General features: G+C 43.4%; 2 protein-coding genes, 3 long non-coding RNA genes, 1 other non-coding gene and 1 pseudogene across 6 annotated transcripts in view; 3 read left to right on the plus strand and 4 right to left on the minus strand.

The window, feature by feature from the left end:
• The first annotated feature begins 4,432 nt into the window (after nucleotides 1–4,432).
• On the plus strand, nucleotides 4,433–7,322 carry LOC111948654 (girdin-like). The gene has a single exon (XM_023962588.1). It carries the CDS (start codon nucleotides 5,192–5,194, stop codon nucleotides 7,277–7,279), a length of 2,088 nt encoding a protein of 695 aa, XP_023818356.1. The 5' UTR covers nucleotides 4,433–5,191; the 3' UTR covers nucleotides 7,280–7,322.
• A 2,708-nt stretch (nucleotides 7,323–10,030) lies between these two features.
• trnaq-cug lies at nucleotides 10,031–10,102 on the plus strand. The gene has a single exon. It is a non-coding gene; the product is annotated as a tRNA-Gln (tRNA).
• Nucleotides 10,103–24,534: 14,432 nt separating this feature from the next.
• LOC110016433 lies at nucleotides 24,535–26,855 on the minus strand. The gene is made up of 3 exons (XR_002291748.2): nucleotides 26,698–26,855; nucleotides 25,106–25,219; nucleotides 24,535–24,922 (listed from the first exon to the last, which is right to left on the minus strand). It is a non-coding gene; the product is annotated as an uncharacterized LOC110016433 (long non-coding RNA).
• A 426-nt stretch (nucleotides 26,856–27,281) lies between these two features.
• On the minus strand, nucleotides 27,282–109,713 carry LOC101171188 (polypeptide N-acetylgalactosaminyltransferase 10). The gene is made up of 12 exons (XM_023962178.1): nucleotides 108,554–109,713; nucleotides 81,856–81,958; nucleotides 72,240–72,378; nucleotides 64,637–64,803; nucleotides 43,590–43,775; nucleotides 42,651–42,834; nucleotides 39,260–39,377; nucleotides 36,565–36,672; nucleotides 32,892–33,113; nucleotides 32,704–32,820; nucleotides 31,684–31,833; nucleotides 27,282–30,181 (listed from the first exon to the last, which is right to left on the minus strand). Exons 1-12 carry the CDS (start codon nucleotides 108,707–108,709, stop codon nucleotides 30,017–30,019), a joined length of 1,815 nt encoding a protein of 604 aa, XP_023817946.1. The 5' UTR covers nucleotides 108,710–109,713; the 3' UTR covers nucleotides 27,282–30,016.
• On the plus strand, nucleotides 64,810–67,062 carry LOC105355704. Its single transcript, XR_002291745.1, has 2 exons — nucleotides 64,810–65,550; nucleotides 65,644–67,062. It is a non-coding gene; the product is annotated as an uncharacterized LOC105355704 (long non-coding RNA).
• An 8,942-nt stretch (nucleotides 109,714–118,655) lies between the features above and the next one.
• Nucleotides 118,656–122,219, minus strand: LOC101171432 (annotated as a pseudogene).
• Nucleotides 122,220–138,307: 16,088 nt separating this feature from the next.
• Nucleotides 138,308–144,179, minus strand: part of LOC111948618 — a 7,245-nt gene continuing 1,373 nt past the window's right edge. The window contains exons 2-3 of the long non-coding RNA XR_002874565.1: nucleotides 143,987–144,151; nucleotides 138,308–143,528 (exon numbers count right to left, since the gene is read on the minus strand). This is a non-coding gene — a long non-coding RNA (uncharacterized LOC111948618). The remainder of the gene's footprint in view (nucleotides 143,529–143,986; nucleotides 144,152–144,179) is intronic.

Consider the following 144,179-nt stretch of genomic DNA (forward strand, 5'->3'; position numbering starts at 1 on the left):
ATGTCTTTAAAATGAAGGCAATTGTAAAGTGAACATACAATCAAATAGGACCGTAACCCTTGTGCTGTCCTAGGCACTTTATCATTGGGAGTTGGGTCATCTAGACCCACTAGACAGTGCTCTGAACCTTTTTTCTTCAATGATTTGTGATCTTCACTGGTGTCCGTGGATTACATGAAATCTTTCCACCTTTATCCACCTTTGTCATGGTAGGGAGAACACCTCAATGGAAGGGGGGGGGGGGGGTCATCTATGATAGCACAAGGGTTAAATGCATAGAATTCAATGGAAAAATACTAAACTGTTTCAGTTTATTTCAAACACAAATGAAAAATCAACACAGTGATTTAAAAAAACATAAAACAATACAGTGTGCTTGAAAAGGAGTGGGTTGAAGAGAAATCTTGTCTGCTCCCACCCCTTTTTACAAAACCTGACGATGTGCATATTTAATACAGATGGGTACATTCACGACACAATTCTGCATGGCAACTGTGCAAAAGTGACATTTTTTGTTTAATTGATTGTTTCTGGCCTTACACAGTACTATTAGGGACTTCTTGTAGGTTTTTTTGAATACATGTAAACTTCTTTTTTTTTTTTTTTAAACCATCATCCGATCCATTCCATAAATCCAAACCACATTTATTCCTAGGAGAATCAGATTTATGTGTCATAACTGTTGTTAAGTTTGTGTTAAACCAACAGTTTCAAAGCTAAAAACCTTTTGGAAACCTTAACATTCCTGTCTGGCTCAGAGGGTTTCTGTCAAACCATTTCCCAGCATGCTCAGCGGCACCAAAAGTCACCAAACACGAGCTTGTACCTCTGTTGGGTATTAAAAAATGAACGATGTATGATGAAATTATGCAATGATTAACTAAAAAAGAAGAGAAAAAATGTTCTTTTGGTAAGTAAGTAAGTAATCTTTATTTATATAGCACTTCTCACAGAGAACGACTCACAAAGTGCTTCACAAAGTAAAAACAATATAAAATCAGTAGCGATACCCAATAAAACGCACACAGGCATAGAAATAAACAAACAGGCAAAAGTGAACACAAGTAAAAGTCAGCTAAAAGTTTTCCTAAATAAAAAGGTCTTAACTTGAGCTTTAAAACACTCGACTGAGTCAATCTGGCGCAGAGACAGGGGGAGGTCGTTCCAAAGTCGGGGAGCGACTGCCTGAAAGGCGAGGTCTCCTCTTGTTTTAAAATGAGTTTTTGGAACACATAAAAGATTTTTTTCAGTGGACCTCAAAGAACGTGCAGGAGTGTAGGGAGTTAAAAGGTCAGAAATATAGATCGGGGTTTGTCCGTGCAGGGATCTAAAAACTAAAATCAGAATATTAAAATCTATTCTAAATTTAACAGGAAGCCAATGTAGAGATAAAAGCAGAGGGGTGGCATGAGTGCGCTTATTGGTTCCAGTTAAAAGCCTTGCAGCAGAGTTCTGGACCAATTGGAGACGTTTAAAAGACTTTTTGTTCAAACAAGTAAAAAGAGAATTACAATAGTCTAAACGAGAGGAAATAAAAGCATGGATGATCAGCTCAAGGTCAGATCTGGTCAACATTGGCTTCAGTTTAGCCACATTCCTCAGGTGGTAAAAACAGTTTTTGACCAAGCGCTTCGAATGCGAGTCTAGAGACACAGCTTTGTCAAACCAGACACCAAGATTCCTGAGACTGGGCTGGACAGAAGAGCTCATTGAACCAAGGTGTCTTTTGATGGAGGGAATTTTGTCATCAGGAGCAAAAATTATTGTCTCTGTCTTGTTTGGGTTCAGGAGTAAATGGTTGTCATTTAACCAAACTCTAATGCTGGCCAAGCAGTCTAGGAGATTTGAAAGATTTGTGTAATTATTTTTACCAAAGGAGCAATCAAGTTGAATGTCATCAGCGTAAAGATGATAAGAAATATTTGAAAATTTGCTGATGAGTCTCCCAAGGGGAATCATGTAGAGAGTGAATAGAATGGGTCCCAATACAGAACCTTGGGGAACGCCACAAGACAGGATTTTTGCTTCTGATGAAAGAGAGTCAACACAGACCTTATAAGATCTACCACTGAAATAGGAGACAAACCAGCTTAGGACAGAACCAGATAAACCGTAGTCGTTGTGAAGACGTTCGAGCATGATGACATGGTTGACAGTATCAAATGCAGATTTTAGGTCTAAAAGAACGAGAACGGTGAATTGACCAGAATCTGCCGCCATGAGCACATCATTAGAAACTTTTAAAAGAGCTGTTTCAGTTGAGTGGTTCTTTTTAAAGCCAGATTGGAAAACGTCACAAATATTGTTTTCTTCTAAGAATGACCTTAGTTGCTCTGCTACAACCTTTTCTTATTCAGTTATAAAATAGGAAAAATTCCAAAGAATTGATCATTTATTGTCACATGTGGAACCATACGAAGCCCATTGAGATGACTGTTGTTGTGAATTTGGGCTATACAAATAAAATTGAATTGAATTGAACATGTTTTCCTGTGTGGAAAATAGCAGCTGCACTGAATGTTTTATTTGTTCAAGTCAAAGGAGAAAACATGTTTTTCTCTCTTTAGTTTCAGGAGCTGCTGACTGACGGACGCTCAGGCCTCAATGTGGCGATGCATGGAGGCCGCCCCCCACCTAAAAACCCCAAACCTAACGGAGAATCAATCACTTTAGGTTTCAGGGATTTTTCCCTTGACGGATGGCAGCAGACCTGTCCACTTCCTCCCACCTGCAGAACGCTGACCTGGCATCTTCAGAAGCTATGCGGCGTGAGAGACGAGATGAAGAAAAAGTGAAAGGTTCAACCCGCCGTCTTTGGCAGCGTCTCTCAAACAGTTTTGGCTCGCTGCTGTTGGTTTGGCTCAGTCACACGGGCTGGCAGTCTGTGGCAAAAACCGCTCTGATGGAGAGAAGAGCTAAAAACTCCGAAAATGATGCATGTGCCTGCAGGTCTGATGATTTTCTTTGTTGCAGCTCTCTCAGCTGACACAGCTGTTTGTCACGTCTGCTCTTAGTGCAAAACTTTCCAGTAATTGCAAGCATTAGTGATGAATAATGTCAGTTTTAATTACAATTTCAAGATTGCTTAAAGGGCTGAGCAATAAAACTGAAAGAAAAAAAAATGTTCCTCTCAAACTCTGTCGTCTGTGTGAGGAACTTTGATCCACTTTCTGTCATCAATATAACACCAGATCATTTTAATATTCATCAAAAAGACTTTTTTTCTGCTTTTGCTTTGCAGCCCTAAGAATGTTTTAGTAAAAAAGTCATTTGGCCCACCAATTTGTAAATAGTTTTTGTACATAAAGTTTCTGATAATGAATGTGAGTAGAAAAAAGTAAAAAGGCAGCAGAGAATACTGTGAGCAGACTGAACTCATCAACAGACGTGTTTCTTCAGCGATAGCGAAAAACATTTCCTGCTTCGATGAATACTAATTGATTCTGTGTAAAAGAAAATTGCAGCTGACCACAGAACAAACTCATTACCAGGATGCACTGATGAATACAGCAAACGGAAACGTGCTGCTTGTGAAACAACAGAAGAGTTTTCTCCTTTTTAGCTTCACGTTTAGGACAAAGATGGAAAGTCTGTGCAGAGAAACGTAACCAAATATCACACGTTTCTATCAAAAACACTAAAACTTCTCATGATGACAGTATTTGCAATATGCAAGTTATTTTTACAAATGCAGTAAAACATGCTTGAACCTTCAGTTTTTGTCTCTGTTTTTTAGCAGAGGTAGAGCGCCAGACTTCTGACTGCAAGGCCACAGGTTCAACTCCCTCTTTGCTTGTCTAAACTCTTGGTCCCAACTGCCCGTACAGGTGGACACGGGTCAAAGGTCAAACCTGTACGAGTCATGCACAAAATATCAAGGTCACAGACCGCTCAGTGAACCTGTAGAGAGAAACTGTTCATGCACATTTTTTTCTACGTTCATGATGCAGGCGAAAGCATGTAGTGAACACTTATCGAACACGTGAAGACAGTGAGGAGACGCAGGCGTGTCAAACAGATTTAACATTCTTTCAACCCTCTAAATCAGGGGTGGGTAAACCTTTGGACTGGCGGCCCACATTTGGTTGTAAAACTGGATAGAAGTGCCGGACCAGCAGCAGATGCGTGGAGTGAGAAAGAAATAACATGGAATCTGGATGAAAACATTTGGATTAAAATTATATTTTAAAACAGAACATTTTAGAGTTTTTAGGTTAAAACTTTTGTTTTCATTTTAGAGCCAGTTGCACCAACGGAATGTATTTATCTCTGTAAAACTTGGAGAAATGCTGCATTCATGTGGTGTTTGAATGATGACGAGAATGAAAAACAACAGATCTTCAAACACCACATGGATGCTAGAGCGGAGCCCCAAACTTTTTCTGTTAGGCCACAATAACTCTTTTTCTTTAAACTTTAAACTTCTTTTGTCTTTCTTTTATTGATGAAGCCCTTTAGGGAGTTGGAAAGTGCTCTATGAATATGAAAGTTTCATTCATTCATTCATTCACGATCACGATTCAAAAAGCGTCCATTCACTCCACTTTCTCTGCCTGTAACCTCTCTGGGTAGGATTGTGTGAGTAGTAGCATTCCAACAGAACCTTTAGTCCATTTCCATCTGGTTCCAGTAGCCCACTTTTCTACAGGGTCATCTGGTCCTCCAGTCCCTGCGACGTCTGACTGTCATGTGGTTCAATGTCTCTCATGGATTATGAGGTAAGTTGTAGGGCTAAGAGTCTTAACCAAGGACCCTCACCAGATATTTAAACTCACCATTGTTATGGTAATTGCCCCATCAATAGTTCATTCCTCCCCTGGAAAAAAAGGGGTTTTGATCAAAGCTCTGTGTACCCACGTCTCACCCTGCTGTAGCACAATGACATCACTGTCTTTATGATGTCATCACCACCCACCTGATGCTAACGATGACATCACCAAAGATGTTAACTCATTTCATCAGCTTAGGCCCATGACACAATGATATTGATGATGTCATATGATGTCATTTGATGTCGTTTGATGTCGTTTGAGGTCATCAAATAATCTTTATGAATACACCCCGTTCTCACTAACTTCAGATCTTTTGAGCAAAGCTGGTGAGCTAAGCCAACGGGATTGAGACACACGATCGAGACCTAACTGAATTCTGACTGACGGATTGAGATTTTAAAGCAACAATTCACTTTAAAATGTCAGACAGCGTGAGTTTTACTGAGATGAAAGTTCAAAACAATTCTTTCAACAAAATCAACAAGGTTTTGGCGGGAATTCTTGAGCAAAATTCTGCTTCCACCAAACACTTGGAAGAACTCTGCAAGGATTTACCAACCATGAAAACCTTGAAAAACCAACGCAAACAACTGAAAAACGTACAAAAAGCTGCTTCTGAGGAAAAGGTTAGACTGATGAAGAAGGTAGAACAGATTAGAAAAGCCATGAAGAAGCAAATGCTGGTGGAAGAGGAGTGTGAGGGAGAAAAACAAAAAATCCGAGAGGCCTTTGAAAGCTTCAGGACTTTGAAAGAAGAAATGACAGCTCTGCAGTCCAAACTAAGGCCACTCAAAGAGGTAGAAGCAGAACTTTCTGACATGAAGTTTGAAAGAAGGAGCTTGGAATCAGAGAACGCAGCTCTGAAAGCAGAACTCCCCAAACTCCAGAAGAAAATGGACCGCAACGAACAGATGGCAAAGATGTACAAACATGGATTTGATCAGTTCCACACTCTGGACAAGGAAACTGCTGCACTTAGGCAATGCCGTGAAGAGCTACTGAAACAAGTAAATGAACATGAGAACATGAGGAAAATTTATCCCAAAATGATGGCACAAAGATGCCTGCTAGAACAGCAGAAGAAGAGACTGGAGGAGGAGATTTCACAACTTAGACTGCAGGAAGACGAAGCAGGACAGCTGCTTTCTTACTTTAAGGGTCTAAAGGATGAAATGGATTCTCTCAGAGAAGAAACCACAAATCTCACAGTGAAGAGAAACAAACTGATGGATCTTCTTAAACAGCGAGAAACGTTGGAATCCGAACACTATGAAATTAAAGCAGAAACCGTCACCTTGAACCAAATCAAGACAGATCTGATCCTGGAAGTGGAAAAACTGCAACGCGAGGATTCAGGCCATGTGGAGAAAAAGCTTCAAGCTGTGAAGAAGGAAGATGAGACTTTGAGGAAAGAGATCAGAAACTTGGAGAAACAAGTTAAAGCTCTCCAGGAGAAACAAAAGGGGCAGCAGCAGAGGGACAAAGAGCTGGGAATCCAATTGAACCAGGAACAATTAGATTCACTGGAACAGGAGACGGAAGACCTGGAAAAAGAAAAGAAAAACTTGACAGACATGATCCAAAGTCTAAAAGAAGAAGATTCCCAATATGAGGAAGTCAAAGCAAAAACAGCCAGTCGAATGAAGAGAAACTTGGAGCTCAGCGATCAAGTCTTAAAGCTGCAAGACCAAGTCCTGCAGTTTGGCGATGTGGAAGAAAGAATCCGTGCTGTGAAGGAGGCGAATCTGAATGCAAGAAAAGAAAGTTCTGTTCTACAGGACAAAATCACAAATCTAAATGTTCAGGTTCAGACTCTGCAGCGGCAAACTAGAGCTTACCAGCAGGAGCTTCATGAACTCCAAGACCAACACCAGGAAACAGACAAAATGAAGAAAACATTGACTACAATTCTGGAAGAAAGCCGTGACCTACAGAAGCAAAAGGGAGAGCTTGAAACTGAGGTTCTATCCAAACGACAGCAGTTTGCCAAAACCAAGGGCCTCACTCTCAAACACAAAAAGCAAAAAGAACATTTGGATCACCTGAAGCAGGAAACTGAGGAGCTGAAAGAAGAAAAGAACAATTTGACAGAAATGATCCAAGATCTGAAAGAAGAGGTTTCAGAATGTGAGGAACTAGAAACAAAGACAGAGAATCAGACCAAGACAAACTTGGAGCTCGGCAATGAAGTCCTAAAGCTGCAAGACCAAGTCCTTCAGTTAGTCGACGTGCAGGAAAACATCTGTGCTGTGAAGGAGGTGAATTGGACCCAAAAGGGGGGAAGTCCTGATATACTGGAAAAAATGAGTGATTTGGATGTTCAGGTTCAGACTCTACGACAGCAAACTGGAGCTTTACAGCAGGAAGTTACTGAACGCCAGAACATGAAAGAAAACTATCTGAAGAAATTAAAGGAAAAATCCAGACTGGAAAACCTGAAGAGAGAGCTGGAAAATAACCTGCGAGGACAGAACAAAGAATGCCATTGGTATTGGGTTGATGCATAACCAGCAAAAAAACTTTTTGGCTTCATTTAATCAATAAAAACATCTAAAAAGTGTTACCTTAAAAAATGCAATTCAGTAGACATAAAAAGAATAAAAACCAAAATAAAAAAAATGTCATATTATATAAACAGTGTTGTTGCACATTCAATGGTGAGTTATTCTGAGGGAAGTCTGAGATGACATTAGAGTTAGGGGGAGGTAGAAAGCGGGGGTGGGGGGTGGTGGGAGGGGTCAATCCTGTGTGAAAAGTGGGAAGATGCTGGACTGAGCACAAAGGCCTGTGGTGTGTCTGTGCTCAGGATTATGGTGTCAGATGTCAGGCCCCCCATGCTGACATTCTGAGGTCTGTCGTTCAGGAAGACCATAATCCATGAACAGAGCGTGGATGAGAGGCCCAGATTGGAGAGTTTGTGGACCAGTTTATGGGGATCACGGTGTTCCAAACAAAGAGCATCCTGACGTAGGAGTTTGGCTGCTCCAAGTGGGTCAGGGTTGTGTGAAGTGTGGTGGAAATGGCGTCCTCTGTAGATCTATCTGTCCGGTAATTAAACTGATGGTTGTCAAAGTTTGTGGGGATGTTGTCTTTGATATGTTCTAAAATGATCCTCTCAAACGTTTCATTATAACCGGAGTGAGGGCAGCTGGACGGTAGTCATTATCTCCTACATTTTATCAGACATAAAAAAGGGCGACACGCTAATGTCACTGCCACATTAGCGTGCTCGTGTGGGTTTTTCTCTGAGTGCTTCAGTTTCCCCCGCCCAACCAAGAACTACTGACTGTTATTTCATTATTTATAATTAAATTTACCAAAAAAAAACTGATTGGAGGCACAAAAAAAAACTTCAGTTAGAGATTGTTAGCAGACATTTGGACAAGACCAACAGTATTGTAACTTTGTTTGACTGCTAGCTGTTCTTCCTCACCTTCTGGATTAGTCACTAATTAACTGAAACTCCTCCAAAATCCACTTTCTATAGTATTCCCCCAAATTAGGCCAAACATAAAAAAAAGGGCGACACGCTAATGTCACTGCCACATTAGCGTGCTCGTGTGGGTTTTTCTCTGAGTGCTTCAGTTTCCCCCGCCCAACCAAGAACTACTGACTGTTATTTCATTATTTACAATTAAATTTGCCCCAAAAAAACTGATTGGAGGCACAAAAAAAACTTCAGTTAGGGATTGTTAGCAGACATTTGGACAAGACCAACAGTATTGTATCTTTGTTTGACTGCTAGCTGTTCTTCCACACCTTCTGGATTAGTCACTAATTAACTGAAACTCCTCCAACATCCCCTTTTATACTTTTCCCCCAAATTAGGCCAAACATAAAAAAAAGGGCGACACGCTAATGTGACGGTCAGCTACAGCCTCACATTAGCGTGCTCGTGTGGGTTTTCTCTGAGTGCTTCAGTTTCCCCCACCCAACCAAGAATTACTGATCATTTAGTTCAAGATTTACAAATTAAATTCATCCAAAAACTGATTGGAGGCAAAAAGAAAACTTTAGTTTGAGATTGTTAGCAGACATTTGGACAAGGCCAGCATTGAGGCAGGGTTCCAGGGTAGGCGCCTTCTGGGGGGGCCATGTGCCCCAATAAATTGGGGCACATGGCTTAATTTATTTATTTTCATTTTATTTAATTATTTTACTACTATTTTTATTATTTAAATTATTATTATTTAAGTTCACACAATACACTACACAGGACCCCCCAGATGTAAGTTTAAGAGCCAGACCTGGGAGATCAGACTGCAGTGACCCCGTTCACTGAGAAGGGTCGGTCACTGATGTGGAGGATCCCTCTGAGGAAAACACTGGAGTTACAAATATAAATTAAAATAGATCAATAACCAAATAAATACATAAATGAACCTAAATAGACAGATATTAAACAGTAAATATGTATTTAAGAAAAATATGTATATACATAAATATAAATATATATGTACTTATATACATAAACACATATCAAATGAGTAAAAAGAGAACATACATAATTAAGATATCAAATAAATTCCTAAATTTCAACTAAAAGCAGATTAAAAAGGTCTTGAGCCTTCCATTAAACTCATAAACAGTTTCTGTGATCCTGAGGCATGCTGGGAGGCTGTTCCACTGGCGAGGTCCAGAAAAACTGAATCAAGACTCGCCGTTACTTTTGGGTAAACTTAAAGGCCGGTACCAGAGGACCTCAGGGTCTGCGAGGGCTCCTACTTTAAAATCATATCAGATAAACATGAAGGCCCAAGACCATAAAAACATTTACAAACCAAGAAAAGAACTTTAAATTCACATAAAGTCACATCAGGGAATATTTTATAGTGACTGATCAAACCCCTTTACAAAAAAAGGGGCCAAATTTTTCCCCTCCGTGAACCGCCACCTTATCGTGGTGGGGGGGTTTGAGGGCTCGAGTGATCTGAGGACCTAAGCTGTCTGGGACCAACGGCCCTGGTAGGGTCTCCCGTGCCAGACAGGTCCTAGGTGACGAGCCAGACTAAGAGCGGTTCAGACCATTTTCTAATTACACCAAATAAATTATGGCATCAATTCAAAAGGTAATGACTAAAATAAATAGGCTAAACGTTTAAAATATGTCCAGCATGAGAGGCTTTCAGCTCTCATCCGTTTTATTTGACCTCTGGAAGAGGCCGCCATGTTGAATTTAAAAAAAAGCACCATTAGTATTGGATTTAATGAAAACTCGTCGTTGGGATTTTTAACCTGTGAAATGTGAGTATACATAGGGTTCTATGGTGTAATGGTTAGCACTCTGGACTCTGAATCCAGTAGTCTGAGTTCAAATCTCAGTAGAACCTTGAAAACTCTCCTTACTCATCATTGTTAAATGGATCTAAACAATCAAGCATCTCAAACTAATAAATCAAAAATAACTGGCACCCTCAAGCAAACATTCTGTCCTCTAGCAACTAATTTTTTCCCCTGAAAAAAATGGTATTCACTTTACTGTTAGTGTAAAAAATATGCCACCTTCATTTGTCATATAATGTTTTGGTCAGCATAATAACCATTTTGTTAGAATTTGTATGGCCTGCAGCAGCAGTCACTGACTGCAAGGACCATATTGTTTTGAGTGTTTTCGCAACGAAGCTCAAACACTCAAAACGGTAAAAAAGTTTAAAAAAAAATACACAACATACACACAACATCACAACAGAAACATACAAATTGTTATAGCAAAAATGACAACATAAAAAACAAAAAGCCTCAAAAAGCCCTGAAGGGAAAGGTATAAGCCCCAAAAAGACAAGGCCAGTATATCGTAAATATCTATTTTTGCGTTTTTATACAATATGGAAAAATTAACTTTTTTTCTATCAATTTTCACGAAATTTCAGGCACATGTGACTGGCCTAAGTCTACAACCTCCTCTGGAGTTTCGTCGACCTTTGACTTCAGCAAGAGGCTGCCATCTGGAATCTTTCATAAAAAGCACCTTTACCACCCGATACAAACGTAAACTTGTCGTTGGGATTTTTATCGATCATCTCGTAAATTTTCTGGACTTTTCGGCATGGAAGAGTGCCGCTGGGCCCAGGAAGCCAGCACCCAAGGGACACGGCCACCGTTGCCGAGAGCCTGGTTCCTCCTGCCAGGGATGGGGCAGGGGACAAAAGATCAGAGGTCCCTCCTTCCTTTTGTGTGTGTGTGTGTGTGTGTGTGTGTGTGCGTGTTTTAGGGTGAATATTGTTGCTTGTTTGTGATCTCGTTTAAATTCTACCGTAATTTCCGGATTATAAACCCTTACTTTTGTCACACGCTTTCAACCCTGCAGCTTATTCAATGATGCGGCTAATTTATGCATTTTTCCTAACGGCCGCTGGGGGCGCTCAAGAGGAAATGGTAAGAGTGAGACAAAGGGATTGCAAGTTTAACCCTTGTGCTATCTTAGATGACCCCCACCCTTACATTGACGTGTTCTGCCTACTAGAGCCCTGCACGCGACTGTTTTCTTCATCCCGCTCCTGCCCACGCCCGCCAAATTTCTGACCATTACCGCCCGCTCGCGCAACGTATCCGTTACACTCCCGCCCGCACTTGCAAAACTCTGAAAATGTATTCCCGCACAATAATAGAGATGGATTGATTTCATGTCTTCCCCCGTCCCGTAGGAAAAAAAACACGTATGTGTGGCGGAAACACGCTGCAATAAAGGCACAGACACGTGATAAGACGTACTCTGCACTTACGCTAAACATCGTACATCGCACAGGTGTCATCATCCCCCCCATTCCCACACTCATGGTGCTAAAAAGAAGTAAACACAACAGTAAGAAACAACTAAGGGCGAAACAACATAACTGCCAGATGAAAGGACCCATGGGCAAAAAGAAAGACCCGTGCTCAACCCTATTTGAGCTGAGTTCCTCAGCCTGTGGAACTCTGAGTCCGACAGCAGACCAAACGTGCGCGTGACCGACACAATTCAACAAAATAAGATGATATGACCTGCATGAAAACTGTGGTATTTTCTAAACATAACAATAAACATGAATTAGGACAAGAGCAACATCCTCTCTGCCCACAACACTCTCTGGTCGCTATGGTAACGTTTAAACATGCCTTCAAAATAAGTGCATGGAAATCCAACTTACCACAACGCTGAATGGTTGGAGGGTCCCTGTCAGCTTCAGGGTTGATTTTCAATTTTTTAAAATAGTTTTTAAGAGTGTCCATGGTCTTTGTCCTTCTTTTATATCCGACTTGCTTTTAACGCATAAACCTCCCAGAGGCCTTAGGTCCTCAGGTGCAGGCCTGCTGAAGGTCCCCAGGGTCAGGACAAAAAACCACGGCGAGCCTCGTTTAGACACTACGGGCCTCGTCTGTGGAACAGCCTACCTGACGATGAGAGGGCCTCTTCCACTGTGGAGGTTTTTAAAATGAAATTAAAGAAACATCTTTTTAAATCAGCTTTTTAATAAGATTTCATGTCATATCTTTTTTTTAATTCTTTTTATGTTTTACAAAGTTTTATCACATCATTTCATCGTTTTTTTTTGTTTAATCTAGAAATGTTTGCTCTTATATTTTGTATGATATTATAGCACATACTTGTTTCATGTCTTTTAGCCAAGTTAGACTGTTTACGAGTGTTTTCTCACCCTTAGCTGGGGTGCTTGTGTCTATGCTGACACCCCGGCCAATAGGAGGACAGGGCGGACGGCGCCTTCTGGGTTTTCTCTTCTTTAGCTTTTTTTTTCCGTAGTCATTTCTCTTTTACTTGTGTTTGTTTTTGTGTATTTTATTGGGCAGGTCTTATTTAATTATTTTATTGCATGGACAGGGATTTTTGCTTGTTTTTATGTACAGCACCTTGAACTGTTTTGTACATGAAAGGTGCTATAGAAAATAAAATTAATTTGAATTTGAATTTAAACATTTTTAAGACCAAATATAAAACCAGGCAATAGCCCCCCAGACTCTGGGATGCCCCCCTTCTGTCCCATCGTGTGGCCGACTGTCGATTCTTTTAAAAGTCAACCAAAGACAATTCTATTTGAAAATACTTTTTGCTGACCGGTTTCATTATTTCTATTCCATGTTTATTACTTCTATTTAGTTTTGTTTTACATCATATTTAATTGATTGTGTTTTTATTGTATTTCTATTGGTCAGCGCTTTGGGATTTTATCTGGGAAAGGCGCGATATAAATGAAACTTACTTACGTTTGTCAGTCTGTGCTTTGGTCAGTCAGACGTCTTTCTTCCTCCTAAAACCTGCTGTGCTGCTGCTAAAAGTCTGTACATGCAGCGAAGGGAAAGAGGAAATGTTTTGTGCAACCAAGCCTGGAAAACCCTGGAGTCCTGTGCTGCTTTGCTCTCCTGGTCCATCTCCACCTCTCCTCCAGAACTTCTGTTCCATACCTACACCTCCTCTTTTCTCCTCATTTTCTCTTCAAGCCTCTTTGTCTTCTCTGAAGTTACAATTGTGCGTTTCTCCCTGAACGCCTCTGGCCTCCTGTTATCGGCCTATTCTTCTCAAATCTCTGTGTCCAGGAGCAGACTTGGTCTGGCTCCATTTGGCAGAGATGAAGAGCAGCTGGACCTTCATCAGAGCAGAAACCTGGCCAGGATGCACATAGAAACACAACCTGACATGCAGAAACCCAGACTGGACAAACAGTCCGTGTTAATTACATGGACACCGTTCAGCTGAGCAAAGAGGAAAAAACTGGATTGAAATCAATGCTGGGAGATTAAAATTTCAGACGAAAAAGGAAAAATGAATTAATGTTCCCTTGGATGATAAAAAAAATCGTCTCCTATCTATATATATTTTTAAATATTTCATAAAAAGTCATTTCCATAAAGAGCTAAGATGTAAAATCTGATGAGACCTGAGCTGCTCTCGTCTTTGTAATTTAGTGCAAAAACAAACTCCTGAAATCGCTGCTCGGGGGGGGGGGGGGGGGGGGGGGGGACAAACCTGTGAGAGTCTCTGGTCACAGCGACTCGGTTTGACTTCCACACTGACAGCAGCAGAAAAAGTGACAAGAATTATCCATAAGTCCAAAGATCCAATTTATCAAGCAAAGCAACAAAAATGTCCTGTAAAAATGGATAATTAACGTGGATCAGAAACAAAAGTCAACAAATAGCATCACATGCTGCACAATATCATGGCAGAAAAAATAGAAACGCTTCAAGACGTGTTGTTTTTTAGAGGACTTTGACACGAAACGTTGGAAACGTCTCTGTCTTGTTCAGCTTGGATCTCGTTGGGACTGTTTGCAATTTGATGGAGGGAATGGATGAAAGTTATAGAGACGTTCATCTGCAGCAAACCACCCTAAGATTCGAACGACAGACAGACAGATCTGCATGAAATCAACCTCTGAATTGTTAATATTTGATCCCATTCTCCCTTTTTAATGTTTCTTCCTGGTGTTTCTGGAAAGTAGAGGACACAAAAGAATTTCAAAAACAATCAAAATGAATAAAGTCTGGCCTCGATTACAAAAGGGGTTTATCCAGACATACCTCTGGTTTGTCTGAAGATTCATAACCCTGTTGTTAAAGTAAAATATGTCCAACACAAGAGGCCCTCAGCTCTCATCTGCCTGCCCAGCTGTTGGACAGGACAAGTTAAGAAAAAAAAAAAGGAAAGGAGAGGACAGTACAAATGAACACTGACACACAACAGCCAATCATGTTTGATTTTTTACATTTATTCATTACTCTTTTCTTTATGTGGACATTTTAAATATATCAGACAGTCCAAAAGCATGTTTTAAAGTGTATAACTACGATAAGAATTCCAACAATGTTTATCAAGGCAAGGATTTTGCATCACATCCGGTAGGAAGAGTATTCCCTTTCCGTTAGCAGCTGCTGGCTTTTGTAAGCGTTTTTTTCCATCTTCCGCTGTCGTGTTTTGTAACCTCAATGGGAAGGGAATATAATACCGGGAGTGATGAGAAAACTTTACCTTGATCAACATTGTTGTAATACAATTTGAAAAATGCTTTTGGACTGTCTCATTTATTTAAAATGCCCATATAAAAAAAAGTAATGAATAAATATAAAAAATCAAACACAATTACCGGTAGTTCAACATGACATCACTTCCGGCCTTCAGGACGTTCCCTTTCTGTTAGAAGCTGTTTCTCTGCTTTCATTGTTGGGTTTCAGGATTTGTTCATTTGTTCCAAGATTGATGTTAGTGCTTCATGATGTGTTTCTTTGTTCTGGGATTTGCTGTTGGTTGTGTCTTAGATGTAAATGTGTCTTGCACCTCTCTGCCACCGTAGGACCGGCCACATGGCTCGTACGGGCGCTCACGTATGACGTGCACACCTCGTGCGTGCGTGCAGCACATGTGCGGTCAACAAGGTGTCAGTCCTTGAACCTCACTAATGAGTAGAGTTTAGCGTAAAGATGCCGTGTGGCAGCATCACCTGTGTGTTATAAGGGCGTGTAACATCCAAAAGCAGAAAATCTACGATTTACACAATTAGTCTCCATCAACTTTTACATCCTTCAGCCTCCTCTACATCCCAAAATAATCTAAACAAAGAACATTTTCCGGTTTCATAACGATATTTTTCTGTAAACATTTATTCAAAATGATGAATTCAGCATGAACAGGAAGTGTTTGTTTTTGGCTCCGTCGCCGTCAGAGCAGATAAATGTTTGCATTCAGGCAGTCTGTCCCCCTCAGAGAGGCTGCTGGTAATCCCGGCAGCTGCGGCGCCGCCATCATTGTGTGTTTGGGGTCAGCCCGCCAGCCGCTCCTCAAATTGATGCATAAACTGCTGTCCAGAACAAGGACAGTCATTACGGTTATTAAGGATTTTGTGTTTTCCATTGTGTTTCCTGGTCTTTGTCCGTCACAGCTGTTGGTCAAGTCTGCACACAGCAGCCTGGATGAGCCCAGACGTCCATTATCCTCAATTCAACTCCTGCTATTATGGGGAGAAAGAGGTTATTGTCACTGATAGGCCTCTTCTCTCCTGAATTAGCTGTGATTACAGAAGCACACAGCTGCTGAGACGTATGCATTACATCTGAAGGCTGTTTGGATTAGAAACAATGTTTGCTAACGACACATCGGCGAGTTGCTGATGGTCTCGATCACAAAGCTTCTGATGAGCTGGACTCGGGATGGAGAAACTGACCAACAGAGGTGAGTTCACCTGGACACGGTGACTGGATACTGATGAACTCTACTTATACTGTTCTCATGCCTCAGTCACATGGACCCATGTGGATGGGGGCTTTGGGTTTTTGGGTTGTCCAGGTCCGTGGGGGGTCGCACAAAGGAGTGGCTGCATCTTAAGGTGTGTCTTGCAGTTCCCTTGAGGCTCGTACAGACGCCTCAAGGAGGTAGTGTCTGTAGGACGTCCACACAAACGTAGGACGTCCACACAAACGTAGGACGTCCACACAAACGTGGGACGTCCACACAAACGTAGGACGTCCACACAAACGTAGGACGTCCACACAAACGTAGGACGTCCACACAAACGTGGGACGTCCACACAAACGTAGGACTTCCACACAAACGTAGGACGTCCACACAAACGTAGGACGTCCACACAAACGTAGGACGTCCACACAAACGTGGGACGTCCACACAAACGTAGGACGTCCACACAAACGTAGGACGTCCACACAAACGTAGGACGTCCACACAAACGTAGGACGTCCACACAAACGTGGGACGTCCACACAAACGTAGGACTTCCACACAAACGTAGGACGTCCACACAAACGTAGGACGTCCACACAAACGTAGGACGTCCACACAAACGTGGGACGTCCACACAAACGTAGGACGTCCACACAAACTTCACTCCGATTGTCTAATTTCCTCATTTCTAACAGTCAACCTGGAGCGAGGAGCACGCACATGAACAGAAACACTCAGGAACATTTTGTTTGTACAGGTTTACTGAGTGGTCTACCACGGTGATATTTTGAGTGGGTCACCTCCAGACATCCCGTATCCACCCGTAAGGGCAGTTGGGACTGAGACTGAAGGTGAAATGTTTTATTCAGAGTTTCTGGAGAAATGTTTCCTCAGGGATAATGGTGGGATTAACCCTTGTGCTATCTTAGATGATGATTGGAAAAGCTATGCTTATGTGACTTTCTTCTGGTCATTTTTCATGTTCTTGTATTTTATGTGCAACCTTTTAACCCTTGTGCTATCTTAAATGACCCCCCCCTTCCATTGAGGTGTTCTCCCTACCATGACAAAGGTGGATAAAGGTGGAAAGATTTCATGTAATCCATGGACACCAGTGAAGATCACAAATCATTGAAGAAAAAAGGTTCAGAGCACTGTCTAGTGGGTCTAGATGACCCAACTCCCAATGTTAAAGTGCCTAGGATAGCACAAGGGTTAAAGATTCTCAGAATATAATAGAACAGATCTCACAACAGATCATAATGGGCAGAAAGATTTGAATAATGGTAGTTATCTCTACTGTTGTAGTAGATCTCCGTTTATGGGGGGACAAGACGCTCAGACACACCTCAACCCCAGATTTCTCTCCTCAAAAACCCTATCCAGCCCCCGTGCTACAGGCGGATAAGACAAAAATTTAAGTCAATGGTCCTGAAGCCAAGAGAGAGAATTAGTTTTTGAAACTAAAAGAACTTTCATTACGTTATTCAGAAACAGTTAGAAACAGAAGCTTTATTTTTACTCTAACTTGTATCCCTCATATTAAGCAGATAATTCAAACAGGTTTTTATCATATAACATTTTTCTTTTTGGCTATAGGCTCCACCTACTTTCTTTCTCTTGGTAATAAGGAGACGCTGATGCACGGTTTTTCCCTGCTTGCTGGTCTTCCAAAAAAGAAGATTAAGAGATTTCAGCTTCTCCAGGCCATGAGCCTAAGGATTGATTTTAAGATAATTTTAACGCTCTTGACCCTTTTATCGCTCAGACCTTTAAGTAAAATATGAACCATTGCCGACCCTGAGATCCTCTGGCGGTGGTGTAGTAACCATTCCAGCAGTAAAAAGAGGCATCTATTCAGTAATATGGCCCTTTGTCTGCGTTGCATACACTGTCAGGACCTGAGAGTGGACAACATTGATATTTTTAAAAAAAACCTCAAGATCCATCTTTTTAACCTCCTTTTCAGCTAATTTAAATATTTTCATGAATGTTGTATTTATTTTTTTATTCATTTAATTATGTCTTCTGATTGTACACTGGAAAATGAAAACTCATTTTAACCCTTGTGCTATCTTAGATGACCCCCCCCCCCCTTCCATTGACGTGTTCTCCCTACCATGATAAAGGTGGAAAGATTTCATGTCATCCATGGACACCAGTGAAGATCACAAATCATTGAAGAAAAAAGGTTCAGAGCTCTGTCTAGTGGGTCTAGATGACCCAACTCCCAATGTTAAAGTGCCTAGGATAGAACAAGGGTTAATACGGTGGTCTATTGTTAAATTGTTTGCTTTATTTGAATTATTTTGGGTGTACAGCACTTTGGGTGACATTGTGTAGGAAAAGTGCTGTTTAAATAAAGATTGATTTGGTTTAATTTATTTTAATCTATTTTGATTTGATTTGATTCTGTTCGATTTAGGTGAGTTTTGATTTGATTTGATTTGAAAACAAACCCACCCAGAGAGAACGGGGATCTGAGCTAAGCTCATTTCCTTTCAAAAGTGCAGTTCGCCACCGCGACGGCGGCTGCCACAGAAGTTTTAATAATGAACTGAACTCCCAGAGTTCAGTGTTTGAGTCGGTAACTACACAAAAAAGAGGGAAATGTATAAATAATGGATCTGGTTTTTCCTGTGATTAAAGCTGAATATCAAACCAATCAGACACTCGCCGCTGCCGTCTGATTATCATCCTCAGACTCGTTCTTTCGGCTGATGTGCCCCGTCCTCTCTTTTCCAGAAACACCAGAAAGAACAGAAGTGGATAAAAAAGGGAGAATGAGATCAAATATTTGCAATTCATGAGTTGATTTGATTCCGATCTGGCCGTGTCTGTAGTTCATCTCCGGGCTGAAGGTGGTTTGCTGCAGATGAACGTCTGGAGGGAGACGAAGGCTGACGCTAACACACAAGGTAGAAAATGTTTTGCTGTTGTCTGATGGTGAGGTCAGGACCTTAAGGAGGAGCATCAGATGCAGCTCTGCCTCACCTGACTTGGATGAATAATGCATTGCTGCTCTGTTTAAAGTGCAGGCTCTGGAGAGCATCAGTGCTCCCTACAGCAGAGGTCTGTCTTTGGGTGGAGCACAAATACACTCAATCAATACAATCTGATTTCTTCCTCACTCCATCCTCTTCCTCCTGCTCTTTCTTTCTGATCAGATCATCCAGAGATGATACTTCAACATTGCTCCATTTCTTCTTCTCTTTGTCCACTTTAACTGTCTAAAGCAAGTCTGACTTTAAATGAGTTTTAGAGTGAAAAATAAGAAAAACGCAGTTTTTTCCCGTGTGCTATCCTAGGCACTTTAACATTGGGAGTGGGGTCATCTAGACCCACTAGACAGTGCTCTGAACCTTTTTTCTTCAATGATTTGCGATCTTCACTGGTGTCCATGGATTACATGAAATCTTTCCACCTTTATCCACCTTTGTCATGGTAGGGAGAACAGGTCAATGGGGGGGGGGGGGGGGGGGTCATCTAAGATAGCACAAGGGCTAAAAGGTTGCACATAAAATACAAGAACGTGAAAAATGACCAGAAGAAAGTCACATAAGCACAGCTTTTCCAAACAAAGGCCAAGCGCTAATGAGTCATCTTTATAATTTCATTTTGAAAAATTTAAAGGAAGAACAAGAAACAAAGTCAAAAGTAAAACATAAAACCTGTACATCTGCTTCTTTTCTTTTGAGCTTTTCCCTTCAAGGGTCACCGCAGCCAATCAGCTTCCTCCATATAACCCTGTCTTCTGCATCCTCTCCTCTAACACCAGCTCCCTTCATTCTCTGCATCCAGAAACCTCCTCCTTGGTCTTCCTCTAGACCTCTAGCCTGGCAGCTCTAGGCTCGGCATCTTTTGATCAATAGATAATCTATTTCTCCTCTGGACATGTCTGGAAACATTCTCACCTACCACTACTTTGCAGTCACTGATCTTCAGATTATACCGTCAACACAAGATGTAGTTTATCTGTGTGCTTCTACCTGCACTCTCATACGTTCCTATATGTTCCTGCCTCTTTTCAAAGAATGTGTTCACTAGAGCCATCTCCACCTTTTTTTCTAAATCAGACGCCATCTTTCCTTCGACGTTCCTCTGGATACTAAACCTCCTCATCATCTCTGTTTCCTGCACCAACATGTCCATTAAAATCTGCACCAATGACAACTCTCTCACTTCTATGGATGTTCATCATCACTTCATCAACGTGCAACCAGAATTTCACCTTCAGCTCACATCTTACCTGTGGGGCACACCCACTAACAACATGAACCATCACACCTTCAATCTCTATCTTCAGACTCACTCTGACACTCTTTTTACCTCCACAACTCCTCCTTAAGATAATTCCTCCTCTATTTCTCCTCCCGTCTCCACCATGTTAGAACTACTTGAGCGCTGCTTCTCAGCTACCGTTCCACCTGGTCTCCTGGACACACAGCATGTCTACCTTCCTCCTCTGCATCATGTCTACTAAATCTCTACCTTTTCCTGTTCCAACATTCAAAATCTGTACTCTCAGTCCCACATTCATGACTTCCCTCTTCTCTCTCTTCCTACCAAAACACCTTCCTCCTCTACTCCGTCGAACAATAGTTGTCCAGTGTCCACCGGACCCCTGCCGGTGAACAGCACTGATGGCGATCATTGTAAACCCGGGCCTTGGCCGATCCAGTATGGACATCACAGGTCTGGTTCAGATATTTGGCTTGGCAAAGATTTGACGTTGAATGTCCTTCCTGACACAACCCTCTGGATTTATGCGGGCTTGGGACCGGCACAGGGAGACCTGGACTTAGGCCCCCCATCATGGCTACATTCATGGCTGAATACATTTGCTCAAAAAAGTCATTTAAGTTTTAAAACTGACTTGAATTAAAGAACCAGCAGACCACAAAGATCATTTCTGAACGCCATGATCTGAACATGTGTTGATTGTGTGTCTGAAGTTCAAACATGTTCAGATATGGAGAAAAAACCAGAAACAAAGTGGCATGAAGAGGAAACAGCCAAGAAATCCACTGAACAATCAAAGAGGATCCCCATCAAAATAAATATAACTCACTCTCTGTCAACTGATTTGTACCAGCTGGTCCACTGATGCAATCAAGAGATCCGCAGCCGCCGTCAGCCAGTCCGAGAGCACAGTCAACCAGTCCGCAGACGCAGTCATTCGGTCTACAGACGCAATCAGCTGTTGAGCAGTCACAGTCTGCCGGTCCGCAGCCGAAGACATCCGGTCCGCAGATGCAGTCATCTGGTCCGCAGACGCGGTCATTCGGTCTGCAGACGCAATCAGCTGTTGAGCAGTCACGGTCTGCGGGTCCCCAGCCGAAAACATCCGGTCCGCAGACGCAGTCATCCGCTCCGCAGATGCAGTCATCTGGTCCGCAGACGCAGTCATTCGGTCTGCAGACGCAATCAGCTGTTGAGCAGTCACAGTTTGCCGATCCACAGCCGCAGTCAGACGGTCCGCAGCCACAGTCAGCAGTTCTGCAGTCACAATCATCTGCTTTGCATGCAACTCAGCTCAGGAACTGACGAAGGTCGCGGCTGCCACAGGAAGTATAGGGAAAGAGCAGAAACTAAAACTTTAAAGCAAAAAAAAGTTGACATTGAAAGTGTTCGTGTGTGTGTGTGTGTGGGGGGGGGGGGGGGCACTGTGTAGAGAAAAGAAATGAAGATAAAAAAACACTCAAGTCTTCTAAATGAACTGCATGATGTTCATATTGAATAGAAATCCAGGATTAAGACGTTTAAAGTGTGGTAAAAAGGTACGGTTGAGAGGAGGTCTGTGGTTCTTTTGTCTCAACGCACAGAGCATTTCAAGGAGGCGAAGTTCTCCATGAGACCTGGAGATGAAAAACGTCAAAGCATATGAATAATAATAAAACAATAATGGATCTCAATAGTTTCCTCAAGGATTTGAGCACACAAACTTTGTCCATCTATTTACGGCACAATGACAACAATCAGAAAATCAGCAGCTCCCTGATCCTCCACCTGCTGCACGCCGACCTCACAGGTTTGGCTCACAGGCAAAAGGTCGGTAACTTCCGGAACCTTGAAGCTTTGCAGCTTTTGTTATTGAAGGCCGATGACGCCGTTGGCGTGGAAATGTGAGGAAAGAGTTTCCAGCACAGAAGATAGAAAACAGAGAGCTGTGCACACGCGTGTAACTTGTGAGTGTCTGACAGCCAATGCCAGTTTGAGTCAGAAATGTTTAAAAATCCAATCTTCTCAGACTTTATATTATATTTTCTAACACAAAATAAGAGAACAAGGACCCTGGTGTAAACCAGGTGTGTGTAACTTCCTCAGGTACATCCCTTCTATGGTAGTAAATTTGTATGAAACATGTACTATTACGCTCCCTTCTGAACACGGCTTCTCCTGCTGGACACTCTTCCTCTGGTACAGCGGGGGGGGGGGGCAGCTGAGACCCTTAGTGTGGTTACAGTCTGGTTAAAATGTTCAGGAATCATTTATATACATGCCTTTCAGCAAAAAACTAAATCCCAACATTTTCATACCTTAACATTCAATTTGGGTGTATCAAAAAGAAAAGACTATTCCATTTATTATCAATAATTTTATTATTTTAGGTACACTTTTTATGCGTAAATTTCATTTTATGAACAAGGGCAATTCTTTGAATTTTAAAAAACAATCTCCTGCGTTTCTATAAAACTCCTCAAAAAATACAAAATAAGAAAGCTATAAAACTATTTATCGGTTTATCTGGATCAATGCCTTTGTTTCTTTTGTTTTAAGTAAATGTTTGTTTACTGCTTTTTTTAGTTTGTTTTTTTATGTCTATGTTTCATTCATTTTTATTACTTATTATATTATTATTTTATTATATTGTTTATATTGTTTTTATCTGCTTCTTAGACGTTGTTCTATTTTTTTTATAATAATAATTTATTTTTGGAATTGAATGTTCTAAAAGAAAAAAATGATGACTAATTTTGAATTATGTCATAAAAGAAAAGAAGTGAAAAGTCTTCCAAAAGAGCGCCCCCTGGGGCCTGGAGGGAAAAAGACTGTCACTGTGAGGCAACTACCCCTGGCTGCAGAGTGCAAAGAAATCTTTGAGTGTTCCTGGATAAAGATCATTCAAGCAGGAAGTTATCAAACAGAAATCCCTCTCAGCTCTGACCCGTCATCATAGATGGGGGGCTGAACCAGACTGAAAGTCCTGTGTGGGAGGGGGGTCTGGTCAGATGATTACAGGTACAGCGTGAGGCGGATCTGTCTGCTGGAGTCAAGTGTCAGGTGGCTGTCAGCCTCATCTGCTTATTATCCTGTCAGGCGTCCATGCTGATGCAAAAACTCGCCCGTCTCTTCTGCCTGCATCACCAGCTGAGCGGCGCCACATCAGCACCAATTAGGGGAAATCCTGCCGTCAACTGGGAGGACGATGGCTTATTTCAAAACAAGAAAAGTTCAGATTTTAGGAGCTGACAAATCCTCACATTAAAATATGAAAAAAAAATCTGGTTTTGTTTTTTATGTTGAATTGGATTTGTTAAATTAAATAAATTAATGGATGAAATTTGGTTTGTTCCATCAATACGGAGTGATATGCAAACGAAAATATTATATATTTGCTTTCAAATGTATTTTTTTCTGCTTTCAATTTTTTTTGCATTCAATTTTTTTATTTTTTATTTCAAAAACTTTTTTGTCAGATTTGTCAGATTTCTTTTTTTTTTTTGCTTTTTAAAAACATTTTTGCGTCTCATCTCATTTCCTATCTTTGATTTTGCTCTCATTAGTTTCAGTTTGACGTGACAAAGCTGCCATCAAACAGCTGCTGATTGGTCCAGATTCTAACCAATCAGGTGTCTCCGTCTCATATTGATGGTGCTTGGAGGCAGACATGGACTTTGAGTCGGTTCTGTTTGATGGGGATTCTGCCGTTTTCAACCATTCTGGCCCGTTTCTCTCAGAGTAAAAAAACAGAAGGGGCAAATCAAACAGGGTTTTGTATTTATTCATGTCGGTGTAGTGACCAGCGTGTGTAACCCTTGTGCTATCCTAGGCACTTTAACGTTGGGAGGTGGGTCATCTAGACCCACTAGACAGTGCGCTGAACCTTTTTTCTTCAATGATTTGTGATCCTCACTGGTGTCCATGGATTACATGAAATCTTTCCACCTTTATCCACCTTTGTCATGGTAGGGAGAACACCTCAATGGAAGGGGGGGGGGGGGGGGGGTAACCTTGACCCCTTAGGTCCAAAGAGATAAAATCCAGGGTAAAAAGAGCTGGTTTAGCTTCCAATACTCGGTAGCAGACACCATGTTAGATAAATACGGCGATTTGATTGGTTAGAATTTGTCAAACTGAAACTAATGAGCAAAATCAAAGATAGGAAAAAAGTGAGATGAGACACAACGCCTGTAAAAACCTTTGTTTTACAAACAAAAAATAATTTTTGAAAGCAAAAAAAAAAAAAAATGAAAACAAATATTTAATATTTTCATGTGCAACTTAGAAAGTTTTGTGTGCAACGTGGTGGCATAAATATTACTCTGTACATCAAAGGGGTGAATTGGATTTTGTTCTTCCTGCAGCACCGTTTTCAGAAGACATTTAGCAGTTATCAGTTTTCTATATGAAAATGACTAGAAATGACTGAATCCAATCACTGCGTCTCTAACAACATTCAGGACTGGATGGATGGAAACAACCTGTGCCAAATGAACAGACAGAATTCAAAACTTTTACAGATGCTTTTTCCACATTTTCCAACGTTCACCGACATCTCTGATGAGTATCATCGTATGCAGACGATGAGCTGCTGTCATTTAGTGCGATGCTCCTGCAGCCTTCAAACGGGCAGGAGGTTTTCTGACATTTCTCCAGACGAAGTGGCAGAACTTCTGCCTCAAACTTTGCTGGAGCAGTTGTTCAGAGCAGCCGAGAGTGTGATGAATGCTGTTGTCATTTCTCTGCTGAGCCGCAGCTGCAGCTGCAGAATAATCAATGAGGAATCAGAGGAGACCCGCCTTTGTGTCCCGGACCGAGCAGACACAATGACCGTGAAGACAGAATCACAATCAGGCCCCATTCATCAATCACAGCCAGCAGAAAACTAAAATCAATGCAGCCGCAGAATTTCACTGTTTATGGTTCCAAAAATAAACGCTCTGACCTGTTTTTTTTGCATCAATGCGGGGAGGAAAATGCTCACTTTTCCCGCCTTTTCTCCCCTTGAAGCTGAAACTTCTGAAGCCTCACAGTCATGAAGGGAACCTCTGAGGTGAACCTGTGAGACAAAGAGCAGCATGAATGTAAAACACACACAGACCCGCTGGTCAGATTCAAAACGGTCGCTCCAAACGGCCATCACAAATTAAGGCCCCGCCCACATCCATCTGCAGCATTTTCGGATGCTTCTCAGAAACAGATCTAGCTGACCAATGCTGTTAGAGCTGAAATACAGGAAACTGGGTTTGGTCTCATCTTCTTTCTGCAGTTTTCTGTTGCTCTGCTTTAGTTTCCAGTCCAGATGTGATCCAACGTCCACATCCCATAACGTTCTGAGTTTTCCTCACCTAATGTCTGTCATTTCTTTATGCTACTTTTGTACGTTTGTAAAGTTCCTCTTGTCTCATCAGGACATCGGTCCAGAGGTTGGGTGGATCATCCAGATGTTCCTCTGCCTTCTTGTTGCTCAGCTGTTTCTTTTAGAGATCCGTCTTAGTTCAAATGTCTGACTGTTGGATCCTGACCTCTGACCCTGTCCAGTGAGGCCTGCAGTTCTCTCCGAATCCTTCTGCTCCTCCTGGATGGGGAGGGCCTCCTGGATGGGGAGGGCCTCCTGGATGGGGAGGGCCTCCTGGATGGGGAGGGCCTCCTGGATGGGGAGGGCCTCCTGGATGGATCCTCCATGAGGTTCTTGGCTCTCCATTTGTGGACGATGCATCTCTGAGGTTCTTGGAGGTCTTTGTGACTCTTTCAGAATCCAACAGGGATTTCTTCTGATGTCTGCATGTGTTTTTCATTCATTTCTCTAGTTTTGATTAATTCTGCAGATCTGACTTGAGTGAAGACAAACCGGTTTTCAAAGTACAAGTTTATTTAAAGGTGGAAATGTATTATTCTAAATAAAACCAGGCGTTGCAGACATGGGGTTTTTCCCCTTAGTAACTTGAATAATTATTTAAAGATCTATATTAAATTTAACTTGATCAATATTCACAAATTGTCTTTGGTTTTTCAGTTCAGTTTTCTAAAGATGATGGGTGGCGATGACACGTTTAAGAAGAATAAAAAGATGACAGAAGAACACAGAAGGGTTAAAAGTCACCACAGAACCAGAAACTGAACCAGCCTGAAATGTGTTAATGAACCAGAGTTCTGTCAGAACCGAGCCGTGACCCTTTGTCACTGAAACATCTTGTCTGCATGACTGCAGGCAGAGGGAATTATGGGAGACAAATGAATCGTCGCCTTTCTTTGATCATGACGCTGAGCTCGGTGAAGACAGTGAAGCAGATCTTTGTCGTGATGCCCTGTCATAAATTCTCCACTGTGCAATACTCAATAGGAATCATACTTTATCATATTGATATCTACTTATTCCTGTCTTACTGTTAACGGCTGGAGAGACGCTAATGACAATAAAGAGTCCTGATTTCCTCATAATTTCTGCAGAAACACCAAAAAAAGGCTTTTTATGAAAAGCTTTTAAGATCTAAAACAAACTAAAGTTAAAACTCAACAAAAAAAGACAATAAAGACCCTCAAACCGGAGAAGCTGGACGCTGTGGGGGTCAGCAGGTTCATCATGGGATTCACCAACTTGTGTCTTTTCAGCCATAAATCCACCAAAACTGCAACAAGAAGCGACAGAACGAAGAAATGACAAATCTGTGGAGCACCTGAGCGTTATTCAGGAGGAGTAATCATGGTGGAATGAGCTGCAGCTTCATCCACCTGCTGCCCTCCCATCTGCTGAGGGGGGGTCACAGAGAACATGTCCTCCTGACAGAAGGATGATGGCTCAGAAAGCTCGCTGATGTTTGATGTTTTTTAGCTTAAGTTTGGAAGTTTCTTCAGATAGAAACTTTCTTCCAACTCTCATGAGAGCTCTGACCACAATGAATGTTTGTATTTGATGTAAGTGATGTTCTTCTCCGGCTTTTCTTGTGACGTAAACTCGGAAATCTGAGACGAACAGAATGAAAGGGGACAAAATAAAAACGTTAATCTGGAACAAAATCACTATTTGACAAATGTCTTGAATTTTAATCCATTTATGATTGTTTGATTTATCTTAACCACTAAAACAAAAAAAAAATCAATCAAAATCCTCAGCAAGAGAATTCTTTCCTGAAATATAGAAACTTTTTATTTTACAATGTCAGCAAAAATATTTTACATTTCCAATTTTTTTGTACAGTTTGTTAAATATCTAAATACACTTTTACAGCTTCAGTGTCAGTAGAAAAAAATACTGGATCTCCAAATACAAAATGTAATGTCTGAGGCGCCGCACAGCATCCGGCGACGGGCGAACAGGCGGAGGCGCTCCAGAAAAATAGATTTCTACTCCCTCTGAAACAAATGGGACTCTAAAAGCATGAAACCAAAAACCCAACATGGCAGCATTTAGACATCAGGACAATCACTTTGGGATGATGCTGACAGGAAGTCATGAACCGAAATCCTAAAAGACGGATCGAACAAAAACAGAAAGAAGCAGAAACCGTCGCATTCAGTAAAATACAACAGGCTGACATGAAAAAGTATGTATAGAATTAGGCTTTTCTTAACCCGTCCACAAAAAACTTAGAGATTTTTGTCAACGTTAGGAGAAAATAAAAGGTCAATTTTTGAACATTGACGTTGAAAGAAAGAGTCGAGGTGAGTGTTGCACGAGGAGACGGTGGGAAGATTCATGGAGGATTATTTGACAGAGGAAACAAGGCGGGCAGCATCAACCACAGCTTATGTCACTCAGTCTACAAACTGCATCTCTGAGGCTGTCAGTCAACAGTGGCTCTGAAAAGAAACAGCATTTTACTGAACAGCAATAAAAAAGCAGTTTGGGTCGGAACGGTTCAGTTTGGACCAAACAGCACGGTGTCATCAGCAAAGAAGTTCCACTGAAAACGGCCTTTCTTTGTCATGGAGAGTAAAGCAACTGAACTCATCGACAGCTCGGTTTTTGTGGTTTTTCCAGCTGAAATATTGACTCCAAATGTCTGAAACCGGCTCCAGCTGAGGTTTGACCCCCAGCTGAGGTTTGACCCCCCCGCTGAGGTTTGACCCCCAGCTGAGGTTTGACCCCCAGCTGAGGTTTGACCCCCCCGCTGAGGTTTGACCCCCCCGCTGAGGTTTGACCCCCCCGCTGAGGTTTGACCCCCCAGCTGGCTGCAAACCAGACAAATATCTGCTGAACAGATAATTCTGACATCGCCTGGAGTTCTATCAGGAACACAAAATGAGTCAACGGTGAGCCGGTTTGCTCCACCCACATCAACAACATTCCATCAATGGATAAATGGGCGGGGCAAAGTAAAGGAAGGGTTTGGTTAGAACCATTACATGCCTATGAAGAACATCCCCAATGATAAAAAAAATATTTTGAATAAAGATACAAACAGCTGATTAAACTCCGCCTCCTTTCTTTGATGCTTTATCGATTCAACAGACCCGAAAAAACTGAAAGAGAATCAAAAAACACGGACAGTGATTAACGTATTGATGAGGATCTGGCCCTGAAATGAAATCCATCCAGGATTTGTTGCTGTAATAATCGTCTAAAATGTTTTGACAGCTTTAAAACACATTTCTATACTAAAAAAAGAGGAATTCTGTGGATTATAACGATAACGAGTGTTTGATAAGTTGCATTTTCAACTGCTGCCACAATAAAAACACAGATTTTAGAGAGAATTATTGATTGATATGGAATCTTGATTGGGACATCAGGAGTTCCTGGATGGATGGATTTTCTGTTTCAACACAAATTACAGGCGTGGAAAGTTTAAAGTGCATCAAAACATCCAACCAAAAAGAACAGAAAAAACATTTAAGAGAATCTGTGCATTTTTATTCTCTAAATTTTAAATTAGGAAGAATTTATTAAACACAAACTTTATTTATAAAACAGCCCCAAAACGAAAAAGTTCAACGAAGACAGAAAGAACGCATCAGGTGATCTGCTAAGAACATTACTTCTGTCTCCCACTGAAGTACTAAAGGAGTGGAATAAAAATGAAAGCATCGCCTTGTCTCCATGGAGATGGGTGGGCGGGGTTTACTTTTAAAGGCAGGAGAGGCGTTGAGGAGGAGTCTCAGAGCTCCGTTCACGTCAAGTGCGTTTACTGCAGAGAAATCACGGCGATGCGTTCAGGGTCCTGCACCACAGGACAATCCAGCTTTATTTTCAGGAACCCGGAAGTGCTCCGAGGCGTCCGGACACTACCGGTTCCCGCTGCGGCGTTTCTGCCGCCGTGGAGTCGTCGTCCGACAAGGCACTGAGATTGCATTCAAGTTGGTCGTTCTGTAAGTGCTTTGTGCAATTTAAGCCCCCACTTTGGACCTCAAGAGCTACCGTAGCTGAAGAGAGGGTGACGGCCTGCCTGCCTGCCAATCAGGTGACGGCCTGCCTGCCAGCCAATCAGGTGACGGCCTGCCTGCCAACGGTCCAGTGGCGTGGGGGGGGATTGGCCGCCACCGAGGTGCAGTCTTTGAGGGACAGGAAGCTGCAGCAAACCCACTTCCTGTGTGGGTTTGCAGCTGGGGGGAGGGCACAGGAAGTACAGTGTGAGTGGACTGCACTCAGAACATCTCTGATAAATGCTGGGGGGGTCCAGAGACGGAGAGGCGGGCCTTAACTCGCCTGCCATGTGAGTTTGGGAGCAGATCACTAGCCACGCCCCCACCCAGGCAGAGCTGCAGACATACGGGGGGAGTGAGTGGGCGGGGGGGGGACAGTCATGCAGGCACATGGAGCCTCAGGGGGGTAGAAAGAGAGGAGGTGGGACAAAAGAAGCACAAGCCCCTCCCACACTTGAGTCAAACAGGGCAACAGCGACTGGGGGGGGGGCCTTCAGTTGACGCCGTGGTTGAAGAGCTCCAGAACGGTGGCGTTGGTTTTCTCAAACAGCCACTGCTGGCTGGCGGAGGCGGGGTTACACACGTTCATGAAGACGCGGCGCTCGCTGGCGTTGCTGTCCACGCAGCTGTTGCTGACGGGGTGATAGAGGCTTTTGTCCTGGGGGGGACAAGAAGGACAGAGGAAGGTTTTAGAGGAAGAACACCTTCCAGCAACAGTTTAGGAGAACATTAAAGATGTTATGAAGCAACAAATATTAGAATAATCCGGATTGAACTGGATTATAATCAGCTACATTGGAACACACATATAAGATAGAAACATTTTGCAGTTAGTAAGTCAAAATGATGTTTTACTGACAGGATTGAATGTTTACATTTGGTACATTCTATTCTAAATGTTCATTTTATTCCGACTTGCTGTTTGTGTGTAAAATCCTTCAGAAAGGCGTCATTTCTGCAGCTACGCAGACGATGTTCTGCTTTTGGAGCGTCCTGGTCGTTGGACACCCTCAGGCTCAGAGAGGGTTGACAGACGCAGACACTCGACAGGTGAGTTCACCTGGATCAACAGACGTCTGCTTTGTGGTTCACAGTTCAGCTTAATTGAATAACTGAACATGGCTGTTTGGGAACTGAAGTGGTGGGGACAGTCTTGACCTGTGACCTCTGGTAAGTCTGAGTCACCAGTTTCTGGCTTTGTTTGGCAGCTGTGACTCAGCACATCCAGTCTGCAGGGAACAGGGGAGTTCTGTTCTTCTGCAAGTGAACTGTGACGCGGTTCAGTGCCAGTGTGAATGCAAACAGACTCCACCAGTTCTGAAGGTCCCGTAATGCAAAATCAATGTCAGTCATTCATTTCTTTCAACCAATCAGATTGTGAGTTGGTGTCAGCTGGGCCTTCTAGCAGCTTAGGCAGCATCACAGTCTTCAGAGCTTCTGATTGGACAGAAGTTTCAGGAAGTCACATGCAGCCTTGTCCAGTTTGACACAGATCCAAGGGGGGGCTTTGTGATCTGTCTCAGTTAAAACAGACCGACTGTAATGGAAAATCTCCCACTGATCTCCTCGACGTCCTTCATCAGAAACATCTGAGTGAATCATGAAGCAGACGTACAGATTTGTGTGTTTGGCGCTGACCGTCCCTGTGTCCACTGCGTCTGTCCAGCTCTAAAGCGGATTCAAACCTACAGAAACACAACTGGACAGACTCTCAGCACTGGTCTTGATGGAACAGAAAAGGACGTCTGGATGGAACTGAAGACCATAATCTGCATGACAGGGTGACGGACTGTTTTTCAGGAATTTTGTCTTCAAATAATCTGATTTTTTTATCAGTGAAATAACAAATATCATAATAAATAATATTCCAAATGTATGTGGTTGTTTTCAATGCTTTTTACTGGCTGTAGTCGCATAATGAGATTTGTTTAATGTTTTGTTTATTTTGAGGCATTTATTCCTTAAAAGGAAACCTCTGGGCTTTAAGCTGCAGGAGTGTGAACATCCGACACGGTTTGTCATGACAGCAGAGCTTCAGCGCCGTTCTTCTGCGGGACCAGAGCTTTTCCAGCATCCCTGGTTAAAGTTGGACTCTGACAGGCTTGGTGAGGCTCATGGACCGTTCCAGAACAGAAGAGCGGGTCTGCTGCTGCGCCGTACCTTCCTGTAGCGCCACAGCTGGTTGCCCCTCATGCCGTGACAGTCGTACAGCGTGACGGGGCTGTGGTGGGAGACGGCATCAAAGCAGACCTTCTTGGTGTGCATGGGGTCGCCCACCCGGATGTCCTCCCGCCAGCCGAACGTGAACACCTGCAGGACCCAAACATCTTTAGAGCAGGAGATGCTGATATTTACTGTTTGTTCTTTAAAAAGTTGAACTGATAAAAGTTACTTTTACTGTTTAAAACTCTCTTTAACCACCAATAGTTAGTTAGGAGACGAGATGACTAAAAAGAATCAATCTACCAAAAACAAATCCAGCTTCAGTTTCCAGCAGCTTTTACTGAGCATCTTTGAGAAAAGATTTATCATTTAATGGATAGAAATTCAGAATTTGAACAGTTTCAATTGTTTTCATGGTCTCTCAGCTCCTTTTTTGATAAAAATACACCAAACTCACCAATTTCTGGAAAAGAAAATCTCCACAATGAATTTGTGGGATTGCAGCATCTTTTCCCACAGACAGATGACCCCCAGTTTAGGATCTTAGAAAGGAAACCTCAGACCTTCTTTCCTTTGGGGAGCATCTCGCCCAGAGGGCGTTGAGACGACCTGAATATGAGTCACGCTTCATCTGGACTTTCACTAAAACCTCAGCTTTGGTCAAATACTGAAATGGATTTGGACATTTTGAGATTTGATCAGGTTGCTTCACACCTGAAGATCATTCGATGTTTCAAGAACTTCAAAAAGTTGAACAAGCAATGAGACGGATAATCTAAAGATCAACTGTTCTTGAGTTATACAGCAATAAATGTAAATCCTTTAGATAGAGAACTTTAACCTTCCCTTAACTTGGAAGGACATTTGCATCACTTTGATCTGATTTCCTTTCAGAAGCGGCAGAGCAAAGACAGAATTCTGTTTGCCGTCTGTTTGTCCTCTTCCTGGTTCTGAAGACAGCAGGAGCATGAAGAACGCTCTGAGGAACGGAAAAGGACTCATCTGCGTTCGGCTCACCTGCCCGTGGCCCCAGCTGACGTCGGCCCGCCCCTTCACGCAGCTCTCCAGGCGGATGGGAGTCCCGGACACAAAGTGCTTGCTCTCCAAACACAAACCGCTGGCGGCGCTCCGGACCTGGAAGGCATGCGAGAACGTTGAGACGTTCTTCAGCTTCTCCTGTTTTCAGTCAATGTGGGGGGGTGTACCTCTCCCCAGGCGGCAGCAGGGGGCTCCACTGGTGGGTAGTGCTTGGGCAGATCCCAGGCCACCTCCTTCATGAACCACTTGAAGCTCTTGCAGTTGAGCGTGCTGCGCAGCTCCTTCTGCGCAGCCACGTCTCCCGCAGACAGGTGCCGGTACTCGGGTCGGCGCTGGTAGACGTACTCAGCGTACTCGTCCATCCACACCTCCGCCACACGCTTCAGGTTCTGGAAAAACACGTTTCATTCACCTCTGGATGTGGTGGGGGCTTTGGGTTCAGGGTTTGATGGGACTCAGCTGTGATCCATCCTCTGTGGTCATGAAGATGAACCTATCAGGCTAAAAGAGCTCTGGTGAAACCAAACATCACTTCTGGTGCTTTTGGAGCTACGCCGCCGGTCCTTTAGGAGGCAAAGACCAGAGCCGTCTCTACTGAACAGATGTGTCCGTCAGGTGTTTGGCGCTCTGCAGGTAGACTTGAGAAAATGTGAGATAACGCTACACGTGATATCTTTTATTGAAAACATGAATTTTCTGACTTGTTAGCAGCATTTCCAGACGTCACGGACATCAGACGGATGATCTGACGTGACTCCATGATCAAAGCCCCTCAGTGAAGGGACACGTCCTGCAGGACCCCTCATGGTTTTCTCAGCCTTGGAAAGGCAGGACATGTTTGTCGAGACGCCGTAAATAATTATGTGACGCTGACAGAGCGGATTTGTAGTCGACAAAATGCTTCTTCTTTGTTTGTTTTGGTCTAAAGATGCTGTGGAGTCTAATTAGGTCTCTCATGGTTTCATGTGTTGTGAAAAGAGTCAGAAGCCTGAATCTAATAAACAATAATAAACAGACTAAAAACTCAACAAATGTAAATAATATGACAAAGTTAAGAGTGATTAGCAAATGTCAACGTCAAGATTATCTACAAGGTTTAATTAAATGGTGATATTTTTCTATTTTAATTCAATATTTGTTAATTCTGTTCTTGCTTTTGCTAAATTTCACCAAATCTTTAAAAAACTTCCTGTTTGAGCCCAATTCTTTACCGTAAATGAGGGTCTTAGTTTGATTTTTTCTCTAGCAGAAAATGTTTTTCTTGAATCACAGATACGAACTTTGACATGTTTTCAGATACATATGACTACAGAACTGTGCTAACGTTTTAGGCTGATGCTGTAAACACATAAACTGTACTAATTTGTTTTCATTAATCAACAAAATGCAGAAAATTCACAAAAGAGATCAATCAATAATCCTTATTTGGCGTTTCCACTCTTTGCCTTGGAGGCAGCATCAGTTCTTCTGGGTTCACTCGCTCAGTTTTTGAAGGAATCGGCTGGTCGATGGATGCAAACGTCCTCGGTGGATGTCGACTTTCTCACGTCCTTCAGTCTCTTCATGTCCCTCATTGTAACACGTTTTACTTTTTGCTGTTTCCCTTTCTAAAACATCTTTCCGGCGCATTGGTAGATGGTAAATACTTGTAAAGCGTTTCTTCAAAGGCCCTAAGCGTTCTTCAGTCTCAGTCCTGTTCACACGCGTGCCGGCGGCTCCGCTGCACTGGCGCCAACCGTCCACCAGAGGGAAGGCGGGGTTCAGTGTCTTGCCCAAGGACACTGCAACATATTTGTGGTCAAGGCGGGAATCGAACCGGCAATCTTCCGATCAGAGGTTGACCGCCCTACCGCTGCCCCACAGTCATACTGGGTTCTGTATCCTGATGGGCTAGGAAATAGAAAATGTTTCAGTCTAAAACAGAAAAGAAGCTTAAAGTGCCTGAAATAATTAAATCTGTCAGTCCTTATTTAAACTAGAAACATTTTGACAAACTGAACCATTTAATGCAGGGAAAAATAATCCAATCAATAATTAATATCAAATGTAAATTGATCTGAAACATGAACACAGCAGCACCAATGTACTTAACGTTTTTAGTCTGAAGAAATAGGTAAAAACTTTGTGCTGTTTTCGTTCTAAATGATGGATTATTTATTCATGATCTCATAAAGTGCAGCAGTTTTCTGTGGGGCGCGCCCCCCCACTATTTGAGAAGCACTGGTCTAAAGGCAGGAATGCCCAGTTTGGCTTAGTCTGGTAGTTTAACATTCAGCCATTTCATTTTTTAATACTGATTTTATGTTTTGTACAATAAGTGAAGTCCACAGAGACGACTGTGTTGTAATATTGGGCTATTTAAATAAAACTGAGTCTGTCCTCATCCTGACAGCGGGGACGGACTCCCCCCACCCGGATGAAGCTGGTGTGGATCAACGATTAGGAAACGGAGCACGTTTTTTTACACAGTTTGTTATTAAAAAGCATTTGGCCATAGATTTGTCATGAAATGTTCCTGAAAATAAATGTACTTTTTCACAGACTGAATGTCTGATAATCTGCCCCCCCCAGGGTTTCCGGGACATATGGTAGAAGCTTTGCAGGTAAGGATTATAAAATAAATGAGACTCCAGATTCAGTAATTCTCTCCAGATGTTTAGAAAAACAAATGCATGAAGGAAAAGACAGTAGAGACACTTCCAGCAGCAAACCACTAATCCTTTCTGCTGCGACGTCACAGATTCTAAAAACTTTGATTAAAAGCGGCAGAAAATGTTTCAATTCACACGAAGATTCTTCACATGATGACAGCGCTGGGCAGAGGCGAGCTGCCCTGAGGATTCTGGGAAATAGAGTTCCTTTCTGATGTTTTCTAGACCATCAGAGAACCTTTGCTGCTTTCTTTGGTTTTATTCTTTTAAAACTGTCAAAGCCACAAATTGCAGTGAGTTTACTGTAGAAACGCCTCAGTTTGGTTGTTTCTTCCAAGACACGATTGTCTGTCTGCCACGTTGAACTGATCTGCATCATTCAGTCAAAATCCTTTGGTTAAAATAAAAAACTATTTTAAGAGTATTATAGAGAAATTTAACATTAAAAGGGTCATTTTGTTATAAAACTTTGTCCAACTTTAAAAAAAAGTAAGTCTGAGTCTGAATGTTCATAAATTTCACAAATCTCCACAAATGTATCAGGAAGACGGATGATTCAGTTCCGCCTGTTGCCATGGTAACTGTGAGAAGTTTCAGAAACGGGGTTCCTAATAAAACAACAAGAAACTCTTGAACTCTTCAGGCTGCTGTCGGTTTGATCTGAAAGCCAAACAGTTAAAGACAGACGTTGCAGAGTCAGAGCTCATCTGGTAGCTCTGTGGGTAAACAGAGAGAAAAAACGGAAAATTGACTTTGAGACAATTCTGAAGACAAAAAAACGTCTTCTTCTCCTAAAGCTTCTGCGATTGACGACCATGAAAGTCGTCCTCAGACGCCGCTGCTCCTTCAGTGAATGACCTGAATTGAATCACTTTGGATCAGTGTTCAGCACCGCCTCGCTGAGGGTTAAAGGTCACACAGACGGGCGACGTCTGGAGCCAAGAGGTTAGATTCTGCGGTCATGCATAATGAATCAGCACATCTTAACTCCTCTGCTTCTGTGTCAAAGCTCGGCGCTCCGGCCTCAGCTAATTTTCGGTCAACAGTGACTCCAGAGGACTCTGACCCGTTCAGAGCTGCGAGGTGTGAGCCGCTGACACCCCGGCGCAGGCTGGCGGTTTTCTTCCAGCTGCCTAAGTCTTTCTCAGAAGCTCCTGAGAAAACACCGAGACGATGAAGCAACACTTACCCGGGCCAGGCTGACCCCCCCCGGGACCTTGTAGGGGACGTACTTCCTGTAGATGTGTCCGACCCGCGAGCAGGGGATGTCCTCCATTCGACCGCCGCACATCCACACCTGCAGAGGGAGGAGTGCAGGGGGTCAGCGGTGACCATCAAAGAACTTCTACGCTGAAGAGCGAGTGCACTTAGAGGGAAGCGTTTCCGTTCCCCCGCCCTTATTGTTGCGGGTCCTAAGCCATACAACATCCGGGTCCTTTCTACTTCCTGTCCCTGGCTGGGCTCTAGACGCCGTTTCGTGTTTTTTTAGCTGGGAACCCTTTGGGATTGCAACCAAACGGGACTAGAACATCATTCCAGCTGCTCTTCGTCACGTTTGTCTTTTTCCTCGTTTGGATTTTTCGGCCTCTTCAATTCCATCCCACCAAACTAAACCGAATGCAGAATTGTGGATCTAAAGTCCACCAAAGATCTCCTCAAACAGGACAAAACATTTCTGAGTGAAAACCACTCATTTTGGAACTCGAACCTACGACAACTGGACTCATCCACAGTGTCTGTTTAGGTCTTTCTGTTCTATATTTCAATACTTACAATGTTCCTCTTTTGTACTTAACGTCTATTTTCTTTCTTTCCATGTCCTTTTCTGAGAGGCCGTAGCCTGATAGAGGATAACTGACAAACCCTGGTGGATGTTGGCAAAGGCCCCATCGCATTACCCAAGTAGATCATCTGTCTGGATGACTCCAACGGCTAATTCTGGTGTCATTTTTCTCCAATCTTTTTGCAAATCACCTCCAGATTTGGACGTCGGAGCGGAGCCGCGGATCTAATCCCTTCATTCCCTTCATCTCTGCTCTGAGCGGCTGAAGCTTAATAACAACGACGCCAGGCTGTAAGAAGATGAAGAGCTTCAATTCAGATTAGATTCTACGTCTGATCGCTTTGGTCCAACAAGCGGAGGGAGAGAAACCGCCGCAGCACGCCGCAGGATCCAATCCACGTCCCCTCAAAGCGGATCTTTTTCTGCCTTGGCGCCGTTCACAAACAAACTGAGGGATCGTGGTGGAGTTCCCGCCATCACCCCGCCCCCCCCCCCCCCCCATTTCTGTTTATTGGAGGCCTTAAATCCAAAGTCGTGCTGATCACCTTTGTTCTCAGCTTTTCTGCAGTTTTTATGAATCATTTTCAACCAAACTACAGAAAAGTAAATGTTAATAGTTTTATAGCTGAAAGCTTTAAAGGCATTCTGGTTGCAATGATTTTACGTTGTTTTAGGTCCTACTTTATATGTCTGCACACACCTAAATGCACACACCTAAATGCGCACACCTGTCTGCGCACACCTGTCTGCGCACACCTGTCTGCGCACACCTGTCTGCGCACACCTGTCTGCGCACACCTGTCTGCGCACACCTGTCTGCGCACACCTGTCTGCGCACACCTGTCTGCGCACACCTGTCTGCGCACACCTGTCTGCGCACACCTGTCTGCGCACACCTGTCTGCGCACACCTGTCTGCGCACACCTGTCTGCGCACACCTGTCTGCACACAACTGTCTGCACACACCTGTCTGCACACACCTGTCTGCACACACCTGTCTGCACACACCTCACACAGATGTGCTGCTATGAAACAGGTGAAAAACACAAACATACAAAAGTGCTGACTCCATGCTTTTATTTTGAGAGGCTGACTTCTTCCCCCTCCGTTCATTTGAATGATGATTTAAACCTTTCCCCTGTGGGACTTGTGAAACATCTTTGAATGTACTGAACCAACCCCTCCCCCCCTTAAACATAGAGGGGGGGTGAGGATTTACCGCCCCCGTCCCCCTCAGCGCTCACGTTCAGCCTGAAACAGCGAAAAAAATCGTTTTGTACAGAAACCATCCTAAAGCAGGTTTGACAGGAGATCTGATCTTCTTTCTCTTCCTGAACAAACGCCGAAGAAATCCAAAAGAGAAAAAACCCGCCCTGCGCCGCAGAAATATGTCCAATAGAATCCCGCCAGCCAGCAGCGGCCTCTGTGCTTAATTGAGTGAGACGAGTAAAGTCCTTACTCATTCAAGCCAGAATTCAATTACGGTGATGGGCCGCTGCGTCTGTCCAGAGTCTGAGCGTGTGAGGGGAGCGGCGTGCCGCTCCACGCTCGTTCATGCTGAGCCACCAGACAAAACCTAATCCAATATGGATCTCCGGGTTTGATTCATGCCGAGACTCATCCGTGCAACAGATTGTTTGGCTCCATTCTGCCGCTCAACAAGTCGTTCAGCTTTACAGCCCAACAAAGAAAACTAATTACGGAGCAGCTGCTTTAAAAGAAGCTAAACGTCCAAATGGACTCAGATGACATCACACTGTGTTTCATCTACATCACATGCTGCAGCTTCCTCTCTGAGAAAAGTCCTGAAGAAGAACCCGTTCAAGAAGAATTATTATCATCTAAGAAGAGAAGAAAACCCAATTTAAGAAGCAACTAAACTTTATGACTCTATAGTCGAGGTGAATACTGGCTTCTGATTGGCTGCAGGGTGTCCATTAAAAAGTTATAATGTCCGCCTAAAAAGGAAGTTCTGGACAACACGTATCAAAAAGTCTGCTTCATAGAAAAATGACTTAAACCTAAACACAGCAAACACAACTGTGGCTAAATGCAAACATGAGGCGGACCCACTTTGGGTTCTGCTGCAGATCCAGCTCACCTTGAAGGAGATCTCGTACTGTTCGCCTCCCCAGATCTCCAGACCCGTGTCGTAACCCCCCAGCTCCCAGAACCACTTCCTGTCCACGGCAAACAGCCCGCCAGCCATCACGGGCGACCTGCAGCAAAGAAACGAGCGAACTTTGTCAAGAGAAAGACAAAATACAGATTTGAACCAAAAGAAAAACTAGATTTGATTGAAAATCATCTAAATCAGCCAGAAACCAAAGTAATCAGTGATGATTTAGGCATTAAAAAAGCCCATCTGGGACGTCATCGTGTATCATTAGAAATGTGAAAAGTCCTTAAAGCAGATGACGACATTTTCTCCATGTCAACGCTGATTTTCAGTCCATTTTGTTATTTTATCGATTGGATTTGTCATTTTGTCCCCGCAGAGATCCATTTCCTGTTCTTCCTCTCAGAGGGACGCACGCCTGCTCTTCATCACCTCAACATGAACTCCATTAGATAATCCCAGCAGCAAACCAGAACAAGCTCTTTCCAACCGCGGGAGGGAAAGGAAAGCTGGCATGTTTTCCACAAAAAACCTAAACCAAAGCGTTTTTGGGTCTTTAATATTCGGTCAAACTACTGAAATGGTTTGAAGCAGTGAGAGTTCAGACAGGCGATGATGTTGCTGCAGCCCTGTGCTGTGAAAACCAGTGGAAGCTCATCTGTGACCAATAGAAGCTCCTCCTTTTCCTTTTCTGCTCTGACTGCTGACACGACGGCTCCTCTCTCAATCCTTATTTTACATCATTTTCTGATTTCATCCATGTCTATATATTTGGTCCATCGTTTGAAACCTTCATTTAAATAGGAAAGGGGGGGAGGGGGGTCTTTCTGTTTTTTTCACACCGTTTCACTTTCAAATTACAACCAAAACAGGTTCAATCTGAGCAGCTACTAACATCTGACCTGGTAAAGTGCATATCAGTCTTTAGGTCACATCTGCACCATCCAGATTCATCAGTGCCCCCCCCCCATCAGGTGATCGCTCCCTGGGGGGTGCAGTAGGTGTGACATCAATGTAAACATCTTCTTAATAATCCTCTTTTTTTTCTATAGTTCAAGTTATTCAAATCATAAACTGACCAATCAGATGCCTCAATAAATGTGACAGCCAAGGCCAACATTCAAAACCGTGCAGCCCGCTTTAAGTGGTAGGGGTGCGGCCTTCCAACAAGCTCCCTCCTGACTGGAGAGGGTGGTTGCCATAGAAACGCTGACTCGGCCCGACTCGGACCAATCGCTGCTCCCTGGTGACAGTTTGGTACAAAAATCACGACTGAATTGACTTTACGTGGTTGAAATGGGAGGAACTCTGACTCATTAACCAACTGTTTCTGCTGTTTTCTGACAGTTTTCCAACTCATTACGATAGAAAATGACTCATTTAAATGTAATTTGAATGAATGATCACAAAATAAAGCTTATCATAAATCTGAACAACTGTTTTTTTACTGACTTCTGTCTAAAAAAAACAACACATTTTTTAAAAATTTTTTTAGACAAAACTAGATGTGTGGAGACAAATGCTGCGGTTAGACAAAAACCAACGGCAGCGCTGCTTTCAGGTTGCTTAGTAACCGCTGCAGGGAGCTAATGTCATGTTTAGGTTTTTCACCCACCCACTTAAACACATACTCGCACATCAAATGCTCCAAGCTGGTGCTTTTCTCACAAACATGACTTTTGTTTCCTTCCAGGAAAGTTGGGCTGAAGTTTTCATCAAAATGTCAAACTTTTCCTGAGGAAAGGCTGAGCGGCTCTGGTTCTCCCGTCACTCAGAAACTGCTTTCAACAGCATTTCCTGCTGAATCTGCATCAGCACCACTAGAACTCTTCACAAATATTGATGCTATTTTCTTGATCATCGGTTTCCGTCTGTTTCTGCAGCAGATCCTGACATGTAGGTTGTGTCTGGTCAGATTTATGTTCTGCTTTTGCTTCTTCGTCTGCTAAAAGACGGGCCACAACCAGGAAAACTCAGAGCTCTGAATGAATTAGTGAGGCTCAAAATAACATCCTTGGTTTAGCCTGCTGACCTTGATGGACGAGTCAGAGCCCAAAATAAAAGCCTGCAGCTAAAAGGGGCATCAGGGACGCACTCGGACAGGTGTTTGCATCGACAGTACATAGAGAACGAATAGCAGGGCCCTGAAAAACCGTGCACGGACACGTGCACGCCCTGCCAGGACGGATTTGCCTTCCAGCCACGCCTCAGTCTCCGCCGCGGTGATGTCCGTCAGAAGGAAAGTGAAAATCTTTGCGACTCAAATTGGATTTGGATTTTGGAAAAGCACTCTAATTCTCCAGATGAGGATGGATTCTGATTGTTCCTCAGATCATTTCTTCTTCTTTAGCCTCTTGCCTTTCTGCACAGCCGCTCTTTTGGCCCCACCCCCCCTTCTGCATTTCTGAGGATTCGCCAAAATCCTTCAAGGCCTTCGGAGACGTCTCATCAGGATCAGGACTCCTTCTCCACCAGGATACGTGGATGTAGTGATCCAGCACTTCCTGTTTCCTTCATAATAAAACCACTTGGTGGTAAATCCAAACATTTAGGATCAGGAGAGATTTTTCCCAAAAGCAAACGTCAAAATCTGGAAAGTTCTTCTTGATCTTGTAATCAATAATTATTTGTTCAGCATTTGTATAGCCTTTTTATGATTGGCGTCTCTTTGGGATTGTGCGATTTGTGTTTTTATACTCAGAAAGCACCGTGCTAACAATATGTCTACCATATTTTAGATAAAGAAATTGAAACGTCTCAGTAAAGGATAAGTATAACACTTAAACCATTTGTAAATGGTAAATGGCGTATACTTATATAGCGCTTTCTACCTTCTTACGAAGGCCCAAAGCGCTTTACAGTCACAGTCCCATTCACCCATGCACACACACATTCACACACTGATGGCGGCTCCGCTGCCAAACACTGGCGCCAACCTCCCACCAGAGGCAAGGTGGGGTTCAGTGTCTTGCCCAAGGACACTTCGACACATGGGCGTGCAAGGCGGGAATCGAACCTGCAATCTTATGATCATGGGTCGACCGCCCTACCGCTGCACCACGGCCGCCCCGCTTCAGCTCATTTCCTTTAAAAAAAACAAAAAACTTCAGTGTTTGTAACATGTTTAGTTGTGTGTGTTTAGTTTCTCTACCAGTGTACATCACTGGTAGAGAAACCCCTGACTTGGGTGAGTGTGTATCTTTTTAAGTCCCCTACAGCACAGCGGGGGGGGGGATTCAAAGGTCCTGTGTGACACATGAAGAAGTGGCAGCTGCTAAACCCATATGTGCTTTCACCAAATGAAAGGTTTCCTCTGACAATCAGAAAACATCAACACCAAACCGTCCAATCCAACGGCAGGAGCGGCACTCACTCGAAGGGTTCACTCGGGTCGTTCTTCTGCAGCTCTGCGGGGATGGGGATCCGTTTGTAGTACATCTCCCAGTCAAACGCGCCCCTCATGGCGTCGCCCGCCTGCGTCTCGTAGCCAAAGTTGTCGTGGTCGATGACGTCTATCATGGGACAGACGATGGTTTTCCTGTTGAGGGCAATCCGGTCTAAGAGACGGAGAGAAGAAGAAGGTTGAGTCTCTCTCGCTGGACCTCCTGTCGACCGCCGACGTCAGGAGCTCCTCAGGCGTCAAACTGATGAGGTCAGCAGTTGTTGTTCTATGGCAGTCATGGGGGCAGTAATGTATTTATTCACAGCAGTGATTCCACCCAACCTCTACATCACACACACACTTCTTCTAAAAGTCTGCCGCAAGCGGATCCATTAAGCCACTGCTCGGTGTTATGGATGTGGGTGTCGTCAGGGTTAACACTGGTTACCATGGAAACCTTGAAAGTTTTGTGGATGTGGAGATCCTGACAGCTTCACGGCGGCCTTGAAATAAAGGAAATATAGAACTCAAAGGTCCAGCTACTTCTGTAGGTTTGAACCAATATCCCAAAAATAAAAAAGGAACTCTGATGTAGATTCTTGTGGTCTGGAAAATTTTTTTTTTTAATTGCTTTTGTAAATCAAAGAGATCTTGACATGCCTGCACTTTTCTCTCCTTACAGGAGCAGAACAGATCTTAACCAATCAAATAAAATAAAGTTGTCGCATTTTGATGGCAGAACAACATCAAGTTAAAGATAAACCACTTTCACTAAGTTAAAGGTTACGTTTTGTATTCTATTCTTCCAGGTCTGCTTAGATTCATCTCAGTGAACGAAGCCAAATCTAGAAACGTTTTTTTTCCTGAGTAGAAATGTGGCTTAGTGAAAACGTGAAGATGATGTTTGCCGAAGGTGAAGAAGCGTCTGACCCAGCAGGGGGGGCAGCCAGTTGATGTTGGCCTCGCAGTGAGAGTCCAGGAAGGTGATGACCTCTCCTTTGGCTGCTGCCGCGCCGAGGAGGCGTGTCCTGATAAGCCCCTCCCTCTTCTTTGTCCTCAGGATGCGCACCTTTGGCAGCCGTACCATGTACTCCTCTAGCGCCCCCTTCAGGTGATCTGAGAATGAGTAGGATATGAGAACCGTCAGACTCTTAAAAACAGATTATTGCTATATTGATCGATAAAAGACGGATCTGCACCATCTAGATCTACAATGGAGGGCCGAGAGAAAACATACAACGTCACCATCACACAGGTGACTGTCTGCACCACATGTTCCCCACTGAGATGTTCCCTTTCAGGTCTTTAAACCCAAACACACAACCTGTGCTGCATCTCAGTCCTCAGCATTCACAGACTTCTTTTTAGATCTTCACTGCAGTCATTGGACAGAATGTTGGGCTCAAGAGGAAAACTGTGAGGAACTAAACCTGTTCTGTGCAGAATCCAGAGTTTTACTGTGAAAGAACCACATCATGTCCTCGTGTGACCTGTGTGCTCTTATGATGAGAAACAGCAAAGTGATGGTCTAAAGGAATCAGAAAAGTCACATTTACCTCAATCTTTTATCACAGCAACAGATAACAGCTTTCCCAAATTTTCAGCCTGAAAATCTTGCTTATCAAATGTCCAAAGAGTCAATGCAATGATTGAATAAAAAATACACTTAAAAATGTTTTTAGCCACATTTGTGGAGAATAGAACATTTAAATATTTGTTAAAGGTTTCCGTGTACCTAATCATTAGAGGTGCACGATCTAAGGAAAACTCGTGATATGCGATATTGGTGATTAATATTGCTATAACGATATAATTTGCGGTATATAAACAAACAGCAAAACAACCAAAAACATAATTTCCATTTCACTGCAACAGTTTAAAAATTATTCTCCAAATGACCCTCGTCGTCGTAGGAGGCAAACATCAAACATAAAAGGGCTCATCTGATTGATCAACAACATAAACGGGTCCTTCCGATTGGTTAAATGCATAAAGGGATTTATTTCATTTGTTCAATATTTCAAGCTGCCATGAGATTGTTTTAGCACATTTAAGGTAACCATTTATTGCGATTTTCGCCGTCTTTTGCGGTATGCATATTGCACAGCTTAATATCGCGATAACGATAAATTTGCGGTATATTGTGTAGGCCTACTAATCATGTTTGTCGAGTCTCATTTCCTACTGTTTTAGTTCGTTGAAATGGGTCCTATTACATGGAGAATACATTTTAGACCATTGAACCATGACAGCAGTATTCCGATAAGGAGACACTGGATTAGCCCAAAAAGATGACGTTTCCTGATTTATCTGGTTTATTTATTAGTTTTTTGTCAATAAAACGGAGGAGACGGATGTCACATGTGACCCCGGATTAGCGCTATTTTTCAGGCAAATGACCAATTAGCTCCAACATTCGTGAAGCTAAACCCATCAGTGCCATAATGTTTACCAAGATCAGGGATTTCTTTTTAACTGGATAGAGATTTGGAAAGTAAAAGAAAGTTTGAAAGACATGCCATTAGGTTTGTGTAGAGGATGATGAAAAACCGTGAAGACCGGGACTCTATGCTGATTGGATTTTCATATTCAATTTGCAATAATCTGATTACTCCTTACTTACTAGTTATATTTTGTGTGCATGTAAATAGATTCACAGAAGGATAAAGATCATCTATTAGGTTAGAAAACAAGAGTGACGTTCTCAGTACTCCTGTGGCAATAAAGGTTTCAGTGAACATATGTAAATAAAACATTATGTATTCTATCTATGCACTGCATGAAAGCAGCTAACATGGTCGTCATTTGCTCTTCAGTCTCTGCTTCAATTCTCAGCATCTGGCTGAAATTAATTTGCAGTTAATGCCATCTTGATTGGAAAAGGAGTTGATCAGAAACCATATGGGGCAAACGAACCGGCCAATGACGGATCTGGAAACACAAAGCTGCCCATGGCTCCACCTGACAGACGGAGCTCAGATCATCGAGAGCCGTTGGGCTGCATCTGAAGCTGCCGTCTGCGGTCACAGAGCCGAGGACCGCTCGTCTCCATCCCAACGCAGATGCTGGAACTTCACCTGATTGGACAGCGAGTGCCGGCTGATCACTGACAGCACGCCTCAAGCAGTTACAGACGCTGAAGCATCAGGGAAGAATGTGTGAGTGTAGCCCACCAATAAAATCATCAATGTCTGAAATTATGTGTGAAACAAATGACAACCAAAATCCAACATGACACACTACTAAAATTAAACCCTAAAATTGCATATAGAATGTGTATACATATCCCTTAACGCCTGACTTTATGTCCAGCCGAGACCCAACTGAGAGGTCTGAGGTCTTTCCAGGTATCTGTTGTAGCCACTCCTCCAGCTTGGGGGTTACTGCCCCGAGTGCTCCAATTACCACAGGCACCACTGTCACCTTCACTTTCCAGGCTTTCTCCAGTTCTTCTCTGAGTCCATGGTATTTCTCCAGTTTCTCATGTTCCTTCTTCCTGATGTTCCCATGGCTTGGCACTGCCACATCCACCACAACGGCTTTCCTCTGTTCTTTATCCACCACTACAATGTCTGGTTGGTTCGCCATTACCATCCTATCAGTCTGGATCTGGAAGCCACACAGGATCTTTGCCCTCTCATTCTCTACCACCTTCGGAGGCGTTTAAACCAGTTCATTGGTTTTTGTGATTGTTGTTGTAGGAACTGCCCTCAATGCTTCCACAGTTTCCAGGAGACTTTCAGGTTCACTTCACCGTTGTAGCTGGTGTCTAGTTAACCTTGATTTTGGGTTTGGAAGCATCCATTCACTCCACATTCTCTGCATGTAACCCCTCTGGGTGGGATTACTTGAGTAGTAGCATTCCAACAGAACCTTGTTCTCACATCTAGTCCATTTCCGTCTTGTTCCAGTAGCCCACTTTCCACAAGGGGGCTGTAGTTCCCCAGCACCTGACGCAGACATATCTTACAAATGCCATATAAGGGCTTATAAACACATTATTAATGCCTGTTGATGACATAACTATTGGAATATCATTATAAAGTGTTATCAGATATGGAATAGAGGCTTCTGGTTAGGAACCTGCAGGTAACTAATGCATCTTTCTGGGTGGAAAGCATAACATGAGACCTTAAATGAGCAGAACTACAATAAAATACATCAAACCTGAACAAACAGGAATTATAACATAATTAAAAAAAAGGAATAGAAAAATCTAGTTTATAATTCTTTTGTAGTTTTACTTGCATGTCTTGGTTTCCTACAGCATTCAGAATGTTTTGTTTTTTCTTCATGTTTTTGTTGTATTTACAGTTTTAACTTAAATAAATGTACGTAATCTTTTTATTCTTGAAGAGCAATTCTGTATCAGAAGGCCAAATTGTGAAATTCCGTGGTCTGAAACACTAAATTATTACGTCCTCCAAATCCTCAACGTGTCTGTTAGACCCAATTCCCACTAGACTTTTTAAAGAAACTTTTCCCCTAATTAATGATCCCATATTAACAATGATAAATGCCTCTCTGGAAACGGGTTACGTGCCACATACTTTTAAATATGCAGTTGTTAAACCTCTTCTGAAAAAGCCCAGTTTGGATCCTAGCATCTTGGCCAACTATAGACCGATATCAAACCTGCCCTTTATTTCTAAAATCCTAGAAAGAGTTGTAGTTAAGCAGCTACAGGACAACAGCCACTTTGAAGACTTTCAGTCGGGGTTTAGACCTCACCACAGTACGGAAACTGCACTAGTTAGAGTCTCTAATGACTTGTTATTGGCCTCAGAAAAGGGTCTACTTTCTATTCTGGTCCTGTTAGACCTCAGTGCAGCCTTTGACACTATCGACCACGGTATTTTACTCCATAGATTAGAGCAGGACATAGGGATCAGAGGATCTGCTCTCCAGTGGTTTAAATCCTATCTGTCTGATAGGTATCAGTTCGTTAATGTAAATGGCCATTCCTCTCAGTGCACTCGAGTCAACTATGGAGTCCCACAGGGCTCAGTTTTAGGACCCATCCTGTTTACGCTTTATATGCTACCCCTAGGAAACATAATCAGGAAACACAGCATTAATTTTCATTGTTATGCCGACGATACGCAGTTGTATTTATCCATAAAGCCTGACCAGAATGACCAGATAGAGAAACTGAACGCCTGCATCAGTGACATCAAGACCTGGATGACAATTAATTACCTCCTCTTGAACCCAGAAAAAACTGAGGTCATTATACTTGGTCCTAAAAACCTCAGAGATACTCTGTCTGCTCAGATAGTCTCCCTGGATGGCATAAGTATAGCCCCCAATTCCACAGTTAGAAACTTTGGGGTTTTATTTGACCAGGATTTATCATTTAAGGCTCACATATCTCAGGCGTGCAGAACTGCCTTTTTTCACCTGCGGAATATTGCTAAGATCAGAAATATACTTTCTAAGAGTGATGCTGAAAAACTCATCCATGCATTTGTTACGTCGAGGCTGGATTACTGTAACTCCTTGTTAGCAGCGTGTCCTAAGAGTTCCTTAAGAAGTCTCCAGCTTGTTCAGAACGCAGCTGCTAGATTGTTAGCTGGAACTAGCAGAAGAGATCACATCACTCCTGTGTTAGTTTCACTTCACTGGATCCCAGTTGATTCTAGAATCAAGTTCAAGATCCTCCTGTTAACCTATAAGGCCTTACATGGACTGGCCCCGTCCTATATTAAGGACCTCATAGTCCCTTACCATCCAATGAGAACACTTCACTCACTAAATGCAGGACTGCTTGTGGTTCCTAGAATTAGTCAAAGTACGGTTGGAGGTAGAGCGTTTAGCCACCAAGCCCCTGTTTTATGGAATAAACTCCCAGCTCATGGAAGAGAGGCCGACTCAGTTTCTACATTCAAAGTTAGACTGAAAACATTCCTCTGTGGACAGGATTATTGTCAGACTAGTTAGTATTCAGAGATTATTTATCTTAATGTTAATGTGTTTAAATTAAACTTAATAATAACTATTTCTTTTAAAAGGCTGCTAGAAGTTGAAGCTGGGGTAACTATGGTACACTGGGGTTCTGTCCTCTTTCCTTTTTTACTTCTACGCTTCCTCTCCTCTATTCTTGATCATAATTCATCATTTAGTTCTCCATGCCTCTGTTTGGTACAGTGCGATTCATGTATTGTCCCTCTTTTCCTCTCCCCTCCTGGGGAGTGGGAGTGCTTCCAGACTCCAGTTGTTTCATCCGTGCTCCAGTTCCTGACCGTTTACCTCGTCTCTGCTCCTGCTCCTACACCTGGCTGTGGTTCCTGTCTCCGGCTCGACTCGCGCCTTTGACTGTCCCCACAACCACGGCTGGATGAAGCTCGTCTGCTGGACTTTTATATATGTAGTTGTAGACTTAGATAAGTTAATTCTTCTCTAAGAGTTCTGGTAAATCGGCTATCCGTCCTGGGGGAGGATCCCTCCTTCATGTGGACACCCCTGAGGTTTCTTCGTTTTTTCCGGAATCCGTTTTTTTTGGGAGTTTTTCCTTACCGCGAAGGGGGGTCTAAGGGCAGGGATGCCAGTATAGCTTAGTCAGTTTGTTAGTTCATTTTAGTATTTTTCTATTGAACTCTTTGTATTCGTGATCCTTTTGAGTTCATGTTTTACTTCGAAGCCCATCGAGACGACTGTTGTTGTGATTTTGGGCTATACAAATAAAATTGAATTGAATTGAATTGAATTAAACAAATAAATGTGTGGAGTCTCTACCAAATGTAGACATTTGAAGGTAAACTTCAGGTTTCCGTTTGAACTCTGATGTGACAAAAAGCGGAGCTGTTATAATAAAGAATGAGAGTCAAAAGAAATGGAACGCAGAGACAGACTAGATAATAAGTATAGACTCATTTTATCTGCACATCACCTCCTTAGTAGTTCTGCTTGTACACACACTCGCTCATGAGGTCTTCAGTTTAAAAAATGGGCCTTTTTTAAAGTACAGACTTGCTATTAATAAAATATAACCTCTGCTGGTTTTGCTCGTTGATATCAGGTCTAACAAATGGCCTCCTGTCACAAAAGGGCCCTCCTCGCACACAGCTAATTGGATTTTGAATATCAGAGGGAAGGATGAAGGAGAAGAACTGCAGCAGTGACAGAACGCCTTTCTTAAAGCTTCTTCTTTCTTTACGTTCTGTGCCCTTTTTTGGATTATTATTTTCATATCCCTGGTTTTCTGAAGTCGTTCTGGAACTGCTGGCTTTTAAGGAGGAAGGAACCACCAAACAATGAGGGAAGTAAAGGCGAACTGAGGGAGAGTTTAGGAAGCTGCTGTGAAGGTCAGATGTTGGATGATGTCTGATGTCAGAGTGTTTGGGTTTGTCTGTTCCTTTAAAGCAGGGAGGTCAGACTCATTTTCACTGAGGGCCACATCAGTATAGCGGCTGTCCTCAAAGGGCCAGATATAACTTATACATGTAACTAAATGTAATGAAAAATAAACTTAAATACTCCCTAATGTTAAATAACTCATTTATTTATTTATTATAACTTTTTAAATGACAATTCCAGTTGCATTGAAAACATATGTTTGCTTTTTATTCTAGCATAAATCCTTTTAAATTTGATGCTGTCAGGTTAGGTTATATGGACAGTGTTTAAGCCCTAATGTATAGTTGCCCCTAGATATGAATAAATACAAACTAATTTTTATTTTTTATTTTAAGAAATTAAAAACTTTTATCCTCTCGCGGGCCACAGAAAATGACATTGAGGGCCACATTTGGCCCGCGGGCCTTGAGTTTGACACATGTGCCTTAAAGGGTTGAATCCCTTCTTCTCAGAAGGGCTGTCAGGGTCAGGGTTGTTTCTTAGGATTATTCTAAACATGCAGAGGAACAAAAGCAATTCCACAGACTGATGCTGCAAAACCTTGCAGGCCACTGACGGAAAGACAGATACATTCATGGATTCATGGATGAACACATGGATGGATATGAAGCTGGATGGACAGATGGTTGGATAGATTTATGGGCAGACGGACAGACAGACAGACGGGTGAATAGAGTAATGGGCAGGTAAATGGTAGGATAGACAGATGGACTGAAAGATGGATGGTAGATGGAAGTAAATGGATGAATGGATGGATTGAAGGAAAGAGATGGGAACATAGGCAGATAAATAGACAGGTGGATGGATGGAGGTAAATGGATGGATAAAAGAATAGATGGATGGAGGGCCATCTACCATGGAAAACATTGTTCTGACGATGGTCCTCTTAAATCAACAGTCAGGCGGTTGTTTCCACGTTAGACTGTCTTTGGTTTAGAGGGTTGTTTTCTCATTTCATGACGCCTTCATGTCCTATCAAAAGAACTGAAATGAAAATTCTGTCAAACCTGTGGATTTATGTTCAGAATCTGTTCAACGATTAACTAAAGAACAGAGAAAATGTCTGTTTTAGTCCTTTAGACCGGTCTTTTTGAAATGAAACAATAAATAGAATATTATTCAGCATGAAAGGAAAATATAAAGAAAACAATTCCAGAAACTTTACAACAATCAAAACGACAACAGAACAGATAATTATGCTAAATTCCCTCCTCTGAAATTCTTTAATTAATACAGAGGCCCCTGCAATTGAATGCACCGCAGGTTTTTGACATTGAAGTAATGGGTGGAGGTCTCCACAGGGTCAGGGGAACACTAAGAGGACAAGGTGGGTCTTCACCTTCATCACAGAGCAATAAATCAGCCCATTAGCTATTAGCGCAGAGGAGATTGGTTCTGGCTAAACTTTTGCCCTAAACGAGCAGGTTTTTTTAATGACAGGCAGCCAGATTAAACAGTGAACATTTGCTTTGCATGTACAGCACATTCAGATGAGGAAAGGAGCAGGGAAAGGTGGCAGCGTCTAATTATGAACGGTAATTTGACTGGGATCAATTGGAATGGGGCTTCTCCGGTTGACAAAAAAGGTGAGGCCATAAATCATTGTAACGAGAAGCGTCTGATCTCGGCAACCAAATTAGTCATTATAAGAAATCTAGGACATGATGAGGCCTCAGATATCACCAACCCAACAATCACCAGTCTCCATCTTTGAAAAGTCTGAGGAGCAACATTTGCTTTAATGAAGGAAATATTTCCAGGTTGGTTTTGGATTAAAAACCGTTCTAATGCTAATATAACAGACTATTTTCCTTCCTCTTTATTGTTTTGTGTTGAAACGGGACGTTTCATCTGGAGGAGGAGGCGTATGTAACACTGTTTACTTCAGCATTGGTGTTTGGATGACAGGTTCATGACGTAATGAGACAAATGAACTTCATGGTGTCTGAATGAAAAGCAAAATAAAGGCTGCAGCGGTCCTCTACACCTAAACGTGTCTCTTAGCTCCTTATTTTAGAGATGAAACTCCGCTTTACCGACACCAAACCCTGGAAAGCTGGCTCCACTGACAATCTGATTTTGAGTCGCCTAAAGGTTCAGAATCTCTTTATTTTTTAAATCTATCCGGAAATAAAGCTTCACAAAAGGCTCCACATATTTCATCTTCAAGCTTTGGTGATTTTTCCTCGTAAATCTATGACTTTTTTCTCGTAAATTTATGAGATAAAAACTCGTAATTTAAACTAAAATCTCTTTTTTTCTCGTAAATTTACGACTTCAAAGCCATAATGTAACATTTTTTTTTTTGCAAACTGGCCCTAAAATTCCGTCGTAACATCCAAACATCAGTTTTTTTTTCCTCCAAAGTTTGACATTGAAGCTCAGTGGTCTTTGGCTTTTCTAAAAAGGTTTTTTTGCTAAATGGGCAACATATTTTTTCTCGCCATGTATAACATGGAGCTGGAAGTAAACCAGTCAGTTCTCTGATACAGTGTTGGGTTAAAACAACATACAGTCAATGATCAAAACCTAATTTAGTCCAAAGAAGTATCTTTATTGTATCCTCGTGGCTTACATTGTGGACGGACAGATTACGTCAAAGCATTTTCGGGGTAATCCCCGTGCTGACAGGAAGTTTAAAATGAGTTACTTTACTTAGCTGTTTGGTAAATTTAAATGTGTCTAGCTGCCGGGTTTCCACTACCAAAGTACTTCATGATGTCATTGATAAATAAAGTATCACATTTTGGGACAGAGGTGACTGGCTGCTATTGACCTGAATCTCCCTCTGGAGGGTCACATGGGTCAAAGTTCATCACTAGCACCAATGAACCTGAGGGGAACCAGCAGTGTTTGACCTGCCCTTGATGCTGGCTGTGGTGCCCTTGAGCAAGGCCCTTCACAGCGCACTAAAATGAAACCATCTGATTTTGTACCAGCAGAGCTTTCAGGTACGAATAGAAAAAAGAGAGTGAGAACAACAGAAAAAGTTTGATCTCAATAGATCTCTGACGGAAAAATAAAAGGTCCATACTTGATTGAACATTTTATTTCATTAAAAAGTCTGTCTTTCATAAAGTCAAAGAAAAAAGGTTCTTTTTGCAGCTGACAGCTGGATCGCTGTCATAAAATCGCTGACTTCTGCTAAAGTCACTTTCCCTCCAAACGCCTTTTGGTTTTAAAACGGTTGTGTTTTGCATCCGAGACGCACTACACATATTTGATTCAATTAACCTTAAATTACAGCAGATCCAATATGGCATAAAAAAGGTGTTGGATGTCTTCCCAGAAGTCTTGGCCAGCCACCAGAGAGCTAAGCTGCTAATATATTCCTCCAAAAATATCTGGCTGCGTCTGCACAGCTCATCAAGCCTCCTCGCTTCTCGGCGAGCGCCAGGCTGCGGGAGAGCAGCTTTCTGCGCCGACATTGAAAACGCAAAGAGAAGGAGAGTGTGAAGATGGGAAGCAGCCAGAGGGAGTTTCACCCCCCCCATACATCCCATAAAAACAAACAGAGCTTAAGCAGCGGCTGAGCCTGTCATAACTGGTGTAGTACAGATGTGCGCTTTAGCGTCACATCAGAAAAGGATGAAAGCAGCGTTTTGATAAGAAAGGCGAGAGGACAGGCCGCTCCACGTATCTGCCTCAGAGCTCTGTCACGGCGCCACTGCGGCTCAGCAAACTACATCTATCGGCGGGCCACGTGGCACATGCACGCTCCTCGCTGGCTTTTGGCGGCGCCATGCACAGTGATGAAAGTCAGGTAAGGAAAAAATCCCTGAACTTTTCTTTGAGCGATATGGCGGGCACAGAGCGAAATTTTGGAAAAATACGTGGTCTTAGATGCATTCTGGTGCATTCTGGCAGCTAGTTATTCACTTCTTTATCAAGAAACTAAGACTAATTGGAGCATCATGATTTGTCATTCAAACCCCTAGTTTGACTCTCCATTAAGGACTTGCTGGTCCTAAAAAAGAATTTGGAAAATTGCTCAAAGTAACACAATCCTACAATCTACGCTTTTCCTTAAAGCTGCAAAACATACAATTGCTAAAATATAGTAACATCAAAGCCCCAAATGGCAAAAAGAACACCAGTAACTATGATATTCTATGAAAATACCTCAGTTATTTATACATTATTTCTGCTTTAGAAATGACTGATGTACAACATCCACTTGCACTGTTTTCTCAAACTATAATTACATCAAAATATGGGATCTGCTTTAAACTATAATTCTATAACATAATACATCAATTCTTTAACACCAATACTAAGTAATCTGGGAAATATCAAAACAAACATACAAACTGAACTAAACATTGTAAACTTTATTTTTTAAGGGAGTGCGGGTCCAAACCATCAAATACTTATAATTAATGTTAACTATACTGAACTAAATCATGGTAATTAGGAAATACAAATAAATTAGATAAAGAAATGTATTCAAAATAAAAACTGAAACTCAAAACTAAAATTGAAATTATTTCAAAATGTGGTTTTGAGATTATTTTACACAAAAAAGTATTTGACCTACACTACTTTAAAAATCTTTTTTTTTTTTCCAGCCAAGACCACTTCAATTTGTTTTTTATCGTCTTCTCACAACTGAGGTCGTGACCACGCTCAATAATGACGATGCCTGCCATTATTTTAACACAAATTTGATCGCAAACTCTTCAGATGTGTTTGTGAAAGTTTAGCGTGGGTCCGCCAGTTTTGGTCTCTAGGGAAGCAAGTCACGCTGACCACGTGGTGCAGACAGAGCCAATCAGACCCATCGACGCATCCGAAAGCAACTAAAACGTCCCGTCATTGGTCAATTAGGCCCGGAAGACGAGAGATGGCCACGACCATAGAGGAAGCGATCTGCGGAGAAATATAGAAAATAAAGCTAAAATTAGCTGATTTCAGACCATTTTTTAATCCGGAAAGCGATTTGTCCGTAGAGATCAGGTCTTTATTTCCCGGAAAGTACGTTCGGTTTGCTCAAAAACCCGGATTTCCGGGAATTCCCGGAAGACTTTCATCACTGCATGCAGCTTTGCCTCGTACTGCAGAGCACAGATGTCTTCAAACGTTCGGTCAGGTCGTCAGTTACGATCAGAACATTTGTTGTAAAGAAGAGTTCCTGCAGAAGCACCTTTGGTTCCAGTTCTGAAACTATAGACCTGCACATATTAATCAGATCTGCGTTGGTGGTGAGATCATACAGGAAAAAAGGAAAAGGGCAAGACTTTTGGAAGAAGGCCTGGTGTCAAGAAGGGCAGCAAAGAAGCCATTTCCCTCCAAAAACATCAGGGACAGACTGATCTTCTGCAGAAGAGTCTGGCGAATGGACCGCTGAGGCCAAGTCAAAGCCTCCCATGAAGCCTCTTTCCCATTGTTTGGGCCACCTGGAGAAAGGCTTGTCCGGAGAAGAAAAGGTGAGCGCTGGCATCAGTCCCGTGTCACGCCAACAGTAAAGCATCCTGAGACCATTCATGTGTGGGGTTGCTTCTCATCCAAGGGAGGGGGCTCACTCACAATTTAGCCCCCAAAATACAGCCATGAACAGAGAATGGTACCAAAAGACCCTCCTACAGCACCTTCTTCCAACAATCCAACAGTTTAGTGACAAACAATGCATCTTCCAGCACCATGGAGCACCGGGCCATAAGTGATAGCTATAATAAACTAATGCCATAGAAAAAAACGTGCATGAACATTTTCTCTCTACGGGTTCACTGAATGCTCTACGACCTTGGTATTTCCTGCAAGTCACCTGCATACAGGTTTGACCAGCAGACACCTGGGACTATGGCCTAGATCTGAGCTTTGGAACAAATCCACAGCAAAATATGTTCCAGATGAACCTTTTTTCAACTGAAGCATCATTGTTGTTTGACCCATGTTGTGCCTAAAACATGAAAGACTTGAAACCAAACGGACTGAGTTCTGGATCACTGATGTTTGAAGACTCAAACCCAAGTTTGAGTGCAGAAAATCAGCAGGTCTCCAAGTTTCACACTGAGAAAGTCCTTCATGGTCACGTTTAGCACTTGGACGCTACAGGTCTCTAGTGGAGTCAGTGCTAGCGAGGCCAGAGGCGTCTTTCTGCTGCGCTCAGGTGTTGGTCGTCCACAACACTACTTGTTACCAGCAACATCACACGCCGGACCAGGCTTCTGCTCACCTACATGGACAGGCATTGGGATGACAGATGGCGAGCGGAGAAATCCACGGAGGAGGCAGTTTATTAGCCAAGCTAACCTTGAAAGTATCGGGGAGGTTGGGAAGCCATCGAGCCAACTCTCCCCTGCGGGGAGAGCGGCGGCCAAGCATCCTCCCTGCACGGCTGTGGAAATTCAATTACAGCTTAATGAAGAGTGAGCTGACCTCCCCGCCTCCTCCCTCCGTCCTCCCCCTTCCTCTCACCCATCTGAAGCTCATTATTTACTGTAGGAGCAGGTTAGCAGGTCTACCTGCTCCTCTGGAGGCAGACCTGTCCACAGTCTCCCAACTTAACCCTGTTTTATTTCACCGCTCTCTCCTCGTTTCGGTTTCATCTGAAAGCCAGACCAAGCTGCTCTCGCTCGGCTTTCCCGCTCTTTCACAAGTCAAAAAAATATGTTTCCGAGTTTAAACGTAAGATCCTACTTCAGAGACTGTTTCCAAACAAAGTCTTGAAGAAATGTTTTAGTTTCTTCCCGCCTGCAGATAAGACTCCAGCTAATAAGATGCATTAGTGACCTGTCCTTTAAGGAGCTGTTCTATCCTTTCTTAGGAGGTGCCTTTTACCTTTCAGCCCATCAGCGATCATCACACTAACGTGTAAATCAGAGTGACAAATAAGAGGTGATAAAAGTCCTAAATGACTGGCTTCCATTCCACTGCTGCTGTTTAAATGTGGTTTTTATGGTTTCTTATGGGTAAATTAATTTCTCGTACACATTTATTGCCCGACGTCTCACAGCTTTAACACTTTCATTTGCTACAGAGACAAGATAATCCCAGTTATGTTCTGGGGACAAACTGGAGTCTGGACTAAATGCATCTCAAATGTCAAAATCAATCAAATCAATTCAGGAAAATGAAAGAAAGAGGATTTCACGCCTATTTGTTTTTTGTATTTTTTTTTGTCTCCTACTTGACAATCTTTTGTCGCAGACTGGTTCTCCATCCTCAGCAGACAGAAGGAGATTCACACCAGAGAGGGTCCAAAGTGATTGTTATTTCAGTGATTTGAATGCTCACCTGAAGCTCAAAGCTGACCTCAAAAGTGAACCCTGCTGCTCTGAAAACAAGCATCTCATAGAGCAACAGAGCTACAATCCCTCAGATTTCCTTTGATAGACACACCGCCCCACCAACCATCACCCAAAGGTCCTGAGCATCTCCCTAAGGCAGGGCAGAGAAAGCCTGGAGGGGCTTCATGGCCCCAAGCAGCTCACCTGTCTGCCATGAGGGAGCAAGTCAAAGGCTCCAGTGTGGAAAAGGGATTCAACAAGTCTTGTGGTTTCTGCAGGACTTGACTCTTCCTGGTTTCTGGTCTGAACAAAAAACTCGTTGGTAACCAGAACTACAGAACCTTGGACCAATCAGTAGACGGACAGACGTTATTCCACAGCTTTTAACCATTTATGTCGTCTTTACCTTATGTTGATAAATAGGCAAGGCAAGTTTATTTGTGTAGCACAATTCGTACACAAAGTAATTCAAGGTGCTTCACAAAACAGAAAAATGCATTAAAATCACAATACATCATAGAAATAATCAACGTAAAATTTACTTTAAAAGAAAAGAAAAAAAAAATAAATAAATAAATAATAATAATAATAATAATTGAAAATTGATTTAAAAATAAAGGAAGGAAAGGAAAGAAAAGTGCAGATAGGACCTTTCAGTCATATACACGGCTAAACAGAAATGTTTTAAGTCTAGATTTGAACATGAACACAGAAGAGGCCTGTCTCACGACTTCAGGGAGGCTGTTCCAGATTTTAGCTGCAGAATATTGAAACGCTGATTCCCCTTGTTTAGTTCTGACTCTGGGAATCAACAGGAGGCCGGCCCCTGAGGTCCTCAGAGTACGAGATGGTTCATATGGCACTAACATGTCAGAGATGTACTTTGGTGCTCGGCCATGGAGAGACTTGTACACAAGCAGAGCTGCTTTGAAGTCTATTCTTTGAGGTACAGGGAGCCAGTGCAGAGACCTGAGCACAGGACTAATGTGATCATACTTCCTGGTTCTGGTCAGGACTCCAGCAGCAGCATTCTGGATGTACTGAAGCTGTTTTACAGCTCGTTTGGACAGGCCGGTGAGCAGGCCGTTACAGTAGTCTAGCCTACTGGAGACAAATGCATGAATAAGTATCTCCAGGTCTGGCTTTGAGATTATGTTTTTGATTTTGGCAATGTTTTTCAGATGGTAAAATGCCGCTGATGTTACTGACTTGATATGGCTTTTAAAGTTCAGGTCAGAGTCCATGATTACCCCTAGATTTCTGACTTGATTTGAGGGTAAATAGTGTTATCGTTAATGAAACAAATAGTTTGATTATTGATCCACATTAATTGATCAGAGTTATTGGAGGATTTGTCTTCAATCAAACGACTGATGGGATTTGTTTCTTTGAAACATTTTTTCTTCATCATCTGGACAAAAACAACCTTCCTCAGAAATGATGCTTTGTCTGACTTCACATGGCGTTTAACCTCTACAAGTTTTTCCTCAAACACCAGCTGCAGCAGAGCCAGAGGCCGGTTCTGACGCCGTTACCATGACGATGCGTATTGCATATCAGATAATCTGCTTTTTCTGAAAATTGATTTAAACATATAAAAAAAAACAAGACTGAAGTCCCATAATTGGCTTTAAGGTGTATGTCTTTTGTAAATGAAGCTGGAATAAGCAGGATATTGTCTTTTGACGTGTCCATTCACGTTGGACGGTTGCTTCTGCAAAGTCCATTCATTGCTGATAACGGACACCTCGCCACGTGGACACGAGGTCACTCCACTGTATTATGGGACCTCCTGATCCGACATCTGTTGTGAAATCCAGTGTGTGCGGTTGACGCTCGGCTGAAACCACCACCTTTTTCATCCGTGATGTGGGTCGCAGTTCAGCTGCTCTAATTGGTCCCAGAGGGCAGCAGAGGAAACGGCAGGACGACTGTGGCTGTGCTTTCTGGCTGGGGGGCACTCGCTCTGTCAAAGACCCATGATGCTCATGGACACTTGTTTAATAAAAAAGAACTTGGAACCCCCCCTCTGCCTCCACAGAGACGTTTTCCTGATACAAAGTGGAGCCACAGCTCTGATGACGTTTCTGAGTTCCTTTGGTTTTAAGTCTGTTTGGGTTTCTAATCCTATTTTGATTAGATGAGTTCTTTAAATCAACCGAATGTCATGTTAATATGAACAATCTATGGCATATGGCGTATACTTATATAGCGCTTTCCACCCTCTTTCAAAGGCCCAAAGTGCTTTACAGTCACATCCACATCCACACACTGGTGGCCGCTCCGCTGCCAAACACTGGCGCCAACCTACCACCGGAGGCAAGGTGGGGTTCAGCGTCTTGCCCAAGGACACTTCGACACATGGGCGTGCAGGCGGGAATCGAACCTGCAATATTACGATCATGGGTCGAACGCCCTACCGCTGCACCACGGCCGCCCATCTAAACTTAAAATAGCTCCGGTTGATGTGGTGTTTTACCTTTGCTCGTTGGCTCATTTTCCATCTTCTGAAAATCCAAAAATCTGTCTCCAGGTTTTCAGACTTTACCAAGTTTTGGACTGATATTATCATTATTATTATTATGTAATATTACAAGACTGAACTACAGGAATTCCTCAGCAGAAGATGCAGAATATGAAGTTAAAAGAAAGGGAAAGCCATTTGTTTTTCCACCAGAACATATATTAATAATAAAAATCAATGTTCTCTAGAGCAGTGTTTTTCAACCTGTCTGCCGCGGCACACTGGTGTGCCGTGGGAAATTGCCCTCATTAACTGATGTAAAAACATTTCCCATCTCCAGGATATCAGCTCTGTGTTCATCCAAACATCCTGATAAAACACTGAGAAGTTAGGAATATGAAAGATCATAAAATACTTTCTTCTTTGATTCTATTAAATACACTTCGATAAGAATGACGATACCGCGATTTAGCTGCAGCTTAAGCTCTGTTTTAGGAAAAGTCCCGGAAAAGTCATCAGAACGGTTCAGGTAAACAAACCAAAGCTTTGGAGAGTAAAAATGTTATCCACTATTAAAAAATGCTCTGCGATGAAACTATTCCACCACAGACTCAGTGGACGACCTCTGACAGTTTGGTTTCCATCTGATGGATGGAAACCAAAATAAAAACAGACCCTTCCAGTAGAGAAAAGGGGAAAAACTGAAACCATCTGAGCGTGGACTTCTGACACAAACCAGCAGCAGCAGCAGCAGCAGCAGCAGCAGCAGCAGCAGCAGCAGCAGCCGCCGCCGCCGCCGCCGCCGCCGCCGCCGCCGCCGCCGCAGCGTGTTAAAGCAGGCTCCTTTCTGGTGGGGGTCACAGTGGAGCCCCCAGACCATCTCCATTTCCCGGTTACCCATCAAATGGTTGACTTCCCTCAGTGCTTTTCAGCATCCTCTAGAAATGCAGACTGAGAGCAAAGATCATCTCTGAACCTCTTTCTGACCGGTCCCGTCGATACCAGAAAAAGGTCAAATGAAAAGTCACGGGCCGGCGGTAAACGGTGCCAGGCTCGGCGTGCTAAAGGAGAACGCACTGAAACTCCTGAAATTTAAAAACAAAGAAGCATCAAGGAGATGTTCTCACCGTTTGAAATGGATCAGTATTAGAAAGAAAATAGTTCAGAAAGAACACCAACAGGAAAAAGCTCCACTTGGTGCTTGTAAAGGTTATTTTCTTCAGAAAACACAGCCCCCCCCCACATCACACAGGTGTGAGGAGGACCACTCGGCCCTGAAACCTCACTAAGCTAGCAGACACAAAGGGTAGAAATCGTGTGACCGTTCACATGGCTGTTCTCTGTTCAAAAGTCTGAAACATTGACGTCACTTCATGTCTCCAGATTCAGCTGAAAATCAGTTTGGTCTGACTGCAGCATCGCCCTCCTCCTCCTCCTCCTCCTCCTCCTCCTCACGCTGGACTGTCATTGGCTCTCAAAGTGGGTGGGGTTGGTCGTCCATCAAGGAAAAATCAACAAACCAAAGATTTCTACTTCTGGTGAACTTGAGTGTGTTTGGTTGGAGAGTTCATGCTGAGGGTTTTCGGTGGTTCAACCGCTTTTCTTAGGATGCTAATGCGTTTCCTGCTGCTGGAGCTGAGGAGGCTGCTGCTCAGCGGGAGTGAAACGCTGAGAGAGACCAGCTTAACGCCGTCAATAATCCAAACGGTAGAGGAGAAGCAGGAGAGGAGGAATCACCGCCTGAGGCGCATAAATTAACTTCAGTAAGTCAAACATTTAGGGTTATTTCATTTAGGAAATTTTCATTCAAATGGAAAAGTGCCTTATTAATAATCCCTGGGGGGAATTCAAGCCTGCGTGACAGCAGGTCACTAAAGAGTCATTATGGGATGCAGCAGCAGCTGCAGGCGAAGAGATCTTCAGCAGAAAGTGGACGGCGAGGACGCCTGATCTCCGCTGGGTTTTCAGCTGAATGCACAAAAACTGCCATTTGCTCAAAGAACAGAGTGAAGACATCATGATGCTCCTCTGAAACTGCAGACCAACAACGGAGCTGGTGAACATACCTGCTCATCAGCTGCTCAACGGCCTCCCGTCAGCGGAGAACCACCAAAACTGCCTCTGTAATTAATAGATTGGGCGGGAACAAACCCGCAGAGAAAACCCTCAACGATGCTTCATCCAACCCCTCACTGTGGAGGTGCTGGTGGGGGGTCGTGCATCCATTCTGCAGGAACTCGCTGCTCAGGTCCAGAGTTGCAGAGTAACTCCAGAGTCCTGAAGTTGAATCGTCTGGACTTACAGTCTTCTGGCAGAAGAGGACCTTAAGGCAGACTGCAGAAACCACTTATGCCTCATCTAAGATGCCGACAACAAAACCGTCTACGCCTCCATTCCACCGTTAGGGAGCAACAGCGGGGACAAGATCCTCCACAAGAACAGCTTCTTAACCAGAGGACTCTTGGCCGTCTTGGACCAGAAGCTCAGCGATGTCCTCCCAGATCAGGAACAGCTGAAGAATTTCAGTCCAGCTTTCAAGACAAGGCAAATGACAACCTGCATCTCCTGAGTCAAAACATGCATGTGAGGAAGTCTGAGCACGCTCAGTACGACCACCTGCTGCCGGTTAAAGACGTGACAACAGTTTCACAAAGCGCCAAACCTCAGCTGAACATTTGTTCTGTCAGGAAGATTCTTCCCGCCGTTTCTTTGTCCTGTCAATAATAATAAACTTTATTTGTATAGCACCTTTCAAGATAAAAATCACAAAGTGCTTCACAGTAAAACATGGTAAAACACAATAAAACACAGTAAAACACAGAATAGAGAGAAAATTAAGAAAATGCTATTTTAAAAAGATAGGTTTTTAGCTACTTTTTAAAAGAAAACACTGAGTCTGCAGATCTGAGGCTGAGAGGAAGGGAGTTTCCAGAGGGATGGGGCCACTGCTGCAAAGGCTCTATCACCTTTAGTTTTTAACCGGGTTCTCTGAACAACCAGCAGACCATGGTCACATGACTTCAGGGACCTGCTTGGAGTGGACGGCTGTGAAAGGTCTTTTATGGAGACCGGTGCTTGGTTATTGATTGCTGTGTGTGTTAAAACCAGGATTTTAAAATGCACTCAGACACAGACGGGGATCCAGTGCAGCTGGACTAACAACGGGGTGACGTGTGAGAACTTGGATAATTCAGTTCAAAGCCTTGCAGCAGCATTCTGGACAACCTGAAGCCGTTCTAGAGATTTTTAGCTGAAACGTGAAGATGGAGATGCAGTAATCAAGACGAGAAGATATAAAAGCCTGGATGAGCATCTCCATCTCAGAATGAGAAACAATTGGACTCAGTTAAGCAATGTTTTCAAGATGATAAAAGCAAGAACGCACAAGTGACCCGACATGAGAGTCAAGGGATAAAACCGGGTCGAAGGTCACCCCGAGGTTCCTGACAGACGGCTTGAACCACTGGACTAACTGGGGGAGGCAGCTGTCAGGAACACAGACTAGGACCTCAGTTTTGGCTTCATTTAGTTGGAGAAAGTTGTTATTCATCCAACTCTTGACTGAATCCAGACACCTGTGTAAAATATGGATTTTAAAAGCCTCCTGGGGTTCAAATCCTGCAGACGATCCTGTCCAAGAAAGAAGAAACGCATCTACAGGTACGTGTGTGTTTTATCAGGAGGGTCCCTCTGCTGCGAGTAAACTGGAGGATAAAGACATTCCTGCAATGCAAAAGCTAACTTTGACCTTTGGAGACATTTCTGTTAACCTTAACGCGGCGACAAAGACAGACACGTCTGTAAGTCGTTTCGTTTTTAAGCTCAATAACTCATGTTTCTACTGCAGTGATATTCACCTCTGGACCCAAAGAATATAGTCTATTATTATATTAAATACTAATCAAATCAAGGCAAAGACAGAAGAACAAACAGCTGTCTGAACATCAGATCCTGTTTCTAGCAGGTTCTTTGTTCAGTTCTGTGACTAAAAGGCAAAGGTGACAGCCCACATCATCCATCCTCCACCTCCATGCTTGACACTATACATTGTTTGATATTCTCCAAACTTGATCTCAATCTTTCTGTCATACCAGAAGAAATTTTTATTCTTTCCCAACAAATCACATGTTCAGGTCTCCTTAACAAAATACGCTTACATGTAAGGTCAACGTTTTTTGGGGTTCAAACAGATTCTACGGCATCCGGAAAAACCTCCTGCTGTGGAACAAAGACTCTCCGCGTCTTCGGACCAGACGTTTTTGAGCATCCGAGATGCTAAAGGCTGAGTCGCCTGGACAGATCAGCTGATAACCTCATCAAAGTTAAGATTAGTGTTTCTGTCCCTCTGCCGGCTCCTTTCCATGGGTCTCTGTGGCCTCATGTACGGCAGGCGTGGAGACACTCCCACCAGCAGACATCAATCGAAAAGGCTTCTAATCAATGATTTTAAACCCAAACTTGAAATAGTTTCCAGATAACTTTGCTGACTCTTTTCTGTTTCCAGTAATAGACCCGATCCTCCTCCCGACCCTAAGAAAGGAGAGACGCCGGAACTGATAGAATAAAGCAGCAGTGTTGTCCGACAAACAGGTGACACGGTGTCCACACGTGCACGCACGTGCACACACGTGTACACAGCTCTCAGAGCAAAGCTGCAGCTGTCTGCTCTTGCTAGGATGAATCCCAGCAAACAGTGAGTCAGCCGCCTTTGTTTGTTTGTCTCCCTGTGCGAATGTGGAATATGTACGCAAGAGTCTGGAAAACAACATTTGGGCTTCAGCAGGAAGCGGCGGCGGCGGCGGCGGCTTTCGCTTCAGAGCAGCTCATTATTTGTGCAACAGTCAGGACTCCTGCAAACAAACGGCAGCCGTGTGCACAAAAAGATGCTCCTTCCAAGAGCGACAGCGAGCAGCAGGAGGTTCGGGTACCTTTGTCGCTGAAGTCGTCCACCAGGATGATCTCGGCGATGAGCTGCGGAGGAGAGCGGTTCAGCACGCTGTGGACCGTCCGCAGCAGCGACGACCAGCCTTCGTTGTGAAAGGGGATGATGATGCTGGTGTTGGGGAGCCGCTCGGCGTACAGCTTCTGTTTACAGCTGCAAACACAAGACAGCGAGGAGACCAGATGACAACGGCGTTTACGTCCTGATCCAGCGGGGTTTCAAAGGCCTCTGTAGAAACAACCTTCAGCTCTGTGAAACCACAGGAAAGAGCCTGAAGTTCATTTTTTATGAAAGTTTGGCATGGAGATTGTAAATTATTATTCCAATCGTCTGTGGACAAGAACTAAAAAGAAAGGCTGTAGATTTTAACGCGACCATTTTAAATGTATGTATATGAGTCTGAATTTGTAAAACATAATGCCAGACGTGTCTTTGACAACATTTCTTTATCAAAATGATGATGATCTGAAAGGCGTTTTTCTACAGTTGTGCTCATCAGTTTACAAACTCTGGAATGGAAGAAATGATGAACATAAAGAACACTGTTACGAGCATTCTCATCATGTTTGTGCATGCTTTTTTGTTTGTTGTATGTTGAGCGCTGTGAATGCTCTAAAGGTTCTGCTTGTATGTGTCTAGGTCCCTTATGGCCTTCTGTTTCTCGTGATCGGGTTTGCTGAGCTAAGAACTTGGAGCTGCACTGGATTGGAGGGAGGAAGAAGACTGGAGCCGGCTCGGGAAGGTTTTTGGGCGAATCCATTTATTGTTAAAACATTCCGTTTACCCTTTTGAAACCATAATATGTTGCATGTTAGGTTGTGACGTACGGGTGATGCTGTGGTACGGCGTCCTTACGCCACACTGTGGCCCTTAGGAAGGTGCGAATGCTGCGAACACCAGGTGAGCTCAGGATTTAAGGACTTTTATTTAACTGTGGATTTGTTGACTTCTTTCTGTTTTTTACCCCCCCTCTCTGTACCGTCCTTTGGAAAGCTCTGCAGGAATATTTGACTATGAAGGGGAGTTCAGATCATGATTTATGAATTATTAAAGGTCTTTTGGTGTAGAACACGTGTACAATAAGATGTAAGGAAGAGCTCCACCCGCTGCCGTGCCCTTCCATCCTGTCTATTCTGTCTGAGAGATCAGGGGGGGAATTAGCTGAGCCCCCCCCCACAGCCGTCCATCATGTCACCGAGTTAGTGAAAGATAGCAGCAGAATGAATGAAAGCTGCGGCGAGGTCTGGACCTGCAGGGAACCGAGGCGCAGCCGTCACTCTGCTGTCAGCGGTCAAACGGACCAACCAGCCGCCTTCCAACCACCATCGGCGAGCGGCTGCAGGAATCCTGAACTTTAAGAAGCTTTGAGGGCCACAGAGAGTCTTCAATGGTGAACAGGAGTTCAGATAAGAGGCCAGCATGTTGCAGCTTTGCTGACTGCATTACGGACGCAGGGAGGATGGCGGTGGAAGGCATGAAAGCTTTGACGAGTTTGGCCGCGTGATGCTTCCGTCAAATCTACCTCTGGGATAAGATTCACCAATAAAATATTAAATATAACATTTGTAATGAACCCGGCACTCTGTGGTGCAGGCTGGCCCTCTCCACAGGATGCAGAGTCATTCTTGGACACTGGAAAACTAATAATATTATACCTTTTAGTGAATGTTTGGGAGAAATGACAACAATAGCCAAATATGGACAATCTATGTTTATGATTGAGAAAATGAAACTATGGATGAGATATTACTTAGAAAAGTATAAGAAGAATGAAGGATGAAAATATTATGTTGATATAACAAATGGATCTGTTGAAAATATGTAGGAGAAAGCTTTGATGTAGACAAATAGGACAATTATTACTGTCTCCTTACCCTGGTTTTTGTCTCCTACACACTGGTGTCGCAGAGCAAACGTGTAGTTTTCAAGATTCAACTCGGAGTGGATTATTTGTTGTACCCAGTATTTTTTTGTTTTTCTCACCCTTTGCTGTTTGTGTTTAGTTTAATGTTAGGCTGTTTCCATGTTGTTCTGGTATCAGATAATGGAAAAGAAAAGGAATAAACCCTGATTTTTAAATCTAACACTGGTCAGCATTTATAAAAATGATCTCATTTCCTTTAAATATGCATAAAATATCCGAACAGTAACGCATTCATAATATTGTCAGATGTTGCTTTTAAGCTAAATCAAAAGATATTAAAAATCAAACCAGTTATTGTTTGTAGACAAAAGTGTTTAAAAACAGGAAACTTTGGATGAAATTCCTGTTCTAGTCATCCATATTTTTCTATTCATCAGTAAATTCTTTGTAGTTTCAAACACATTTCAGTTTCACTCATGTTTCAAAATCTGGATTTTCACGTTGTTATCCTGGTTTCTTGGAGTCAATAAAGTTTGTTGAAATTTTAACCTTTGGTGCAAAATGAGTTCTTATAGCTTTTAGTTCCATTAGTTTTATTAGTAATGCAGCTGGTAGTTTGAAGTGCTTTGAAAAAATGAAGGGCAGACAGAAAAAACAAATACATAAAGGTGTCCTTTAAATATTTGGACAATTCCCTTTCAAAATATAACTTGGTAACAAGTTAATACACTATTAAGCATTAGTTTAGCATCAGCTGACCATGAATAAACAATCATTTATAGAGCGTCGCTCATTCTTTATTAAGCATTAGAAAGTAGCTTATAGGTGTTATAAATGTTTTATCCTTGATTAAACTGATTACTATAATGTGATATTTTAAGAGTTTATTCAATAGTTATTTTTAAATTAAGTATCAAATGATTAACAAACCAGTTATCTCGAGGTGGTTCTTTCAGCCATAAGCACATTTAAAAATTGTAAGTAAATGATTTAAAAACTCATTAAAATGTATATTTAGCTTGTTCCAGTTCATCTGTATGATAAATATTTCTTTGTTCTGTATTCCAGTGTTTTGCTCTTTTTTTGTTGAGAAGGTCATAGACGCTTTTTATCTCATTGGTCAAAGCTTTATAAGGAGTGCTTAGTCCTCCCTTTAGATTGGGTCACTAAAACCAACACCTAACAAGTCCTACATGATTTAAAACTACATGAATTCATTTAAATTGACATAGGAATACGGGTTAATAGATGATTAATAACACCGTCATAGTACATGTCTAAAATTGTGGACACATAAATATACATTTTGATGTATTTTTTTAATTATTGACTAACTATTTATAAATGTGCTTATGACTAAAAGAATCACCTCAATAATAACTGGTTTGTAAATAATTTGATACTTCATTTTAAAATGTTAATGAATAAGTCTTAAAATGTCCTTAATAAACAACACAGCTCCTTTCTAATGAAGGAGCTGTGTTGCTTAATAAATGCTAAATAAAGCAGGAGCGATGCTCTATAAAGGATTAATTAGGTGTTTATTCATGCTAATGCTTCATCGTGTGTAGTTATTATGAAGTGTTACCTTTAACTTGAACCATAGAAAGCAAGACCCTTCCCCCCCCCCTTAAATAACTTCTACATCCCATAATCTAGAGATGTACATCGAAATCTGCTTTCAGGTTTTCTCCTATGATGATTTCAAATTTGCTCCACCATAAATGAAAATTAAAGTTCCTCTCCGGTCATCTTCATTGTTTTTACAGAGCAAGCCCGCCCCCACTTCCCATCCCCGTTCCTGAAAGCTTTGAGCAGGGAGCTGGTGACCCGCCCAGCAGATTTTGTATGATTCTCTATAACATAAATACGATCTTTTCCCAACGGCAGTTTTTTTGTCTGCTTCTGATTCACAACAATTTATATAAAGAAAAACTCAGAAATGCAATTTTTGTCCAACATCATCAGAAAAATGCCCCAAAAAAACCAGCATTTTCATCAGAGTGGCTCTTTGGACTTTTGTATGTTATTTGACAAAAGCTGCAGTTATTTTCATATCAGTTTATCCTTATTGCGTCCAGAAGAGACAATCATTAAATGTAAGTCAAATTTTTGTTGTCGATTATTGTGTTGCCATAAAAGCTGCAACAACCTAAAGTGGAGAACATTTGTCCGTTTCAGGTCAATAATCTTTCAGGTAAATAATCTGATTTAGTCACAGATTCCTTTTCTTTTGGATCTTTTACCTCCACGTTCATACAGACGAGCTTTGACCACCAGGAGCGGAGCGTGGGACGGATCTCACATCCCATGGCGAGTTCCTCTAAAGGTCACTGGATGCAAACTGTATAGATGTGGAGATAAACACCAGAACATCCACGCTCCCCAAAGAGGAGCCCAGCAGAGGAACCGATTCAAAGCGCCTCAAAGCGAGGACGGGTCAGAGGAAGCCTCCCTGTGTGAAGAACCGGGTCAGAACCTCCAAGGAGGTTCAGCAGAGGGTATTTATGGAGCTACTGGGGAGTTTATTTTCAGAATTTTTGTGTTGCAATGAGTCAGACGAGACCTGAATGTGAGGGTGGACTGCGCTCTTCATCATCATTATCATTTTGATCAAACCTCAAAACGATCTATTCTAAACAGAACGGATTATTTTGGAGTAAAGCTTTATTTTGGAGGTTCAGTAAAGCACTGACACATAAACTTTCAAAACTTTTTTGTTTTTTACAGATTTCTCCTGTAAAATACTGAAAACATGCATGTTTTGTTATTTCACTTTTCTAATAATTGATTTCACAGCTTTTCCAACTCTCCCTCAATCATTTATTATTTCTACTCGTTCTCAGTTCCTTTTTAATATGTGGGTCGTCATTATTTGTGCAGCATTTCTGTTTTTTCATGTTTTTGATTTTTTTAATTGTGTTTTTCAGCAGGTAATACTGAGATGGCATATTTGTCATCTAAAAACATATCAAATATAAAAAAATGAAGCAATTAGACTAAAGAAATGCAGTTGTGCTGCCTCTCCTGGAGCAGTTGTGTTTGCAGTCACACACAGGCCAGGCTCTGCTGGACAGTTTCAGGCCTAGCAGCAGCTGTTATTTTGTTGCCATGGCGACGGATCGGTGTGATGCTGGATAGTCTCCATGGGGATTTAAGGCAGCACTGGAGGATCAGCTGTGCTCTCAGGACTGGAGCTGGACATCATGGACAGTCAGGAGTCTGTCCATTTCTTCCTTTGTGAGCTTCAACGGCAAATATTTATCCCAGAAAGAATCACAAAGTGCTTTACAAACGGAGCAACGGCCTAAAGTACGTCTTTCTGAAGACATCAAGGATCGGGCCAAAGAGTGGGGGGGGGGGGTCAAAAGGAGCAGGACAGAACATTTTTGTACTTTTGATCTCCTACATGTAAATGAGTGGAGACGGCACAGAGGAACAGGAAGATCTCCTCTGAGTTCCTGCAGTGTGGCGTCCGTCTGCTCTCTGACTGTCTGGACTTCAGTGAGGCATGAAAAGGGAATGAAGCTGACCAATAAAGAGCTCTGCCTTCAGGCTTAGCTTCAGCCTGACTAGAGCTCAGGTAAGTAAACCACCTGCAGCCTCAGCTTCATTTACTCCCAGAGTTCAGCTCTGCAAACGAGAAGGTCAAAAATGAAGCTAAAGTCTTTGTTGGTGAGGAACAGAAATGCTTGAGGAAAGCTTGTAGACCAAAGAGTCGACCGTCATGGAGAGAAGTTTGATCGTCGATTTTACGTCAATTTCAACTAACTTTACAGAAAGAACATAAACATGTTTGAGACTGAATCCCTGTGGAAAACTCCAGGTAGGTTCATTTTTTGTGATTATTCAGCAAGTTAGCTGACAGATGTTTGAAAAGTTCTTAATAAAGTCGGTAAAATGCTGCGGGCAGCATCAGAGTGAGAGGAAAGGATCTGTGTGACGTTTTAAAGATGACGTCACAGAAAGAATCCCAACATTCAGATGTTCTGTGTCACTCACAAGCTTTTGCCATCGACTTTAAATACCACTTTCAGCACTACACAACTAGAATGTCATTGTATCGTGTGATGATGGTGTGAATATTGAGTTATGCTAGGGGTAATTATTGTGTTATGTTTGGGTGATAGTGGTGTGATGATTGGGTAAATATTGTTTGATGTTTGTGTTTGTCATTTTTGTTTGATTTGTATGTGATGATTCAGTAGGTTTTCTGTGATGCTTGTGTGACTTCTGTGTGATGCTCGTGTTATTTTATTGTGTGATGTTTGATGATTGTGTAATATTCGTGTGTGGTCTTTGAGTCATTGCTGTTTGATTTTTGTGCGATTCTTGTCAAACTTTTGTGTGATAATAGTGAGATAATTGGGTAAATATTGTTTGATGTTTGTTTTTGTCATAATTGTTTGATTTGTGTGATAATTAAGTGGGTTTTTTGTGATGTTAGTGGGATAATGCTGTGATGCTTGTGTGAGTTTTGTGTTATTTTATTGTGTGATGTTTGATGATTGTGTGATATTCGTGTGTCATTGATTTTTGTGGGATTATCGTCATATTTTTCTGTGATTATTGTGTTACTTTTGTGTGATTTTATTGCGATTGTTGTGACATGTTTGTGCGAAGGTCGAGTGTGGTCTTTGTGTTATTCCTGTATGATTTTTGTGTGATTACTGACAGACTTTTGTGTGAGTTTTGCATGATTTTATTGTGATTATTGTGTGATAATGCTGTGATGGCTGTGTAACCTGTTTTGTAGAAACAATAATAAAAGTATCAAAGTGATGAATTTAAAAATGAAGTGTAGAATTCATAAACGTCTGTGGTCGTGTTATTGTCTGAACGCTCCAGGTCATCAGCAGTTCATTTTGGGCCTGCAGGTTGCAATGCACAATTCCAGCCAGCAGGTGGCAACAACTCTTTGGTGTTGGAAACCAGACAACAAAAACGTTAAAAAAACACGATTTATAGCTCAAAGAACAGCATCACATTGGTTGAATCAAATTTAAAGAAACGTAAACTATTTCCCGTCAGATCTGCTCAACTTTCAGACAGAGACTGAAAAAAAACAGATGAAGCAAAGTTCATGTCATTAAAACGGTCCTGGACTTGTTCCGCACACTAAAACATCATTTTATTAAGAACTTTTTATTAAAATTTGATGAGATTTTAGCTAACAGCTCTAAGTGAGAGATATTCTCCCAGGTGATTTAGGCGCTTTAGAGGCTCCAGTTTGAAAAACATGCGTTTTATTTTTAACCAGCTGGAATTGTGTCTTTTTTAACAGTAGAAATGAGAACATTTCCTTTCTTCTATATGGACGGAGGGATGACTCACACAGGGTGTGTTAGCTGATGAGCAAAGCTGTAAGTCAGCAAGTCATCAGAACAATTCTGAAACACAGAAGCAGGACACTGAAATACAGCCAGACCGACTCGTTCTCCCTCCACAGGGATGGAGAGCCAATCTGTGAGCTGACCTTCTGCGGCGGGGAGGAAAACCTCCGTGGCCCGTTTCACCTCCTGGGGAGATGAAGCTGCTCAGAGGCGCTGACCCCTATCTGGCTGACAAACGGCAGCTTCTGGATTTAACGCGATTCAGTGAGTCCAAACAGGCAGAACTGAGGGCTTTATGAGTTTTATCTTAGCTCTGAGGTGAAACACAGAGCTGTCTGGTGAATCGTAGCCTTTTCCAGATGTTCAGGGGTCCATGTGTTTCTGTGACTCACTTGGGATGGCGAATGTCGGGGACGGAGCGGTTCAGGGAGATCCTGTCGCTGACGAAGATGTTGAAGCCATTCTCCCTGTAGGCCTGGTCCACCCGGTCAGCATCCGTCAGGGGAAACGCCTTCCCCTGCTCGCCGTTTCCTGCATCACAGACACACAAGCTCCTGTTCTTATACCCGTCACTGTCAAAACAAAGTCACCGTGTGGTCATGTGACCCCTGCTGCCTATGGAGGTGACCTCAGCATGCTTCTCCTTTCTTCTGATGTCATCAATTGTTATGGAAAAAAAAAAACGTCTGAACTTCCGCCTGACATTTTGGAACAGGACCGGCTTTCCTTCCATCCCCGTGATCCCAACAAACTGCTTTCATTTGTTGTGAGTTCAAAGCACAAGAGGAACCTTCAAGTTGTTCATGGAACCAGATCCGAGGCCAAAGATTAGAACCTGGTGCGGCGGTGGATTCCTACTTAGGTGACGATCCGATTGACTGAGGCTCACAGATCAAACCTCAGTTGTTCTGTTTGGATGGTTGCTATACCATGCACGCCCAGACCATCATGTTTAAAAATGCTTTAGTTTTTCACATTTTTATACAATCTTTTTGTTCAACCCATGGAATAAAAGCTGAAAGTCTGCACTTCAACGGCATATCAGTTGTTTTATTTCAAATTCACTGTGGTAATGTACAGAAAATAAATTAGAAAGAATGTGTCTCTGTCCAAATATTTATGGTCCTGACTGTATCTACTCTGCATTATTTCAGGAAATCAGAATCAACATAACTATGTGACAAAGCCACATAAATGTATCATGTTTTCTGTATTTTACACCCTATGAGGTGAAGAGGTCCTATGTTTTCCTTTTATTTTAGTGAATGTGTGTATTTTGGGTATTTGTGTACCGGGGATGCCGCTGACGTCACTCCTCACAGCTGATGCGATCAGCTGGGGTGCGTTAACACCCGGCATGGCTTCCGGGTTAAAAAGGGACAGACAAGGTGGGCAAAAAGCCTAAGGAGAGTTCAAACTCTGACAAGACGGAAAGGGAGACTAAGAGGGCCCTTCCAACAGCAAGCACGCACGGAATACCCCGGAAACCGACCATCGGGAGTCACAGAGGAGGATCTGACGTGGACCTTTCCAACTTCTGCCGCTGGGATTATTATTAATTTCTTTTGGGGAAGGACGTGGCTGGAAAGTGACCATGAGAAAAATGAGACTCCCTGACGTTAACCCGAAGGACGGGGTGAGATCATTTCAGTTTTTCTGTTTCTTTTGACTTTGGGAGGAATTGTTTACGTCGGAGCGCTTACGCGCACACAGGTGGGAGTCGCTAGACGGACAATAGGGAATCATCGTAAACGCGTGCACGGACCTATAATGTAATCGGGAGCGCGATTCATGGAGTGTGACTGGGTTCAATGAAATTATGATGGTTAAAGAACAAATCTTGATTTAATTGGTTGTTCATTTGTTCATTTGTGTTCCATAGTCAACCCACGACAATAATCTTAAGACTCTAAATGAACTGTAGAGTGTTACATATGGTGGCCAGTATGGGGATTAATTTATCCTTTTTGTAATTTGTTTTTCGTGGGTGTGTGGGGTGATTTGTGTATGTATTATTTCTATAATTTCTAAAAAGCTACTGAGACACAAAGTAACAGAAATGGCTGAGGCTGAAACAGATTTAGATTTCACAGCTGGGCCATTTGTTACCCGCAGACAAACTTCAGACGGAGGATTATCATCATTACTAAGTACCTTATACCTGCATAACAGTGAGGATGACGGGTCCGTACAGGGGGATAATGAGGATGATGAAGTGGATGATGTGAATGATGATGCTGGGGTTGAAGTTGCTGAGACAGAAGAAGCTCATACACAAGAACAAAACTGTCAAACGGAGAATGACAATCTAGCTCAGGAGGTGGCAGCACTTAAAGATCACGTGAAGGAATTAGAAGAAACTTTCAGAGCATCTGTCACAAGCTCTCTTAACCGAGAAAGTAATTTCAGGGAGTATGTGGACGTCAGCTTTGCTAAGCTAGAAAAAACTTTAATGTCCAGCATAGAAAAACTAGAGAAGGATGTGGTGAACTGTTTATTGCGAAGGGATGAGAAATGGCAGAACCAACTAAAGAAATTTAGGACTGTTAGTACCCCTCTACCTCGGCGAACAGTAGCCATATCCACCGAAACAGATTACACTGTGACACCCACACCCTGTCATTCACACCAAATAAGTCAGTCTGGTGCAACCTCCTTTTACTCCAAACCTCCTGTTCGGTTGGATTTTCCCACGTTCGGTGGTCCGCAGACCTCGGATGCGCTGAATTTCATTGAACGGTGTGAAAACTATCTTGACCTTAGACCAGGGGTCGGGAACCTATGGCTCGCGAGCCATATATGGCTCTTTTGATGGTCACATGTGGCTCGCAGACAAATCTTTAATTCTAATTTTTTTTTTTTCCATTAGACCAGTCCTTCTCGTGCGCGATGCGATGCCAGAGGCGCGCAGTAGTAGCGGTGCTTAGAGAGACAAATCTGCGCCAGCACTAGTATAAGTTTAAAATTGTCTATTAATTCACAGAGTTTGTACCAGCCAGAAACCTGTGAATTGCCGTGCCTAAAACTGCGCGCTCCCGTCTCTGAGAAAGAGCGCGCAGATGCGGGGACGGGATGTGTGAGGGAGAAAGCAGAGGGTGGGGGTGAGGTGTTGTGGGGACAGGCAGCAGGTGAATCGCGCAGGGATTGTAAAAACGTAAAACCCGCTGCCTGTCACTCACTGCAGCGTGTGAGTGTGTGTTTGGCTCCCCGTCTGCATGTGATCAGTCTGTCTCACATCTACAAAACATTCAGACCTACAATCACGTTTAAAGTCTCAACGCCTGCATGAAGCAGAAACTCACCACGGATCAACCAGACTAGACCATCAGCAGAACTACCACGAGAAATACTCATCATTTATAAGCAACAGCATAACAATGTTATTAAAAAGAATCCACAGACTTATTGTACTTTAAAAATGTTGAAATTACATCAAATGCACACATTCACTTGTATTTTAGTTTTAAACATATTGTCGCGGACTGAGTTGGACGACTGTCGGGCCGCGTTAAAAGTTCTGGAGTTCATGGAACGCATCGATCAAGCAGAGATCTGATTGGCCCTCAGTTCTGTCGCTCAGCCTGTTGTTAGGTAGTTTGGACCAATGGGGTTCAGCTATGGGCCGAATAAGGGAAAGGGGAGGGCTGGAGCAGGAGCAGGGGGATATAAAGTTGGGAGAAGCGCTCTCGTCTCGGCGGGAGAGATTCAGGAGCTGCTGAATTAATTGTTCGGCGTTTGTTGCGGTCTACAGTAACCAGAATAAAGAACCTTAAAAGAGGTTAAGTCTCCGTGCCTCAGTGTGGGAAAGGGATGCTACATTATTGTATGGCTCTTTCGAAATTACATTTAAAAATATGTGGCGTTTATGGCTCTCTCGGCCAAAAAGGTTCCCGACCCCTGCCTTAGACCCTTATCAAATCATGAGCTGTTAGGAGCCCTGTCCGCGGTTCTGAAGGGACCTGCTTTAAGCTGGTGGAAAGCCACTAAACCTGTTGTGCATGATTGGTTAACATTCAAGGAGGCTTTTTTATCTGCTTTTCTGCCAACTGATTATTTAAGTGAAGTGGAAGAGCAATTAAGAACAACTGTGCAGAGGCCGGAGCAATGTTTACGTGACTTTGCCTATGACTATAGGGCTTTGTGTCTGAAGTGGAAACGAGACATGACAGAGGAAGAAATAGTTCGGCGGATACTTAATAACATCAACCCCAAGGTGGCCGGCTGTCTGCGTGGCACCGTTTCATCGGTAGCCCAGCTGGTGAAAATAGGTTCAATGGTGGAGAAGGACTGTTCAGGAGCTAAAGAGTACTGGCAGAAGGTGCATGCTGGTGCTGATAGACCACCCAAAAGACAAACTGACCGGAAAATGATGCCAAAGGGAGCAATAGGGGTCACAGTGGGAAAACAGAACCCACAGAAAGGTAGTGAGCCTAAACTTTTAATGATCCCAATCACCATACGGGGGGTGAAAGTTGAGGCTGTAGTGGACACTGGGAGCACGTTTACATTGATGAGGAATGGTTTATGGAGAGAATTAGCTCGGAACGAAGAAAGCATTCAACCTGCTGAAAGACAATGGTTTGTCATGGCGGATGGAACAGTGCATCAAGCCCTTGGTAAAAAGACCATTTGTTTGGAAGGACAAGTGGGACAGTGGCCATTGTCTGTCCATATAATGGAAGATGTACACCTTGCCTTTCCTTTAATCCTGGGTTTGGATTTTCTTTCAAGATCCGGAGCCATTCTCAACTTGGCTAAGAATTCATACGGCTTAAGATCTGACCAAGGTTATGTGTATCACGAGTTCGGTTCGCCAATGCAGGTGCAGTCCAGAGATCATTACTCAGCCAACCCCTCTTTACCATCAGTTCAGCTTTATTATGCTGTTCAGCCCGGAAAACTTCCTCCGTGTTGGGCAGCCACCACCACGCTGGACCCTGTGACCTGTGACACAGATTTTCCTGAGTTGCTTGGAACCCTGATTGATGATTGGCCTACAGTCACATCAGGGGTTTTAGGGAAGACCAATGTGGAAAAACACACTATTTTCTTAAAGGATGATGTACCAGTCAGAAGTAGAGCTTACAGAATTTCTCCTTTGAAGAAGAAAGTGATCGAGGAACATGTAGAAAAAATGCTGCAAGAAAACATCATAGAGCCATCTCAGTCGGCCTGGTCATCTCCTGTAGTCCTAGTGAACAAGCCTGATGGATCCTACCGGTTTTGTGTGGATTACAGGAAGATCAATGCCAAGACCCTGCCTGACGCATATCCTATGCCACTTGTTCATGACATCTTGGAGTCACTGGAAGGCGCCTCCTGGTTTAGCTCCTTAGACCTTCAGGCAGGTTATTGGCAGGTAGAGATGAACGAACGTAGTAAACCAGTCACTGCTTTTACAACACACCTGGGACTTTTCCAATTCAAATGCATGCCTTTCGGATTGCGGAACGCAGCAGCAACATTTCAACGGTTGATGGAGAAAGTTTTAGGACAATTGAGAGGACGGATATGTTTTGTATACATTGACGACATCATTGTGTATTCAAAGACAAAAGCAGACCATCAGAAAGATTTGGCCACTGTATTTCAAAAGCTGCAGGCTGCCAATCTTAATTTGAATATGAAGAAGTGCCATTTTTTTAAAAGGCAGTTAAGGTTTCTGGGTCACCTTGTGTCAGAGAAAGGTGTGGAGATTGACCCAGACAAGACCCAAGCAGTAAGCAATTTCCCTGCTCCCAAAGACCTAAAATCCCTCCAACGATTCTTAGGTTTAGTTGGATGGTACCACAAGTTCATACCCCACTTTGCAGATATAGCCGCTCCTTTGCATAATTTAAAAAAAAAAGGGGTTGAGTGGAGATGGACTGAGGAATGCCAAGTCAGGATGGATATGTTGAAAAAAGCTTTAAAAAGCCCTCCTGTATTAATTCAACCTAACCCAGTGCTTCCTTTCCAAGTTCACACAGATGCTAGTGAGGTGGGTCTCGGAGCAGTTCTGACCCAAGAAACTGGAAAAGGTGAGGGAGTCATCGCTTATGCTTCCAGACTGCTTAATGGGCCAGAAAAGAACTATTCCACCACCGAGAAGGAGTGCTTGGCTGTAGTTTGGGCAGTGGAGAAATGGCGACACTACCTAGAAGGTCAGGAGTTTCTCATTTATACAGACCATGCAGCATTATCATGGGCATTCAATTGTCCAAAGTCATCTTCCCGGTTGACGCGCTGGACCTTACGTTTACAGCAGTTCAACTTTAAAGTGCTCTACAGGAAGGGATGTCTCAATCAGGTTCCTGACGCATTATCAAGGGTTTGGGAACCAGAGGTGGGAACCATGGGTTCTAACAACCTACCACAGACCTGTGAACATTATGAAAACAGGTCTGCTCCATGTTTAAAGATCTCTAGGAAGAGTTCCACCGACTTACCAACAACCTTAGCAGAGATAGCCGAGGCCCAGGCCAAGGACTCAACAGTGAACGAGCTATGTCAGTCTCAGTTAGGGAACCCTCCTGCCGATCGTATCAGTTTTATTAAACATCAAGGGGTCGTGTATCGTCGGGTTCCTCTGAGAGACCAAGGAACAAAATTCCAGTTAGTGGTTCCTAAATTGCTAATCTCAGATTTCCTGAAATATTTCCACGATAACCCTCTAGGAGGTCATCTGGGACAACTAAAAACATTGTTGCGGGTTTTGGAGGTAGCCTGGTGGCCTAATGTGCGTAAAGATGTATGGGATCATACAAAAAACTGTGAGGTGTGTCAAAGAACCAAAGCAGATAACCGAAAACCATCAGGTTTATTACAAAACACCTCTGTGTCTCTGCCGGGAGAGATGTTGGGAATTGATATCATGGGACCTTTCCCAAGGAGCAAGAAATCGAACACCGTTCTTGTAGTGGTCGTTGACTATTATACAAAATGGGTGGAAATGTTTCCCCTCAAAGATGGCAAAACACCCCGGGTTGTAAAAGTCCTACGGGAAGAAATATTTACTCGTTGGGGGGTACCAAAATACTTGGTGTCGGACAGGGGTCCTCAATTTACCAGTCATCTGTTGAACGAACTCTGTAACAACTGGGGAGTCGTACAGAAATTAACCACCAGCTACCATCCTCAAACAAATCTGACAGAACGTTTCAACCGAACCATAAAGACCATGATTTCCTCCTTTATCGGCCAGCAACACAACACCTGGGACCAATGGATCCCTGAGTTCCGCTTTGCCATAAACACCGCTCAACAGGAAACAACAGGGAAAACCCCTGCAGAGTTAGCCTTAGGACGAAACATACTTGGCCCACTGCAGCGGTTAATTCACAAACCTCCATCACCTGAACAGTTGGGGTCGTACAACCTGGTAGAACGGCAACGTAAAATGGCAGAGGAGGTCAAACGGAGAGTGGGGTTGCATCAGGCTAGACAAGCTAGGTACTATAACCAACGGAGGAAAGATGCGCACTTTCTCCCGGGTAACCTAGTCTGGGTCCGAACACATCCACTTTCCAAAGCCACTTCTAAGTTCACAGCAAAGCTTGCGCCTAGATGGGAAGGGCCAGCAAAAGTACTACAAAGATTAGGGCCTGTTAATTACAGGGTTGGTTGGGGTGACCCACAGAAGGAAGATACCGTCCATGTGGTTAATTTAAAGACCCATCATGGGTTAAGTCCTTAGAAGCCTCCGGCTGGAGGGGGGGACTATGTGACAAAGCCACATAAATGTATCATGTTTTCTGTATTTTACACCCTATGAGGTGAAGAGGTCCTATGTTTTCCTTTTATTTTAGTGAATGTGTGTATTTTGGGTATTTGTGTACCGGGGATGCCGCTGACGTCACTCCTCACAGCTGATGCGATCAGCTGGGGTGCGTTAACACCCGGCATGGCTTCCGGGTTAAAAAGGGACAGACAAGGTGGGCAAAAAGCCTAAGGAGAGTTCAAACTCTGACAAGACGGAAAGGGAGACTAAGAGGGCCCTTCCAACAGCAAGCACGCACGGAATACCCCGGAAACCGACCATCGGGAGTCACAGAGGAGGATCTGACGTGGACCTTTCCAACTTCTGCCGCTGGGATTATTATTAATTTCTTTTGGGGAAGGACGTGGCTGGAAAGTGACCATGAGAAAAATGAGACTCCCTGACGTTAACCCGAAGGACGGGGTGAGATCATTTCAGTTTTTCTGTTTCTTTTGACTTTGGGAGGAATTGTTTACGTCGGAGCGCTTACGCGCACACAGGTGGGAGTCGCTAGACGGACAATAGGGAATCATCGTAAACGCGTGCACGGACCTATAATGTAATCGGGAGCGCGATTCATGGAGTGTGACTGGGTTCAATGAAATTATGATGGTTAAAGAACAAATCTTGATTTAATTGGTTGTTCATTTGTTCATTTGTGTTCCATAGTCAACCCACGACAATAATCTTAAGACTCTAAATGAACTGTAGAGTGTTACAACAGATAAAAACACAAAAGTTTAGGAAGTAAATGTTTTTATCACTTTAAATGATGTCAGTTTAAAGTTTTTCTGTCAACTTCCTGGTTAACTTCAGCAGGAAACCAAACCTAAACATCTCTGCAGTTTGGGTTCATTTCACAACAGATCCTGAAAATGTTCTCCACAGTTTTTCCTCCTCAGAGTTTTTCTGACTATGGTTCCAGTAGATCGATGACGAGAAGACAGTCAATGGAGACGCAGCAACATAGAAATGGAACAACTAGAAAACACTCAGTCCTGTCGTCTAAGCCAGGGGTGGGTAAACTACGGCCCGTGGGCTGGATCCGGCCCGCCTCCATGTTTGGTCTGACCCACTGAACATTATCAGAGACCCATGTTTTTTAGTTAAATCTGTCAAACAGAACAGAAAAAAGTCTTCCCTTTCTACGTCACAGTTCATCTTTCCCAGTTTAGCTCGTTCTTTTAGAGCAATTATGCTGTTTTTTTAAACAGCACACCCTATTCTGTGTCCTGATTGGCTGGAGACCCTGTCAATCAATCTCCTCTGTGTCTCTTGAACAGAAACGTGGAGCTCTTCAGATCAGAAATCTGTGATCGATCAGATCTTTGTTTTCATTCTAAGATCCTGGACTTAATTTCTATGAAGGTTTGAGAATTTAAACCAGAGAAAAGGTGAAAATGTTCATGTTTGTCTGAGAAAAGTGTATTTATGCAGTGAGGAGTTTTACTGCCATAAACGTCTGGAATCAGACTCCGTGGATTTCACCGATCAGGGTTATTTTTAAATGAGGAAACTCTGTTCTGGTGAGAAGCTAACGCAGATATATGCGTAGCTGCAGCAGAAGACATAGAAATGAGCTTTTTACTGGATGAGAAACAGACGTGCAGAACACAGCTGCTCAGTTTTAGTGCAAACTGTGAGACGTGAGGAGCTGCTGCTTCAAAGTCTCAGCGGGAAAATGACGGCAGAGGATCCACTATTTAATGCTTTCTTCTTAATGTATCAGCATATTTTTTCCTGACTTTCCTGTCGACTCCCGCTTGTTGATTATCGCACACTTTACTTTACAGGATTATTAGCTAGTTTCATGAACTGCACTAAAAAAACAACTTCAACTTAAATATTTGAGTTGACGAAGTGTGACATGTATAAAAAAAGACAAAATCTGGAGGAGATAATAACATTTGTCAGAATCACATGGTGATGCTTTTTGGACATTGCCCTTCTTTTTTCATCAATGCAGAGTAAAACAAAAACTAGAAACCAGAAGAGCGGAGCTGCGACTCCACGACGAGGGTTCTGACGTCAGACCTTCAAAGTGCTAATAGTCATTAGAGGCCCGGGTCCTGTGGAATCTCAGAAAACACAAACATGCAGGTGTCATTCCACCTACAGAGCCTCCAAATGAAAGCTCTTCGTCTTTATGGCTCGTTTCCGGATGAACCCATTTCTTCTGGCTTACAGCGGATAAGAAAATGGAAGCTGACTGGAGGAAACAGAGGTTCAAACGTGTTTGCGTTCCTGCTGCACAGCGCGTCGGCACTGACCGGATCGAGTGGCGTCTCTTCTGATGGCCTCATAGTCGTGCCAGTCTTTCTTCCTGGTGCCGCCAAGTCCCACCAGAGAGTCCCTCCCCATCCGGTTCACCCCCTAAGGAGAAACCACACAAACAACCATGGTTGAGACGCCAAAACTCTCAACACCCTCAGTATGTTAAGACTAAACAAAACTCTGATATTTCGTTTCTCAAAGACACTGAGGGAAAAGATCATTGGATTCCACCAAAGAAAGAAACCGGAGCTGCGACTTTGACTCCACAGCATTCTGGGTTTAAATTAACTTTAATGTAAAGACAGAACAAAGTCACATTTCATCACACGCATCCGTACAGGAGTTAACCTATGGCGTTTCAGTTAACCTATGGCGTTTCAGTTAACCTATGGCGTTTCAGTTAACCTATGGCGTTTCATGGCTGCCTTATATTGGACGAGCACAAGGACAACTGATGTATTCAGGAACTGAGTGAGGAACCTTGCAACCCTGCGACCCCCCATTTTACAATCCTGCAATCCTAACGGAGCCGTGATCCAGCGCGCTCACGTCACTCCTGCGCCTTCCCTGGGTTTGTGTTGAGGGGGCGTTTTTGTCACTTGGGGGCGGTAAACTTTCTGGTTTATCTGATTGGCTGAAAGTTGCATGTCAAGTCTGGCGAAGCAGCGGGGCGGGACTTTCATTTTTAGAGCAGGGGGGGTTAACAGGCGGCTCTTGAGCTGCTTTTTATCATATTTTCTATATACAGTACTTTCACAACCATAAGGCGAACATAAAAGTCTGAAATTTTCTCTCAAATGTACGGAGCGGCCCCAATGTGTTGCTGTGTGACTTCGGTAAAGAAGACCTAGGAGAGAACAGCATGAGAAGAGGACGTCAAAGAAGCCCCCCCCCCCCCCATAGTACAACAGTGCAGATGTGTGCATAAAGCAGAACGATGAGACACGATGACGGAAGGGAAGCTGGCGTGTTTGATAGAAATGTAGCCCGGCTGTTCATTTCAGATCCAGAAGACGAGGACTTGGATGATTTTTGGATTCTGATTGATGAATGAAAAAAATCAAAAATAAATCACAACAACTCAGTTTTGCTCCTGCTGCCTTTTTCAAACACACACCGGCATGCATGTTTTACCGGTATGTGTTAACGTTAAATACAGAAGAAAACACCCATAACGGCGCCGTTTAATCCATGCTGTTGTATTGGAAGAAGAGGAGTGTGTTATGGGAAATAATATGGCTTTAAGAGTGTGTGTGTGTGTGTGTGTGTGTGTGTGTGTGTGTGTGTATGTGTGTGTGTGTGTGTGTGGCAGGTCAGTGTGTGGTGTTGCTCTTTGACTATCACAGTTAGACATTTCGGTTCTTTGTGTCAAACTTGTTCGCCCCCCCTGTGTGTTAGAGGCTTTAATAGAAAATAAACGGCAGATGTAACGTGGATTAAAACGTTAATCAACGACCCAAAACCAAGGTCAGAAAGTGCAGCAGGTTTTTTCTGCTGTAAGTTTTTCTCATGTGAAAATCACTGCATTTGTTACCGTTTTCATCCACGTTACAGCCGCCGTTTCTTTTCTATTAAAGCCTTAAAAGAAAGTCCCCCCCGCTGCTTCGCCGGATTTGACACACAAATTGCAGCCAATCAGATCAAGCAGAAAGGTTACCACCCCCAAGTGACAAACACCCCCCTGAACACTGCGTGCAAACCCAGTGAGCGTGCAGGATCACTGCTCAGTTAGGTTTGCAGGGGTGCAGTTGTAAAATGCGGGGTCACTCGGTTAGAATTGCGCCTGCGCGGTTGTAAGGTTCACTCACTTTGCGCTCGTTCAATATATGGCAGCGATAAAACGCCATATTAACCCAATAGATAAAACCTGTACAACACGTCTAATCTCTCCTACTTCCCCTAATGTGTTATCTAAGTGTCCTCTATGACCGGTCGCCCGCCGCATGCCTGTAGGAAATGCGCATGAACATTCAGTTCATGTCCAGTGACTGGACAGGGTGAAGTATAGCATCCCTACACAATGAATTTGAAAAGGCCTTTACACACCAATGGCACCAGCGACTGCACGAAACCCCATGTATTATTAATCCAACTGCTGGCTGAGAGGAGCATGAGGCTGAATACCAAAGAACAGCAAAGTGCAGCAAGGGATCTTCAAGGGACTCTGAACAGCAGAGATGCGCTCAGATGAAACACTGAAGCCCACGATGCTTCTAATAAATGTTTAGCCATCTTTTAAACTGGTCTTGATGGTCCGAGTACGCTGGTTTTCTGGAGGCCTTGTTGGCGGGTTCATAATTTTACTCCAGAACCAAGAACCTTCAGGTGACGAATTAGAGCATGAAGGACTCCAAACCCAGAAGCCTGAAGTCGTTTCCCCTCTTCTTCAAAGAACGCTCTGCAGCCTACGTGGAGAAGAGCCACTTCCTGGCAAATAGGCTGCTGGGACTTCCCTTGTTTAGCACAAAGACTATTTTATGGCTGTCAAAATGCTTTACCATTCTTTATCAATGGAGCTGAAGAATGGGAGGAAGTTTGGTCTGCAGAAAGCCCACAGACACAACCGTCTCCTTTCCTGTTAGTTTCCCTTTTTAAGAAGTCTAAACTAACGTCCATTCATCCAATACTCAGATACAGAGAGGTAATTATGAATAAAAACCTCCAAACTTTGAACTGATCTTTCAAACAGTGAGGAGTTTCACTGTCAAATACAGAATCTGCTTTATTTAACTCGGTTTGATTTAGTGATGATAAAAAGGTTTCATGAAACCAAAACGACAAATTCTTGGGTTAAAAACATTCAGTAACAAATTTCTTCAAAGTCAAACTGAATGTATTTGATTAATTAGAGTTGCATTCTATACGTAAAGATTGGTTACTGTGATCCATTTGAAACCCATTTCTCTTTTAAATGAATTGAACATGAACGTTTATTTTAAAAAATGAGGGCCGCCACTCAAACATCAGCATTTGTTGCAATGAAAAACTTGGTTTAAGTCAAAACACTTACCCAGAATTCAGAGCTTCAACATGTTTTTACCATTGACTGTAAATCAGAACTGGACTAAGTGAGCCCTCCCCCATGGCGTTCCCAAACAGGAAGTGGCTCCAAGAAGCTAAAATCCCAGTGACGTCTATAGAGAAACAAACAGCTGTTCCTCAGTCATTCTATTGGTCAGAAGAACCGTTCTGGATCTTATTTTTTTCATATTTTATTTGTAGTTCAAATTATTCAAGTTATAAACTGACCAAAGCTTTAATAAAAGTAGGTGGAGCCTGCTGGCCCGACATTCAAAACATTTGACAGATTTCTTGTAGCCCTCTTTCAAGGGGTAGGGGTGTGGCCTTCCAACAAGCTCACTTATGATGGATGACAGTGGTTGCCATAGATACGTTGACTCAGACTCGGACCAATCATCCTTCACTTCTCCATATCGCAATTAAACGGCGACTGCGTTGACTTTGTTTGGTTGGAGCCGTTAGTAAACGGATGACGTCGCACGCGCTCGCTCAGATTCTCACGAACTGTCAGAGATTTATGTTTGAACAAACAGTGACGCTCTGCAGAGTTATCCATGTGTAAACCAACGCTGGAGAATAGCTTGCATTTCCTTTAATAATCTTTACACATTAAGTAAGATCTGGGTATTATTACTTTAAACTTAGCCGCCAAGTATCATATTTTATGGTAGAGAATCTTCTTTCAAAGTAATTTTGTTTGTCAATTAAAAACAGACGTATTAGCATTTTAGCACCAAACAGGTTTTGGTAAGATTGTTGGAGGTTGTTTTTTGTTGTTTTTTACATCTTTTTAGTCTTTAGTCTTTAATCTGATCATTAGAATAACTTGGACTCCTGTTTGTGTCACTGAAGGCTGTGATTTCCATACTGCAATAATAGTTAGCTAGCGTGAAGGTTTTCTTTGAGAAGAAGAAACTAAACTAAACCAGCAGGTTAAAATTGGCCGGGGGTGGGGTGTGGGGTGGTATATTGATGGTTTTACACTTTTATAACTTAGTGCAGTGTTTTTCAACCTTTTTTGAGCCACGGCACACTTTGACCTTGAGAAAAATCCCGCGGCACACCAGCATCCCAAAAAAAAAAAAAAAGCAGAAACTCAGTCTGTTTTGATCTACAGCCCCCCCCCCGGCAATCTGACGTGCATTTTTGTGATAATCGTGGCAGAAAAAGCAGGAAGTTGCAGATGTTTTTTCTAAAAGATGTAATAAAAGTTAAGTTACATACAAACTGTATGTTCGTTGTGGTTTCAAGACGTGTAAGGACGACTTATTGTACGCTGAGGCGCTGTCCTTTTAAGCTAATGCATCATGGGAGATGTAGTGTAAAAACTGCGACAAAACTGCAGAAAGACTTGCGTCTCTGAGCTTCATGGTTTTGTTCACTTGTTCCAGTCTGATACCGGATTCTGTGGAAAGCTACACCGCTAAAGACGAGCTTTAGCTGGTGTTTTTGTTGGAACTGAGTGAGTTATGAGCTAAATTGGAACAAGGAAGTGAAGACTTTAAACACTTCTGATTGGTCAGACTGATGACATGTGATTAAGCCTCAAGAATGATTGGCGGAGTCGTGGAGACGGTAAAAGCTGCGGGACTTTTCAGAAAACAGTTATGGCTGCAGCTAAATCGCGTCACCGTCAATCTTATAAAAATGTCTTTAATAAAATCAAATAAACACAAAGAAAAAAGTATTTTATGATCTTTCATATTCCTAACTACTCAGTGTTTTATCCGGACCTGTTTGGATGAACAAAGAGCTGATTTCCTGGAGATGGGAAATGTTTTTAGATCAGTCAGTGAATGAGGGCAATCTCTCACGGCACACTTGACCATCTCCCACGGCACACTAGTGTGCCGCGGCACACTGGTTGGAAAACACTGACTTAGTGAGTCATTCTGCACAATATGGTACCAATATTTTCAGTGAATAGAGGAGATGAATTGTATGGCTATGAATGTCAAGATGCTAAACTTAAGTTATGATTAAACAAGGGAAGGTGGGGGTACATTTAAACATCACTCCAGGTATACCAGACAGCGTTTGCCCCCAGATTCACTTTGGATACTATTATAAGCTGCTTAACAGCTGGTTACTGCAGTACATCTGGTTCTAGAAGCTGGTTTTAGTTAATCTCTATTTTATTTTAAGACTGCAATAAGTCTACAACATTTTTGGAAAAAAATTCGCATCTGCAGAGATAAAACTTCTAAATCATCAATTCGTATTGGACTGTCCGGTGAGGATGGAGGACATCCACCTGTCTCCAGTCCTTCCCTCCTTTTCTTCATCCTCCTTTCCTCTCTTGACCCCACGTTTCCCTCCCCTGCCTGAAGTGCACACCATCGGTGTGTCGCACAAAGATCTGACAAGCAGCAGGAGTCCATCTGTGCAAATTCATACTCAAAAGCTCGACTGTGCCGCCCCATTTCCTCCTGATTAAAATTTCTCTGACGTCCCCGTCACATTCCTCTGGGGCTTTTTCTCGCCACTCGGCGAGACCTTGAAAAATAAAAGACAAGGAGAGAGGGAAAGTTTTCAGCTAATGTGCCGCTGTGTTCCGTTTTGTAAAAGTGGATCGTGGGCGGCTGGAAGGGAATCGAGGCGGACAGTGAAAGGCGACTGAAAGAGACACAATTATACTGAGGAACAGAGGGGATGCAATGACGTGTGTGTGATAAAAGACGACAAGCAAAGGGTCTCTGTGATCCTCACTGAGACTAAACTGGAAGGCAATGAGAGTCTCTTTCAAAATAAAAGGTTCTGGTCATTGAAGAAATAAACGCTCAGGAACACAGCTTTTCAGGTGGTGCGTTTAAAATCTTATTTCAAAGAAATTTGTGTTTTGAACATGTTCTTGTGGCATTTTTTCTGATGATGGAGGATATGTAGAAGAAAGAATTAAGATTAAAATGTTATTTCTGTGTATTTCTTTATTCAAATTGCCTTGAATCAGGAGCAGACGAAAAAATGTCGCTGGAAAAAGCTGGTAGGTTTGATGTAGAACCTCCAGCGTCTAGCCCCATTGATCATCCAGCGGCAGACAAATGGACCCATGAACGTCTGAGCTGGAATCTGGATTAAACTGTACGACTGGATAGATCTGACACTGATGCCGTTAATGTTGGGTTGGGGGTGTGAGCTAGCGGGAGAAAGGGTTGATGGGAAATCAGCAGAGGCTTAATTTTGCACATACAGTCCCGCCCACAGCTCAGAGGAGAATTTCTAATGAACTCCAGCCGCTCTGCAGAAACTACGTTCTAAAAAACGACACAGGTTTTTGGATTTTGACTACAAGCGTCATCGTCATCGTCATTAAAAAAAAAACACTGGATGATTGGAATGGGCCTTTAATCTGCACCACAGTTTGGATAGTCTGGTTCACTTGACAGGTGTGAAGGCTAATCTGAACTCCAGATCGGATCAAACAGCAGAACTCTGGTCAGCTTGACGGCGAGTCTTTGTCTTCTTGCAGATGAACTCTGGTGCGGCTCACTTGAGTGCAAATAGGAACACACCACAGGAAGGAAACGCCGTAGGAGCTACAGAGAGAGCAATAGGGGACAGGAATCAAATGCATTCTGGGTTATAACTCCGCCCCACCAAGTAAACCCTAAAGAAACCCTGTAAAGAGCGGCAGGTTGTGGCTCAGGGATAAATGTTGGGCGTTCACTGTCCACCGCCACAGGGCAGCGTGGAGTCATGTCTTTGCTGTGGGGGCAGACACTTCTCGCCTTCTCTGCATCTGCAGAGGATGAACTGCGATTAAAAAACACAGCCGCTCTGCTTCTCGGCCACAAACTCGCTGCACCACGGGCGCTTTCCTGCTCTGTTAATATTCCAGACGCAGAACAAACAGAGACGCCGAAGGAGCGGCGAGCCGCCTGTCCCGCATCGTGCCAGCAATGGCTGTGGTAAAAGAGAAACGGCTGCTACAGGAAGGAGAGCAGGGAGGGAACTCCTGTCGCCAGGCAGCACCAGCCCTCATTAAATTTAATGTAGCCTTTTAGTGCTCTATTTAACGGATGACGAAAGGCCACATGTCAGTCAGTGTTTGCATATAGATTCATAAAAGACAGACAGAGAGTGTCGGCTCACACAAGCACATCACCCCATCCAACTAAAATGAGATATTAGCTTTGGACAAATTAGCACTTTAGCCCATGAACCCCCCCCCTCCAGCAGCGCAGGCATCGTTCCCCTCAGACAGTGACGGATGGAGGTCCTTACCAACAAATAGAAGCCATTTTTCTGACTTCTTTCACCAGATCACAGCCTTAAAACGACAGAAGTGTATGAACAAACATTGTAATCAGAGTACTCATTACCAAGCAGAACCGCTTTTGCATCAAAACTAGAAAACACACAGCTCACTCTGAAAAGATCCTTATTCTTTCTGACATTCATCAAAACAAAAGCTGAAGAAATCTCCTCAGGTGTGAAAAACCATAAATAATCATTAAAAAAACTGTGTTTTTGTCAAAATCTCCATCCAATATTTACATTTGAATTCATTTACCCAAATCCATCAGCGTGACAAACTGTTCCGTCTTTGCTGCTGCCTCAGTCGAGCCCACAGACAGTCCCCCCCTCCCCTGAAGATCATTCCTGTTTGAACTTCGACGGCCATGAAACCAAACAGACTCCATCAGAAACACAAGCGCTCACTAAGATACAGTCAGGCCAAATGAAGAGCGGGGGGGGGGGGGGGGTCGTCCAGGTCAGTTGTGATTCCTGTGGTAGTTTGCTGGCTGTGTCTGCAGCCTCTGGTGGCTCCACCCCTAACCCCTCCCCCACAGCTGTCACTCACGCCAGCGGCTCATCACCTCTGAGACGGGATTCTGAGGGGATCCAATCCCGATCGGTCTTGCTCCCTTCACCTCGCTCTGGCTGCCCTCCAGAGGGTGACGGTACTGCGAAGCACTGATGTAGGATCCTTGAGTTTGGCTATTAATTCCTGCAGCAACACGGCGCTCTAACCTGACACGCCATTAGTCTTCCAGGAGGCCAAAAGAAGACAATTCTCACACGAGGGACCCGCAAAAAATTCCTGTCGACGAGTCTTTTTAGAAGCAAAGAGGCGGCGCCGACATCGTACTCTCAAACCAAATATTTATCAGGGTATTACGCTGATTTATGACTGCGGATGACTCCGTCTCTGGGCGTCCTGAATGAGCAGGTCCCCCCATCAGACGATGTTTGCTCCGCTGACAGAACGCTCTTAATCCAACGTGACAACGCCAGGATTCATTGGACTCAGGATGAGGGCTTCATTAAACACGAGACGTCATGTTAGACGGAGGCTGGCCACAGAGTCCACCGCTCCACGCAATCCTGATGATGATGCGAAGTACCTCAAATGTTACGGTCACGGTGAAGATTCTGGCTGGATTCATGGCGAGTCATGAGGTACAGGCATCACCTGAGCTGCTTCTGCACAAACCAACGCCACTGGTCCAGCGGTTCTCCTCCTGCTGACCTCCATACAGAGATTTTCAGATTATGGCAGGTCTGCCTAACCTCATTTCCATGTTGCCGTGCTCTGCTGCTAATCTGACCAAAAGCAGATTATGTTTACCGTTTGGTCAGACAGAAGGGTCTACCTTCAGCAGCTGCTGGAAAATGTGGAATAGTCATTTCTCTGAGCCTTTTCTTGTTTCTCAGTCCTTCTGTGTGGTTGTTTCCAGTTGCCTGTCATCAAGGACGAGACTATTGATGTTTCCGTTGCTGGATGAGAGCTGAACTGCATGTTTTATCACCGCCGTCTTTCTCGGATTCAGACTCGTTGGAGAGGGCAGCGTCCTTGGCCGTTTCAGCTGCACTCGAGGAGATCACAGTGCCACCTGAGGCCCTGACCAGCACCAGCCGGCTGCCACAACACTTCAGAGTGGCCTTTCATTTCTGCAGAGTTAATGCGGCTGTCACCCATGACTGATCACCCTGAAGGTGCTGGAGAAAGAAAGGAGAAAAATTAGGCCCCCTGAGTCAGGCAAACTCATTTTCCTGTCTGCGGTCTGCCATCGTCAGCGATCGGATTCATGTGTGCGGTGGACGGAACCGCTCGGTTCACGCGGTTCTGAAACTACCCCATCCCAACGTCAGGTCAGAAGGTCAGACTGAGCAGTTCAGTACATCTAAAGTTTAGGAGAATTTCTTTTTTTTCATCATAAATGAGACTGTTGCCTCTGATCTGCCAAACACATTAAAGGAATGTTCATCCCGTCTGGAAATGTTGGTTGGAGTTTTGACCCATCCTGTTGCAATCGGCTCCAACCAGAAAGATTCTGGTTGGAATCCGGGCTGAAACTTTTCTGAGTTTACATCTTCATCCTGTGCATGAGCATGTTTTGTCCTACAGGCCAATAACATCTTCATGCTATGTCCCGACTGCGTCGGTAGACCAAGGCTGTGTCCGAACTCCCCGCCCTGATCCCCAACTACTAAAAAAAAACGATATAGTGGCGATATGTAGCGCCCTGGATTAAAAAAGATATCCAGACACAACACTCACTACTTTTCTTTTCTTTTAAAACAGCAAATATGATGTCATCGATTTCACTAAGTTAACATCTAATTAATATGAGCGTTTTGCGACGATAATTTATGAATCCACTGAGTTCTGAAGATAAAAAACGTTGATATTTTATGAAAAAAAATACGTTTTTTTTGGCAAACATTGATCCGACGCAATGCATTGTGGTCTATATTCGCCGATCTAGCGAGCATCGACGCTCACTGGTTTTTCGCAGAGACTTTCTAGGGCACTGGATTTGGGAATTGTAGATTCAGACAGCTATATAAAATGGCAAACGCACTATTTAGCGGGTAGTGAAGGGATTCGGACACCACCTCTGACGGGCCGTCCCGTCAGCCTCCTCAGGACGTTGCAGGAACAGATGAACAGACGGATGGATGGGCGGATAGAAGGCGTTCTAAATGTTGTGGGTCTCATTTTTACGGCGCTGAAGTCGATAAAAAGCCACAGTTGTCAACAGAAAATTATTTGGAATAATTTTTAGAGTTTAGAACCGACCTGGACTTGCAAAGCGTGACCTGTTCCTAAATATTAAAGAACAAATTTAGGATTAGGAACAGATTTTCTGGAGGGGATTATTCTCAGACCACCTGCAGTCAGTCCTTCCCTTTTGCATTTCCTCTCCTCCAGCTGGGAGCTGACAGCGGCTGGATGTGCAGAGAGGTAACTTTTTGCTCTCGTTTTCTTCCTCCGGTGTCAGATCACAGGCAGATCCACCTCGACCCTCCGAGACACAATTACTGTACCTGTCTTCTGTCTTTCACCTCGGCGGCTCTTTCTTTCTTCAGCCGCTTCAGAGGCGAGTCAATTAGCAACAGCTGTCCTGCCTCATCACACAGAAACATGAGCTACCCACACCTCCTTAAAATAGCGCTGCGTACCTCCGTGCCCACCTGCAGCCCACCTCTTCTTGAGTAACAGATCCGATACCACTGAAGTGAATCATCTCATCTCCTGCCAGCAGGTTAGCAGCAAAGCTGAGCGTTAAATGTCAGGCGCTCTCATCCTGTTCCCACTCCAGAGGTCCTGAATCCAAACTAAACCGAGCGCTAACTTTACTTTTTCCACCCCCCCACCATCAGACGAATGCATTCCGTCAAATCAATCATATCAGCGACACTCCCGGTGACTCCAGCGGGTTTTAGCTGCAGGCAGCACTGAGCTGCCCTCAGAGGGCTTCACAGACCCCAAAACCAGAGAAAGAAAACCTGCTGAAGGTAGAACAGGAAGCAAAAAGATTTAGCGTTTAATAAGCACGCCAAAAAAAAACAAATGTAAAAGCCAAAGAACAGATATGTGGACGTACGCCCACATCCAGCTGGTTTCAAGGTTTTTAGATCCCGAACCACTGAGGGACGACGCTTTGAAATAAGCTCAACAGCTGAGTGGAAGCTGGTGCACAGACCTGAGAACAGTTTAGACTCTAAAAGAGCCTCAAACAGGCCTTTGTAGCAGAATGCTCTGGAAACTAAAGACTACATTTACACATCGACAATGTCTTCTGGAACACGGGTCAGAGTTTAGATGGGTCAAAACCAAAGCTTGGAAAATCCTCTTCAAAAACCAACAAGGTTTAACTTCTGCCAACATCTCAAAAATACAACGTGTCAAGAACGGCAATCATTTCTGTGAGTCAACTTAAAAATGATGAAGAGGAGATGTATAATCTCTACAACACTAAATTGTAATAAAGTGAAAAAAATTTAGTGTTGGAAACTCATGATGTCACAACCTAATTCAAATTCTGAATTAATTTGTCACATATAAGTACTTTACAGAGTACGATATATAGTGGAATGTACAGCACGACTGTCCAACGGAGCAAAAGACCTATAGCATACAGTACACAAAAGCATAAAAGCTGAAGTAACCAAGTTAAAGACATGAGCTACATGGGAACTTTGTTCTGCTCACCTGTCCACTCCTACATCTCCTTCCTGTGTGGTCTCCACCAGAAAACTCTCCTCAAACTTGGTCAGAATTCTGCCGCACGGCTTATAACAAGAACTCCATCCACCTGTTGGACTACACCTGTTCTCCAGCTACTCCTCTGGCTCCCAATTACATGTCCCTTCCAGTGCAGGACGCTGCTTTTTACATACAAGGCCTTTCACGCCCCCCCACCAGGCCACGCCTTCTTTGTTCCTTCAACTCAACTCATCTGATTCTGTGTTTTTGTGTATTTTTATTGCCTTAAACGTGCGACCATGACGTCTGAAACGGGACTGATCAATAACGTGCAGAATTATAAAAGGCCTAAATGTATTCTGACCTTCCAGTGGTAGCTTCAGCAGGTTTACATGCAGAAATGTGTTACTAATGTTAAAAAAGCTTTTTGAGTCAGGATTTGGCTTTTCAGTGACCTAAAAATCAATTTTTTTCCCTTTTATTCATCCTTTCCAACATTAAACCCGAAGCGTTCAGAGTAAAACTGTAAGGAAGAAAGGACTGATCTAGTGAGGAAAATGAAAAAGGACTGATGGGAGCGTTTGGAGGGGTGGGGGTTGCTGTTGCATCTTTTCATTCCTCATCACAGAACTCTGGGTTTGTGAGAAACCATCAGCGGTGGTGGATGCCTTCCAGCTCTGCGCTCTTTCCCCGGGTTCCAGCTCCACTAATCTTTGCTGCTGCTGCTGCTGAAGCTGAGCATCTCTGGGCAGAGAGCGAGGCTCTGAGACCCCCCCCCAGGAGCGGGGCCCCGTCCCGACAGGAGTCATTATCCACAGCTCGGCTGCCAGCTCTGACGCCCGGCGAGGCCTGGATGGAGGCCATGACAGCAGGCGGCTCTCTGCTGCGTCTCCCTTCATGGGAATGAGACATGCAGATGCAGAACACCCCCCCCCCCCACCCCCCCACATGAGCATCTCTACCGCCAGCACTCCATCAAGTGTTTGTCCAGGATTTATGAGTCTCTGTCGGCGGCCTGACATTCGGTGCTAAGCTAATTCATGACGGTATCTTAAGAAATGAAACAAAGAGAATGAAGAGCGAGTTGAATGGAGGCTTGAGAGGCTTTAATAGTAAAAGATCGGCCCCCACGGCCGCCTCTGCGGGCTGCCCTCCAAGCCCCGCCCTCACAGGAGCTGCTTAATAACACATCTGATGGAAAACCACCAGCATCCTCCACCATTTTTCAGGCTCTCCTGCCAAAGATCAAGCAGAGTTTTCCACCAAACGGTCAAAGAGATGAAGCCTCTAAACTCCCCGAGTGACAACGTTCTGTGACGTTCTGTGACGTGACGTTCTGTGACGTGACGTGACGTGTGTGACGTGACGTGACGGGTTTATGGACCTGAAGGTCCGGTAACCAAATGTATTCAACTACGGAGGCCAGACACGTCAGATTTATGGGAAGTTCCTGCTGTTTCCTCACATTAAAAGCTCTTCAAGCTGCACTTAGTGGCTTCAGGTTTTAAAGCAGCTCTTCTTGATGGGGGTGGGGCCTCTTTTGAAATCGGCGTCAGGATCAGATGAGAAAGCTGGATTATTCCCTGATGATGTAACCCAAATTACAGATTGCTTCACCGTCTGACCGGGACCAGCAAGAACGCCGCCTCTGGGCTGCGGTGGAGATTTAACAGCTTTTGCACTCGTGCCCCCCCCCCCAGTAAGGATGTGGAAACAACAGGGGCTTCACAGAGCAAATAGACGCCATTTTCCAGAGGATTACTGCTGAGGTTAGCCGTCTGATAAGCCAACCCTCAGAAACTACAGTTCTCGAATGATTTCTGAAATGTCTCACCTTTGTGGCGTTTTTTTCTTTGTCCTGACCTGAAGAACTGTTGGTCCAGTTACTGAGCGGTTGTTCTCTGTTCTTGGTGTAAATGTGTCTTCTAGTCCACTGACTGTGATGCCTCACCTCCTCTATAAAGTCCACTAAACGACTTCATAGCTTTCACATCAGCAATAGGGAGACGCCATTAACTGTCTTTGGCGACCATCAAATAAAAATCCCAAAGTGCTTCACAAAAATAAAAACATCAGGTTACAACCAGTTATCACACACATATCCCAGACTAAACAACGTTAAATATTGAAATGAGATGAACTGGAAGCTCTTCTGAATAAAGTGGCTCAAAGATGCTTTTTTAAAGTAAGAAAATGTTTATGTGTGTATATATATATATATATATATATATATATATATATATATATATATATATATTTGGAAGGTGCACAAGCAAATGTTCCAGTACATATTTATTGATTATATTTTGTATTTGTACCTTTCACCTGTCTGACTTTTTCTGCTGTTCCTCTGATGAATCCATCTTCTCTCTCTTTTTTTTAACGGAGAATGGGTGGGGGTAAGGTGGGGTAAATGGTAAATGTGGGGTTCAGTGTCTTCCTCAGGGACACTTTGACCCATGGCTGTGCAGGGCGGGAACTGAACCTGCAATCTTTTGAGGTCGACCGCTGTACCTGTGCAGCACAGCCGGGGGTTGTGGATGTTGGTAATCACCTTGCAGGAACGTATGTCCATATGTTATAAATCCTCATCTAACATAATGTGTCGAGCAAAGCCAAATGAAACATTGTCCTCAGCAGTTTGTCAGTAACATTTGTTCCCCGTTTGAACCCAAACTTTACCAAAGTCCAGGCAGAGAAACTCTTTCCTCTGTCGTCACGTGAACACATCTGTCCGGCTGAAACCATCGTTTGCTACGGATTTTTGTAGCCAGGAATGTGTGTGTGCCCCCCCCCTCGCTTCATGTTGCCGTCGGCTTTGGCTTCCCTGAGCGTGTTGGGGGGGGCAGCCACCGAGGGACAGATGTGGCTTGCATAATGATGGCTTTTCTTGGTGGCCCTAATCCTGCAAGCGCCCGCATCTGTGTCCCTGCCTGCAGCCACCGCTGCGCCAAAGCCAGAGCCTCAGGCTCCGCCCACTGATGGTTAGATGGAGCAAATCAATGATCAAAGTGGAGGACAAGAGGAGGAGGGGGGGGGGTCACTGCTCCACTGGAAGGCAATTAACATTTGTCAGTTAGGATTCAACCACGGAGTTGGAGTTCAACAGACCGCCGTCCAAAGCCAGACATGATGTGAAACAGAGTGGGAGGCGGCCGGCGCCCGGCCTTCGCCATAATAGAAGAAGTCACACAGTTGGTTTCAACCCACTGCTCACACTGGGGAGGGGTGCAGAGGCTACTGACAACCACTACTCAGGGGGGGGGCACTGAACCCTTTCCAGCTCTACTTTTACTCCACCTGACGGTAAAGGTCAACGAGTCCACGCTCTGGCAGACGTCTGATGGTTTTCCTGGTCTGAACAAAGACTGAAGGTCAGACATGCTCAGTCAGTTTCATCACAGCTGCTCCCTTTAAATGCAGTCATGACATCTGCTAAATCAAACTCTTTTATTGTGGAATCTTATTTAAACACAAAGCAGAACAGAAGTCCTTTAAAGAGTAGATCGGATCCTTTTCTTTGCTCCCGGCTCGATTAACAGCCGACGTTGACATTTCGAGTCTCCGCATGGTTGAGTGTGATTAAAGGCGAGGGCGAGTTCTCCAGCGGTGACGCCTTAGTCATTCCCGGCTTCCTGTAAACCAGAAACTACAGTGACGACGCCGACACATCAGTTACCCGTCTGGGAGGATATTATGGAGGCTGTGCGTCTTTAGCCTCTCCAAGGAAGAGCATCAGCGGAATCCTCCTCCCATCAGCGAGGACACTCCCACTGGAGCTCCAGCAGAGACAGGAAGGCCTCCTGCTGCTGAAACAGACCCTCCCAGCCCTCCTCCTTTCCCATGATGCCATTAGCATCGTCTGATCAGCTGATGTGGAACACACTCAGGCACCTTAAAAGTGAACCGCTGATCGCTCGAAGGCCGAAGGAGACGGACTCGGAGGGAAACTGGAGGCTCTGGCGTAAAGGAGGACGGGCGTCTCTAGAAAACTTCTCTGGGGCATTTCTCTACAAACACCCATCACAGGTCGGGCGGTCGTATCAAACATGCTTCCTGTTGACGTCTCACACCTCAAAACGACAAAGAAAGTAGATTTGAAGACGATTCAGATCTAAAAGTAACCAGTTTATGCAGAAAATGTCCGTTCATGAATTCAGCTGCTGAACGTTAATGGCTGCAGCGGTTGGAGATCCTGATGATGAGGAGGATCACAGAAAAAGACCCAAAGGACAAAAAACTGACAGAACAGAACTTTGTCAGACACTACAGATCTACGTGATTTCGATCTGTGTCCTTAACACAGAAGACTGACAGGTCTGAGCAGAACCTGCTTGTAGAATCGTGTTTGGTTCTCATCTTTTATCTAAAAGCCCAAACATCTGACTGCTAACGGAGTCTAGAGATGATAATCTGAGAACCAAACCCACAGGGATTACAGACGAGGGAGCAGTCAAAGAATATGAACTAGTTAACCTGCTTAGAGAGGATATTCTGGGTGGATTGGAGTCGATGGTTGATGAAGGACCTGAAATGCAGTCACAAGACCCCGCAGCTCCTTTCCATCATGCAGGAAAGAAATGAAGGGTTTGGGGGGGAAAAAACAAATGGTTTGATGGACATGGAAGGTGGGAATCAACACAATGGACAGTGGAACAGTGGTTCTCAACCCCCCAGGCCGGGGACCGGTCCATGGAACAGTTAGTCCCGGGGAAAAAAAATACATTTATCTATAATCCGATTCTGAAGGAGGTTTTATCTTAGAAAACTGCTGGACTCTCCATCCGGTGTCAAAAATCCATTCAGTACTTCCTGAAAGCCGCTGCGCAAACCACTAAACGACACCCCCCAAACGAGCACAGTTCACAAAAAACACACACTTGCAATTCAAAATAAAAGAATTCTGCATCTAACAGACAAAAACCAGGAGTCTTTACTCCAAACATGGATTTATTGTGACTGTTGCTGCCACAGACCATAATAATAATGCAGAACATTCAACACCCGGCTGTCTAATGTTACAAGGATGCTGCTAATAAAGTTGTTCAAACTGTTTTCAGTAAATCCCCCCTTTATTGACCTTTCTTAATTTATGTCTCTGTTGCTCCTTAAAAGCTGGACGAGGCTGAAGTTGGCGTCTGATTTTTTTAGCTTCCACTTTGACAGTTTAGGGAGAATCTAAAATCACATTGTAATGGTTCCTACATGAAATCTAGAGCACAAATCAAGTTTAAAGCGGCTGCAGACATTTCACAGAGGCTGAAGATAAATGTCACCATCAAAAGTGAAGAGAAACTGGAGGCTAAAATCTAGAAAATGAATGGAAACCCACTACAGGTCTGTGAACATGTCTGACATGAAACCGGTCCGTCGCCTTAAAAAGGTTGGAGACCACAAGTCTGTGACAGCGAGATGCTCCAACTCCCAACAAACCGAGTCTTTTCTATGAGTTAAGTAAGGAGAGCAGCAGAAAGCCCTCAGAGATACAGAGAGGAAACTGACCCAAACATCTTCAGATCAAGAAGCTCTGGTTGCTGGAACCTTCATAAAAAACATTTAGCCCACCTCCACTGGAATGCAGCACCGCACTTTCACGAGCTGCGAGGCCTGCAGGAGGAGAGCGACTTCAGTCGTGACGGAGGTTTGGGCGCAAAGGGGGAGCAATTAAGTAAACAAGCAGACGTTCATGGAAGCGCGTCCCCGATGTTACGATCTACACCTTCAGGACACACAAACGCCTTCCATCTCGCAGCTGCAGACCTGATTTTTATCAATCCTGTGAAACTGCTGCCGCGGGTTATTTGCATTTATTCAAACTGAACCGTGTTAACCGCTCCCATCACTGTTCTCCCAGGAAGTTACTCTGTTTTATTTCACCATCTGTTTCCACGGCAACAACACTGGGCTTGCCCACAGATGTGCCTGCTTGTTAATCGGCTTTCCGTGCTGAAGCATCAGCCAGGCTTATTTAAGACAACAAATCAGGTTCGGAGGGAAACCACAGAGTAAAGTGTCAACTAAAACTTTAGATTCCTTCAGGTTCCTTCTCACGAGTTCATGATGCCTTGGCATCGGTTTGTTTCTCAGAGTCTTTGATCTACAATAAGAATCCACAAAAACACAGAGTTTGGTCTCAAGTCTAGCAGCTGATTTCTTTACAATAGCTTGAAGATGGAAACAACAGCACTCTGAGAATCTTCTCCATGCCAGAAGTCTCCGTCTGCTCCAGAGTGTTTTGATGGTTTGAACTGAGGCGCTTTTATTTCAGGAAACCTTATTTACCAAACTAAAATGCAAATGCTCAGTAAACACCGGTGAACCCTTACCATCCATCCAGCTACTTCTCTGACTTTAAAACTCAGACGAAACAATCAAGGTAGGTATAGTTTTTATTCCTTTTCATCAAAATGTTCCACCTGGAAGCCTGACGTGGAGTTAGCATCACTGTGGAGCACGGCGCTGAACTCTAATTAACATCCACGGTTATCTCAATCATCTCGGCGTAAAACAGCGGCCTCATAACCCGCACGGCTGTAATTAAAAGCCCGACTCCTGGCTGCGTGTCCTCAGGCTGTCGGCTGCACCTGTCCCTCCGCCGGCTTCGTTTTGGGCCGGCACATCCCTGACGGGCATACCGAGCAGCTTCTGCACGCGCTCCGTCTGCGCCTCAGCCAGCAGCCAGTCAACGTCTGCCTTGTGCGAGGAACTCAGCAAAGTCAAGCAGAGAACAAACACCTCTTTGAGCCGCTCCAGCTCCCTTTGTCTCCTGAGAAGCAGCTGGGAGCGATAAAACGCAGCATACGTCTGCGGCGAGTAACTCCACTTGTCTTTGGAAATGACTTTCAGCCCTCAGTCTGCGGTTTCCACAGCCTTAAGACATTAAAGATAAAATCTCATTTGCGAGTCTGGCGGCGTGGCGTCTCCAGCTGAGGCGGCATCAGGTGCTGACATTAACAGCTTCACTTCAGCTCCCGCCTTCCCGGAGCTCCGCTAATTACGACTGCTTTTGCTGACTAAATCTCTCATTTAAATGTGCAAATGTGTGTTTTTCTTACATAAGTTTACGTTTCAGACGTGCGAGTCACTGCTGAACCAACAGGTGACTTTTCACCTGGGATCCAGCAGAAGCAGGGACGGCCAGAAAACCACAGCCTGAGGACCAGAGATGGAGACCAACACAGTAGACGCTTGAATCAACAGGAGTGACGGGGACTCCATGTGACACTTTCCCAAATAATGGTTACCAAGACATTAGCATTGAACTAAGGAACACGTTGAAGGTCAGACTGAGGACAAGCGTGAATTCAGTTTCTTCAGTGTTTGAGGCTGAACAGGAGAGACGCCTTCCACATGACGGAGGGAACCTCTACCAGGACGGACCGGCGGTGTACCAGAACTCTTGGAGAAGAATTGGCTCATCTAACTCTACAACTACAGAAGTTGTAGACTTTAAACCAATAACCAACGCAGTTCTCGTGGGAAGTCTAGACCCCATAGAGATGCTCCAACTGTTTTTGATCCGATGAGCCGGTTCTAAACACATTTAACACTGACGGCCAATGGCTTTCAGGGAATACCCAAAATATTTCATTGGTATGCGATCAATAGCTGTAATTGGTGATACTCTGAGCAGCCTGGGAAGATGTCATACCCATAAACCTGCTGTGTTTTTGTTGTTAAAAAGGTGAATCCAATGTTTAAAGTCAGGTATGGGGGCCCCATGATTGTGACCCTGAAAGCGGTTAAGGGTTTGGTAGATTTAGGCCTGATTTGTCAATCAAATAAAGGACAAAAACAAAAATGATGTGACTATTATGTGACTAAATTTGACAAGCTTAAAAAAAATTATTGTTTTATCTGGTTCTCTGTAAGGACTGCTCCTTTAGAGGAGGCTTGCTCAATCCTGATCTTTGGAGCTCAGTTGCAGCTTAAGGTTCAGACATTCCTGGTCTGCTCATTGCTGCAACAAACATCAGGCGTGTCCAGTAGAATTACCATTTGGAATCACCTCAGCCAGGTGATTACCAGGCATGGATGTCTGGAAAACAAGAGGATCAAGGTTGGGTTGGGCAAACCGGTCTTAAAGGATGATAATAGCTTTTCATTTTTCAAATATGAGAAAGACATTTCCAATCTTCTCTGTGCCCCAAGAAGGATCACCTGAGTTAAAAGTAGAAACTTCTATGGCGTCTACTGCAGACTGACATGGATCATTTCAGCTATGAGGCCAAACTTTTGAAATGCATCCAAATAGAAGGAAAACTGTACAGATGGCAGACGCACATCCAGGTAGAATCATCTTTGACATTTTGTCAACGTCCTGAACTCCACCATCATAAAACTCGTCTACGACAGAAACTGCAGACTTTTTCCTCCAGTTTTGTTCCCCCGCGTCATTTAAACTCCTTTAGAGTACAGAGATAATAAGGCTGGTGCAAAAAGGTACATTTTAAACAAATTATTTAAAAAAAATTGTTTTCTACAACAAAGATATAAAAAATAAAATCCTTATTTGGCCTCATTATCAATAAAATTGACTACTTTGATGTCTACTAAAGCAAATGCTTTATTATCCAGAGTAGAAACCTCATTATGTGCCATTCATATTTAAAACTATAGTCTCTAAGAGACGTCAGATAAAGGCCACAAGCAGAACTCTTCATGTTTGTGTTTCTCTGATGAATCCTAATGGCAGTTCCGTAATGAGCGATCAATGAGGGGAAAATGGCGATCTTCAAGAAATAAAGAACTCATAAAGTTCCTAAAGGTTACGAAAAATATGTAGACGTTCAGAAATGTCAAAAACTAGCCAATTAAATGCGCTCCATGACCACCGATTGTAACGGGAAATCCCAGTGAAAATGTTTCCTTGCATCTAGAAATGCAGTAATTCTCTTAATGCAGAAGTGAATCAACCTTCACAACAGTCATCATTAAGCAGGTTAAAGTATCTTAATCCTCCTCTCATAGACTCTAATTGCCCTTAACCCCCCAGGATTCGCAGATCTGAACCTCCATCTCCCACACTGAAGAAACGCAGAGCGGCCTGAAATTACAATCAATGCCAAAAAGCGCCTAAAGGAGGCGAATCCTGCTTGAGAGCGCCGCAGAGCTGCTTTGGCGAGGGCCGCCCGGACTCCATCCACGTTTGCTGCAGGCGCCGCCTGGAGCTTCCCCGCCGCTCTCGCTGTTGGCATGAAACCTCACCCCCCCACCTCCCCGGTGTCAGCACGGAGGTTTTTCACTGGACCGCCGGCCAAAGTCTTTTTCTGCTTTAATATGTATCAGAACAGCAACAGAGGAAACAGTTTGCTGCAGGTCAAACGCGCCGACGCCGTTGGATGTCAGACACCCCAACCGTTTACGCCTCCTATGAGATCTGACCTTTTCTGAGCGTAATTATAACATTTTGAAATGAAAAGTTTGAATACATTTAGATAAATGTACCTCAAAGCAACAATAAAGATAAATGGCTGAAAACGTTGTGAGGACGAGTTCTTTCATGGTGTTTGATTCTAAGACCAAGGCCTGGTAGCTAGCTCTGCTTTTAACATCATTTTAACACATATAAACGTAATAAATGTGGTAAAAAATTTAAATTGATACGTTTTGCCTGACAAGGCTTCATTTGCTCCATTTGGATTCCCGTTTTTTAATAAGAGAAACGTTTTTTGTTTTTTTCCCCTGGATTTTTCCTAAATGCAGCCACTAACACGACTCCTTCTGATTATTTATTATTGAATTACTGAATTATTATTCAGGTGAGAAAGAGCAGTTTCAGTTATTTAAAGACCCACTCAAAATAAATACATGTATTTGGTGTTTTTGACATGTCTTTATAGAATATTTCTGGTGATGGAGGACATTTATAAAGAAAATTAAAATTAAAACTGCATTTCTGAGTATTTCTTTATCCTGAATCAGTAGCTGACGAAAAGATGCCGTTTGAAAAAGATTGACATAGAAAATCCACTGGGCGGGGCCATAGGCTCCATGCTCCGCCCCTTTCTGATCATCCACCGTCAGACCAATAGATCCATGAACGTCTTTGTTTTCCTGGTCTGAGCTGGAATCTGGATCAGAACTGGACGGATGGATGTTGATCACCATTTTTGTTGCACCGCTAATGTTAGGATGGTGGTGTGTGTGTGTGGGGGGGGGGGGGGGGGTTGCTCCGCTCAAAACTTCAACTCAGAGGTGAATTTCTAATGAACCCCTGCCGCTCTGCAGAAACTATGTCCTAGAAAACGACACAGATTTGGGGATTTTGACTAAAAGCGGGAAAATCATAATGAAAAGACGACTGGGAACACTTTGAGAATGGATCAGAAGACGATCGGAGAGGGACTTTAAAAAAAACAGCCAGTATAAAACTAAAAACAATTTGTTTGGTAAACCAGGATGGAACACCAAAATCCTTCACCGCTCCAGACAATTTATCAGTCCCATGGCCCCACCCACATATGGTGGATGCACAGGAGGACAAACCCATGTGGCTCTTCTGAGCAGAACCGAGCAGAACCCCTTTTCTGGGCCTGGCTCTAGAACGCCAACCTTTTCCAGAAGAGATCAACTGATTTGTTTTTTTGTTTTGCTTCCAAATCTTGTAGCTGTAGAGCACATGGGTCAAACTCCCGGGCTGGAGCAGGTTTTCCAACTAACCTGCCATCGGCTAAACACACCTGACCCAGGTAATCAGCAGCACGTTGGGCTGGGTTTCTGAAAAACCAGCAGGAGGCCTGGAGGATGAAACCCTGCTTGAGAGGTTCAGTCAGTACCCCTGCATACAACATAGCAGCAAACGGCCCCCCAACCCCCCCATCAGCATTACAGAAGCGTAAAAACACTAGAAAGCCGTCGGTAAAAAGCCATGAACTGGTCAACAATCTCACCTTCACAAACTGTGAGTAATCAGCACAGCAGGAGCGTGGGGGAAAATATGAGCTCTGTCCACGGACCCCAGCCTGTTTCAGCAGGAGGCTTGGAGTAACGCACAGACATGAACCTTGGCGGCGTCACAATCACCTTCAGCTGGGACCACATCCTGTGGTAAACGTGGACTCGCTGCAGGGAGGCCTGATGACCGCCAACAGCTCCGTGTCTAAATGCAGCCGGGCGGGAAAAGGATCCGCGTCACTGTGGACGTGGAAAACACACGTTTTTCCCTCTACGGATACCCAGAGGGCAACTTTTCACTGCCAGGCACACAGTGGTTCTAAATAAAATCAAACTTTTTTAAACGTTCACAAAAACAAAAGCTTGGCAGGAAGCCGAGTTCGTCTTTTGGCCCAATTCCATCCATCAGCGATAACAACAGAAAAGCAGAAACTCTGAAGGAGCTTCATGAAACTTTGGCCGTTTGTCTTCAGCCAAAGGAGTCCAACCTGTGGATGATCGTCTCAGGTGTTCAGAGGCTGATTAAGCCTTTTGCCCCTGAGCTCCAGCAGAAGGTAACCGCCACAGGCTGCTTTCTATTTTTATCAACGCTGCATTCTGTTTTAGTGAATAAAACAAGTTGGAACCAATTTAACTTGAACACCTGTTTCAGACAAATTAGATATACAGACCAACAAAAGCTGAAGGAAACACAAAAATCACCAGAAATGTAGTTTTCTTTCAGAGAGAAGTCAGACTAAACTTCCACTGGAAATCCTGAAGGACAGAGGAAAATGTGCTTTGGAATGTGGTTTTTCTGGAATGTTCTCCGTAAATCTCTTCTTCTCATTAATGAGACGGGTCAGCAGCAGAGCGACCTGCACGGCAGCGGCGGCGTGCATCTCAGTGAGTGAGCGTGTCAGAGGTGAGTGATGAAGGAAGTGTAATCCAGCCGACACAGCGGCAGCTCATAAACACGGCCGTCAGGGAGCAGAAGAGCCGTCGAGTCTCTGCGGCGGCGGGCCGCACAGACTCAACGGTCACCAAGATCTTTGTCAGAAGACCAACAAAAGACCAAAAAAAGACCAGAAAATCAGAAACACGTTCTACAGCCTCAAAAAGCTATCGTCGTTAAATCATGAAAGTTTATTCACTTTCATGAACACAAACAGACACATTTTCACACAAACTTCAAGGATTCACTCGGAATAAATGTCCAGAACTTCCACAGAAGCAGCTTCAGTCTCTAATGAACAAACAACGAAGGCATTCAGATCATCAGAGTACACAATAAAGCACAGATGAAACCCGGATTCCACGGCCGTGAAACTCTTTGTCCAGTTGAACTCTGAATATAAACTTTACCAAAATCCACGAGATAGAAGCTCCAAAAAACAAGTAACCCTTTGATAACGACAGTAGCTGCATTCAAACATCAGACGCTTTGATGTTAGCTTATGATGCTCTAAGGTTGATGTTCTCTCCTTGGACCAGGGCCAGACGGTCTGGTCCAAACATCTACCAGCCTGCATGTTTTCCAGACCCTGATTGGCCAAAAACACCAGATCCAGCTGATGAACAGCAGGTAGGGAGGAACTTCTGGAAGTTTCTTCTTTACCATTTTCTGTTATTTTTCAGAATTTAAGACACTCGTCTGATTTTTCTCCTACAGAAGTTGGAGCCTCTTTATTGTTAGTTTTATACGTAAAAAGAAAAAGCTCCGGAGAAGTTTAAACCCGACTTTCTCAATCGACTAGCAGAAAACAAGAGAGCGGGTGAGATGTCATCCAAAGAAAACGGTTTACTTCCAGCTCCAATGAAGTCAATTCCGTCGTCATTTGTTCGCGATACGGACGCCGCCATGTTGGAGCCAGACGACGTCTGTAAGCAGCGATTGGTCCAAGTTGGTCTGAGTCAATGTTTCTATGGCAACCACTCATTATTAGCTTGTTGGAAGGCCACACCCCTACCACTTGAAAGCAGGAACCATTTGGTGGTTTAACCCCCCCAATCCAACCCCTTCATGCTGAGTGTCAACCAGGGAGGCATAGGGTCCAACTTTTAGAGTCTTTGGTATGACCTGGCCTGGATTCAAACCCATGACCTTTCAGTCACAGGGTGGACACTCTACCACTAGTCCACTGAGCTGCCACGAGCACCCCCTCCCTCGCTGCAGCATCATATTTAAACCTCCAACAAAGTCAGTAAGTAAAGCTGAAGATCAACACGGTAGCATGAAAGCAGCGTCTCCACGGCTGCAGGAACATCTGTCAGAACCTGCAGCGCCGCATTAATAATAGAGATCTGTTCACACAGGAGCCCCAGAGGCGCCCTGCAGCATCTGCAGCGCCGTGCAGCTCAGACAGGAACCTCACCCCACTGCACGGAGGTTCAGCGCGTCAGGAACGGCTCATGGCCGCTGTGGGCTGCTGCGTTGCTACTGCATTCTGGGTAAAATCAGTTCCCGAAGGCTCCACCTGGGCTCCTGAATGCAGCGGGACCAGAACGACTGCTTCAGGTGTAGCAACGTAAAGGCGTGTTTCTTTCACAGTCGCCGCGTGGAGGCAGAGTCAGCATTTGAACATGAAACCCTCCCCCAGCCGGTGGTTAAGAGCGTGGAGGCGGGGCAGGTTGAAGCCCTCGTTCCTCCTGCTTGTCTGCCTCCTGACAGTCGACACGCTGGGTCGTCTTCCATTAAGATGTCAAACTAGTCAGAAGTTTGTGTTCGCTTTAAACGCCCCGCCGCTGAAGGCGCCGCTCGCCCTCGTCTTTCCCAGCAGCTCGCCGCTCTTATCACGGTATCAGCTGTCAGCCCCTTATCAGGGGCTGACAGCTGTTATCTCGGCCTGCTAATGTGTAACAGGCGTTCCCGCCTCACTTCTGTCCTTTAAGCCCCACGCACGGCGTCCCGCCGTCCTTTCTCACATCACAGAAACCGTTGAGCGGCAGGAGAAAAAAAATCACAGCGGACATCTTTGCAGAGTCAGCATCTTCACGGTTCCTTCAGCGCTGCGTTATCTGCTGATAAGACGAGGAGGAAAACACGCCGCTTGAACTTTGTTCAACATGAAGCAATCAGGAACGCTCAGATTTCAGACGCACACAAACGCTCCATGAGAGGAACGTCTTCACACGTGGAACCGTTCTAGGCTCTGTTAGGGTCACCAAAAACGGCGTTTGGATCAACAATTTAATCCTACCAAAAACCTACAAATGCACCACCCACCCACCCACCCATCCATACATCCACCCACCCATCCACCCACCCACCCATCGTATATACATCCATACAATAACACACCAATATTATTGTATTTTTCCCAAGTCTTGGATGTGAAAATGCAATCCCCTCTTTGCATTTTGGTTTTAATTATGACACAGAATAATTGTTTTTTAGGTAGAAAATGAAAAAGCATTTTGAAGTATTGATTTTTCATTTTAATTTTGAGTCATTTGATGCAGCTACATTTAGAAAAAGAAAAAGCATTTCTGTTAATCCATTTTAATTTTCTAAATTAATTTTGCTACACATTTACCAGAGAACTTTTTGAAAATGAAATGTCAAAAACCATTTTCTTTATCATTTTAATTAAGTGACAGAATAAGTGGTGTTGAGGAAGAAAATGAAAAAGCCTTTTGGTGGATTGCTTTTTCATTAGTTCCAACTTTTACAGTCTTTACAAAGACAGGTCCAAAGGATGAAATGTAATTTAAATTTAATTGAAAGTTTTTAAAATTAAATGTCCCAAACATGACAACATGAAAAGTCTTGATGTGTTCAACATGAGTAGGAAATGTCAAGATTTGTAGCTGCAAGTCAAATTTCTGGCGACAGTGAAATTTAAGACTGTTGCCATGGTGATGTGGTGATTTTTGTTTATTTTTATGTTCAAACTTTGATGCTGAAACGAGGTTTATTTCGGATATTTTGTGGCGAGGCTGATGCTGAGGGGCCTTTATTTTGAAAACAAAATCGATCCATTGATGAGAGTTGGCCCAAATCAACACGGGAGGGGGGGGGTCCTGTCATGTTGGGAGCTCGAGGCGCGTGCCGCGAGCCGTGACCGCGAACGCAGCACCTTTTAGCAACTTCCTGAAGTCGTGTTTTTGTTGGAACTTTTGAGCTTCGTGGCTCCGCCGTTTACCGGAGGTGACAGTCCCGGAAAACACGCCGAAAAGCGGGCACATCATGCCGTTGTGACGGGGGGGGCTGAGCCGCTGCGGTCAACCGTCCTCCAGCGAAAGAGCGCGGGGTGAGCCTGAAATCTCCGGAACCGAACTCTCCTCCGAAGTGCCTCCCAGCGCCATTACACGGCCACGCGCGCGGCCAGCTTCTGTCTCCAGCCCCCCCTCAACCTTACCTGTATGGCGGGGATGCCGCGCGGACCGTCCGTGTCGGGCGAGTTGTCGAACACTCGGTCCCGGTACAGAGACCACAGCCCCACGTTCGGCAGGAAGAGGAGAGCGGCTATGAGCAGCCCCGCGACCTGCAGCAGCCTCTTCTCCTTCCGCCTCATGGCTGCGGGGGGGAAGCGTCCAAAGCGGCGGCGGCGGAAAGTAGCGACTCCCGGGACCCGGCTTCTCCCAGACGGGGGCAACTTTCACTCCGGTAGCGGGGACGGACAGCGGCGCTGACGCTCCACGGCTGCCTGTTCCGCCGCTGGGGGGCGGGAACGAGCGCCGAGGAGGCGGGGAGATTCAGAACTTTTATTTTGAAGGGCAACGGGGGCGCCATGGTCGACCTAAAGTTTTTCTTTTTCTTTTTTTTTTGCAGAATACTGTACAAAAATACAATGTTTATAACAATACAATATAAGAATCAAACGCAGCTTTGAATACAAAACAACTTTATTTGGACCTGCTTGAGAATCTTAACCACTAAGAACAAAATTATTAGTAATATTATTATTTAATAATAAATAATATAAGTAATTTTTTAAACAAACGGGTGTTCAATAATAACCCAAAAAACAACCAAAGAAGGAAATAAATAAATAAAAAGAAAAAACAGAAAAGAAAAAAATAGAAATGTGAGAGTTAACTTTTTTTTACAAACGTTAATTGTTTTTTCAGCCTTTGTATTTTCTGAAGCAGAAATTAATTTTAAATGTTGCTGCAGTTTTAACTTCTGTGAGAAAAATCCAGTTTTTTTATTAGCAAATTTACTTTTGTGAATATGAAATTTAGCCATGAAAAACTACATATTTATAAAATAAAATTAAAAGAAAGCATCACGATCTATGAGACCTAATATCACATTTTTATAATAAAGTTGAAAATAGCAAAAATAGAGTCTGTGATGAATGGTCGACCTAATGTGTTAAACTGAACGGTAATATCAGAATTTCCGTGACCTCTATGCTGCACCTGAACGCATCTTGTGTTCGGGGACATGTTAAGGTTTTTGGGGCTCTTTGCTGAATGATGGGGCCCCTCAGGCTACACAGTCTGCTGATTTCATGTAATTACTTTCAAAATAATTTATGACGATTAAAAATAAAAAGACATGAAACCGATTCAGTTTTTTTGTTTTTTTTTTAAACGTTGAGAGTGAATCATCCTCCTGCATCAAACTTGGTTAATTGAAACAATATAATAAAAGATGTTTATAACTAATAAAACTCTACATGATTTTCAGAAGTATCTCATTTATGAAATATACTGAGACTGAACTTTTGAAGGGATATTGAGTTATTTTCAGCAACTGTTGCTATTAAAATATGGGAAGACCATAAAAGCTCCACAAAATTAATGCACACAGAGGATGTATTTGCAATGAACATCAACACTAAAGTCTATGAAGGAACTGAGCATAACCACTGCTGTTTGTCATCATTAGTTCTACTTTTTAAATGCTTATTATACGTAAAAAGGTTAAAGATTGTTTAAGTATTTTCTTTTTCAATCAACAACACAGACAATTTGGAACTTTGTTTTTTACATAAATCTTCATGCATCAAGAAAACAAACAAAAAAATATATATATAATAAAAAAAAAAATCCTCTCTCACCCTTCCGGTTTCTCCTCCAAGCTGGGGTCCTTTACCAGAGGCCTGGGAGCTTGAGGGTCCTGCAGTATCTTAGCTGTTCCTGTTCTTTTCTGGACTGAGAGGTCTGAGGTCTTTCCAGGTATCTGTTGTAGCCACTCCTCCAGCTTGGGGGTTACTGCCCCCAGTGCTCCAATTACCACAGGCACCACTGTCACCTTCACTTATCATGCCTTCAGCTTGAATCTACAATTTTCATAGTCATGAAAATAAAGAAAACTCTTTGAATGAGAAGGTGTGTCCAAACTTCTGGACTGTACTGTTTGTCTTCCAATATCAGAAAAGTGCCACAAGAACATTTTAAAAAAAACAAAAACAAAATTCTCATTGGAGTGGGTCTTTAAAGTTGCACAGAATTTAAAGTTTGTGGCTTCCTCTAAGCCATCCACAGTTGCTTTTGGTCAGTCTTTCAGTAGATTTCCAGTGTTTCTGCTTCAGTTTTATTTTTTCATTTCAATCTTTAATGCATCGGGGGGTCACTGTGGGTTGTGTAGTTTTTTAGACACCATGAGCCAAAACTGCAGACAATTAAATAAAAAAACTGGGATTGATTAAGTGTCACGAATGATTCTAACATAAAATGTGCAATACAGGAACATGCAAAGTTAGTTTTTCTTCAGATTGTTGAGGCAGACCCTGACTTTGCCTCAGTGTTTTGCATTTGGGTCAAAGACAATATACTTGTTTAAACATCAGGTGATGTTAAAGTGAAGGTAAAGCTGGAATCCTAATGTCAACATTAGGAGCAGTCAACCAGCACAACACTGCAGGAAGTGAATCTGTGAAGATCCTGGAGACACTAAAAGATGTTTGTTGGATAAAAAAAACAGTCAGATAATGGAAATGGTTTCCTGTTATGATGGATTGAACTGCTGCTCCGTGTTGTGTCACAGTTGTATCTGTTGCTTTTGAGCTGCTGTTGTGTTTTTCTTTAGCTCTGCAAGAAGCAGTAGAGGCAGAGCTATAGAGAGACTATCGTTTTTGAAAAATCAATGCCGGTCAGCATGGAGGAACGGAGGTTTCACAATAACAAGTGAAAAATGAATGAAGAAAAACAGGAAATGCTGAAGCTACAGAGCTCACAAAGGAAGAACAGAGGTTATGGTCGCTCACAGAGGACAGGAGCCCTCAGATTTACATCCCAGAAGGCAAACCGGTCCACTGATCCTACTTTACCTTTATTTTTAAAACGTTAAGATAAAATAAATTCTCTCTACATGAACATCTAAATGGTTATTTGCCCTGAGCAAACAGGCTTGTCTAAATTTATCTGATGCATTTGTCCTTTATGAGGTCAAATTTGTCCTTTTATTTAATTAAAATAAAAGTTTGCATCCTCAGCCACGACTCTCTAGCTAACCATAAAGACCAGAACCACAGAACCTGAGGGAAACCCACTGGGTTCTCATGTTCCATCACCCCAGGTTGGCTTTTTCAACCCCGCCCTGCTGTTGATTCAGTGAATGCTGGAGGAGCAGCCGCCGCGTGGCTGTTTGCTTTCCCGCCGGCGGCTCGCTGGGCCGCTTCTCTCTCTGTGAACGCATTGAACTGTTTACCTGCCTTTGTGTCTCCCACAGGACCGGGTTGGAGTCCGAATTGTTTCGTATGCAATCTCATTATCCTCTTTGTTTTCCTTTGTTGTTGCATTGAAAGAGCAGATTACATACCGTGAAGGGAGAACATTGTGGTGACCAACACAAAACATTCTCTTTTTTAGAGGTGCAATAAAAACAGTAAGAGTATGTGTTTATCCAGTATTGATCGTTTGCCAAAGAAACAAACGCCCTTAAAATGCTGGAAATCCTTCAGTCAAACATCCTGAACGGTTAAAAATAAAAACTTTTAACCTTGAAAGTCAAAGGTAAATTCCTTCCTTCATGATTTTTTTAGTTCCGTTTCAAAAGAAACTCAATTCAACCAAAGCCTCAACATGTAAAAAGCTTTGTTTTCTTAGCATATTGGAACTTGATCTAATGTACGTCTGTATAAAAACGCTTCTGGTACTGCTCTTTGTGCATCCCATAATATGAATGCGAATGCTGCATGTTAGTGTCACTTCTTATCAGGATTCTTGGATATTCGTGTATTCTTGTGTCAATTACAAATGTTTCTAGTAGATATGCGTGTTCCAAATTATGGATGTAGTTACAACTATATTCCTTAACGTGTTTCTTAATAATATAAGGGCTTCCCATGAATCCTTGTAAGACAGACTCTAAATGCCTTTTCCTTTCAGAAGTACAAAAGTATAAATGCTGGGTTTACCCACAACAGGACAGAAGTGTTACAGAACAGAAAGTAAAAGACGTTGGGACTGCAACGTGCATTTGAATATATGTGGTTCTTGAACATACATTTAGTCCACGGTGTTCACACTGCACAAGCAGGGAGGGGCCTCTTATTGTTGTTCTTTTTCAACTCTTTACTAGAGCAAGTCTACCGGCTACAGTTGGAAGAGGTTTGCTGCAAAATGTTGAATGGGTGGAAAATATGGAGTTTTTTTTCACAGTGTGAGGTTTAAACAAGGAATCCCAGAACCCGCCATGACATGTTTACATAGACTTTCTATTGGAAGTGGTCGCTTGAGCGGTGTGAACGTTGTTTGAGGAAAGACAACCCCACTTAAATCTTCTGATCCACTTAGAAACTTCTGGAGAACAAATGAAATAAAGACAATACAGTTTAAAGATTTTTCTTGTTTCCAATCTGTTGAGTAAATGGAATTTCTGTAGGAACTTCATTTCAGTTAAGCTTTGGTCACGTGCTCCAGTACAGGTGTCGACCTGTACAGGTACTGTGGGCTTTTGGGTGGTGGGGGGTCGTAGAGGAGCAGCTGCATTGCAGGAGCGGTAGTGGCTCATATGGTTGAGTAGATCAGCCAATGACTGGAGGGTTGGTAGTTTGATTCCCACTCTGAAGAATGGACACATTGTAAGAACTTTGAGCGTCGAGAAAAGTGCAGATACATGTAATCCAGTATTATTATGAAGGGGACCACTGGTGTGTCTTGAAATTGCCTTGAGGCACATGCAACTACCTCAAGGAACGTCAGGAAAATGGAATGTACCATTGTTGTGCGTGTGGTTAGGGCATTCGTAAGACTAATAGAAGTAACGCACACTTGTGAGGTACGAGTGATGCTGTCCTTATGCCACACTGTAGTTAAGGTAAGAGTACGGGGTCCTTACTGACCCGGGATGTGCCAGTGCAGGACGCCCGTAGGGATGTTCACACAAACTACACTCTGTCTAATTTCCTCATTTCTAACAGTTAGGCTGCAGCAAGGAGCAGGCATGTGTCACATGAACAGCACTAGCGGGCTCCTTGTTCAGTCTGCAGGATTTGGGGGGGGGTCTGTACGACATGCTTGCGTCTCACCTACCTTATGCTAACTGACATCACTGCCACCTGTCGCCTGCAGTGATGAACATTTTCTCTCGACAGATTCACAGAGTGGCCTTTGACCTTGATGTTTTGTGGGGGTAACCTGTCTTCTACATGTTGGACCATTCTGTATCCACCCGTAAGAACAGTTGGGACTGAGTATTTAACTAACCGTTCAACCATGGTAAATGGATTTCTTAAAGGTGTCTCGTCTGAAATGCTTTCTTTTTGTTCCACCAAAATTCTCTGAAGTGTTAAGTGCAACAGATAGCATCACACACAAAACCATCTTTCCATGAATCAACAGCTTTTGTGTTGACCTCCATCAACGCATTGTGAGGCTGAATGGACTGATGCTCTCTAATTGTTTATCAGAGGGGGTAGATGCTGTTAATGGCTTTCAGCTCAGTCAATCATTGCTCTGCCACCAAGGGAATAACAGCTAACACTAAATTAAAGCCCTGCTTTGATGCCCCACAAATTACCTTGTTTTCTTTTCTTTCTCCATCCTCACTGATCCTGACAAGAACAGGAGGAGTTGTACAGAAGAGCATTGCTCAATTAAGGTAAATCCTCTCCGCTCAGAGGTTGCATGGTTCATCAATAATTCATGCTGGAGGACGCTCAGATAGAATTGTCAAAGCTCAGACCAGGGCAGATGAGAGGAACAGACCAGACAAGAGCGGTTTTCTGTGTGAAAGCTGAGCGAGAACAGAGAACATCTGTAACACAGCTGCCGTTTGGTGCAGTGATGGACCACAGATTCATGTCTGTGTGAAGAGCAAGACAAACAATTGAACATTAAAACAATAAAGATGCTCAAAAAGTCTAAAGATGTTATTCAAAAAATTGTTAAAGCAAATAAGAGTTGAATGGATTATGAACACTCAGTGTTAACAAACCTACCGTAATTTCTGGACTATAGAGCGCACCCGATTACAAGCCGCACCCATCCACTTTCACGGGTTTAACTTCTTTTGATCATACACAAGCCGCTTCAGTGTACAAGCCGCATGCATTACGCAACATGGTCAGCCTGACAAATCACATCCTGACTCCCAGACTGAGCGCAATTCATTAGCACACTGAGGGAGGGGACAGCTTTGCCTCAGGCTCATGTATTTGAATACACCCACATCTGCCAAACAGCATGGACCTCTATTCTGTTCACAAGTTCCTCAGTTATGTTTTTTTTTTTTTACTTGATTGACAATCTGGGTATCATACATAAAATTACAAACAGTAACCATATAATCAACATTACATCCCTCAGTTATGATGAGGAAATTTACATCCGCGATCCCCCATTTCCCATGAGTCTTAGGGGCTAAAGGCGGGTCTAACCCGGCTCGCCACACTGTTGTACGTGTTTAAGAATGAGCAGCAGTGGATGGAGGGGCGAACGGGAGAGCATCTCTCCTTCCGATTGGGTCGCGGCAGCGTTATGGGAGTAACAGGGCTGGTTAAAAAAATACACCAGTAAAATAAAGCAGCGGCGACTGAAAAGCGCGCGCCTCAGCGCGGCGCGTTTCTCAGAAGTTTCCTTCCAAACAAACACTGTTGCCAAGCGGGCTCTTTGTCTCCCCTTCCTATCTTCTCTGACACCCCTTGCCAGGGCAGCTCCAAGGAGGAGCGCTTCGTCCCCATTGCGCCGCAGGGCCGAGCAAATCGTGTCTGTGCAGAGCAAGCGGACTTAATACTGTACGTTTTGTGTATGAGGGGCGGATGAGTTGTTACGTGTGGGAGCCATCAGACTGCCATCGGCCCCGCAGCTCTATGTGATCGAGCAGCAGGAGAACATGTCTCCAGCTCACACGGAGGCTGTGAGCTTTTCAATGCAAAATTCCGCTCAGTCCTTAGAAACCGTAAAAACGATCACGTGGATTTGTGTTTCCAGTCGTGTCCCGACAAAATGAAGGCTGATGTTATTCTCACATATTTACATGCAGCCAGCCGAGTCACTGTGACTCAGAGGTAAATTCTCTCCTGAGCATGCGCTGTTCTCTCCGTCACGCAGCTGACCGGCTTTTCCAAACCCGTTGGTGATGGTGGATTTTTTTACGCTGCTTTTAACGATTGCTTTTAACTTGAAAGCTGCATCATACTGTAATGGCGATCACGTGAACGTTGGGTCTAATGGCACCAAAGGATTCTGGGATGCGGCCGGGCATGCGTGTTTCGTTTTGTTGAACCATGACTGAAGTGTCTAAGACCTGAAGTGACATCCATGCTGTTTGGCTGCTAAGAGGTGTGTTGAAAAATAAATGACTTGTTGCTTGGAGTTGGATAGAGAATTCAAACCATACACTGAGTCTGAAAGTACGTACATGGCGGTCGCCAATTAAATCCATAAATTAGCCGCGTCACTGAATAAGCCGCAGGGCTGTAAGTGCAGGAAAAAAGTAGCGGCTTATAGTCCGGAAATTACGGTAATTCATAATTTTTTGAAATTGTCACATTCCTGCAGATTTAGAAATAGAAGTTGTTATTGATAATCATGTTCTGGAGAGAGTGACTGAAATTGAGTTCCTCAGAGTAATTATGGACGACAAAATAAGTTGGAAGCCACAAATAAAGCAGGTCAGAGCTAAACTGGCTAAAAGTATAGCAGTGTTGGGAAAAACGCGTCATACGCTCACAAAGCACGTTTACTATATTCATCCATAATACTACCACATTTACAGTATAGTGTAGGAGTTTGGGGAAATACTTATAAAACAAATCTACAGTGTTTGTACGTCTAACAAAAAAAAGCTGTTTGAATAGTTCATGGAGTGAATTATGGGACACAGACAAACCCACTATTTTTAAAGTCGGGTTTATTGAAATTATGGGAACTAGTGAAACTTAAAACAGCAATCATCATGTATAAAGCCAGAAATACTTACTTCCAATAAACTTACAACAAATATTCAAGGACAGAGATGGGAGTTACAATCTAAGACACAAATGCATGATTTATCTTCAACCCACTCCTTTTCAAGCACACTGTCCTGTTTTATCTGTCTATTTTAAACTCTTGTGTTTATTTTCATTTATGTTTGAAATAAAAAAAAAGAATTGAATTGAACCAATGAAGGAAATGCATTGCAACAGAAAAACCACTGTGTGATGGAGCTCAGTAGAACTTGAAAGAATCCTTTACTTCATCTGTAGCTAAAGCTTGAGTCACATGTACCTGTAGAGGGGGGGTTTATCCCTACAGGTGCTGCAGGTCTGTGGGTTGTCCAGGTTGGTGGAGGGTCGTAGAGAGGAGTGGCCACATCCTAAGGGGAGCACAGGTGAGTCTTTCAGTTCTCCTGAGGCTCGTTCGGAGACCTCAAAGGATTAATGAAAATAGAACATACCATTGTCATGCGTGTGCTAAATGCATCGTGATGTATCAGTAAGGCTCATGGAATTTACATGCAGCTACATGTTTCCTTAACCCTTGTGCTATCTTAGATGACCCCCCCCACCCTTCCATTGAGGTGTTCTCCCTACCATGACAAAGGTGGATAAAGGTGGAAAGATTTCATGTAATCCATGGACACCAGTGAAGATCACAAATCATTGAAGAAAAAAGGTTCAGAGCACTGTCTAGTGGGTCTAGATGACCCAACTCCCAATGTTAAAGTGCCTAGGACAGCACGAAGGTTAAGCCACACTGCAGTCATTAGTAAGAACTGGATCCTTAGTGACGCACACAAATGCATCACGTGCGAGGTGTGCACGTGATGAATTTGTGTCCAAAGGATGTCCACAAAAACTACACTCTGATTGTCTCACCTGCTTACCCTTATGTGTTGTGTGAGTGTTCACAAGGTTGTTCTGTCGCCTGCAGAATGCCCCCAGGACAAAAGGAACATTTTCTCTGCAGGGACACTGAGCGGTCTGTGACCTTAATATTTTGTGTGGGACACTTGCATTTCTAGTATAATAATAATATAATAATACATTTTATTTATAAGGCGCCTTTCTGGGCACTCAAGGTCGCCGCACAGCATTTATACAGTATAAAACACAATAAACAGTTAAAACAACAACAACAATTTAAATAAATACACAATTAAATAAAATGTATCTAAAAACATGAAAATAGTACAGGGTTGACCGTTTATCAGTTATCACAGTTGAGACGAAGTCTTAACCCTCCGCGTGGCCTAAATAACCCTCGCCCTTTGACCTATCTTCAACCGTTCACGTGATCACCGTGAATCAGTTGATTCTGACTCGGAGGAAAACGCCTATAGGCCGTCATGCGACCGTCATGAATGTAAACCCCAGAGCTAAAGCTTTTGAGGGGGGTTAACTTGTCTTACAGATGAATATGTGGTGTCTTCATAAACCATTTTGTTTTGAACTGTAAAGTCTTTAAATACGGTATGGCTGAAATGCCTGCTTGACACCTGAACTCAACTCAACTCAACTCAACTTTATTTATAAAGCACTTTAAACAGAACAAGGTTCACCAAAGTGCTGAACAATACAAAAATTAATAAAAGCACATGAAAATATAAAGCATAAAACACATAAAATAGGTCTGGATTCCAACTCAGTTAAAAGCCAAAGTGAAAAAATATGTTTTAAGAGCAGATTTAAAAATACTGAGTGAGTCTATCTGTCTGAGGTACAGGGGCAATTCGTTCCAGATTTTTGGTCCGAAGACTGAGAAGGCTCGGTCACCTCTCAGTTTTCTCCTGGTCTTCGAGACGACCAGCTGTGTCTGATTGGTTGACCTAAGGGAGCGGGGGGGATTGTACACCTGAATCAGGTCAGACAGATATTTTGGGGCGAGTCCATGGAGACATTTAAAAACAAATACGAGAATTTTAAAATCAATGCGTAAGCGAACTGGGAGCCAGTGAAGAGATGCTAAAATGGGAGTGATATGTTCTTGTTTCCGTGTACCAGTTAGAAGACGGGCAGCTGCATTTTGGACTAACTGCAAACGAGCAAGTAATTTCTGGGAAAGCCCAACATAGAGAGCATTACAGTAGTCCAAACGAGGTGAAATAAAAGCATGGATTAAAATCTCAAAGTCATGGCGGGAGAGGAGAGGTTTAACCTTGGCCAGTTGTCTCAGGTGAAAAAAACTGGATTTCACCACTGAGTTTATATGAGCATTAAAAGTTAAATTGCTATCCAGTTTCACACCTAGACTTGTTGCTGTCTGTTTCAGGTGATCATTTAAAACGCCTAAGTCGACATGTGCCTTAGAGACATCAATTTGACCAAATAGCAGAACCTCTGTTTTTTCCTGGTTTAAGTGCAGGAAGTTACATGACATCCATGTCTTAATGTCATCAAGACATTCTAGTAACTGGTGAGCAGAATATGCTGAAGGAGTGAGCAGGTGTGTGACGAGGGTCATTTTCTGCATTATTGTTGCCTGTGCCCTGAAGTTTCACGTCAGCATCGTTGAAACATCTACACTGATGATATCTGAATATTTTACTTCATTAAACCTGATAAAAACATGAATTCAACCAGACTATCAAGCTCAAGCTCCATTTTGCTGTGAGAATGACATCATTCTATATTTCATCAACAGAGCGCTGCACTCTGACTCCTACTATATAATTCTTTGTAGAAAATTCTAAACTAGAACGGGATGCAGAGCCTTCAGCTGTCAGGCTTCTCTCTTGTAGAACCAACTCTGTTCCAGCTCAGGAGGCAGGCAGATCTTTACTTTCTCAAACTATTTTATATTCAGGACTCGTTTGGTTTTCTCAGAGTCCTTCCTTTAGTTTTTCTGCTTCAGACATGCGTCTTTCCTCATTTGGCCTCCTCACCACTCCATGAATGTCTGTGTCTGTGTTCCAGCCCCTGTAGTGTTTCAGCGTTTTTCTGTTTCATTTTTGTCTTTTTGTGTCTTCCTGGACCAAAACCAGTCACAGTAGTTCTTCTAAAGGCTTGATGTTTGGTTGGCTATGTGGTGAGTCAGAAATAGGAGGAAATGTTCGTGTCGATGCAGCAGTCAGAGTCCATCTGGAGCTCAGCTCTCATCCGCCTCCAGGTTGATGTTGTCTCCAAATTTGGCACAGATCTGGACCTCCAGGCCGTTCAGAACCTGCTGCATCGATGATACTCTCTCCTCGTAGCCTCTGACCTCCTCCTCTAGCGCCTCCTTTGCAGACTCCAGCATCTTTTGCGTTTCTTTCTGCGAGCGGCTGACAAACACGCCACCGATGTGATATGAAATCAGCGTGGTGTCGTCATCCAGCATCGTGATGTCATCACTGGCCTCCTGCAGGTTCTGCAGAGTTTTTTCGTTTGCTTCAATTTCGTTTTTTAGCTCCTTGGTCCGGTGTGTTCCTGTTGATCTTGTTGATCTTCTGCTGGTCTTCAAAAGTGACCACGATGTCTTCGACTCCTGCTGCTTTCTTGACGGTGGCTGCTGCCCTCGTGCCTTCTTCGATGGGGAACAGACAATGCTGCTGCACAGAGAGGTTGTGCAAACCAGTCACAGTAGTTCTTACTGAGTCTGGTTCTGCCGGTAGAAAAGAAATCACTTCACCTCAATTTCAACAAAAATAAAACTCAGCTGTTTTTCAGAAAAACTAAACAAAACATCTTTAATCCGCTCTGCTCTTTTAAACGTTTTTAAGTCAGTTCTCAGGAATTGGTCTGAAGTGAGGTGAGGTGAAGTGACCACATCCAGCAGGTCACTAAACAGCTCGTCTTGTTTGTAAAACAATGAAAAATTCTCCTTCCAGACACTTTTCCTCTTCAGGGTCACGTCTATCCTCTGGAAAATGTGATTTAATGAAAGCATTGCCCGTCACTGACCTCCTATGTGTTCATGTGTCGCTTGCGGTCTCAATCCTGTTTATAATCCCGTTAAACTCCGGCAGGCATCCTTGGAGCCCTGCATGGGACGCGTGCAGATACTGGGGGGTCTTTTTATATCCGTGTGTGCATGTTAGCGTGTCTTCATTACCGTGAAGCTGCACGTGTTTTCACCTTCCTATCAGAGCCCATCAAGCATGAACCACTGATGCATGTTAAACAGGTTCTGCTGTGCGCCTGAACATGCGGAAACACTTTAATCCCCGCGTGTGGAGCATGGTTTTCCCCCCTGTCGTGGCACCAATCAATGACAACCTCATGATCGGCGGCTGCTCTGCAGTGAACGTGAAGCTGGGCGCTGATGCAGCATGCCAAGCGGATTCCTGGAAACAGCAATGACTTCTGACGGCTATCTGCAGAAGAAAATGTAAAAACATTTCCCTTTGCTTCTTTTAGATCTGCAGGATCAAGTCCGGATGCTTTTCAGACACGAGTTTGTTTAGACTCCCCCGTGAACCGCCACCTTAACGTGGTGGGGGAGTTTGAGAGTTTGAATGATCCCAGGAGCTAAGCTTTCTGGGGCTTAACCCCCTGGTAAGGTCTCTAATGGCAGACAGGTCCTGGGTGACAAGCCAGATAAGAGCGGATCAGAACCCCCTGATGAAAGGAAACAACAAGGACCCGATTATGTTGCCCGGATTGGCGTCACCGGGGCCCCACTCTGAAGCCAGGCTCAGGGTTGGGGCTCGCAGGCGAGCGCCTGGTGACTGAGTTGTTGGGGCCCCGGTCGGGCACAGCCTGAAGGAGCGACGTGGGACCACTCTCCCATGGGCCCACCACCCGTAGGAGACCTCAAAAGGGGCCGGTGCATTGTGGTTTGGGTGGCAGTCGAAGGCGGGTGCCTGGGCGGCCCAAACCCCGGTCATGGAACTTGGCTCTCGGGACATGGAACGTCACCTCTCTGGGAGGGAAGGAGCCTTAGCTGGTGGTCTAGATCAGGGGTCTCAAACTCGAGGCCCGAAGGCTATTTGCGGCCCCCAAGATGATATTTTGCGGCCCCCGCCTTAATATGAAAGTTTAATTTTAATGCGGGCCGCCAGTCTGCATGAATGAATTATAGCGATCATAATACTGTCAGTACAGTGGTGTTAAATTGAAATACTTCTTTCTTTTGTTTTGGTCATGAAAAAACAGAAATCCGAGTCTTGTGTAAAACCTGCACTAATGTCCAGCCCCTGAAAGTAACACCTGTCTGAGCTTTTTATTGATTTGGTTGAGGATGCAATTGTAGGAAAGGAGAACCAGGAGATAAAAAACATTTTTATCAATTATTTTATCAATTTTATCTACTAAAATAACAAAAAGGGCAGCAAATAAAGGATAACGAAGTACCAGAAGAGACACAGATATGAGTTTATCTTCGTTTCAAAGTCAATTTTAGTCATCAAACGACTCAGACCCATTTGTCACACACACAGAGACACACGCTGGATTATTTTCAGCAGACTCCTGGCCGGGCAAACGGCTCGCTGATTTATGAAGCTGCAGTCCCTCAGGAATCAGCAGTTTATTGATCGGCAAAAATAAACTGCATCCAATGCAGCCTGCTATGAATTTTCTTTGGGAATCAGAAATGACATTTTGTTTAAAAGAGCACTCTTGATCAGTTAAAGTGCCAACTCTTGCTGTGCGCAGCACTGCCCTCCAGTGGCCAGCTCAGCTTTTTACACTCAGACATTTCCTGATTGACTTCTTGGTTCGGGTTATGTTTTAACATACCTGACATGTTTCCACAGCCGTCTTCTGTCTTCATCAGAGTCGTCATCATTTTTCACTGTTTGTTTCATGTCCGTTCACCTGGTCCACCGTCCTGCAGGTGCTTTCAGATCCAGACGGTTTCTGCTCAAATTTGTATTTCATTAGTTATTTTTGCTTATTTAGATGTTTCTTCTTTATTTTGATGTGAAAAAAAGTTTATTTTATCTGATGCATGTTCGTCAATTGCTATGTTTTCAAAGGTTTACATTTGTCTTTATATGTTAACGTATTCCTCATATGTTATGAAGTTCTGTCATAAATTACACCCAAATGTTCTAAAAAAAATCCTTGGAGGGAAAAATTGAGTTGAATTTTGTTTCAGAAAAATTAAAAAACCAAAATATGCTTACATCTCAGAATTGCTTTGACTTGTTTAGTTCTGAAGCACTGACTGAACTGAAAATGCAAACAAAATCGTCCAAATCAGGATTTCTGAAAAGCATTTTTTTTTAGTGTCTCCTGCAGAGGGGGGCATGTACTTCAGCATTTTTATTTATGAGGGTCTTCAGGAAGCAGGCAGCCATGTGACCTCTATGATTCCCATGCTGGATCACCAAAGCGAACGGACAGGAGGAGAGTGGAGACAGGATCTGGAAAGCTGAGAAGAACAGAAATAAGCATTGGTTTGGTTCACAGAGTGAGGATCATCACGGATGAATCGTGTTTAATGAGACCAGAGCGGCAGAAACCATAAATCATAAAGAATTACTTTCATAATAAAACATTCACAGTTAGTTTCCTGGAATCACAAAGATCTTTGTGAATTATCATAGGATGACGGTCTATGAGGCAAATCAAGCCGTTTTGTTTCATTCATCAGATGTTTCTCTAGTTTTGTTTTTGGGCAGGACATCCGTCAGTGACATCAAGCGACTCGAAAGGCTTCTGGAAAAATCAAGACAAGCAAACGTTTGGATTTACTGTCAGCTGAATGCTGCTGTGCTTCATCACAGACTCAAAAATGGTTTATTTTTTTTTCTTTTCAGTACGGGACCTTGGGGGGTTGACGGGTCGGGGTCTCCGCTGAGGCAATCGGCGGTTGCCACGGCCGGTTGGCGGCCTCGGTCCCGTCGAGGCCTGACCAGAGCTCTCCCAGGGCCGGCGCTTGGGGGTGGGGGCCTGGGCTTGCTCCGGGGGGTTGGGTGGGGGGGTGGGGGGGGGGGGTCGCTCGTTCTGGCTCCTCCCTTTCTGTGTGGGGTGGGTGGTGCTGGGCCTGGGGCGTCGGCGCGTCGGGATGGGGCCCCGGGGCTGGAGGTCCTGGGCGCGTTACTGGGGGGGGGGGGCTGTTTGACCACCGGGGGACAGTCTACCACTTGTCGCCAACTTCTCTCTGGGGTGCCCCCCTCCTGGGCGGGGGGGGCTGGCCCCTGTCTTGCACCTTTCTGGACCATCTGTGGCCCTGGTGGGTGGCTGCCTGGAGCGCGGAGCGGGTCTCCCTTGGGGGGTCCTGGCTCGTACTTTGGGCTGGGTCGGGGGGATGCCGGGACCCCCTGGGTGGTGATGGGGTGCTTGTCTGGGGCTGTGGGCACCCCTCTCGGGTGGGGCCCGGCGTTTGGCCCTCCTGGCGCTGCGGGGGGGCTGCTCTCCTGGTTGGGCTGGGGCGGCGCTCTCTTTCCCCCCATGCCTCCCTGCTCTCTGGCTCTGGGGGCCCCATGGCGGCCCCGCTGGCCAGGGCCTGGGTGGCAGGCGTGGACACCCGTGGGGCGGTTGTTCTCTGCCTGCTGCCGCGTGGCGTTGGGGGCCTCTGGCTGCCGCGGCTGCTGCGGCGGGGGTCTGGGTGTGGGGGTGGCTGGTTGCTCCCCCTCCTTCTTTCCACATTCCATCATCCATTTTAGAAGAACATTAACACTCAACTAAGCACAGGTGTTAGCTCACCTTTGCACTAACAAATTGCGTGAATGAATGAAATATCTCACATTAGTTGGCTTGTAGGCATAAGTATGCGTGTGTGAACACTATCTGTTTTGTGTACATGTTGACATGTGGACATTTTTGCACCTAACAGGTGTGTTTATAACATTGGAGTGTGTGTGGACAGGCCCCGCCCCTTTGAGATTTGTCTTCTATCTGTACCTTACCGTAATGATAAACATCCAGTAGCTTGTTGCTTTATGCTGCTTCATGGTTTTACCCCCCTCCCCCCTCCAATGATCATCCCCCCCTCTCTCTAACGTCCCTCTCTCTTCTTCCCTTCTTTCCTTTTCCGTCCGGTCCAACACAAAAGAATTTCAAAAATAATTAAAATTAATAAAGTTTGGCCTCGATTACAAAAGGGGTTTATTCAGACATACCTTTGGTTTGTCTTAAGATGAATAACCCCTCTTGTAAAAGTAAAATATGTCCAACACAAGAGGCCCTCAGCTCTCATCTGTCTGCCCAGCTGTTGGACTGGACAAGTTTAAAAAAAAAAAAGTTTATTTGTTTAATTGTAATTGTTTTAATACTGTCAGGATCATCACATTCAGGGGAACATCTGGATGGACAAACTCAACACTCAGAACAGAATGGAGAGAGTTTAAAAGACCTCACAAATTCCTCACAAAAAACATCCCCAAAGTGGAATTTTGATCTATTCACTCATTTCTGAGTGTTACTTTTAAAAACCTGCTCTCTGAGCAGCAGCCCCTCCCAATCCATGAAAACAAGTGGGTCCTCACATTGTGACGTCACAAAGTGGGTAATGGCCCCTTCCAGCCCCGCCTCCAGGCTAACAGACACGCCCACTTTCTCCATGGAGCTAGCAGTGATTAGCAGAACCTCTTTATATGCACAAAACGCACATCCATCTTTGGAAAAGTTTGGATGTTGTTTGTTTTCATGACGAAATGCCAACACGCTGCTGAGGCTGACTCTAGGATGATGTCATGAAATGGGCGACACCCACACGGAGCGAAAGGCGCCTCAGTCGTCTTACTTCCGAGTAGGACAACGAGCTGCAAAAATAACCCATATTCTTTCTTTGGTGTGCCAAAGGTAATACTGTATATGATCATATATGGGTATAGCTTGCTCTGAAAGGCCTAGGAAAAGCAGGATACAGGTCCTCTAATGTCACTGAATAGAACAGCAACGTTCAGCCTTGCCCACAACAAGGGGTTTTTAGATTTTGGCAAGATTTTGGCAAACGTCATATTCACAATTAAAAGAGCGTGGGAACAGTTTGAAAAAAGACTCTAAACTCCTCCACCTGGGACAGGAGCGCTCCATCCACCCAGAGAGGACAAACTACCTTTCTTCAGTCAACAACCATGACCTCAGATTGACTGACCCTCATCCCAGTTTAAAAAACTTAAACCACATGAAGACAAGCTGCAATATCTGTCCCGTCACCTGACAGAAGCTCATGAGCTCCTGCTGTGGACGTGTCATTAAAGGGGAATCTGTGTGTCTCACATGGGTCTGAGCGGAGCTCCTGAAGGATCAGTGAGTTGTTGTTGTTGTCATGCCATGGCAGCTGATTGGGAAAACATTGGGTCTCTGGGGGGGTTACATTGATTCCCCTCTTGCTAGAAGTAGAACTGCAGTGTTCTGTGGGAGTGACAGCACCATTCATCATCTCACTGGTCATTTGTTCAGACACAGCAGGAGTACAGTAGGAGGCGGAGTGAACTCCATTAAGACGGGTTGCTGTGTTAACATCCTGCAGGCGTGTGCAGGACGCCAGGACACTCCTATGGTCACTTTTGACAGAACTTAAAGAACATGAAACTCATCAACCACAACGTCACGCGATTAAAAAATTGTCAGCAAGCGCAAAAATTCAAATCAGCATAAATTGGGCATTTTGGTGACAGAATGCTGCTAACAAAGTTGTTCAAACGGTGGATTCATGTTTATTATAATATTTAGAAAATACCAGTTTTAGAGACCTTTTTGTATTTATCTGTCAGCCTCGTCCGACTTTGAAGTCGTCCGAAAAAAGTCAGACGACCTCAAAGTCGGTTTAGACTGAGGCTGGCGTCTGATTTCTTTTCTTCCACTTTGACAGTTCTGAGTTACATTAAAACCTAAAATCACATTCTGTTGCTTCCTCCATGAAATCTAGTGTTCAAATCAAGTTAAAAGCAGATGTTTACAGAGGAGGATAAACTTTACCCTCAAAAGTTTAGAGAAACTGGAAGCTGAAAAATGCTTCCACTTCAGACTCGTACAGGCCGGTTCTGTCTGACACGCGTGAAAAGATTGTCTGACACTAAATCGGTTCAAAGCCTGAAAACGGTTGGAGAAAACTGGTCTAGAAGATTCTGAACTACAATAAAAAACACTTGAAATTGGAGTTAACTCCACCCACCTCAAAAATGTTCCAAAAACAGCCGACTGAGTGGGACAAAGTGAGGCAACAGTTTGTTTTATTGCTCCGCCCAGCTGCCAATCAAAAGCCACTAAGGACGCAAAAAAAGAACAGAAATGTTTTCTCCCATAAAAGGCAAACAGCGTATTTCATTCAGACTTTGAAACAGAAGGTTGAAGCTGACGAAGGATACTGTGAGCTGACGTGGAAAACAACCACTTCAACGGCTGCTGCTTCAAAAAGCCTTCAGTTTGAATCGCTTCTGTTTTTCTTAATATTATTTATCTTTTTCTTTTTGTATTTTCCTAAAATTACAGAAAACCCCATTCTGCAATATGAGAAACATGAACTGAAACCATCAGAAATGCTTTGCTTCGATGAAGTGACGGGTGATGATTGTAGAGCAGGAACCTCAGAGCCGCCCGCTGAGGCAGGACTAAAGGTCACGGTCCACGCATCCACACCACGCCCAACATCTGCTTCCACCAATCAGGAGCTGGTTTTTCCCGTTTCTGCTCCTGCCTGTCAGGCGGCACACAAAGGCGAAGGAGGCAGTTCTGCCTCACACGCCGTCATGATGCAACCGTTAATGCACGGCCCTCAGACGCAGTCAGAGAAACTCAAATGTGATTAATAATTCCCTTTCATGCAACGATGTTTCCAAACCAAGTCAGCGGGAAACGGCAAATGTTTAAACTCATGGTACTTTAATGAAGTTGTTGGTGTCAAGAAAAGCGGAGCAACATGAAAGACATCCTGCTGCAGCCATGTCTCTATTATACAAATGATGAACAGTGAAGGCTGCTCCCACTAAACTCCTCCTAAATATTTGATTCAAAGTGTAAACGCTCAAACATCTTTTACAAACTTGTGTTTGGAAGAGGCTGGAGTCTTAATTTGGAGCTCGGTTCTTCAGTGAGGTCTGGTGTTAGTGATTTACCTGCGGCTGAATCCACCTGATGGCAGTTTGGTCCTTTATAACTTCCTGTTGTGATCCTGAAAGAAAAAAACAAACCAAAGCAGAAGTTAGAAGAGAAATGACTCCTGAAAATCCAGATTCAGCAGATTTCTCCTTGAATGGGTACAGAAACCAGCCGGAGACAAAAAGGTCAAACAATCCTTCATTGATCCATCTCTCAGTGAGGAAGGATGGTCGCGTTTCCCAGATGTCACGTTTGGGAGGCGTTCTGGATATTTCCTACCACCAGGAAGACCAGAAGAAGAGCTAGAATGTGCTGAAGGGACATGGTCGCTCAGGCCTCAGCACCTCCACTCAGACTCCGGCCCCCAGGAACCGGCAGAGGGGGAGGAAATGGATGAATGGATGGATGAAGCAAAACTGTCAAAGCTGTTTATCCTTTGGCACCAAACATGGTTCTATTACAGCAAAACAAAGCCACATGATCACTCTCACACCCCCGTGCCTGACAGCAGCCCCCCTGTGGTGTGTTTGGACTTCTGAACCAAAGCTCTGGTTTATTTCCAAAGTAGGAAGAATTATTTCTCCTGACATGTTTTAAGAAAAAGCAAAAACATTTTTCATTTGGTTGATTGAGTTTTTGAAGAATGTAAATACAGGAGACGTGGAGACAAATCATCAGAAAACTATTTACCACAAGACAGAACAAAAAAATCCAGAAACAAACAAAAAAAACAGAGATTTAAAGGTTAAAGAAATCCTAAAGAAATCACAAAACAAGACAGAAACACAGATGGATGTTTTCCATTTACAGACTAGACCTAAATCTAAATCCACACATGAAGTGATGCACAAATCTATATAGAGATTTAAAATAACGACATTTACAATAAATAAACAGCATGTTTTTACATATTTTAAACAAAAATAAACAAATACAAGAAAACATTTTTGGTAACGCTTTCTTTTACAGTACAGTACTTACAGCGTACTTCATTACATGGTATTGTGTAATTTCTGGGTACATTTCTGAGTCTGTGATGAAGAGCAGCAGCATTCAGAAGCCCAGATGTGTCAAATGTTCATGTTTCTGAATCACATTTGTGTGAAGATGTTTGTCATCTGGAAGCCCTCAGAATCTTCTATTCTGGTTTCAACTTTTACACATTTGGACTGAAATCTCCTCCTCAAACCGGATCTTTGAGTCTCTTTTTATTCCATCCACCTGTGAGGAAACGAAGGGACCATGAGGGATTATGAGACTCCGTTTGGTGCACGTTTGGTTAGAAGAAGCTGAAATGAGATGAATCATGAAGTCTGAACAATACGAAAGACCCCAAAGAGCTTCACCATTCATTCATTGCTTTATTTTGTGCTGCAGTCAGAAGTATTTAAAGGATAACGGTGAGTTTATGTGACTGAGTGACGGGTTTGTTCACACAGGAAGGTTTGAGTGAGTTCATCAACCGCTGACAGCTTATTCTGGTCCCTCAACGGCATCATTGGGAACATAATTAAAGTGTCATCCACATCATCTCCAATATTTACTTCTGTCTCATTTGGCGGCTCTGGAAGTCTTACTAACACAAAGAAGGCGTTTGCTTTTTCTGAAATGATGGTGAAAGTTGTGTCAGACAGAAAACTTTCAGCCAGGTTTGTCATTTTCCAGAACAAACTCACTTAACCCAACTTTAAAGCAGTTAAAATGGACTCAAACATAAATCAGACAGAAAACCAGCTTTAAAAACATGAAATCCAACCCCTCAGTCCACCACCTTTGGGGTAAAGCGTCAGTCGCACGTATGGAGTTGATCCGTATCCACCCGTAAGGGCAGTTGGGTCTAACGCTCAAACTGTGTATTTTCCTCCTAAATGAAAAAAGTCCTTCAAAGTCTGTTTTTCATCTAAAGCACTTTCAGTGAAATCACATTGACTGCTGCTGGTCTGTTTTGATGTTCTGTCCTTCCGAGGGCAGAGGCTGATTAAAGCCGTTCATCAATAGATGTTTATCGGATCTGGTCTGTGAAATCTGCTTCCTGTGGCTCAGCTGCGTCTTCAGATCCACACTCGTAAACTTTTATGGATTTTTCTCCACTTGAAGAACCTTCAAGGCAGCGGATGAGAGTTTTCTGACTGACATTAACTGATGACTGAAAACTTGCATCGAGTTGATGGAGTCATGAAGGCAAAGCTCTGCCGGCAGCCGCTGTTCACTTCCTGTCTCTGTGTGGTCGCCACTTCCACGGCTTTCATGATGAGGACGTGTTGGCTTTGAGGATCAGCTTCTTCAGGAAGACATTTCTAACTCATTCTAAAGATTGTGCATCTTTTAAAAACTCTTCAATCCCATGCTTGACCAAAAATGAGTATTTCTCAACAGCCAGAAGCTGCATTTAAATAGAAATATGCCCAAAAGTTTATAGTTAAAGCTCTTTAAACCTTCAGTCATTTTGCATTTACTGTACCAAAACTGTGGTTTTGAATCACTGAGCAGAGGATCACATGATCACTGTGATGCAATTTTGCTGATTGAGCATTTCTGGTTTCCAAAGGTCAAGATGAGAATATGTTTTGTAATGTTGTAATGTTGTAATGTTGATGTTTATTTGTTTGTTGTTTACCTCAGACAGAGTGGGTTCATCAAGGCATTTCTACCAGAAGTTTGCAATCGCCTCTTTGATTCAGCAGAGCGTACCGAGCGCAACGATGCCAACATGAAGCCTCGGTGGCAGGCATCTGCAGATCACGCACAACCCAGAAGGATTTGGGGGGAAAATGCTTAAGACGCCTGCGTCTCACTTGCTTCCCCTTAACTTAGCCTCAGGTAGTGTTCACTATGACCCGTCACGCGCAGCACAAACGTAGAAAATATGTGCATGAACATTTTCTCCTTACGGGTTCAGAGAGCGCTCTACCACCTGCGTGTCCCATACAGGTTTGACCTTTGACCTGCAGACACCTGTAAGGGCAGCTGGGACTAAGACATCAAATTCTTGACTGTAACCCTTGTGCTATCCTAGGCACTTTACCGTTGGGAGTGGGGTCATCTAGACCCACTAGACAGTGCTCTGAACCTTTTTTCTTCAATGATTTGTGATCTTCACTGGTGTTCATGGATTACATGAAATCTTTCCACCTTTATCCACCTTTGTCATGGTAGGGAGAACACCTCAATGGAAGGGGGGGGGTCATAGGATAGAACAAGGGTTAACAGGATATTTTGTTTTCTGCTTCTCCGCTTAGCGTGCTCCTGAGGGTCCTGAGGCGGGCCCCAATAGCCTTATTGCTAAATTTGCAGTGAACTTTGCTTTCATCTGTTTTTGATGGCGCAGTCCATAACCAAACATCACTGTCTCCTCCCTGCTCTTCTTGGTAACTCTTCTTGTATTTTGCCCACGTTGGCGTTTTCTCTCAGAGTGTACCCCTACAGTTAGCTAGCTCCTTTAAATCAACAATTAGTTGACTATTAGTGGGAAATTATATTTAGTCTGCCAATTCTAATAAATGATTGGTTGAAATGTATTTCAATTAGGAACTAAAAAAAACGCTCTGCCAACCCTAAACCCTCCCAAGACACATTTTGCCCACAAATTCAGAATCAGAACCGGCCAATTAGGGCAATTAAAACATCCAATCTGGCCACGCTGGGGGTAAAAGCAACAAATGGATTTCTCCAAATACAGAAGAAGTAAAGCTTCTAGATCTGGTGTAGTTTAGCTCTAAAATGACTTTTTCAGGAGGAAGAAAAAACAGATTTGATTTGGCTCTGGTTATCGTCATGGTGCTGTAACCACGTTTTTTTCCTTACGATGAAATAACTGAGTTTAAAGCAGACACGTCATGTCTCGTCTCTCTTTTTGTTCTGTTAACAGCTTGACAGCGGGTTTTTTGGAGGCGGGTCCCCTGGGCTGAAGGCTTCATGCTGTGGATTGGTCGCTGGGAGCGTCTTTTAGCGCCGCTTTCTCCTTGATGGTTTTGCTCCATACATTTATCGCCATCGCCACCCGCTGACCCATGTCCGTGCACAAATCCCCACCATGCACCACACAGAACTAATTCATTAAAATTTCAATCTCCCCTCACCTTGAGTCTCGTCGTAAAGTTCAGCACCACAGGTGAGCTTGTTCACTGCGTCCGTGCTGTTCAAAGACAAACATGTGATGCGGCGAGGAGAGCAAGCGGGCGGACGCTGTAACGAGTGGGACCGACCCATTAGGCCTTCAAGGTGCATCAGATTCAGCGGGAGAACGAATAAACCTTGAGCTGTTTTTGGAAATAGAAATATAGCTCCCGGAGCGCCATCCCATCCATTCGGGGTGGGAGTTCTGATGCATCTCTGCACAATGTGTACGTTGACGTCTGCTCTGTCATTGAAATTTCAACCATGAAATGACTCCATTTGTGAAAGATGGCTGACCTTGTTTGAAGGGTTTTCTCTGAGCATCAGCAGAAATATCAGAAGAATCATTTTCAGAAACTACTCGGCTAGAAGATGAAGAGTATGTGGTTTGGAATGAAGTTATGTGAACATCTGTTTTAGATACAGATGTGAGGAATGACAGGATGGAAGCAAGCCAAATGAAGGAAATGTTTTCTTTTTATAAAAGAACAGAATCAATAGTCTGGAGAATGTTGGCGTTTTTCTCAGCATTGAGGAAACTCCATTCCACTCACGGTGTCACCAGGAGACATCCGTGGGTTTCTTTCTTTAATCCCGAAACTGGAACTTTACGCGACTTTGCACACGACTGTCCTCAGAGGAGAATTTCACAATAAAATGCTGGTTGAAAACATTTAGCTGTTTTCTCCTGTGGTCACAATCATTTATCTCATTCACCAAACCAGTTTTAAAACTAAACAAAGAAAACTTTAGAGAAGTTCAGATTTGATAATATAAATGTAAAACTCCCTTCAGTGAATGGAATTGTTGAATCGCTTGTATGACAGCAGACAATAGTATTTCCATACTAACTTGATGAAAAAATGCTGAATTACTTAGAGAAAGTTTGTGATGCTAAAATGATCAAAAGAAGATGGGAAATAATAAGTTAGTTGGATAAAAATTAGGGATGCATGAAATCCTCAAAACAGTCTGGCTGAAAATGCTTGAAATGTATACAGTTTTAGTTTTTACCCCGAAACGCGTTGTGACGCAGTCCAGCCATGACTGCAGCCTGGGAACATTTGGATGTCCAAAAGCCAAACAGAAGAACAGAAATGTTTACATCTCGTGATGCTGAAATCTGTAGAGGTGCTGCACGTGCAAAGACTTTTTCACTTCAGAGCATCCGGAGCTGCATGCTTATTTCTCAGACGAGGGCGACAGAGAAGGAAACACCTTTCCCTTTGTGGCGGACATGATTGAGAAGGCAAGGACAAAGGTAACTACACACAGGATCATCAGAAGAATCGCTTTTTTTCCTTTCGTATGATAATGAGTTCTGGATTTATCTGTTTTCGCTTTGGATTTAAGATAAATCATGGTCAAGATTTGGGGTCTGCCAATATTTGTTTAATCAAACTGTTGGAAGCTTAGAGAGTTGATAGAATTTCAGTCTTTCGAGGCGTTTTAGCTCTTTTGTTGTAGCAGCACAGGAAATGTTTACCCTTTATGAACGGTTTGGTATATATATATATATATATAACCATCCTTCTCCTCTATAACTTCTACTTTCAGTTTTAAAATGCATGTTCTATATTTAAGAGTTTGGTTGCAGGTTTTTCCGTTTGAAATCATTTATGACGGGCGTTTTTCTTCATTTTCTTGCTCACTGTTGCAGGAGAACAGACCAAAATCATACTAGATTTCTCTTCAATCCACTCCTTTTCAAGCACACCGTCTTGTTTTATCTGTCTATTTTAAACTCTTGTGTTTATTTTTATTTGTGTTTAAAATAAATAAGTTGAATTGAAAAATTCAATTGAATTAAATGTTTGGAGTTTGAACTTTTCTTTTGCTTTTTGGCCAAATGCTTTTGCCATTTTTCAGTTTCAGCTTAATTTTATTTTCTATTTTTACTGCGTTCCTAAAGAAGATCGTGCTGAAGGGGAGCTACCTTCTGTGAAACGGTCTGTCATGATCCCACCTTGGTAGCAGAGTGGATCCTCACCTAGTCTGAAGCTGTTTCTGTTTCACTTCATGCTGAGGGTCGCTGATGATCGTCTGCATCTGTTTGCCAGAGAGCCGTAAGTATGGATGCAGGTTTGGGATCAAAAGGTAGAAAGATCAAATGCTCATTTAGATTTTTCTTTTTCACTTTGCATTTTGTAAATTGATGAAAAGAATCACTCATTGTTTACACTTCCATAGCTGTTCTGCATCTACAGCCTTTTTCACACCAGCCTCAAATTTCTGCTGTCTGCTAAATTGAATCTGGGGTCCCCAGACCAAACGTGGCCCTGGGGCCCCCTGAGGCCCCTGACGCCCCTGACACGCCCCTGTGTGTCTAAATCTGTGTTGTTAGCTCATTTGCTAAACTATTGTGACAGCATTTTGCTTCTCGCCTCTCTGCTTGCAGCGGCGTGAGCTGAATGACAATCAGCCTCACAGGATTCATTCGCCGTGGCTGAGCGGGAAGCCCGGATTCAGATCGCTCCGTAAAAACAGATGACTCCAGTTTTTCTCTCTTTAGATTTTCTGACCCAGCTGTACCTTTAGAACAAATAGATCTGTTTTTCTGTCCTGTGCTTCCTTTTTCAGAGCAGTAATAGGATGTTTACCTGCCTCAGAAAAAGAAGCAAATGAATGCACGGATGCAGGGTTCACATGAGGCTCCACTTCATCCTTTATGGGATGTTGCTCTCTCTCTTGTGCTGCCTGTGTTTACAGCTGATCTCTTTGTTTATGCATGGTAGTTTAAGAACGACTCGTTCATATTTCTGCTGTTTTCTTGTGTTTTTGTCACAAATGTAAAGCTAAAGCAGAGCATCTACGTTCCTTTATTTCCTTCTATTTTCCAAAATCAGACAGAAAATGATCATATTAATAATATAGCTTTGACCATTTTTATTTGAAAGCTGATCTTATTAGCTCAGAGAGAAATCTGAGAACTATATTGGCTTTATTGGATTTCTTACCCAAGAAGACTTTATGAATATTAGAAGAGTGTATTTGGTAGAAATAAGCATATTTGGTGGAGGATCCTTCATTCTAACAGATATTGTCTTTCAGATGAATGCAGTGAAGCTTTTAGTAAATTAATGAACATGAAAGTGTAAAAGTTAAGAATCATTGATTCTTATTCAAGTTGGATAATAATTGATCATTTTCAATATAAATTTCTTGGAATACTGTAACAAATATTGTTTGTATTCATTTTAAAAGTGGATTTAATTAAAAAAGGGCCTGGAGACCCTAAGATTTTAATCTTCATTCAAACCCTTTTTGAAATCTGAATATTGTCATTCTCTGTTGGACTTGTTCAGGAGGTTTAGTTTTGTCTGCCTGAGTCAACCTGACGGTCCAGCAGACGTCAGGAACCAGCTGCAGTCTTCACTGCAGACAAACTGGAATTCTATTGGAAGCCCGGCTGTCATCAGTCCGAGCTGGACCAGCCTGTAAAGGGTTTGTCGCTCAGATAGAGTCATGAGGTTTATTTAGAAACCCTGAAAAGCTGGAAAAAGAGGGAGGGATCCACTCAGCAAAAAACAAAGAGAAGAAGAAAAAGTGGTAATGCTAATCTGAAAGAATGAAGTTGCAACAAACAGGGTGTCCTGGGTGAAAGAAGAACAAGAGGGAGGTCCAAAAAGAACCACAAATGTGTTTCTATCTCAGAGGTTTAATGAGGGAAAAGTACTTGTGGCTTCCTTTGATTGTTGCTAGGCAACTATAGTCGCTGGTTATGGGAGTCAGTAGGTAAAAGCAAAATGGAAAACCTAAAAGACACAAAACTTTCCATTGTTTATGCAGTTTGAGGTGAAATGAGTTAGAAAGTGTTTAACCGAAGGAAACATTTGTGTTTGCCAAAAGACGTTTCAAAAATCTCCATCAGTGTCATCAAACTTTGTAAGAATGAGATCATCTGTCCTTGAAATGATGCTTGAAACAGAAAAAGCTCAGGAAGTGAGTTTCAAAAAGCTCAGACTTTAGGGACTGCTGTAAACAGACTCAAAAAAATGTAATTCCCTTTTAAGTTGCAGGAAGAACCCGATTACATGAGAAACATCACTTACCAAACATGGTACGTCCCATTTTCACAAAGGTTCTTGAGCCTCAAAGGGGGCTGTGAGACATACCTGCACTCCCCTTACGATGCAGCCCCTCCTCTGTACGACCCTCCACGGACCGAACAACCCAAAAACCTGCAGCACCTGTACAGGTGCATGTGACGAAGGCCTTATCGTTCATGACTAATCTAAATGATTCTGGAGATACGTCCTCCACAATAAACCGTCTGACAGGACAGAAAGTCTTCAAAACACGACGACTTCAAATGTCAGCAGTAATAACATTTTAGGATTTGAATCTTTTCTGCTCACTCTCAACACAACACAAAGATTAAAACAAGAAACAAAGTTACACACAAAACAGACAAACAAAAATCGAATTTATCCATTAGAAAAATCCCCAATTTAAACTCCAAATACATTTAAATTTTGTTGTCCTTTATGTTTTTGTAATAAATATTGTTAATCTTATAATATGATATATATTTCACTCAAAAACTCTCATTTCTCCTCCGATTATGGGAGTTGCATCACATTTGAGTCAACATTTTGCAAAATTTACGACACATTTCCTCAAAAATAAAAGGATAGAAAGAGTTTGCAGAAGTCAGAATTCAGCATTATGGGATGTTCCCCCTAAAAAACAAGCCCTCCTGACCCCTGATTCAGTCGCACACAGATTTGTCTGTTTGTTCAGTCAGTCTAAAAAACGACGGCTTTGGGGAAGCAGAATCTGCTGAAATGCAGCACGGAGATGACGTTTAATGCAGTGAGAAGAGCTGAGAGTGAACCTGAAAATGATCGTCAAGCTGAACTTTGGCCTCAATTCACCAACTGAATCACGACTTTCATCAAAGGTTTGTGACACCAGGAGATAAAGATGAAAGTTGCTGAAATGAATTCAAAATATAATGGAAGAAAAAGAAAAGTTTACCTTTTGGAGAGGAAGGACAAACCTTTTTGTGAGGAATCTGTCAGCTCTCCATGCTTCTCTCTGGACCTCAGGATGAGGAGAACGTCTGCAGAGGACGTCGGTGCAGTCCATAAATTATGGATCAACTCCCACACGGAGGAGGACGGAGCGGGGGGGGGGGATGCTGACGAGGGAGCCGGGGCTGCTGGGAGCTGCATCTCATTAACATCAGGACTTGTGGCGTTTTTTTTTGTTTTTTTTTTACTTAATTCGAAGTCTTTTTTCCCCTCTGCTGTCAGTTGCTATGGTGACAAACAAATTTCCCACGTGTGGGATCAATAAAGTATCTCTGATTCTGATTCTGATCAGCCAAAACACAGGAAGTGAGGACACGCTCAGGGACGCCATGGGATTGCGAAGGTTATTTTTGGCTCCGCCGCAGATAAAAGATCTGATTATAGATCAACAGCTGCAGCCGCTGCTAAAATGTTCAAATCCACGTTTCAACGCCTTTTTTTCTTGTGCAGAGTTTTTTGGGCCGCAGACATCTTTACCAACAGAATCGGTTAAACGCTTTAATGTAACAAACTTATTTCTGGAGGAATTTTCACTTTTATGGCTCATTTTCATTTTTCTCTGAGCGTTTTAAATATTTCTGATGATGTTTGTTAGTTTGGGTTTTGTGTTTGGCGAGAAAAAAACAGATGTTTCTGCTTCTCAGCCCGCTGTGAACTGTCACGCAGGAAACCTGGGTTCAAACGCCAAAAACGGTCCCGATTGTTCTTCCAGTTTGTCGTCACAGAGACCCTCCTTCTGTAAAGGTTGTAGAGTCCAGACACAGATACAGGATCTGCTTTGGATGTACGTGTGCTGTGAAGGGCTTCTCTGAATTGAGCAGACAGAAGCAGCGGTCACAGGTTCAAGCCCTCAGTACAGGTTATAAAACTGCACTCAGCAGATGTAAAACACGTCATGACCTCACAGAGATTTTGGTAAACCGTCCAGTGCCTCAGAAGGGGACAGCAGTTCTCTGCAGGAACTGCTTTTATTGCAGGAGGGGAGCTGTTGACTTTGACCGGGGACATTGTCAGGCGGTGGAGGGAATACTTTGAGGAGCTCCTTGTTCCCACTGACACGCCTTCTTTGGAGGAAGCAGAGGATGAGGACTTTGGGGTGAGACTGTCCTGGTCATTTGGTAGTGAATGGGACAAAGCTCCAGGAGTGGACAAAGTCCGCCCTGAGTACCTCAAATCAAGTCAAGGGAAGACTGGAGCGCCAAAATGACAGGCGGACCGGAGCAGCATCCGGTCGTTGTACCGGTCTGTTGTGGTGAAGAGAGAGCTGAGCCAGAAACCAAGCTTTCGGTTTACTGGTCGGGATGGATGGATGGATGGATGGATGGATGGATGGATGGAGGTCCCTAAGCCAGCAGCCCCCAACAACCACTTTCCTGGTTGGTACATGAAAACATTATCTGCTAATCTCTGCCTGTTGGCAGACGCTTTCTTCCTGAGCTCTTAATACTCTCAGAACAGCCTCCTGCTGCCTCCTCGTCTCCGTCTCTCTGAGCTCCAACGGAGACTGATGCTGCAATGATCGCAGCTCAACACTCACCGGCAAATAAACAGTCTGAGATCATCTCATCAAGGTTATTTCCGTTTAAAAACGTCGTTTCGAGATTTGGTCCCCCCCCCCCCCGCCCCACCACCACTTTATCCATGTGGGGGGTTCAAGAAGAGAGGAACTGATGACAAAAAACATGACTCAAACCTTCCAAAAGTCTGAAATGAACCAAAATGTTCTCGTTTATCAATAAAATATAAAGCAAAAAATATTTTTATAAATTCAAAAAATAAAAATACAAAGATTAAAATAATGTAATTGTTTAAAACTACAGTAATCTAACAAACCAACACTTCTGTTTTTTTTCTGATTCTGCTCTGGAGAAAAATGCAGAAATTCAGTTTTTATGAAACCGTCACTATGAGGTCAGAAGGTTGGAAAAAAAATACTACAGAGATCCAGAAACATGCAAAGGCATCACAGAACAGGAACCGTCTGAAAGTCAGATATACAGCAGCAAACCTCACAAACATGTCACCATCTAGACAAACAAATGTGTTCAAAATGATCCAAAGGTGATCAAGGTCACGAGGTCGCCGGAGCCGAACCGGCAACTCTGAGGCAGGTAAGGGTCCATGGCAGGGGTAAAGATTCAGGAGGGAAATCAGGAGAACCAGGAGAGTCAGATGAGAAACAGAAACATCAGGGATGACTCTGGTTTCAGAGGCTGCTCCGTGTGTCTCTGCCACCTGCAGTCACGGTTCCAGCGTCCACACGTTTGGTTCACGTCACCTTTCATTCCTCCACGGGTGAACCATCTGAAAGGAGGAGAAAAATGTTTGTAGAAGAACTTCTTCCTGGTATTGGCAGGAGAAACACATACATATACTTACTTTCAGTTGAAAATATGGACAAACATCATTGTCCAATCCGGATGTCCAGTAGAACATACAGTACCTTTTCTGGTTTCTTTATTTGGTTCCTTTTGAAACATTTTGGATTTCTGGAAATTACTTCTGTTTTCTGAAACATCTCATTTTTATTTTGTTTACATTTTTTAAATAATTGTGTTTTCATTTTTGGTTCTTTGTTTTGATTTCTAAAACTTGACGATTTTTTATCAGTTTTGCTTTTTGAATTGCCGTTGTGAGCTTTAAAATGATTTTGTTTTGAGTGATTTGTACCTCAGGGCCACCATACAGTGGGGTCATTTCCACATGATGTCACCACACATCAAAGATTTCTTTGTGGATTCAGAGAAGCTGAGGCCATGCAGGGGTCAGCAGGAGGGAGCTGCTCCATGCAGCATCAAAGCTGCACGAATGGATTCCCTCACATGGGTGGACGGCACGTACCACTCGTTAGCTCTGCAGCTGCTTCCCATCCCTGCCATTATGCTGAGCCACTGAACTGCAGGAAGCTCAGCGGCTGACCGTGTTTGCAGGTGGCAGGTGCTGCTTTCCTCCAGCAGCCAGGCCTCGCCGTGGCTTTCGGCGTCAGACCTTCAACAGGCAGAGGAGCAGAACTGCCGCCTTCCCCTGAACAGCCTCCTCCAGCTCTGTTATCTGTCCTGTCACATGGTTACTTCTGTGTGATTTACATTTGCTGCTTTTGTTGTGGAAGAGCTGCCTTTTCTGAAAAACGCCGTTTTCCTGGAGATTCATTCAAAGTCCAATATTTACTCCATGAGAGGCAGGAGCTGCCAGGAAGAAGGACTTTCTGCAGGTTTCAGAGAACCCATGCCCCCCCCCCCCAAGAAGTGCTTTTAAGGCCCATCTGTCTGCATCGATGAGCCCCCCCACAGCACCCATTTCTGCTGTGAGTTCCTGCCTGCATTTTTAGATCACTTCAAGAAATAAACAAGCAAGCCTTCTGTCAGACCTCCAAAGTAAAAGCTGTGGGCTTTTACTTTGGAGGTCTGACAGAATTCAGGTCGGTGCCAACCAGACCTGAAGATCCATCACACACGTCCACGATGCAAAGCACCAGAAGGCATGAAGCATCATAAATCCCCCCCAGAAAACAACAACCTTCATGCATTTATGTTTGATTCTTTTTTAATTTTGTTCCTAAAAAGGGGAACAAATATTAATAACCTTAAGTATTCCCAAAGCTACACCTCTAACTTGTTTGCATTCAAAATAAATACTCAATTTTTGTCAAGTGTATTTATAAATTGCGTGCTCCTCCCACTCTTGCAAAGGGACGGGCCGGACCCAGGATTTCACTCTTTCCAGCTTTTTATAGAGCAGTCGTATCAGTATTGCTGATGGCGGGTGAAAACGCTTCAAACCATCAGAAACAGGATAATATATACACAGGTAAGTCTATTAATTATTAAACATGAGGTAAACCAGGTGAGAATGTTTCTGCCAATGACACAAGCATGCTAATAAAAGAATAAAACCTCCTTCTGGACTCCTCCAGTCAGACCAATAAAAATATCCCTAATAAATCATTCAAAGTTAACTGGTTCCACTTTTTCCTCAAACAAAACTCTGAAACAGTTTTTAAACCGTTTTAAAATCATAGTAATATCGGAATTTGTTGTAGTTTTAGGAAAACTCAAAGGAAATTGAACGAATTAATGAAAAAAAGTCCAGAAAAACTTTTAGCAGCTCAATGAAGAAATTCCTGATGGATGTATGACTGACATCACGTGACGGTGACGGTGCTCACGTTCACCTGAACAACCTGTTTGTGGCAAAGCATCAAGAAACAGGTTACTGTGCACCGTTTAGTCCTTTCTGTGTGTTTGTTGACTTTTAGTGTGGGTTTTATTTTCTTCTACAGTGACCTTAACAGCTCGGAAAAGTGGCTTTTAAATAGAATGTGACAGTAATAATATTATTTTAAAAAAGACAAAGGAGGAGGCGAGTCAAGGCATTTTTATGCCGACTCAGCTGGTTAGCAGCAGTTTTCTCCCTGGAGCCACGAATCCTCTCCCTGCAGACCAAACGTAGAGTTTCACTCCTCTAGGATTTCTGTGACCAACATGGATCCAGTTTCTCCATGAAAGATGAATCTCCACATGTTTATACTGAGTAAAAAGTGCTAAAAACTCATTAACAAATCCAAAACCACCTCCTGCCAACTTGACCCAATTCCCACTGCTCTGGTCAAGGCTACTCTCCCCTCTTTATCCCCCCTCATTACTAGCATCATTCACACCTCCCTTAGGACTGGAACTGTCCCTCCTGCTCTCAAAACCGCAGCGGTCACCCCCACACTGAAAAAAACAGGTTCTGATCCCACCAATCTCAATAACTACCGCCCAATCTCTAATGTTCCACTCATTGCAAAAATCCTTGAAAAAACTGTCACCTCTCAACTCCACACTCACCTCTCTTCCAATAATTTATATGAACAACTCCAGTCTGGCTTCCGTCAATTTCACAGTACAGAAACAGCCCTCCTTAAAATTACTAACGACCTTCTACTCGCCGCTGACTCTGGTTTAGCCTCCATCCTCCTTCTACTCGATCTGACTGCTGCTTTTGATACAATCTCACACCCCATCCTTCTGGAAAGACTTTCAACCATTGGCATCCCTGACTTACCCCTCAGCTGGTTCCAGTCCTATCTTTCAGGCTGCACACAATTCATACAATTAAAGTCATTCACCTCTCCCACAGTTCCAGTTACCACAGGTGTGCCCCAAGGCTCTGTCCTAGGGCCCCTGCTATTCTTCATTTACCTTCTTCCCCTTGGTTATATCTTCCGTAAACACAACATCCACTTTCACTGCTATGCAGATGATACCCAGCTCTACCTCTCCTCCAAGCCTGACTCCACTCTTCCACACGCCTCCCTCTCCAAATGCCTTCTTGAAATAAAGTCCTGGTTCACTGCAAACTTCCTTAAATTAAATAGTAACAAAACTTAACTCCTCATCGTAGGAACAAAGACCACCCTAAATAAACTCCCTAACTTCTCCATTTCCTTCGATAACTGCTCCATCCTTCCCTCCCCACAAGTTAAGAGTCTGGGTGTCATCCTTGACAGCACTCTCTCCTTTACTGCCCACATAAATAGCATCACCCGGTCGGCCTATTTCCACCTCCGAAACATCCGCCGTCTCCGCCCCTCTCTCAGTCCTCACTCCACAGCCATTCTAGTCCACAGTCTCAGAACCTCTCGTCTGGACGACTGCAACTCCCTTTTATCCGGACTCCCTTACAAAACCATTCACAAACTACAACTGCTCCAAAACTCTGCTGCCCGGATCAGAACATAAACCCCCTCCAATCTGCATATCACACCTGTTCTACAAAAGCTTCACTGGCTACCAGTGTCTTTCCGGATTAACTATAAAATCCTTATCTTGACCTACAAAGCCCTCCATAACCTCGCCCCCCCATATCTGTCTGACCTTATCCATGTTGCCATTCCCACCCGCTCCCTTAGGTCTACCTCTTCACTCCAGCTTGCTACACCCACCGCTCGGCTCGTCACTATGGGGGGCAGAGCATTCAGCCGCTCTGCCCCCCAGCTCTGGAACTCACTTCCCTCAGGTCTGCGGAACATGAACTCACTCCCACAGTTTCCTAAAAATCTGAAAACCCACCTCTTCAGAAAAGCATACCCACCCTAATTAATTTTATGATTACAATGTCTTGATTGTTTTTAACTAATGTGTCTTTCTTTTAACTGTATTTTATTGTTCTCTATCTGTAAGGCGACCTTGGGTGTCTAGAAAAGCGCCATATAAATAAAATAAAATTCATTATTAAAAACACAAACGGAATTCTGCAGAAATGGATTAAAAGATGAAGAATTAACCATTTTTGACTGATTTGATGTTTGCTGCATACGGTGAGAGAAGGCCTTAATTGTGTTTTGGTACTTTTAATTTAAACTTGTTTCACACATAAAAAACACAGAACAGAAAGTTTGTGAATATTTGGACAAAGAAAAGAAAACTGTTCATTTAGTGACGATGAGGAACGACTTCCTCAGTCGAATTAAGACTTGAATGAAAACGCTCACAACTGTCACGCTAACGTCACAAACTCTCCTGACTACAGTACCCATAATGCTCCAACAATCATCAAGCTGTGCATCTTTGTTATTTAAGAAGAGCAAATGAAAACACAGCAGAACATCGGTTCCAGGACAGTAAACAGAACCAGAGTTCTGCAGGGTATGAAGTGAAGCGCCTGCCCCATAAATACAGTATTTTTCCTTTTGTCATGATGGATGGTGCAGCCAAGTCCAGCAGGCGTTTCTCCTGCAGACGGTGCAGCTAAGAAGATGAAAAAGAGATGTTCGTGCACGTCACCAGACTGGCCTGTGTTCTGATTTGTTCCTGTTGTTTGGCGCTGTTGCCTTGACAGAAGGAGAGGGATGAGTGTTGTTGTCTATACCCCAGGGTCAGTGGAGTTTTACCCTCCTTTGACTCAGCTGCTGTGCTTAAAGTTCCCCATCAGATTGCCATCAGCACGGAGAAGTTCTCCAGGGAAATCTGCACGTTTATGAAATTCATAAACAGAATGCATCACAAGTTATTGCATTTCACTCATCAGAAGTTTATTAATAACGCTAAAGAGACATTGTCATTGATTGTTTTAGAAGAGCTGCAGTGGCAGACCGTGCATTTCACACTCGGGCCTTTAGTAGTGCTACATCTGAATCCTTGAACCCCTCATGAACCGTTTTACCATGCAGAAAGAAACCAGCTCTGCCTATGCAGAAACCAGCTCTGCCTATTCAGAAACCAGCTCTGCCTATGCAGAAACCAGCTCTGCCTATTCAGAAACCAGCTCTGCATTGCAGATTGAAAATTCCTGGAGCCACAATAAATGCCTCTCAAACAAAACAGTAAACAAATCTCATTATGCAACTACAGCCAGTAAAAAGCATTGAAAACAACCACATACATTTGCAATAATTATTTATTATGATATTTATTATTTCACTCACCCAAAAATCAGATTATTTGAAGACAAAATTCCTGAAAAACAGTCCGTCACCCTGTCATGCAGATTATGGTCTTCAGTTCCATCCAGACGTCCTTTTCTGTTCCATCAAGACCAGTGCTGAGAGTCTGTCCAGTTGTGTTTCTGTAGGTTTGAATCCGCTTTAGAGCTGGACAGACGCAGTGGACACAGGGACG

Source organism: Oryzias latipes, chromosome 14 (genome assembly GCF_002234675.1).
Source record: "Oryzias latipes chromosome 14, ASM223467v1".
NCBI lineage: Eukaryota > Metazoa > Chordata > Actinopteri > Beloniformes > Adrianichthyidae > Oryzias > Oryzias latipes.

What these genes read in the sequence shown, in the direction of transcription:
- LOC111948654 (XM_023962588.1), top strand. Translation starts at nt 5,192, where the DNA reads ATGTCAGACAGCGTGAGTTTTACTGAGATGAAAGTTCAAAACAATTCT.
- LOC101171188 (XM_023962178.1), bottom strand. Translation starts at nt 108,709, where the DNA reads ATGAGGCGGAAGGAGAAGAGGCTGCTGCAGGTCGCGGGGCTGCTCATA. An exon ending in CTGGCTGCCCCCCCTGCTGG is followed by an intron (nt 42,835 to 43,589) that starts GTCAGACGCTTC and finishes TCCGTCTCTTAG; the next exon opens with ACCGGATTGCCCTCAACAGG. An exon ending in CTGCTGCCGCCTGGGGAGAG is followed by an intron (nt 32,821 to 32,891) that starts GTACACCCCCCC and finishes CATGCCTTCCAG; the next exon opens with GTCCGGAGCGCCGCCAGCGG.